The following is a 144,179-nucleotide window of genomic DNA, read 5'->3' on the forward strand; positions in this document are numbered from 1 at the left end:
TCTCACGCCCGACTGTGAACTCAAGGATAGTCTGTACCTTCAAACGCCCGACTGTGAGCTCAAGGACAGTCTGTACCTTCTCACTCCTGACTCTGAGCACAAGGTCAGTCTGTACCTTCTCACGCCCGACTGTGAGCCCAAGGACAGTCTGTATCTTTTCACGCCCGACAGTGAGCCCAAGGACAGTCTGTACCTTCTCACGCCCGACAGTGAGCCCAAGGGCAATCTGTACCTCCTCACGCCCGACAGTGAGCACAAGGACAGTCTGTACCTTCTCACACCCGACTGTGAGCCCAAGGGCAGTGTGTACCTTCTCACGCCCGATAGTGAGCCCAAGGGCAGTCTATCCCGTCTCACGCCCGAGTGTGACCCCAAGGACACTCTGTACCTTCTCACGCCCGACTGTGAGCTCAAGGATAGTCTGTACCTTCTGACGCCCGACTGTGAGCCGAAGGATACTCTGTACCTTCTCACGCCCGACGGTGAGCCCAAGGATAGTCTGTACCTTCTCACGCCCGACTGTGAACTCAAGGATAGTCTGTACCTTCTCACGCCCGACTGTGAGCTCAAGGACAGTCTGTACCTTCTCACTCCTGACTCTGAGCCTAAGGTCAGTCCGTACCTTCTCACGCCCGACTGTGAGCCCGAGGTCAGTCTGTACCTTCTCACGCCCTACTGTGAGCTCAAGGACAGTCTGTACCTTCTCACTCCTGACTCTGAGCCCAAGGTCAGTCTGTACCTTCTCATGCCCGACTGTGAGCCCAGGGTCAGTCTGTACCTTCTGACGCCCGACTGTGAGGTCAAGGACAGTCTGTACCTTCTCACGCCCGACTGTGAGCTCAAGGACAGTCTGTACCATCTCACACACAACTCTGAGCCCAAGGGCAGTCTTCCTCCTGACCATGAGCCAAAAGACAGTCTGTACTCTCTAACTCCCGAATGAGTGCCCAAGGACAGTCTATAATCTCTGTCTCCCATCACTGAGCCCAAAGCCAGTCTCATTCTCAACACTAAGCCCAAAGACAGTCTCGCTCACGACTGTGAGCTCAAGGACAGTCTCACTTCCGTCTGTTGTACTAAGCATAGTCTGTACTCACTAACTCCTGACTGTGCACCCAAGGACTGTCTGTACACCCTGATTGCTAACTGTGAGTCCACGGACAGTCTCACTCTTGACTGTGAGCCCAAGGACAGTCTGTCCCTTCTCACGCCCGACAGTGAGCCCAAGGACAGTCTGTATCTTTTCACGCCCGACAGTGATCCCAAGGACACTCTGTACCTTCTCAGGCCCGACAGTGAGCCCAAGGGCAGTCTGTACCTCCTCACGCCCGACAGTGAGCCCAAGGACAGTCTGTACCTTTTCACGCCTGACTGTGAGCCCAAGCACAGTCTGTACCTTCTCACACCTGACTGTGAGCCCAAGGACAGTCTGTACCTTCTCACTCCTGACACTGAGCCCAAGGACAGTCTGTCGCTTCTCACTCCTGACTCTGAGCCCAAGGTCAGTCTGTACCTTCCCACGCCCGACTGTGAGCCCAAGGACAATCTGTACCTTCTCACGCCCGACGGTGAGCCCAAGGATAGTCTGTACCTTCTCACTCCTGACTCTGAGCCCAAGGACAGTCTGTATCTTTTCACGCCCGACAGTGAGCCCAAGGACAGTCTGTACCTTCTCACGCCCGACAGTGAGCCCAAGGGCAGTCTGTACCTCCTCACGCCCGACAGTGAGCCCAAGGACAGTCTGTACCTTTTCACGCCCGACTGTGAGCCCAAGCACAGTCTGTACATTCTCACACCTGACTGTGAGCCCAAGGACAGTCTGTACCTTCTCACGCCCGATAGTGAGCCCAAGGGCAGTCTATACCGTCTCACTCCCGAGTGTGACCCCAAGGACACTCTGTACCTTCTCACGCCCGACTGTGAGCTCAAGGATAGTCTGTACCTTCTCACGCCCGACTGTGAGCTAAAGGACAGTCTGTACCTTCTCACTCCTGACTCAGAGTCCAATGTCAGTCAGTACCTTCTCACGCCCGACTGTGAGCCCAAGGACAGTCTGTACCTTCTCACGCCCGACTGTGAGCCCAAGGATAGTCTGTACCTTCTCACGCCCGACTGTGAGGCCAAGGACAGTCTGTACCTTCTCACGCCCGACTGTGAGCTCAAGGACAGTCTGTACCTTCTGACGCTCGACTGTGAGCCCAAGGACAGTCTGTAGCTTCTCACTCCTGACTCTGAGCCCAAGGTCAGTCTGTAGCTTCTCACTCCTGACTCTGAGCCCAAGGTCAGTCTGTACCTTCTCACGCCCGACTGTAAGCTTAAGGACAGTCTGTACCTTCTCACTCCTGACTCTGAACCCAAGGACAGTCTGTAGCTTCTCACTCCTGACTCTGAGCCCAAGGTCAGTCTGTACCTTCCCACGCCCGACTGTGAGCCAAATGACAGTCTGTACCTTCTCACGCCCGACTGTGAGCCCAAGGACAGTCTGTACCTTCTCAAGCCCGACTGTGAACTCAAGGATAGTCTGTACCTTCTCACGCCCGACTGTGAGCTCAAGGACAGTCTGTATCTTCTCACGCCCGACTGTGAGCCCAAGGATAGTCTGTACCTTCTCACGCCCGACTGTGAACTCAAGGATAGTCTGTACCTTCTCACGCCCGACTGTGAGCTCAAGGGCAGTCTGTATCTTCTCACTCCTGACTCTGAGCCCAAGGTCAGTCTGTACCTTCTCACGCCCGACTCTGAGCCCAAGGACAGTCTGTACCTTCTCACGCCCGACTGTGAGCTCAAGGACAGTCTGTATCTTCTCACTCCTGACTCTGAGCCCAAGGTCAGTCTGTACCATCTCACGCCCGACTGTGAGCCCAGGGTCAGTCTGTACCTTCTCACGTCCGACTGTGAGCTCAAGGACAGTCTGTACCTTCTCACTCGGGACACTGAGCCCAAGGTCAGACTGTACCTTCTCACGCCCGACTGTGAGCCCGAGGTCAGTCTGTACCTTCTCACGCCCGACTGTGAGCTCAACGACAGTCTGTACCTTCTTACTCCTGACTCTGAGCCCAAGGTCAGTCTGTACCTTCCCACGCCCGACTGTGAGCCCAAGAACAGTCTGTACTTTCTCACGCCCGACTGTGAGCCCATGGACAGTCTGTACCTTCTCACGCTCGACTGTGAGCCCAAGGATAGTCTGTACCTTCTTACGCCCGACTGTGAGCCCAAGGACAGTCTGTACCTTCTCACGCTCGACTGTGAGCCCAAGGACAATCTGTACCTTCTCACGCCCGACTGTGAGCCCAAGGATAGTCTGTACCTTCTCACGCCCGACTGTGAGCCCAAGGATAATCTGTACCTTCTCACGCCCGACTGTGAAATCAAGGATAGTCTGTACCTTCTCACGCCCGACTGTGAGCTCAAGGACAGTCTGTACCTTCTCACTCCTGACTCTGAGCCCAAGGTCAGTCTGTACCTTCTCACGCCCGACTGTGAGCTCAAGGACAGTCTGTACCTTCTCACTCCTGACTCTGAGCCCCAGTTCAGTCTGTACCTTCTCACGCCCGACTGTGAGCCAAGGGTAAGTCTGTACCTTCTCACGCCCGACTGTGAGCTCAAGGACAGTCTGTACCTTCTCACTCCGGACTCTGAGCCCAAGGTCAGTCCGTACCTTCTCACGCCCGACTGTGAGCCCGAGGTCAGTCTGCACTTTCTCATGCCCTACTGTGAGCTCAAGGACAGTCTGTACCTTCTCACTCCTGACTCTGAGCCCAAGGTCAGTCTGTACGTTCTCATGTCCGACTGTGAGCCCAGGATCAGTCTGTACCTTCTGACGCCCGACTGTGAGGTCAAGGACAGTCTGTCCCTTCTCACGCCCGACTGTGAGCTCAAGGACAGTCTGTACCATCTCACACACAACTCTGAGCCCAAGGGCAGTCTTCCTCCTCACCATGAGCCAAAAGACAGTCTGTACTCTCTAACTCCCGAATGTGTGCCCAAGGACAGTCTATAATCTCTGTCTCCCATCACTGAGCCCAAAGCCAGTCTCATTCTCAACACTGAGCCCAAAGACAGTCTCGCTCACGACTGTGAGCTCAAGGACAGTCTCACTTCCGTCTGTTGTACTAAGCGTAGTCTGTACTCACTGACTCCTGACTGTGCACCCAAGGACTGTCTGTACACCCTGACTGCTAACTGTGAGTCCACGGACAGTCTCACTCTTGACTGTGAGCCCAAGGACAGTCTGTCCCTTCTCACGCCCGACAGTGAGCCCAAGGACAGTCTGTATCTTTTCACGCCCGACAGTGAGCCCAAGGACAGTCTGTACCTTCTCACGCCCGACAGTGAGCCCAAGGGCAGTCTGTACCTCCTCACGCCCGACAGTGAGCCCAAGGACAGTCTGTACCTTTTCACGCCCGACTGTGAGCCCAAGCACAGTCTGTACATTCTCACACCTGACTGTGAGCCCAAGGACAGTCTGTACCTTCTCACGCCCGATAGTGAGCCCAAGGGCAGTCTATACCGTCTCACTCCCGAGTGTGACCCCAAGGACACTCTGTACCTTCTCACGCCCGACTGTGAGCTCAAGGATAGTCTGTACCTTCTCACGCCCGACTGTGAGCTAAAGGACAGTCTGTACCTTCTCACTCCTGACTCAGAGTCCAATGTCAGTCAGTACCTTCTCACGCCCGACTGTGAGCCCAAGGACAGTCTGTACCTTCTCACGCCCGACTGTGAGCCCAAGGATAGTCTGTACCTTCTCACGCCCGACTGTGAGGCCAAGGACAGTCTGTACCTTCTCACGCCCGACTGTGAGCTCAAGGACAGTCTGTACCTTCTGACGCTCGACTGTGAGCCCAAGGACAGTCTGTAGCTTCTCACTCCTGACTCTGAGCCCATGGTCAGTCTGTAGCTTCTCACTCCTGACTCTGAGCCCAAGGTCAGTCTGTACCTTCTCACGCCCGACTGTAAGCTTAAGGACAGTCTGTACCTTCTCACTCCTGACTCTGAACCCAAGGACAGTCTGTAGCTTCTCACTCCTGACTCTGAGCCCAAGGTCAGTCTGTACCTTCCCACGCCCGACTGTGAGCCAAATGACAGTCTGTACCTTCTCACGCCCGACTGTGAGCCCAAGGACAGTCTGTACCTTCTCAAGCCCGACTGTGAACTCAAGGATAGTCTGTACCTTCTCACGCCCGACTGTGAGCTCAAGGACAGTCTGTATCTTCTCACGCCCGACTGTGAGCCCAAGGATAGTCTGTACCTTCTCACGCCCGACTGTGAACTCAAGGATAGTCTGTACCTTCTCACGCCCGACTGTGAGCTCAAGGACAGTCTGTATCTTCTCACTCCTGACTCTGAGCCCAAGGTCAGTCTGTACCTTCTCACGCCCGACTCTGAGCCCAAGGACAGTCTGTACCTTCTCACGCCCGACTGTGAGCTCAAGGACAGTCTGTATCTTCTCACTCCTGACTCTGAGCCCAAGGTCAGTCTGTACCATCTCACGCCCGACTGTGAGCCCAGGGTCAGTCTGTACCTTCTCACGTCCGACTGTGAGCTCAAGGACAGTCTGTACCTTCTCACTCGGGACACTGAGCCCAAGGTCAGACTGTACCTTCTCACGCCCGACTGTGAGCCCGAGGTCAGTCTGTACCTTCTCACGCCCGACTGTGAGCTCAACGACAGTCTGTACCTTCTTACTCCTGACTCTGAGCCCAAGGTCAGTCTGTACCTTCCCACGCCCGACTGTGAGCCCAAGAACAGTCTGTACTTTCTCACGCCCGACTGTGAGCCCATGGACAGTCTGTACCTTCTCACGCTCGACTGTGAGCCCAAGGATAGTCTGTACCTTCTTACGCCCGACTGTGAGCCCAAGGATAGTCTGTACCTTCTCACGCTCGACTGTGAACTCAAGGATAGTCTGTACCTTCTCACACCCGACTGTGAGCTCAAGGACAGTCTGTACCTTCTCACTCCTGACTCTGAGCCCAAGGTCAGTCTGTACCTTCTCACGCCCGACTCCTAGCCCAAGGACAGTCTGTACCTTCTCACGCCCGAGTGTGAGCTCAAGGACAGTCTGTACCTTCTCACTCCTGACTCTGAGCCCAAGTTCAGTCTGTACCTTCTCACGCCCGACTGTGAGCCCAGGGTCAGTCTGTACCTTCTCACGCCCGACTGTGAGCTCAAGGACAGTCTGTACCTTCTCACTCCTGAGTCTGAGCCCAAGGTCAGTCTGTACCTTCTCACGCCCGACTGTGAGCCCGAGGTCAGTCTGTACCTTCTCACGCCCGACTGTGAGCTCAAGGACAGTCTGTACCTTCTCACTCCTGAGTCTGAGCCCAAGGAGATTCTGTACCTTCTCACGCCCGACTGTGAGCCCAGGGTCAGTCTGTACCTTCTCACGCCCGACTGTGAGCCCAGGGTCAGTCTTTACCTTCTCACGCCCGACTGTGAGCTCAAGTACAGTCTGTGCCTTCTCACGCCCGACTGTGAGCCCAGGGTCAGTCTGTACCTTCTGACGCCCGACTGTGAGCTCAAGGACAGTCTGTACCTTGTCACGCCCGACTGTGAGCTCAAGGACAGTCTGTACCATCTCACACAGAACCCTGAGCCCAAGGGCAGTCTTCCTCCTGCCCATGAGCCCAAAGACAGTCTGTACTCTCAAACTCCCGAATGTGTGCCACAGGACAGTCTATAATCTCTGACTCCCATCACTGAGCCCAAAGCCAGTCTCATTCTCAACACAGAGCCCAAAGACAGTCTCGCTCACGACTGTTAGCTCAAGGACAGTCTCACTTCCGTCTATTGTACTAAGCATAGTATGTCTTCACTGACTCCTGACTGTGCACCCAAGGACTGTCTGTACCCACTGACTGCAAACTGTGAGTCCACGGACAGTCTCACTCTTGACTGTGACCCCAAGGACAGTCTGTCCCTTCTCACGCCCGTCAGTGAGCCCAAGGACAGTCTGTACCTCCTCACGACCGACTGTGAGCCCAAGGACAGTCTGTACCTTCTCACGCCCGATAGTGAGCCCGAGGTCAGTCTGTACCTTCTCACGCCCGACTGTGAGCCCAAGGACAGTCTGTACTTTCTCACGCCCGACTGTGAGCCCATGGACAATCTGTACCTTCTCACGCTCGACTGTGAGCCCAAGGATAGTCTGTACCTTCTCACGCCCGACTGTGAGCCCAAGGATAGTCTGTACCTTCTCACGCTCGACTGTGAACTCAAGGATAGTCTGTACCTTCTCACACCCGACTGTGAGCTCAAGGACGGTCTGTACCTTCTCACTCCTGACTCTGAGCCCAAGGTCAGTCTGTACCTTCCCACGCCCGACTGTGAGCCCAAGGACAGTCTGTACTTTCTCACGCCCGACTGTGAGCCCATGGACAATCTGTACCTTCTCACGCTCGACTGTGAGCCCAAGGATAGTCTGTACCTTCTCACGCCCGACTGTGAGCCCAAGGATAGTCTGTACCTTCTCACGCTCGACTGTGAACTCAAGGATAGTCTGTACCTTCTCACACCCGACTGTGAGCTCAAGGACAGTCTGTACCTTCTCACTCCTGACTCTGAGCCCAAGGTCAGTCTGTACCTTCTCACGCCCGACTCCGAGCCCAAGGACAGTCTGTACCTACTCACGCCCGAGTGTGAGCTCAAGGACAGTCTGTACCTTCTCACTCCTGACTCTGAGCCCAAGGTCAGTCTGTACCTTCTCACGCCCGACTGTGAGCCCAGGGTCAGTCTGTACCTTCTCACGCCCGACTGTGAGCTCAAGGACAGTCTGTACCTTCTCACTCCTGAGTCTGAGCCCAAGGTCAGTCTGTACCTTCTCACGCCCGACTGTGAGCCCGAGGTCAGTCTGTACCTTCTCACGCCCGACTGTGAGCTCAAGGACAGTCTGTACCTTCTCACTCCTGAGTCTGAGCCCAAGGAGATTCTGTACCTTCTCACGCCCGACTGTGAGCCCAGGGTCAGTCTGTACCTTCTCACGCCCGACTGTGAGCCCAGGGTCAGTCTGTACCTTCTCACGCCCGACTGTGAGCTCAAGTACAGTCTGTGCCTTCTCACGCCCGACTGTGAGCCCAGGGTCAGTCTGTACCTTCTGACGCCCGACTGTGAGCTCAAGGACAGTCTGTACCTTCTCACGCCCGACTGTGAGCTCAAGGACAGTCTGTACCATCTCACACACAACTCTGAGCCCAAGGGCAGTCTTCCTCCTGCCCATGAGCCCAAAGACAGTCTGTACTCTCAAACTCCCGAATGTGTGCCACAGGACAGTCTATAATCTCTGACTCCCATCACTGAGCCCAAAGCCAGTCTCATTCTCAACACAGAGCCCAAAGACAGTCTCGCTCACGACTGTTAGCTCAAGGACAGTCTCACTTCCGTCTATTGTACTAAGCATAGTATGTACTCACTGACTCCTGACTGTGCACCCAAGGACTGTCTGTACCCACTGACTGCAAACTGTGAGTCCACGGACAGTCTCACTCTTGACTGTGAGCCCAAGGACAGTCTGTCCCTTCTCACGCCCGTCAGTGAGCCCAAGGACAGTCTGTAACTCCTCACGACCGACTGTGTGCCCAAGGACAGTCTGTACCTTCTCACGCCCGATAGTGAGCCCAAGGGCAGTCTATACCTTCTCACGCCCGACTGTGAGCTCAAGGACAGTCTGCACCTTCTCACTCCTGACTCTGAGCCCAAGGACAGTCTGTACCTTCTCACGCCCGACTGTGAGCCCAGGGTCAGTCTGTACCTTTTCACGCCCGACTGTGAGCTCAAGGACAGTCTGTACCTTCTCACTCCTGAGTCTGAGCCCAAGGTCAGTCTGTACCTTCTCACGCCCGACTGTGAGCCCGAGGTCAGTCTGTACCTTCTCACGCCCGACTGTGAGCTCAAGGACAGTCTGTACCTTCTCACTCCTGAGTCTGAGCCCAAGGAGATTCTGTACCTTCTCACGCCCGACTGTGAGCCCAGGGTCAGTCTGTACCTTCTCACGCCCGACTGTGAGCCCAGGGTCAGTCTGTACCTTCTCACGCCCGACTGTGAGCTCAAGTACAGTCTGTGCCTTCTCACGCCCGACTGTGAGCCCAGGGTCAGTCTGTACCTTCTGACGCCCGACTGTGAGCTCAAGGACAGTCTGTACCTTCTCACGCCCGACTGTGAGCTCAAGGACAGTCTGTACCATCTCACACACAACTCTGAGCCCAAGGGCAGTCTTCCTCCTGCCCATGAGCCCAAAGACAGTCTGTACTCTCAAACTCCCGAATGTGTGCCACAGGACAGTCTATAATCTCTGACTCCCATCACTGAGCCCAAAGCCAGTCTCATTCTCAACACAGAGCCCAAAGACAGTCTCGCTCACGACTGTTAGCTCAAGGACAGTCTCACTTCCGTCTATTGTACTAAGCATAGTATGTACTCACTGACTCCTGACTGTGCACCCAAGGACTGTCTGTACCCACTGACTGCAAACTGTGAGTCCACGGACAGTCTCACTCTTGACTGTGAGCCCAAGGACAGTCTGTCCCTTCTCACGCCCGTCAGTGAGCCCAAGGACAGTCTGTAACTCCTCACGACCGACTGTGAGCCCAAGGACAGTCTGTACCTTCTCACGCCCGATAGTGAGCCCAAGGGCAGTCTATACCTTCTCACGCCCGACTGTGAGCTCAAGGACAGTCTGCACCTTCTCACTCCTGACTCTGAGCCCAAGGACAGTCTGTACCTTCTCACGCCGGACTGTGAGACCAAGGACAGTCTGTACCTTCTCACGCTGGACTGTGAGCCCACCGACAGTCTGTACCTTCTCACGCCCGATTGTGAGCCCAAGGACAGTCTGTACCTTCTCACGCCCGACTGTGAGCTCAAGGACAGTCTGTACCTTCTCACTCCTGACTCTGAGCCCAAGGTCAGTCTGTACCTTCACACGCCCGACTGTGAGCCCAGGGTCAGTCTGTACTTGCTCACGCCCGACTGTGAGCTCAAGGACAGTCTGTCCCTTCTCACTCCTGAATCTGAGCCCAGGTTCAGTCCGTACCTTCTCACGCCCGACTGTGAGCCCGAGGTCAGTCTGTACCTTCTCACGCCCGACCGTGAGCCCAGGGTCAGTCTGTACCTTCTCACTCCTGACTCTGAGCCCAAGGTCATTCTGTACCTTCTCACGCCCGACTGTGAGCTCAAGGACAGTCTGTACCATCTCACACACAACTCTGAGCCCAAGGGCAGTCTTCCTCCTGATCATGAGCCCAAAGACAGTCTGCACTCTCGGACTCCCGAATGTGTGCCCAAGGATAGTCTATAATCTCTGACTCCCATCACTGAGCCCAAAGCCAGTCTAATTCTTAACACTGAGCCCAAAGACAGTCTCACTCACGACTGTGAGCCCAAGGACAGTCTCACTTCCGTCTCTTATACTAAGCATAGTCTGTACTCACTAACTCTTGACTGTGCACCCAAGGACAGTCTGTTCCCCCTGACTGCTAACTGTGAGTCCACGGACAGTCTCACTCTTGACTGTGGCCCAAGGACAGTCTGTCCCTTCTCACGCCCGACAGTGAGCCCAAGGACAGTCTGTATCTTTTCACGCCCGACAGTGAGCCCAAGGACAGTCTATACCTTCTCACGCCCGAGTGTGATCCCAAGGACAGTCTGTAACTTCTCACGCCCGACAGTGAGCCCAAGGACAGTCTGTACCTTCTCACGCCCGACTGTGAGCCCAAGCACAATCTGTACCTTCTCACACCCGACTGTGAGCCCAAGCACAGTGTTCCTCCTGACCATGGGCCCAAGGACAGTCTGTACTCTCTGTCTCCCGAATGCGTGCCCAAGGACAGTCTGCATTCTCTGGCTCCTGTCTGTGAGCCCAATGGCAGTGTCACTGCTGACTGTGAAACCAAAGACATTCCGGACTGTGAGCGCAAGGACAGTCTGTACCTTCTCACACCCGACTGTGAGCGCAAGGACAGTCTTCCTCCTGACCATGAGCCCACGGACAGTCTGTATTCGCTGACTCACGAATATGTGCCCAAGTACAGACTGTACTCTCTGATTCCCGAATTTGTGCCCAAGGACAGTCTGTACTCTCTGGCTCCTGTCTGTGAGCCCAATGGCAGTGTCACTCCTGACTGTGATTCTACGGTTGGTCTGTACTCTCTCACCTGTGACTGAGCCCAAGGACAGTCTGTACTCTCTGACTCCCGGATGTCTGCCCAAGGACAGTCTGTACTCTCTGGCTCCTGACTGTGAGCCCAAGGACAGTCTGTACTCTCTGACTACCGAATGTCTGCCCAAGGACAGTCTGTACCTTCTCACTCCTGACTCTGAGCCCAAGGTCAGTCTGTACCTTCTCACGCCCGACTCTGAGCCCAAGGACAGTCTGTACCTTCTCACGCCCGACTGTGAGCTCAAGGACAGTCTGTACCTTCTCACTCCTGACTCTGAGCCCAAGGTCAGTCTGTACCTTCTCACGCCCGACTGTGAGCCGGAGGTCAGTCTGTACCTTCTCACGCCCGACTGTGAGCTCAAGGACAGTCTGTACCTTCTCACTCCTGACTCTGAGCCCAAGGTCAGTCTGTACCTTCCCACGCCCGACTGTGAGCCCAAGGACAGTCTGTACCTTCTCACGACCGACTGTGAGCCCAAGGACAGTCTGTACCTTCTCACGCTCGACTGTGAGCCCAAGGACAATCTGTACCTTCTCACCCCCGATTGTGAGCACAAGGATAGTCTGTACCTTCTCACGCCCGACTGTGAGCCCAAGGATAGTCTGTACCTTCTCACGCCCGACTGTGAACTCAAGGATAGTCTGTACCTTCTCACGCCCGACTGTGAGCTCAAGGACAGTCTGTACCTTCTCACTCCTGACTCTGAGCCCAAGGTCAGTCTGTACCTTCTCACGCCCGACTGTGAGCCCAAGGACAGTCTGTATCTTTTCACGCCCGACAGTGAACCCAAGGACAGTCTGTACCTTCTCACGCCCGACAGTGAGCCCACGGGCAATCTGTACCTCCTCACGCCCGACAGTGAGCACAAGGACAGTCTGTACCTTCTCACACCCGACTGTGAGCCCAAGGGCAGTGTGTACCTTCTCACGCCCGATAGTGAGCCCAAGGGCAGTCTATCCCGTCTCACGCCCGAGTGTGACCCCAAGGACACTCTGTACCTTCTGACGCCCGACTGTGAGCCGAAGGATAGTCTGTACCTTCTCACGCCCGACGGTGAGCCCAAGGATAGTCTGTACCTTCTCACGCCCGACTGTGAACTCAAGGATAGTCTGTACCTTCTCACGCCCGACTGTGAGCTCAAGGACAGTCTGTACCTTCTCACTCCTGACTCTGAGCCTAAGGTCAGTCCGTACCTTCTCACGCCCGACTGTGAGCCCGAGGTCAGTCTGTACCTTCTCACGCCCTACTGTGAGCTCAAGGACAGTCTGTACCTTCTCACTCCTGACTCTGAGCCCAAGGTCAGTCTGTACCTTCTCATGCCCGACTGTGAGCCCAGGGTCAGTCTGTACCTTCTGACGCCCGACTGTGAGGTCAAGGACAGTCTGTACCTTCTCACGCCCGACTGTGAGCTCAAGGACAGTCTGTACCATCTCACACACAACTCTGAGCCCAAGGGCAGTCTTCCTCCTGACCATGAGCCAAAAGACAGTCTGTACTCTCTAACTCCCGAATGTGTGCCCAAGGACAGTCTATAATCTCTGTCTCCCATCACTGAGCCCAAAGCCAGTCTCATTCTCAACACTGAGCCCAAAGACAGTCTCGCTCACGACTGTGAGCTCAAGGACAGTCTCACTTCCGTCTGTTGTACTAAGCATAGTCTGTACTCACTAACTCCTGACTGTGCACCCAAGGACTGTCTGTACACCCTGATTGCTAACTGTGAGTCCACGGACAGTCTCACTCTTGACTGTGAGCCCAAGGACAGTCTGTCCCTTCTCACGCCCGACAGTGAGCCCAAGGACAGTCTGTATCTTTTCACGCCCGACAGTGATCCCAAGGACACTCTGTACCTTCTCAGGCCCGACAGTGAGCCCAAGGGCAGTCTGTACCTCCTCACGCCCGACAGTGAGCCCAAGGACAGTCTGTACCTTTTCACGCCTGACTGTGAGCCCAAGCACAGTCTGTACCTTCTCACACCCGACTGTGAGCCCAAGGACAGTCTGTACCTTCTCACTCCTGACACTGAGCCCAAGGACAGTCTGTAGCTTCTCACTCCTGACTCTGAGCCCAAGGTCAGTCTGTCCCTTCCCACGCCCGACTGTGAGCCCAAGGACAATCTGTACCTTCTCACGCCCGACGGTGAGCCCAAGGATAGTCTGTACCTTCTCACGCCCGACTGTGAGCCCAAGGATAGTCTGTACCTTCTCACGCCCGACTGTGAACTCAAGGATAGTCTGTACCTTCTCACGCCCGACTGTGAGCTCAAGGACAGTCTGTACCTTCTCACTCCTGACTCTGAGCCCATGGTCAGTCTGTACCTTCTCACGCCCGACTCTGAGCCCAAGGACAGTCTGTACCTGCTCACGCCCGACTGTGAGCTCAAGGACAGTCTGTACCTTCTCACTCCTGACTCTGAGCTCATGGTCAGTCTGTATCTTCTCACGCCCGATTGTGAGCCCAGGGTCAGTCTGTACCTTCTCACGACCGACTGTGAGCTCAAGGACAGTCTGTACCTTCTCACTCCGGACACTGAGCCCAAGGTCAGTCTGTACCTTCTCACGCCCGACTGTGAGCCCGAGGTCAGTCTGTACCTTCTCACGCCCGACTGTGAGCTCAAGGACAGTCTGTACCTTCTCACTCCTGACTCTGAGCCCAATGTCAGTCTGTACCTTCTCACGCCCGACTGTGAGCTCAAGGACAGTCTGTACCTTCTCACTCCTGACTCTGAGCCCAAGGTCAGTCTGTACATTCTCACGCCCGACTGTGAGCTCAAGGACAGTCTGTACCTTCTCACTCCTGACTCTGAGCCCATGTTCAGTCTGTACCTTCTCACGCCCGACTCTGAGCCAAGGGTAAGTCTGTACCTTCTCACGCCCGACTGTGAGCTCAAGGACAGTCTGTACCTTCTCACTCCGGACTCTGAGCCCAAGGTCAGTCCGTACCTTCTCACGCCCGACTGTGAGCCCGAGGTCAGTCTGTACCTTCTCACGCCCTACTGTGAGCTCATGGACAGTCTGTACCTTCTCACTCCTGACTCTGAGCCCAAGGTCAGTCTGTACCTTCTCATGCCCGACTGTGAGCCCAGGGTCAGTCTGTACTTTCTGATGTCCGACTGTGAGGTCAAGGACAGTCTGTACCTTCTCACGCCCGACTGTGAGCTCAAGGACAGTCTGTACCATCTGACACACAACTCTGAGCCCAAGGGCAGTCTTCCTCCTGACCATGAGCCAAAAGACAGTCTGTACTCTCTAACTCCCGAATGTGTGCCCAAGGACAGTCTATAATCTCTGTCTCCCACCACTGAGCCCAAAGCCAGTCTCATTCTCAACACTGAGCCCAAAGACAGTCTCGCTCACGACTGTGAGCTCAAGGACAGTCTCACTTCCGTCTGTTGTACTAAGCGTAGTCTGTACTCACTGACTCCTAACTGTGCACCCAAGGACTGTCTGTACACCCTGACTGCTAACTGTGAGTCCACGGACAGTCTCACTCTTGCTGTGAGCCCAAGGACAGTCTGTCCCTTCTCACGCCCGACAGTGAGCCCAAGGACAGTCTGTATCTTTTCACGCCCGACAGTGAGCCCAAGGACAGTCTGTACCTTCTCACGCCCGACAGTGAGCCCAAGGGCAATCTGTACCTCCTCACGCCCGACAGTGAGCACAAGGACAGTCTGTACCTTTTCACGCCCGACTGTGAGCCCAAGGACAGTCTGTACCTTCTCACACCCGACTGTGAGCCCAAGGGCAGTCTGTACCTTCTCACGCCCGATAGTGAGCCCAAGGGCAGTCTATCCCGTCTTACGCCCGAGTGTGACCCCAAGGACACTCTGTACCTTCTCACGCCCGACTGTGAGCTCAAGGATAGTCTGTACCTTCTGACACCCGACTGTGAGCCGAAGGATAGTCTGTACCTTCTCACGCCCGACTGTGAGCCCAAGGATAGTCTGTACCTTCTCACGCCCGACTGTGAACTCAAGGATAGTCTGTACCTTCTCACGCCCGACTGTGAGCTCAAGGACAGTCTGTACCTTCTCACTCCTGACTCTGAGCCCAAGGTCAGTCCGTACCTTCTCACGCCCGACTGTGAGCCCGAGGTCAGTCTGTACCTTCTCACGCCCTACTGTGAGCTCAAGGACAGTCTGTACCTTCTCACTCCTGACTCTGAGCCCAAGGACAGTCTGTACCTTCTCATGCCCGACTGTGAGCCCAGGGTCAGTCTGTACCTTCTGACGCCCGACTGTGAGGTCAAGGACAGACTGTACCTTCTCACGCCCGACTGTGAGCTCAAGGACAGTCTGTACCATCTCACACACAACTCTGAGCCCAAGGGCAGTCTTCCTCCTGACCATGAGCCAAAAGACAGTCTGTACTCTCTAACTCCCGAATGTGTGCCCAAGGACAGTCTATAATCTCTGTCTCCCATCACTGAGCCCAAAGCCAGTCTCATTCTCAACACTGAGCCCAAAGACAGTCTCGCTCACGACTGTGAGCTCAAGGACAGTCTCACTTCCGTCTGTTGTACTAAGCATAGTCTGTACTCACTAACTCCTGACTGTGCACCCAAGGACTGTCTGTACACCCTGATTGCTAACTGTGAGTCCACGGACAGTCTCACTCTTGACTGTGAGCCCAAGGACAGCCTGTCCCTTCTCACGCCCGACAGTCAGCCCAAGGACAGTCTGTATCTTTTCACGCCCGACAGTGATCCCAAGGACACTCTGTACCTTCACAGGCCCGACAGTGAGCCCAAGGGCAGTCTGTACCTCCTCACGCCCGACAGTGAGCCCAAGGACAGTCTGTACCTTTTCACGCCCGACTGTGAGCCCAAGCACAGTCTGTACCTTCTCACACCCGACTGTGAGCCCAAGGACAGTCTGTACCTTCTCACTCCTGACACTGAGCCCAAGGACAGTCTGTAGCTTCTCACTCCTGACTCTGAGCCCAAGGTCAGTCTGTACCTTCCCACGCCCGACTGTGAGCCCAAGGACAGTCTGTACCTTCTCACTCACGACTGTGAGCCCAAGGACAATCTGTACCTTCTCACGCCCGACGGTGAGCCCAAGGATAGTCTGTACCTTCTCACGCCCGACTGTGAGCCCAAGGATAGTCTGTACCTTCTCACGCCCGACTGTGAACTCAAGGATAGTCTGTACCTTCTCACGCCCGACTGTGAGCTCAAGGACAGTCTGTACCTTCTCACTCCTGACTCTGAGCCCAAGGTCAGTCTGTACCTTCTCACGCCCGACTCTGAGCCCAAGGACAGTCTGTACCTGCTCACGCCCGACTGTGAGCTCAAGGACAGTCTGTACCTTCTCACTCCTGACTCTGAGCCCATGGTCAGTCTGTATCTTCTCACGCCCGACTGTGAGCCCAGGGTCAGTCTGTACCTTCTCACGACCGACTGTGAGCTCAAGGACAGTCTGTACCTTCTCACTCCGGACACTGAGCCCAAGGTCAGTCTGTACCTTCTCACGCCCGACTGTGAGCCCGAGGTCAGTCTGTACCTTCTCACGCTCGACTGTGAGCCCAAGGACAATCTGTACCTTCTCACGCCCGACTGTGAGCCCAAGGATAGTCTATACCTTCTCACGCCCGACTGTGAGACCAAGGATAGTCTGTACCTTCTCACGCAAGACTGTGAACTCAAGGATAGTCTGTACCTTCTCACGCCCGACTGTGAGCTCAAGGACAGTCTGTACCTTCTCACTCCTGACTCTGAGCCCAAGGACAGTCTGTACCTTCTCACGCCCGACTCTGAGCCCAAGGACAGTCTGTACCTTCTCACGCCCGACTGTGAGCTCAAGGACAGTCTGTACCTTCTCACTCCTGACTCTGAGCCCAAGGTCAGTCTGTACCTTCCCACGCCCGACTGAGAGCCCAAGGACAGTCTGTACCTTCTCACGCCCGACTGTGAGCCCAAGGACAGTCTGTACCTTCTCACGCTCGACTGTGAGCCCAAGGACAATCTGTACCTTCTCACGCCCGACTGTGAGCCCAAGGATAGTCTGTACTTTCTCACGCCCTGCTGTGAGCCCAAGGATAGTCTGTACCTTCTCACGCCCGACTGTGAACTCAAGGATAGCCTGTACCTTCTCACGCCCGACTGTGAGCTCAAGGACAGTCTGTACCTACTCACTCCTGACTCTGAGCCCAAGGTCAGTCTGCACCTTCTCACGTCCGACTGTGAGCTCAAGGACAGTCTGTACCTTCTCACTCCTGACTCTGAGCCCATGTTCAGTCTGTACCTTCTCACGCCCGACTGTGAGCCAAGGGTAAGTCTGTACCTTCTCACGCCCGACTGTGAGCACAAGGACAGTCTGTACCTTCTCACTCCGGACTCTGAGCCCAAGGTCAGTCCGTACCTTCTCACGCCCGACTGTGAGCCCGAGGTCAGTCTGTACCTTCTCACGCCCTACTGTGAGCTCAAGGACAGTCTGTACCTTCTCACTCCTGACTCTGAGCCCAAGGTCAGTCTGTACCTTCTCATGCCCGACTGTGAGCCCTGGGTCAGTCTGTACTTTCTGACGTCCGACTGTGAGGTCAAGGACAGTCTGTACCTTCTCACGCCCGACTGTGAGCTCAAGGACAGTCTGTACCATCTGACACACAACTCTGAGCAAAAGGGCAGTCTTCCTCCTGACCATGAGCCAAAAGACAGTCTGTACTCTCTAACTCCCGAATGTGTGCCCAAGGACAGTCTATAATCTCTGTCTCCCATCACTGAGCCCAAAGCCAGTCTCATTCTCAACACTGAGCACAAAGACAGTCTCGCTCACGACTGTGAGCTCAAGGACAGTCTCACTTCCGTCTGTTGTACTAAGCGTAGTCTGTACTCACTGACTCCTGACTGTGCACCCAAGGACTGTCTGTACACCCTGACTGCTAACTGTGAGTCCACGAACAGTCTCACTCTTGACTGTGAGCCCAAGGACAGTCTGTCCCTTCTCACGCCCGACAGTCAGCCCAAGGACAGTCTGTATCTTTTCACGCCCGACAGTGAGCCCAAGGACAGTCTGTACCTTCTCACGCCCGACAGTGAGCCCAAGGGCAGTCTGTACCTCCTCACGCCCGACAGTGAGCCCAAGGACAGTCTGTACCTTTTCACGCCCGACTGTGAGCCCAAGCACAGTCTGTACCTTCTCACACCGGACTGTGAGCCCAAGGGCAGTCTGTACCTTCTCACGCCCGACTGTGAGCTCAAGGACAGTCTGTACCTTCTCACTCCTGACTCTGAGCCCAAGGACAGTCTGTACCTTCTCACGCCCGACTGTGAGCTCAAGGACAGTCTGTACCTTCTCACTCCTGACTCTGAGCCCAAGGACAGTCTGTAGCTTCTCACTCCTGACACTGAGCCCAAGGTCAGTCTGTACCTTCCCACGCCCGACTGTGAGCCCAAGGACAATCTGTACCTTCTCACTCCTGACTCTGATCCCAAGGTCAGTCTGTACCTTCTCACGCCCGACTCTGAGCCCAAGGACAGTCTGTACCTTGTCACTCCTGACTCTGAGCCCAAGGTCAGTCTGTACCTTCTCACGCCCGACTGTGAGCCCAGGGTCAGTCTGTACCTTCTCACGACCGACTGTGAGCTCAAGGACAGTCTGTACCTTCTCACTCCGGACACTGAGCCCAAGGTCAGTCTGTACCTTCTCACGCCCGACTGTGAGCTCAAGGACAGTCTGTACCTTCTCACTCCTGACTCTGAGCCCAAGGTCAGTCTGTACCTTCTCACGCCCGACTGTGAGCTCAAGGACAGTCTGTACCTTCTCACTCCTGACTCTGAGCCCAAGTTCAGTCTGTACCTTCTCACGCCCGACTGTGAGCCAAGGGTAAGTCTGTACCTTCTCACGCCCGACTGTGAGCTCAAGGACAGTCTGTACCTTCTCACTCCGGACTCTGAGCCCAAGGTCAGTCCGTACCTTCTCACGCCCGACTGTGAGCCCGAGGTCAGTCTGTACCTTCTCATGCCCTACTGTGAGCTCAAGGACAGACTGTACCTTCTCACTCCTGACTCTGAGCCCAAGGTCAGTCTGTACGTTCTCATGCCCGACTGTGAGCCCAGGGTCAGTCTGTACCTTCTGACGCCCGACTGTGAGGTCAAGGACAGTCTGTCCCTTCTCACGCCCGACTGTGAGCTCAAGGACAGTCTGTACCATCTCACACACAACTCTGAGCCCAAGGGCAGTCTTCCTCCTCACCATGAGCCAAAAGACAGTCTGTACTCTCTAACTCCCGAATGTGTGCCCAAGGACAGTCTATAATCTCTGTCTCCCATCACTGAGCCCAAAGCCAGTCTCATTCTCAACACTGAGCCCAAAGACAGTCTCGCTCACGACTGTGAGCTCAAGGACAGTCTCACTTCCGTCTGTTGTACTAAGCGTAGTCTGTACTCACTGACTCCTGACTGTGCACCCAAGGACTGTCTGTACACCCTGACTGCTAACTGTGAGTCCACGGACAGTCTCACTCTTGACTGTGGGCCCAAGGACAGTCTGTCCCTTCTCACGCCCGACAGTGAGCTCAAGGACAGTCTGTATCTTTTCACGCCCGACAGTGAGCCCAAGGACAGTCTGTACCTTCTCACGCCCGACAGTGAGCCCAAGGGCAGTCTGTACCTCCTCACGCCCGACAGTGAGCCCAAGGACAGTCTGTACCTTTTCACGCCCGACTGTGAGCCCAAGCACAGTCTGTACATTCTCACACCTGACTGTGAGCCCAAGGACAGTCTGTACCTTCTCACGCCCGATAGTGAGCCCAAGGGCAGTCTATACCGTCTCACTCCCGAGTGTGACCCCAAGGACACTCTGTACCTTCTCACGCCCGACTGTGAGCTCAAGGATAGTCTGTACCTTCTCACGCCCGACTGTGAGCTAAAGGACAGTCTGTACCTTCTCACTCCTGACTCAGAGTCCAATGTCAGTCAGTACCTTCTCACGCCCGACTGTGAGCCCAAGGACAGTCTGTACCTTCTCACGCCCGACTGTGAGCCCAAGGATAGTCTGTACCTTCTCACGCCCGACTGTGAGGCCAAGGACAGTCTTCCTTCTCACGCCCGACTGTGAGCTCAAGGACAGTCTGTACCTTCTGACGCTCGACTGTGAGCCCAAGGACAGTCTGTAGCTTCTCACTCCTGACACTGAGCCCAAGGTCAGTCTGTAGCTTCTCACTCCTGACTCTGAGCCCAAGGTCAGTCTGTACCTTCTCACGCCCGACTGTAAGCTCAAGGACAGTCTGTACCTTCTCACTCCTGACTCTGAACCCAAGGACAGTCTGTAGCTTCTCACTCCTGACTCTGAGCCCAAGGTCAGTCTGTACCTTCCCACGCCCGACTGTGAGCCAAATGACAGTCTGTACCTTCTCACGCCCGACTGTGAGCCCAAGGACAGTCTGTACCTTCTCACGCCCGACTGTGAACTCAAGGATAGTCTGTACCTTCTCACGCCCGACTGTGAGCTCAAGGACAGTCTGTATCTTCTCACTCCTGACTCTGAGCCCAAGGTCAGTCTGTACCTTCTCACGCCCGACTCTGAGCCCAAGGACAGTCTGTACCTTCTCACGCCCGACTGTGAGCTCAAGGACAGTCTGTATCTTCTCACTCCTGACTCTGAGCCCGAGGTCAGTCTGTACCATCTCACGCCCGACTGTGAGCCCAGGGTCAGTCTGTACCTTCTCACGTCCGACTGTGAGCTCAAGGACAGTCTGTACCTTCTCACTCGGGACACTGAGCCCAAGGTCAGTCTGTACCTTCTCACGCCCGACTGTGAGCCCGAGGTCAGTCTGTACCTTCTCACGCCCGACTGTGAGCTCAACGACAGTCTGTACCTTCTTACTCCTGACTCTGAGCCCAAGGTCAGTCTGTACCTTCCCACGCCCGACTGTGAGCCCAAGAACAGTCTGTACTTTCTCACGCCCGACTGTGAGCCCATGGACAGTCTGTACCTTCTCACGCTCGACTGTGAGCCCAAGGATAGTCTGTACCTTCTTACGCCCGACTGTGAGCCCAAGGATAGTCTGTACCTTCTCACGCTCGACTGTGAACTCAAGGATAGTCTGTACCTTCTCACACGCGACTGTGAGCTCAAGGACAGTCTGTACCTTCTCACTCCTGACTCTGAGCCCAAGGTCAGTCTGTACCTTCTCACGCCCGACTCCGAGCCCAAGGACAGTCTGTACCTTCTCACGCCCGAGTGTGAGCTCAAGGACAGTCTGTACCTTCTCACTCCTGACTCTGAGCCCAAGTTCAGTCTGTACCTTCTCACGCCCGACTGTGAGCCCAGGGTCAGTCTGTACCTTCTCAAGCCCGACTGTGAGCTCAAGGACAGTCTGTACCTTCTCACTCCTGAGTCTGAGCCCAAGGTCAGTCTGTACCTTCTCACGCCCGACTGTGAGCCCGAGGTCAGTCTGTACCTTCTCACGCCCGACTGTGAGCTCAAGGACAGTCTGTACCTTCTCACTCCTGAGTCTGAGCCCAAGGAGATTCTGTACCTTCTCACGCCCGACTGTGAGCCCAGGGTCAGTCTGTACCTTCTCACGCCCGACTGTGAGCCCAGGGTCAGTCTTTACCTTCTCACGCCCGACTGTGAGCTCAAGTACAGTCTGTGCCTTCTCACGCCCGACTGTGAGCCCAGGGTCAGTCTGTACCTTCTGACGCCCGACTGTGAGCTCAAGGACAGTCTGTACCTTGTCACGCCCGACTGTGAGCTCAAGGACAGTCTGTACCATCTCACACAGAACCCTGAGCCCAAGGGCAGTCTTCCTCCTGCCCATGAGCCCAAAGACAGTCTGTACTCTCAAACTCCCGAATGTGTGCCACAGGACAGTCTATAATCTCTGACTCCCATCACTGAGCCCAAAGCCAGTCTCATTCTCAACACAGAGCCCAAAGACAGTCTCGCTCACGACTGTTAGCTCAAGGACAGTCTCACTTCCGTCTATTGTACTAAGCATAGTATGTCTTCACTGACTCCTGACTGTGCACCCAAGGACTGTCTGTACCCACTGACTGCAAACTGTGAGTCCACGGACAGTCTCACTCTTGACTGTGAGCCCAAGGACAGTCTGTCCCTTCTCACGCCCGTCAGTGAGCCCAAGGACAGTCTGTACCTCCTCACGACCGACTGTGAGCCCAAGGACAGTCTGTACCTTCTCACGCCCGATAGTGAGCCCGAGGTCAGTCTGTACCTTCTCACGCCCGACTGTGAGCTCAACGACAGTCTGTACCTTCTCACTCCTGACTCTGAGCCCAAGGTCAGTCTGTACCTTCCCACGCCCGACTGTGAGCCCAAGGACAGTCTGTACTTTCTCACGCCCGACTGTGAGCCCATGGACAATCTGTACCTTCTCACGCTCGACTGTGAGCCCAAGGATAGTCTGTACCTTCTCACGCCCGACTGTGAGCCCAAGGATAGTCTGTACCTTCTCACGCTCGACTGTGAACTCAAGGATAGTCTGTACCTTCTCACACCCGACTGTGAGCTCAAGGACAGTCTGTACCTTCTCACTCCTGACTCTGAGCCCAAGGTCAGTCTGTACCTTCTCACGCCCGACTCCGAGCCCAAGGACAGTCTGTACCTTCTCACGCCCGAGTGTGAGCTCAAGGACAGTCTGTACCTTCTCACTCCTGACTCTGAGCCCAAGGTCAGTCTGTACCTTCTCACGCCCGACTGTGAGCCCAGGGTCAGTCTGTACCTTCTCACGCCCGACTGTGAGCTCAAGGACAGTCTGTACCTTCTCACTCCTGAGTCTGAGCCCAAGGTCAGTCTGTACCTTCTCACGCCCGACTGTGAGCCCGAGGTCAGTCTGTACCTTCTCACGCCCGAATGTGAGCTCAAGGACAGTCTGTACCTTCTCACTCCTGAGTCTGAGCCCAAGGAGATTCTGTACCTTCTCACGCCCGACTGTGAGCCCAGGGTCAGTCTGTACCTTCTCACGCCCGACTGTGAGCCCAGGGTCAGTCTGTACCTTCTCACGCCCGACTGTGAGCTCAAGTACAGTCTGTGCCTTCTCACGCCCGACTGTGAGCCCAGGGTCAGTCTGTACCTTCTGACGCCCTACTGTGAGCTCAAGGACAGTCTGTACCTTCTCACGCCCGACTGTGAGCTCAAGGACAGTCTGTACCATCTCACACACAACTCTGAGCCCAAGGGCAGTCTTCCTCCTGCCCATGAGCCCAAAGACAGTCTGTACTCTCAAACTCTCGAATGTGTGCCACAGGACAGTCTATAATCTCTGACTCCCATCACTGAGCCCAAAGCCAGTCTCATTCTCAACACAGAGCCCAAAGACAGTCTCGCTCACGACTGTTAGCTCAAGGACAGTCTCACTTCCGTCTATTGTACTAAGCATAGTATGTACTCACTGACTCCTGACTGTGCACCCAAGGACTGTCTGTACCCACTGACTGCAAACTGTGAGTCCACGGACAGTCTCACTCTTGACTGTGAGCCAAAGGACAGTCTGTCCCTTCTCACGCCCGTCAGTGAGCACAAGGACAGTCTGTAACTCCTCACGACCGACTGTGAGCCCAAGGACAGTCTGTACCTTCTCACGCCCGATAGTGAGCCCAAGGGCAGTCTATACCTTCTCACGCCCGACTGTGAGCTCAAGGACAGTCTGCACCTTCTCACTCCTGACTCTGAGCCCAAGGACAGTCTGTACCTTCTCACGCCCGACTGTGAGCCCAGTGTCAGTCTGTACCTTCTCACGCCCGACTGTGAGCTCAAGGACAGTCTGTACCTTCTCACTCCTGAGTCTGAGCCCAAGGTCAGTCTGTACCTTCTCACGCCCGACTGTGAGCCCGAGGTCAGTCTGTACCTTCTCACGCCCGACCGTGAGCCCAGGGTCAGTCTGTACCTTCTCACTCCTGACTCTGAGCCCAAGGTCATTCTGTACCTTCTCACGCCCGACTGTGAGCTCAAGGACAGTCTGTACCATCTCACACACAACTCTGAGCCCAAGGGCAGTCTTCCTCCTGATCATGAGCCCAAAGACAGTCTGCACTCTCGGACTCCCGAATGTGTGCCCAAGGATAGTCTATAATCTCTGACTCCCATCACTGAGCCCAAAGCCAGTCTCATTCTTAACACTGAGCCCAAAGACAGTCTCACTCACGACTGTGAGCCCAAGGACAGTCTCACTTCCGTCTCTTATACTAAGCATAGTCTGTACTCACTAACTCTTGACTGTGCACCCAAGGACAGTCTGTTCCCCCTGACTGCTAACTGTGAGTCCACGGACAGTCTCACTCTTGACTGTGGCCCAAGGACAGTCTGTCCCTTCTCACGCCCGACAGTGAGCCCAAGGACAATCTGTATCTTTTCACGCCCGACAGTGAGCCCAAGGACAGTCTATACCTTCTCACGCCCGATTGTGATCCCAAGGACAGTCTGTAACTTCTCACGCCCGACAGTGAGCCCAAGGACAGTCTGTACCTTCTCACGCCCGACTGTGAGCCCAAGCACAATCTGTACCTTCTCACACCCGACTGTGAGCCCAAGCACAGTGTTCCTCCTGACCATGGGCCCAAGGACAGTCTGTACTCTCTGTCTCCCGAATGCGTGCCCAAGGACAGTCTGCATTCTCTGGCTCCTGTCTGTGAGCCCAATGGCAGTGTCACTGCTGACTGTGAAACCAAAGACATTCCGGACTGTGAGCGCAAGGACAGTCTGTACCTTCTCACACCCGACTGTGAGCGCAAGGACAGTCTTCCTCCTGACCATGAGCCCACGGACAGTCTGTATTCGCTGACTCCCGAATATGTGCCCAAGTACAGACTGTACTCTCTGATTCCCGAATTTGTGCCCAAGGACATTCTGTACTCTCTGGCTCCTGTCTGTGAGCCCAATGGCAGTGTCACTCCTGACTGTGATTCTACGGTTGGTCTGTACTCTCTCACCTGTGACTGAGCCCAAGGACAGTCTGTACTCTCTGACTCCCGGATGTCTGCCCAAGGACAGTCTGTACTCTCTGGCTCCTGACTGTGAGCCCAAGGACAGTCTGTACTCTCTGACTACCGAATGTCTGCCCAAGGACAGTCTGTACCTTCTCACTCCTGACTCTGAGCCCAAGGTCAGTCTGTACCTTCTCACGCCCGACTCTGAGCCCAAGGACAGTCTGTACCTTCTCACGCCCGACTGTGAGCTCAAGGACAGTCTGTACCTTCTCACTCCTGACTCTGAGCCCAAGGTCAGTCTGTACCTTCTCACGCCCGACTGTGAGCCGGAGGTCAGTCTGTACCTTCTCACCCCCGACTGTGAGCTCAAGGACAGTCTGTACCTTCTCACTCCTGACTCTGAGCCCAAGGTCAGTCTGTACCTTCCCACGCCCGACTGTGAGCCCAAGGACAGTCTGTACCTTCTCACGACCGACTGTGAGCCCAAGGACAGTCTGTACCTTCTCACGCTCGACTGTGAGCCCAAGGACAATCTGTACCTTCTCACCCCCGATTGTGAGCACAAGGATAGTCTGTACCTTCTCACGCCCGACTGTGAGCCCAAGGATAGTCTGTACCTTCTCACGCCCGACTGTGAACTCAAGGATAGTCTGTACCTTTTCACGCCCGACTGTGAGCTCAAGGACAGTCTGTACCTTCTCACTCCTGACTCTGAGCCCAAGGTCAGTCTGTACCTTCTCACGCCCGACTGTGAGCCCAAGGACAGTCTGTATCTTTTCACGCCCGACAGTGAGCCCAAGGACAGTCTGTACCTTCTCACGCCCGACAGTGAGCCCACGGGCAATCTGTACCTCCTCACGCCCGACAGTGAGCACAAGGACAGTCTGTACCTTCTCACACCCGACTGTGAGCCCAAGGGCAGTGTGTACCTTCTCACGCCCGATAGTGAGCCCAAGGGCAGTCTATCCCGTCTCACGCCCGAGTGTGACCCCAAGGACACTCTGTACCTTCTCACGCCCGACTGTGAGCTCAAGGATAGTCTGTACCTTCTGACGCCCGAATGTGAGCCGAAGGATAGTCTGTACCTTCTCACGCCCGACGGTGAGCCCAAGGATAGTCTGTACCTTCTCACGCCCGACAGTGAGCTCAAGGACAGTCTGTACCTTCTCACTCCTGACTCTGAGCCTAAGGTCAGTCCGTACCTTCTCACGCCCGACTGTGAGCCCGAGGTCAGTCTGTACCTTCTCACGCCCTACTGTGAGCTCAAGGACAGTCTGTACCTTCTCACTCCTGACTCTGAGCCCAAGGTCAGTCTGTACCTTCTCATGCCCGACTGTGAGCCCAGGGTCAGTCTGTACCTTCTGACGCCCGACTGTGAGGTCAAGGACAGTCTGTACCTTCTCACGCCCGACTGTGAGCTCAAGGACAGTCTGTACCATCTCACACACAACTCTGAGCCCAAGGGCAGTCTTCCTCCTGACCATGAGCCAAAAGACAGTCTGTACTCTCTAACTCCCGAATGTGTGCCCAAGGACAGTCTATAATCTATGTCTCCCATCACTGAGCCCAAAGCCAGTCTCATTCTCAACACTGAGCCCAAAGACAGTCTCGCTCACGACTGTGAGCTCAAGGACAGTCTCACTTCCGTCTGTTGTACTAAGCATAGTCTGTACTCACTGACTCCTGACTGTGCACCCAAGGACTGTCTGTACACCCTGATTGCTAACTGTGAGTCCACGGACAGTCTCACTATTGACTGTGAGCCCAAGGACAGTCTGTCCCTTCTCACGCCCGACAGTGAGCCCAAGGACAGTCTGTATCTTTTCACGCCCGACAGTGATCCCAAGGACACTCTGTACCTTCTCAGGCCCGACAGTGAGCCCAAGGGCAGTCTGTACCTCCTCACGCCCGACAGTGAGCCCAAGGACAGTCTGTACCTTTTCACGCCTGACTGTGAGCCCAAGCACAGTCTGTACCTTCTCACACCCGACTGTGAGGCCAAGGACAGTCTGTACCTTCTCACTCCTGACACTGAGCCCAAGGACAGTCTGTAGCTTCTCACTCCTGACTCTGAGCCCAAGGTCAGTCTGTACCTTCCCACGCCCGACTGTGAGCCCAAGGACAATCTGTACCTTCTCACGCCCGACGGGGAGCCCAAGGATAGTCTGTACCTTCTCACGCCCGACTGTGAGCCCAAGGATAGTCTGTACCTTCTCACGCCCGACTGTGAACTCAAGGATAGTCTGTACCTTCTCACGCCCGACTGTGAGCTCAAGGACAGTCTGTACCTTCTCACTCCTGACTCTGAGCCCAAGGACAGTCTGTACCTTCTCACGCCCGACTCTGAGCCCAGGGTCAGTCTGTACCTTCTCACGACCGACTGTGAGCTCAAGGACAGTCTGTACCTTCTCACTCCGGACACTGAGCCCAAGGTCAGTCTGTACCTTCTCACGCCCGACTGTGAGCCCGAGGTCAGTCTGTACCTTCTCACGCCCGACTGTGAGCTCAAGGACAGTCTGTACCTTCTCACTCCTGACTCTGAGCCCAAGGTCAGTCTGTACCTTCCCACGCCCGACTGTGAGCCCAAGGACAGGCTGTACCTACTCACGCCCGACTGTGAGCCCAAGGTCAGTCTGTACCTTCTCACGCCCGACTGTGAACTCAAGGACAGTCTGTACCTTCTCACTCCTGACTCTGAGGCCAATGTCAGTCTGTACCTTCTCACGCCCGACTGTGAGCTCAAGGACAGTCTGTACCTACTCACTCCTGACTCTGAGCCCAAGGTCAGTCTGTACCTTCTCACGCCCGACTGTGAGCTCAAGGACAGTCTGTACCTTCTCACTCCTGACTCTGAGCCCAAGTTCAGTCTGTACCTTCTCACGCCCGACTGTGAGCCAAGGGTAAGTCTGTACCTTCTCACGCCCGACTGTGAGCTCAAGGACAGTCTGTACCTTCTCACTCCGGACTCTGAGCCCAAGGTCAGTCCGTACCTTCTCACGCCCGACTGTGAGCCCGAGGTCAGTCTGTACCTTCTCACGCCCTACTGTGAGCTCATGGACAGTCTGTACCTTCTCACTCCTGACTCTGAGCCCAAGGTCAGTCTGTACCTTCTCATGCCCGACTGTGAGCCCAGGGTCAGTCTGTACTTTCTGATGTCCGACTGTGAGGTCAAGGACAGTCTGTACCTTCTCACGCCCGACTGTGAGCTCAAGGACAGTCTGTACCATCTGACACACAACTCTGAGCCCAAGGGCAGTCTTCCTCCTGACCATGAGCCAAAAGACAGTCTGTACTCTCTAACTCCCGAATGTGTGCCCAAGGACAGTCTATAATCTCTGTCTCCCACCACTGAGCCCAAAGCCTGTCTCATTCTCAACACTGAGCCCAAAGACAGTCTCAATCACGACTGTGAGCTCAAGGACAGTCTCACTTCCGTCTGTTGTACTAAGCGTAGTCTGTACTCACTGACTCCTGACTGTGCACCCAAGGACTGTCTGTACACCCTGACTGCTAACTGTGAGTCCACGGACAGTCTCACTCTTGCTGTGAGCCCAAGGACAGTCTGTCCCTTCTCACGCCCGACAGTGAGCCCAAGGACAGTCTGTATCTTTTCACGGCCGACAGTGAGCCCAAGGACAGTCTGTACCTTCTCACGACCGACAGTGAGCCCAAGGGCAATCTGTACCTCCTCACGCCCGACAGTGAGCACAAGGACAGTCTGTACCTTTTCACGCCCGACTGTGAGCCCAAGCACAGTCTGTACCTTCTCACACCCGACTGTGAGCCCAAGGGCAGTCTGTACCTTCTCACGCCCGATAGTGAGCCCAAGGGCAGTCTATCCCGTCTTACGCCCGAGTGTGACCCCAAGGACACTCTGTACCTTCTCACGCCCGACTGTGAGCTCAAGGATAGTCTGTACCTTCTGACGCCCGACTGTGAGCCGAAGGATAGTCTGTACCTTCTCACGCCCGACTGTGAGCCCAAGGATAGTCTGTACCTTCTCACGCCCGACTGTGAACTCAAGGATAGTCTGTACCTTCTCACGCCCGACTGTGAGCTCAAGGACAGTCTGTACCTTCTCACTCCTGACTCTGAGCCCAAGGTCAGTCCGTACCTTCTCACGCCCGACTGTGAGCCCGAGGTCAGTCTGTACCTTCTCACGCCCTACTGTGAGCTCAAGGACAGTCTGTACCTTCTCACTCCTGACTCTGAGCCCAAGGACAGTCTGTACCTTCTCATGCCCGACTGTGAGCCCAGGGTCAGTCTGTACCTTCTGACGCCCGACTGTGAGGTGAAGGACAGTCTGTACCTTCTGACGCCCGACTGTGAGCTCAAGGACAGTCTGTACCATCTCACACACAACTCTGAGCCCAAGGGCAGTCTTCCTCCTGACCATGAGCCAAAAGACAGTCTGTACTCTCTAACTCCCGAATGTGTGCCCAAGGACAGTCTATAATCTCTGTCTCCCATCACTGAGCCCAAAGCCAGTCTCATTCTCAACACTGAGCCCAAAGACAGTCTCGCTCACGACTGTGAGATCAAGGACAGTCTCACTTCCGTCTGTTGTACTAAGCATAGTCTGTACTCACTAACTCCTGACTGTGCACCCAAGGACTGTCTGTACACCCTGATTGCTAACTGTGAGTCCACGGACAGTCTCACTCTTGACTGTGAGCCCAAGGACAGTCTGTCCCTTCTCACGCCCGACAGTCAGCCCAAGGACAGTCTGTATCTTTTCACGCCCGACAGTGATCCCAAGGACACTCTGTACCTTCTCAGGCCCGACAGTGAGCCCAAGGGCAGTCTGTACCTCCTCACGCCCGACAGTGAGCCCAAGGACAGTCTGTACCTTTTCACGCCCGACTGTGAGCCCAAGCACAGTCTGTACCTTCTCACACCCGACTGTGAGCCCAAGGACAGTCTGTACCTTCTCACTCCTGACACTGAGCCCAAGGACAGTCTGTAGCTTCTCACTCCTGACTCTGAGCCCAAGGCCAGTCTGTACCTTCCCACGCCCGACTGTGAGCCCAAGGACAGTCTGTACCTTCTCACGCACGACTGTGAGCCCAAGGACAATCTGTACCTTCTCACGCCCGACGGTGAGCCCAAGGATAGTCTGTACCTTCTCACGCCCGACTGTGAGCCCAAGGATAGTCTGTACCTTCTCACGCCCGACTGTGAACTCAAGGATAGTCTATACCTTCTCACGCCCGACTGTGAGCTCAAGGACAGTCTGTACCTTCTCACTCCTGACTCTGAGCCCAATGTCAGTCTGTACCTTCTCACGCCCGACTCTGAGCCCAAGGACAGTTTGTACCTGCTCACGCCCGACTGTGAGCTCAAGGACAGTCTGTACCTTCTCACTCCTGACTCTGAGCCCATGGTCAGTCTGTATCTTCTCACGCCCGACTGTGAGCCCAGGGTCAGTCTGTACCTTCTCACGACCGACTGTGAGCTTAAGGACAGTCTGTACCTTCTCACTCCGGACACTGAGCCCAAGGTCAGTCTGTACCTTCTCACGCCCGACTGTGAGCCCGAGGTCAGTCTGTACCTTCTCACGCCCGACTGTGATCTCAAGGACAGTCTGTACCTTCTCACTCCTGACTCTGAGCCCAAGTTCAGTCTGTACCTTCCCACGCCCGACTGTGAGCCCAAGGACAGTCTGTACCTACTCACGCCCGACTGTGAGCCCAAGGTAAGTCTGTACCTTCTCACGCTCGACTGTGAGCCCAAGGACAATCAGTACCTTCTCACGCCCGACTGTGAGCCCAAGGATAGTCTGTACCTTCTCACGCCCGACTGTGAGCCCAAGGATAGTCTGTACCTTCTCACGCCCGACTGTGAACTCAAGGATAGTCTGTACCTTCTCACGCCCGACTGTGAGCTCAAGGACAGTCAGTACCTTCTCACTCCTGACTCTGAGCCCAAGGTCAGTCTGTACCTTCTCAAGCCCGACTGTGAGCTCAAGGAAAGTCTGTACCTTCTCACTCCTGACTCTGAGCCCAAGTTTAGTCTGTACCTTCTCACGCCCGACTGTGAGCCAAGGGTAAGTCTGTACCTTCTCACGCCCGACTGTGAGCTCAAGGACCGTCTGTACCTTCTCACTCCGGACTCTGAGCCCAAGGTCAGTCCGTACCTTCTCACTCCCGACTGTGAGCCCGAGGTCAGTCTGTACCATCTCACGCCCGACTGTGAGCCCAAGGACAGTCTGTACCTTCTCACGCTCGACTGTGAGCCCAAGGAAAATCTGTACCTTCTCACGCCCGACTGTGAGCCCAAGGATAGTCTGTACCTTCTCACTCCTGACTCTGAGCCCAAGGTCAGTCTGTACCTTCTCATGCCCGACTGTGAGCCCAGGGTCAGTCTGTACCTTCTGACGCCCGAGTGTGAGGTCAAGGACAGTCTGTACCTTCTCACGCCCGACTGTGAGCTCAAGGACAGTCTGTACCATCTCACACACAACTCTGAGCCCAAGGGCAGTTTTCCTCCTCACCATGAGCCAAAAGACAGCCTGTACTCTCTAACTCCCGAATGTGTGCCCAAGGACAGTCTATAATCTCTGTCTCCCATCACTGAGCCCAAAGCCAGTCTCATTCTCAACACTGAGCCCAAAGACAGTCTCGCTCACGACTGTGAGCTCAAGGACAGTCTCACTTCCGTCTGTTGTACAAAGCGTAGTCTGTACTCACTGACTCCTGACTGTGCACCCAAGGACTGTCTGTACACCCTGACTGCTAACTGTGAGTCCACGGACAGTCTCACTCTTGACTGTGAGCCCAAGGACAGTCTGTCCCTTCTCACGCCCGACAGTGAACCCAAGGACAGTCTGTATCTTTTCACGCCCGACAGTGAGCCCAAGGACAGTCTTTACCTTCTCACGCCCGACAGTGAGCCCAAGGGCAGTCTGTACCTCCTCACGCCCGACAGTGAGCCCAAGGACAGTCTGTACCTTTTCACGCCCGACTGTGAGCCCAAGGACAGTCTGTACCTTCTCACGCCCGACTGTGAGCTCAAGGATAGTCTGTACCTTCTCACGCCCGACTGTGAGCAAAAGGAAAGTCTGTACCTTCTCACTCCTGACTCTGAGCCCAATGTCAGTCTGTACCTTCTCAAGCCCGACTGTGAGCCCAAGGACAGTCTGTACCTTCTCACGCCCGACTGTGAGCCCAAGGTCAGTCTGTACCTTCTCACGCCCGACTGTGAGCCCAAGGACAGTCTGTACCTTCTCACGCCCGACTGTGAGCCCAAGGACAGTCTGTACCTTCTCACGCTCGACTGTGAGCCCAAGGACAATCTGTACCTTCTCACGCCCGACTGTGAGGCCAAGGACAGTCTGTACCTCCTCACGCCCGACTGTGAGCTCAAGGACAGTCTGTACCTTCTCACGCCCGACTCTGAGCCCAAGGACAGTCTGTAGCTTCTCACTCCTGACTCTGAGCCCAAGGTCAGTCTGTACCTTCCCACGCCCGACTGTGAGCCCAAGGACAGTCTGTACCTTCTCACGCCCGATAGTGAGCCCAAGGACAGTCTGTACCTTCTCACGCCCGACTGTGAGCCCAAGGTCAGTCTGTACCTTCTCACGCCCGACTGTGAGCCCAAGGATAGTCTGTACCTTCTCACGCCCGACTGTGAACTCAAGGATAGTCTGTACCTTCTCACGCCCGACTGTGAGCTCAAGGACAGTCAGTGCCTTCTCACTCCTGACTCTGAGCCCGAGGTCAGTCTGTACCTTCTCACGCCCGACTGTGAGCCCAAGGATAGTCTGTACCTTCTCACGCCCGACTGTGAGCCCAAGGATAGTCTGTACCTTCTCACGCCCGACTGTGAGCCCAAGGATAGTCTGTACCTTCTCACGCCCGACTGTGAGCCCAAGGATAGTCTGTACCTTCTCACGCCCGACTGTGAACTCAAGGATAGTCTGTACCTTCGCACGCCCGACTGTGAGCTCAAGGACAGTCTGTACCTTCTCACTCCTGACTCTGAGCCCAAGGTCAGTCTGTACCTTCTCACGCCCGACTCTGAGCCAAAGGACAGTCTGTACCTTCTCACGCCCGACTGTGAGCTCAAGGACAGTCTGTACCTTCTCACTCCTGACTCTGAGCCCAAGGTCAGTCTGTACCTTCTCACGCCCGACTATGAGCCCAGGGTCAGTCTGTACCTTCTCACGACCGACTGTGAGCTCAAGGGCAGTCTGTACCTTCTCACTCCGGACACTGAGCCCAAGGTCAGTCTGTACCTTCTCACGCCCGACTGTGAGCCCGAGGTCAGTCTGTACCTTCTCACGCCCGACTGTGAGCTCAAGGACAGTCTGTACCTTCTCACTCCTGACTCTGAGCCCAAGGTCAGTCTGTACCTTCCCACGCCCGACTGTGAGCCCAAGGACAGTCTGTACCTACTCACGACCTACTGTGAGCCCAAGGACAGTCTGTACCTTCTCACGCTCGACTGTGAGCCCAAGGACAATCTGTACCTTCTCACGCCCGACTGTGAGCCCAAGGATAGTCTGTACCTTCTCACGCCCGACTGTGAAATCAAAGATAGTCTATACCTTCTCACGCCCGACTGTGAGCTCAAGGACAGTCTGTACCTTCTCACTCCTGACTCTGAGCCCAAGGTCGGTCTGTACCTTCTCACGCCCGACTGTGAGCTCAAGGACAGTCTGTACCTTCTCACTCCTGACTCTGAGCCCAAGTTCAGTCTGTACCTTCTCACGCCCGACTGTGAGCCAAGGGTAAGTCTGTACCTTCTCACTCCGGACTCTGAGCCCAAGGTCAGTCCGTACCTTCTCACGCCCGACTGTGAGCCCGAGGTCAGTCTGTACCTTCTCACGCCCTACTGTGAGCTCAAGGACAGTCTGTACCTTCTCACTCCTGACTCTAAGCCCAAGGTCAGTCTGTACCTTCTCATGCCCGACTGTGAGCCCAGGGTCAGTCTGTACCTTCTGACGCCCGACTGTGAGGTCAAGGACAGTCTGTACCTTCTCCCGCCCGACTGTGAGCTCAAGGACAGTCTGTACCATCTCACACACAACTCTGAGCCCAAGGGCAGTCTTCCTCCTCACCATGAGCCAAAAGACAGTCTGTACTCTCTAACTCCCGGATGTGTGCCCAAGGACAGTCTATAATCTCTGTCTCCCATCACTGAGCCCAAAGCCAGTCTCATTCTCAACACTGAGCCCAAAGACAGTCTCGCTCACGACTGGTTGCTCAAGGACAGTCTCACTTCCGTCTGATGTACTAAGCGGAGTCTGTACTCACTGACTCCTGACTGTGCACCCAAGGACTGTCTGTACACCCTGACTGCTAACTGTGAGTCCACGGACAGTCTCACTCTTGACAGTGAGCCCAAGGGCAGTCTGTCCCTTCTCACGCCCGACAGTGAGCCCAAGGACAGTCTGTATCTTTTCACGCCCGACAGTGAGCCCAAGGACAGTCTGTACCTTCTCACGCCCGACAGTGAGCCCAAGGGCAGTCTGTACCTCCTCACGCCCGACAGTGAGCCCAAGGACAGTCTGTACCTTTTCACGCCCGACTGTGAGCCCAAGCACAGTCTGTACCTTCTCACACCTGACTGTGAGCCCAAGGACAGTCTGTACCTTCTCACGCCCGATAGTGAGCCCAAGGGCAGTCTATACCGTCTCACGCCCGAGTGTGACCCCCAGGACACTCTGTACCTTCTCACGCCCGACTGTGAGCTCAAGGATAGTCTGTACCTTCTCATGCCCGACTGTGAGCTAAAGAACAGTCTGTACCTTCTCACTCCTGACTCAGAGCCCAATGTCAGTCTGTACCTTCTCACGCCCGACTGTGAGCCCAAGGACAGTCTGTACCTTCTCACGCCCGACTGTGAGCCCAAGGATAGTCTGTACCTTCTCACGCCCGACTGTGAGGCCAAGGACAGTCTGTACCTTCTCACGCCCGACTGTGAGCTCAAGGACAGTCTGTACCTTCTCACGCTCGACTGTGAGCCCAAGGACAGTCTGTCGCTTCTCACTCCTGACTCTGAGCCCAAGGTCAGTCTGTAGCTTCTCACTCCTGACTCTGAGCCCAAGGTCAGTCTGTACCTTCTCACGCCCGACTGTAAGCTCAAGGACAGTCTGTACCTTCTCACTCCTGACTCTGAACCCAAGGACAGTCTGTAGCTTCTCACTCCTGACTCTGAGCCCAATGTCAGTCTGTACTTTCCCACGCCCGACTGTGAGCCAAATGACAGTCTGTACCTTCTCACGACCGACTGTGAGCTCAAGGGCTGTCTGTACCTTCTCACTCCGGACACTGAGCCCAAGGTCAGTCTGTACCTTCTCACGCCTGACTGTGAGCCCAGGGTCAGTCTGTACCTTCCCACGCCCGACTGTGAGCTCAAGGACAGTCTGTACCCTCTCACTCCTGACTCTGAGCCCAAGGTCAGTCTGTACCTTCCCACGCCCGACTGTGAGCCCAAGGACAGTCTGTACCTACTCACGCCCGACTGTGAGCCCAAGGACAGTCTGTACCTTCTCACGCTCGACTGTGAGCCCAAGGACAATCTGTACCTTCTCACGCCCGACTGTGAGCCCAAGGATAGTCTGTACCTTCTCACGCCCGACTGTGAGCCCAAGGATAGTCTGTACCTTCTCACGCCCGACTGTGAAATCAAGGATAGTCTATACCTTCTCACGCCCGACTGTGAGCTCAAGGACAGTCTGTACCTTCTCACTCCTGACTCTGAGCCCAAGGTCAGTCTGTACCTTCTCACGCCCGACTATGAGCTCAAGGACAGTCTGTACCTTCTCACTCCTGACTCTGAGCTCAAGTTCAGTCTGTACCTTCTCACGCCCGACTGTGAGCCAAGGGTAAGTCTGTACCTTCTCACGCCCGACTGTGAGCTCAAGGACAGTCTGTACCTTCTCACTCCGGATTCTGAGCCCAAGGTCAGTCCGTACCTTCTCACGCCCGACTGTGAGCCCGAGGTCAGTCTGTACCTTCTCACGCCCTACTGTGAGCTCAAGGACAGTCTGTACCTTCTCACTCCTGACTCTAAGCCCAAGGTCAGTCTGTACCTTCTCATGCCCGACTGTGAGCCCAAGGTCAGTCTGTACCTTCTGACGCCCGACTGTGAGGTCAAGGACAGTCTGTACCTTCTCCCGCCCGACTGTGAGCTCAAGGATAGTCTGTACCATCTCACACACAACTCTGAGCCCAAGGGCAGTCTTCCTCCTCACCATGAGCCAAAAGACAGTCTGTACTCTCTAACTCCCGAATGTGTGCCCAAGGACAGTCTATAATCTCTGTCTCCCATCACTGAGCCCAAATCCAGTCTCATTCTCAACACTGAGCCCAAAGACAGTCTCGCTCACGACTGGTTGCTCAAGGACAGTCTCACTTCCGTCTGTTGTACTAAGCGTAGTCTGTACTCACTGACTCCTGACTGTGCACCCAAGGACTGTCTGTACACCCTGACTGCTAACTGTGAGTCCACGGACAGTCTCACTCTTGACTGTGAGCCCAAGGACAGTCTGTCCCTTCTCACGCCCGACAGTGAGCCCAAGGACAGTCTGTATCTTTTCACGCCCGACAGTGAGCCCAAGGACAGTCTGTACCTTCTCACTCCTGACACTGAGCCCAAGGACAGTCTGTAGCTTCTCACTCCTGACTCTGAGCCCAAGGTCAGTCTGTACCTTCCCACGCCCGACTGTGAGCCCAAGGACAGTCTGTACCTTCTCACGCACGACTGTGAGCCCAAGGACAATCTGTACCTTCTCACGCCCGACGGTGAGCCCAAGGATAGTCTGTACCTTCTCACGCCCGACTGTGAGCCCAAGGATAGTCTGTACCTTCTCACGCCCGACTGTGAACTCAAGGATAGTCTGTACCTTCTCACGCCCGACTGTGAGCTCAAGGACAGTCTGTACCTTCTCACTCCTGACTCTGAGCCCATGGTCAGTCTGTATCTTCTCACGCCCGACTGTGAGCCCAGGGTCAGTCTGTACCTTCTCACGACCGACTGTGAGCTCAAGGACAGTCTGTACCTTCTCACTCCGGACACTGAGCCCAAGGCCAGTCTGTACCTTCTCACGCCCGACTGTGAGCCCGAGGTCAGTCTGTACCTTCTCACGCCCGACTGTGAGCTCAAGGACAGTCTGTACCTTCTCACTCCTGACTCTGAGCCCAAGGTCAGTCTGTACCTTCCCACGCCCGACTGTGAGCCCAAGGACAGTCTGTACCTACTCACGCCCGACTGTGAGCCCAAGGTCAGTCTGTACCTTCTCACGCTCGACTGTGAGCCCAAGGACAATCTGTACCTTCTCACGCCCGACTGTGAGCCCAAGGATAGTCTGTACCTTCTCACGCCCGACTGTGAGCCCAAGGATAGTCTGTACCTTCTCACGCCCGACTGTGAACTCAAGGATAGTCTGTACCTTCTCACGCCCGACTGTGAGCTCAAGGACAGTCAGTACCTTCTCACTCCTGACTCTGAGCCCAAGGTCAGTCTGTACCTTCTCAAGCCCGACTGTGAGCTCAAGGAAAGTCTGTACCTTCTCACTCCTGACTCTGAGCCCAAGTTTAGTCTGTACCTTCTCACGCCCGACTGTGAGCCAAGGGTAAGTCTGTACCTTCTCACGCCCGACTGTGAGCTCAAGGACCGTCTGTACCTTCTCACTCCGGACTCTGTGCCCAAGGTCAGTCCGTACCTTCTCACTCCCGACTGTGAGCCCGAGGTCAGTCTGTACCATCTCACGCCCGACTGTGAGCCCAAGGACAGTCTGTACCTTCTCACGCTCGACTGTGAACCCAAGGAAAATCTGTACCTTCTCACGCCCGACTGTGAGCCCAAGGATAGTCTGTACCTTCTCACTCCTGACTCTGAGCCCAAGGTCAGTCTGTACCTTCTCATGCCCGACTGTGAGCCCAGGGTCAGTCTGTACCTTCTGACGCTCGAGTGTGAGGTCAAGGACAGTCTGTACCTTCTCACGCCCGACTGTGAGCTCAAGGACAGTCTGTACCATCTCACACACAACTCTGAGCCCAAGGGCAGTTTTCCTCCTCACCATGAGCCAAAAGACAGTCTGTACTCTCTAACTCCCGAATGTGTGCCCAAGGACAGTCTATAATCTCTGTCTCCCATCACTGAGCCCAAAGCCAGTCTCATTCTCAACACTGAGCCCAAAGACAGTCTCGCTCACGACTGTGAGCTCAAGGACAGTCTCACTTCCGTCTGTTGTACAAAGCGTAGTCTGTACTCACTGACTCCTGACTGTGCACCCAAGGACTGTCTGTACACCCTGACTGCTAACTGTGAGTCCACGGACAGTCTCACTCTTGACTGTGAGCCCAAGGACAGTCTGTCCCTTCTCACGCCCGACAGTGAACCCAAGGACAGTCTGTATCTTTTCACGCCCGACAGTGAGCCCAAGGACAGTCTTTACCTTCTCACGCCCGACAGTGAGCCCAAGGGCAGTCTGTACCTCCTCACGCCCGACAGTGAGCCCAAGGACAGTCTGTACCTTTTCACGCCCGACTGTGAGCCCAAGGACAGTCTGTACCTTCTCACGCCCGATAGTGAGCCCAAGGGCAGTCTATACCGTCTCACGCCCGAGTGTGACCCCAAGGACACTCTGTAGCTTCTCACGCCCGACTGTGAGCTCAAGGATAGTCTGTACCTTCTCACGCCCGACTGTGAGCAAAAGGAAAGTCTGTACCTTCTCACTCCTGACTCTGAGCCCAATGTCAGTCTGTACCTTCTCACGCCCGACTGTGAGCCCAAGGACAGTCTGTACCTTCTCACGCCCGACTGTGAGCCCAAGGTCAGTCTGTACCTTCTCACGCTCGACTGTGAGGCCAAGGACAGTCTGTACCTTCTCACGCCCGACTGTGAGCTCAAGGACAGTCTGTACCTTCTCACGCCCGACTGTGAGCTCAAGGACTGTCTGTACCTTCTCACGCCCGACTCTGAGCCCAAGGACAGTCTGTAGCTTCTCAGTCCTGACTCTGAGCCCAAGGTCAGTCTGTACCTTCCCACGCCCGACTGTGAGCCCAAGGACAGTCTGTACCTCCTCACGCCCGACTGTGAGCCCAAGGACAGTCTGTACCTTCTCACGCTCGACTGTGAGCCCAAGGACAATCTGTACCTTCTCACGCCCGACTGTGAGGCCAAGGACAGTCTGTACCTTCTCACGCCCGACTGTGAGCTCAAGGACAGTCTGTACCTTCTCACGCCCGACTCTGAGCCCAAGGACAGTCTGTAGCTTCTCACTCCTGACTCTGAGCCCAAGGTCAGTCTGTACCTTCCCACGCCCGACTGTGAGCCCAAGGACAGTCTGTACCTTCTCACGCCCGACTGTGAGCCCAAGGACAGTCTGTACCTTCTCACGCCCGACTGTGAGCCCAAGGTCAGTCTGTACCTTCTCACGCCCGACTGTGAGGCCAAGGACAGTCTGTACCTTCTCACGCCCGACTGTGAGCTCAAGGACAGTCTGTACCTTCTCACGCCCGACTGTGAGCTCAAGGACTGTCTGTACCTTCTCACGCCCGACTCTGAGCCCAAGGACAGTCTGTAGCTTCTCACTCCTGACTCTGAGCCCAAGGTCAGTCTGTACCTTCCCACGCCCGACTGTGAGCCCAAGGACAGTCTGTACCTTCTCACGCCCGACTGTGAGCCCAAGGACAGTCTGTACCTTCTCACGCTCGACTGTGAGCCCAAGGACAATCTGTACCTTCTCACGCCCGACTGTGAGCCCAAGGATAGTCTGTACCTTCTCACTCCTGACTCTGAGCCCAAGGTCAGTCTGTACCTTCTCACGCCCGACTATGAGCCCAGGGTCAGTCTGTACCTTCTCACGACCGACTGTGAGCTCAAGGGCAGTCTGTACCTTCTCACTCCGGACACTGAGCCCAAGGTCAGTCTGTACCTTCTCACGCCCGACTGTGAGCTCAAGGACAGTCTGTACCTTCTCACTCCTGACTCTGAGCCCAAGGTCAGACTGTACCTTCCCACGCCCGACTGTGAGCCCAAGGACAGTCTGTACCTACTCACGACCTACTGTGAGCCCAAGGACAGTCTGTACCTTCTCACGCTCGACTGTGAGCCCAAGGACAATCTGTACCTTCTCACGCCCGACTGTGAGCCCAAGGATAGTCTGTACCTTCTCACGCCCGACTGTGAGCCCAAGGATAGTCTGTACCTTCTCACGCCCGACTGTGAAATCAAAGATAGTCTATACCTTCTCACGCCCGACTGTGAGCTCAAGGACAGTCTGTACCTTCTCACTCCTGACTCTGAGCCCAAGGTCGGTCTGTACCTTCTCACGCCCGACTGTGAGCTCAAGGACAGTCTGTACCTTCTCACTCCTGACTCTGAGCCCAAGTTCAGTCTGTACCTTCTCACGCCCGACTGTGAGCCAAGGGTAAGTCTATACCTTCTCACGCCCGACTGTGAGCTCAAGGACAGTCTGTACCTTCTCACTCCGGACTCTGAGCCCAAGGTCAGTCCGTACCTTCTCACGCCCGACTGTGAGCCCGAGGTCAGTCTGTACCTTCTCACGCCCTACTGTGAGCTCAAGGACAGTCTGTACCTTCTCACTCCTGACTCTAAGCCCAAGGTCAGTCTGTACCTTCTCATGCCCGACTGTGAGCCCAGGGTCAGTCTGTACCTTCTGACGCCCGACTGTGAGGTCAAGGACAGTCTGTACCTTCTCCCGCCCGACTGTGAGCTCAAGGACAGTCTGTACCATCTCACACACAACTCTGAGCCCAAGGGCAGTCTTCCTCCTCACCACGAGCCAAAAGACAGTCTGTACTCTCTAACTCCCGAATGTGTGCCCAAGGACAATCTATAATCTCTGTCTCCCATCACTGAGCCCAAAGCCAGTCTCATTCTCAACACTGAGCCCAAAGACAGTCTCGCTCACGACTGGTTGCTCAAGGACAGTCTCACTTCCGTCTGATGTACTAAGCGGAGTCTGTACTCACTGACTCCTGACTGTGCACCCAAGGACTGTCTGTACACCCTGACTGCTAACTGTGAGTCCACGGACAGTCTCACTCTTGACAGTGAGCCCAAGGACAGTCTGTCCCTTCTCACGCCCGACAGTGAGCCCAAGGACAGTCTGTATCTTTTCACGCCCGACAGTGAGCCCAAGGACAGTCTGTACCTTCTCACGCCCGACAGTGAGCCCAAGGGCAGTCTGTACCTCCTCACGCCCGACAGTGAGCCCAAGGACAGTCTGTACCTTTTCACGCCCGACTGTGAGCCCAAGCACAGTCTGTACCTTCTCACACCTGACTGTGAGCCCAAGGACAGTCTGTACCTTCTCACGCCCGATAGTGAGCCCAAGGGCAGTCTATACCGTCTCACGCCCGAGTGTGACCCCCAGGACACTCTGTACCTTCTCACGCCCGACTGTGAGCTCAAGGATAGTCTGTACCTTCTCACGCCCGACTGTGAGCTAAAGAACAGTCTGTACCTTCTCACTCCTGACTCAGAGCCCAATGTCAGTCTGTACCTTCTCACGCCCGACTGTGAGCCCAAGGACAGTCTGTACCTTCTCACGCCCGACTGTGAGCCCAAGGATAGTCTGTACCTTCTCACGCCCGACTGTGAGGCCAAGGACAGTCTGTACCTTCTGACGCCCGACTGTGAGCTCAAGGACAGTCTGTACCTTCTCACGGTCGACTGTGAGCCCAAGGACAGTCTGTAGCTTCTCACTCCTGACTCTGAGCCCAAGGTCAGTCTGTAGCTTCTCACTCCTGACTCTGAGCCCAAGGTCAGTCTGTACCTTCTCACGCCCGACTGTAAGCTCAAGGACAGTCTGTACCTTCTCACTCCTGACTCTGAACCCAAGGACAGTCTGTAGCTTCTCACGCCCGACTATGAGCCCAAGGACAGTCTGTAGCTTCTCACTCCTGACTCTGAGCCCAAGGTCAGTCTGTAGCTTCTCACTCCTGACTCTGAGCCCAAGGTCAGTCTGTACCTTCTCACGCCCGACAGTGAGCCCAAGGACAGTCTTTACCTTCTCACGCCCGACAGTGAGCCCAAGGGCAGTCTGTACCTCCTCACGCCCGACAGTGAGCCCAAGGACAGTCTGTACCTTTTCACGCCCGACTGTGAGCCCAAGGACATTCTGTACCTTCTCACGCCAGATAGTGAGCCCAAGGGCAGTCTATACCGTCTCACGCCCGAGTGTGACCCCAAGGACACTCTGTAACTTCTCACGCCCGACTGTGAGCTCAAGGATAGTCTGTACCTTCTCACGCCCGACTGTGAGCAAAAGGAAAGTCTGTACCTTCTCACTCCTGACTCTGAGCCCAATGTCAGTCTGTACCTTCTCACGCCCGACTGTGAGCCCAAGGACAGTCTGTACCTTCTCACGCCCGACTGTGAGCCCAAGGTCAGTCTGTACCTTCTCACGCCCGACTGTGAGGCCAAGGACAGTCTGTACCTTCTCACGCCCGACTGTGAGCTCAAGGACAGTCTGTACCTTCTCACGCACGACTGTGAGCTCAAGGACTGTCTGTACCTTCTCACGCCCGACTCTGAGCCCAAGGACAGTCTGTAGCTTCTCACTCCTGACTCTGAGCCCAAGGTCAGTCTGTACCTTCCCACGCCCGACTGTGAGCCCAAGGACAGTCTGTACCTCCTCACGCCCGACTGTGAGCCCAAGGACAGTCTGTACCTTCTCACGCTCGACTGTGAGCCCAAGGACAATCTGTACCTTCTCACGCCCGACTGTGAGGCCAAGGACAGTCTGTACCTTCTCACGCCCGACTGTGAGCTCAAGGACAGTCTGTACCTTCTCACGCCCGACTCTGAGCCCAAGGACAGTCTGTAGCTTCTCACTCCTGACTCTGAGCCCAAGGTCAGTCTGTACCTTCCCACGCCCGACTGTGAGCCCAAGGACAGTCTGTACCTTCTCACGCCCGACTGTGAGCCCAAGGACAGTCTGTACCTTCTCACGCCCGACTGTGAGCCCAAGGTCAGTCTGTACCTTCTCACGCCCGACTGTGAGGCCAAGGACAGTCTGTACCTTCTCACGCCCGACTGTGAGCTCAAGGACAGTCTGTACCTTCTCACGCCCGACTGTGAGCTCAAGGACTGTCTGTACCTTCTCACGCCCGACTCTGAGCCCAAGGACAGTCTGTAGCTTCTCACTCCTGACTCTGAGCCCAAGGTCAGTCTGTACCTTCCCACGCCCGACTGTGAGCCCAAGGACAGTCTGTACCTTCTCACGCCCGACTGTGAGCCCAAGGACAGTCTGTACCTTCTCACGCTCGACTGTGAGCCCAAGGACAATCTGTACCTTCTCACGCCCGACTGTGAGCCCAAGGATAGTCTGTACCTTCTCACGCCCGACTGTGAGCCCAAGGATAGTCTGTACCTTCTCACGCCCGACTGTGAACTCAAGGATAGTCTGTACCTTCTCACGCCCGACTGTGAGCTCAAGGACAGTCAGTGCCTTCTCACTCCTGACTCTGAGCCCGAGGTCAGTCTGTACCTTCTCACGCCCGACTGTGAGCCCAAGGATAGTCTGTACCTTCTCACGCCCGACTGTGAGCCCAAGGATAGTCTGTACCTTCTCACGCCCGACTGTGAGCCCAAGGATAGTCTGTACCTTCTCACGCCCGACTGTGAGCCCAAGGATAGTCTGTACCTTCTCACGCCCGACTGTGAACTCAAGGATAGTCTGTACCTTCTCACGCCCGACTGTGAGCTCAAGGACAGTCTGTACCTTCTCACTCCTGACTCTGAGCCCAAGGTCAGTCTGTACCTTCTCACGATCGACTCTGAGCCAAAGGACAGTCTGTACCTTCTCACGCCCGACTGTGAGCTCAAGGACAGTCTGTACCTTCTCACTCCTGACTCTGAGCCCAAGGTCAGTCTGTACCTTCTCACGCCCGACTATGAGCCCAGGGTCAGTCTGTACCTTCTCACGCCCGACTGTGAGCTCAAGGACAGTCTGTACCTTCTCACTCCTGACTCTGAGCCCAAGGTCAGTCTGTACCTTCCCACGCCCGACTGTGAGCCCAAGGACAGTCTGTACCTACTCACGACCTACTGTGAGCCCAAGGACAGTCTGTACCTTCTCACGCTCGACTGTGAGCCCAAGGACAATCTGTACCTTCTCACGCCCGACTGTGAGCCCAAGGATAGTCTGTACCTTCTCACGCCCGACTGTGAGCCCAAGGATAGTCTGTACCTTCTCACGCCCGACTGTGAAATCAAAGATAGTCTATACCTTCTCACGCCCGACTGTGAGCTCAAGGACAGTCTGTACCTTCTCACTCCTGACTCTGAGCCCAAGGTCGGTCTGTACCTTCTCACGCCCGACTGTGAGCTCAAGGACAGTCTGTACCTTCTCACTCCTGACTCTAAGCCCAAGTTCAGTCTGTACCTTCTCACGCCCGACTGTGAGCCAAGGGTAAGTCTGTACCTTCTCACGCCCGACTGTGAGCTCAAGGACAGTCTGTACCTTCTCACTCCTGACTCTGAGCCCAAGGTCAGTCTGTACCTTCCCACGCCCGACTGTGAGCCCAAGGACAGTCTGTACCTACTCACGACCTACTGTGAGCCCAAGGACAGTCTGTACCTTCTCACGCTCGACTGTGAGCCCAAGGACAATCTGTACCTTCTCACGCCCGACTGTGAGCCCAAGGATAGTCTGTACCTTCTCACGCCCGACTGTGAGCCCAAGGATAGTCTGTACCTTCTCACGCCCGACTGTGAAATCAAAGATAGTCTATACCTTCTCACGCCCGACTGTGAGCTCAAGGACAGTCTGTACCTTCTCACTCCTGACTCTGAGCCCAAGGTCGGTCTGTACCTTCTCACGCCCGACTGTGAGCTCAAGGACAGTCTGTACCTTCTCACTCCTGACTCTAAGCCCAAGTTCAGTCTGTACCTTCTCACGCCCGACTGTGAGCCAAGGGTAAGTCTGTACCTTCTCACGCCCGACTGTGAGCTCAAGGACAGTCTGTACCTTCTCACTCCGGACTCTGAGCCCAAGGTCAGTCCGTACCTTCTCACGCCCGACTGTGAGCCCGAGGTCAGTCTGTACCTTCTCACGCCCTACTGTGAGCTCAAGGACAGTCTGTACCTTCTCACTCCTGACTCTAAGCCCAAGGTCAGTCTGTACCTTCTCATGCCCGACTGTGAGCCCAGGGTCAGTCTGTACCTTCTGACGCCCGACTGTGAGGTCAAGGACAGTCTGTACCTTCTCCCGCCCGACTGTGAGCTCAAGGACAGTCTGTACCATCTCACACACAACTCTGAGCCCAAGGGCAGTCTTCCTCCTCACCATGAGCCAAAAGACAGTCTGTACTCTCTAACTCCCGGATGTGTGCCCAAGGACAGTCTATAATCTCTGTCTCCCATCACTGAGCCCAAAGCCAGTCTCATTCTCAACACTGAGCCCAAAGACAGTCTCGCTCACGACTGGTTGCTCAAGGACAGTCTCACTTCCGTCTGATGTACTAAGCGGAGTCTGTACTCACTGACTCCTGACTGTGCACCCAAGGACTGTCTGTACACCCTGACTGCTAACTGTGAGTCCACGGACAGTCTCACTCTTGACAGTGAGCCCAAGGGCAGTCTGTCCCTTCTCACGCCCGACAGTGAGCCCAAGGACAGTCTGTATCTTTTCACGCCCGACAGTGAGCCCAAGGACAGTCTGTACCTTCTCACGCCCGACAGTGAGCCCAAGGGCAGTCTGTACCTCCTCACGCCCGACAGTGAGCCCAAGGACAGTCTGTACCTTTTCACGCCCGACTGTGAGCCCAAGCACAGTCTGTACCTTCTCACACCTGACTGTGAGCCCAAGGACAGTCTGTACCTTCTCACGCCCGATAGTGAGCCCAAGGGCAGTCTATACCGTCTCACGCCCGAGTGTGACCCCCAGGACACTCTGTACCTTCTCACGCCCGACTGTGAGCTCAAGGATAGTCTGTACCTTCTCATGCCCGACTGTGAGCTAAAGAACAGTCTGTACCTTCTCACTCCTGACTCAGAGCCCAATGTCAGTCTGTACCTTCTCACGCCCGACTGTGAGCCCAAGGACAGTCTGTACCTTCTCACGCCCGACTGTGAGCCCAAGGATAGTCTGTACCTTCTCACGCCCGACTGTGAGGCCAAGGACAGTCTGTACCTTCTCACGCCCGACTGTGAGCTCAAGGACAGTCTGTACCTTCTCACGCTCGACTGTGAGCCCAAGGACAGTCTGTCGCTTCTCACTCCTGACTCTGAGCCCAAGGTCAGTCTGTAGCTTCTCACTCCTGACTCTGAGCCCAAGGTCAGTCTGTACCTTCTCACGCCCGACTGTAAGCTCAAGGACAGTCTGTACATTCTCACTCCTGACTCTGAACCCAAGGACAGTCTGTAGCTTCTCACTCCTGACTCTGAGCCCAATGTCAGTCTGTACTTTCCCACGCCCGACTGTGAGCCAAATGACAGTCTGTACCTTCTCACGACCGACTGTGAGCTCAAGGGCTGTCTGTACCTTCTCACTCCGGACACTGAGCCCAAGGTCAGTCTGTACCTTCTCACGCCTGACTGTGAGCCCAGGGTCAGTCTGTACCTTCCCACGCCCGACTGTGAGCTCAAGGACAGTCTGTACCCTCTCACTCCTGACTCTGAGCCCAAGGTCAGTCTGTACCTTCCCACGCCCGACTGTGAGCCCAAGGACAGTCTGTACCTACTCACGCCCGACTGTGAGCCCAAGGACAGTCTGTACCTTCTCACGCTCGACTGTGAGCCCAAGGACAATCTGTACCTTCTCACGCCCGACTGTGAGCCCAAGGATAGTCTGTACCTTCTCACGCCCGACTGTGAGCCCAAGGATAGTCTGTACCTTCTCACGCCCGACTGTGAAATCAAGGATAGTCTATACCTTCTCACGCCCGACTGTGAGCTCAAGGACAGTCTGTACCTTCTCACTCCTGACTCTGAGCCCAAGGTCAGTCTGTACCTTCTCACGCCCGACTATGAGCTCAAGGACAGTCTGTACCTTCTCACTCCTGACTCTGAGCTCAAGTTCAGTCTGTACCTTCTCACGCCCGACTGTGAGCCAAGGGTAAGTCTGTACCTTCTCACGCCCGACTGTGAGCTCAAGGACAGTCTGTACCTTCTCACTCCGGATTCTGAGCCCAAGGTCAGTCCGTACCTTCTCACGCCCGACTGTGAGCCCGAGGTCAGTCTGTACCTTCTCACGCCCTACTGTGAGCTCAAGGACAGTCTGTACCTTCTCACTCCTGACTCTAAGCCCAAGGTCAGTCTGTACCTTCTCATGCCCGACTGTGAGCCCAAGGTCAGTCTGTACCTTCTGACGCCCGACTGTGAGGTCAAGGACAGTCTGTACCTTCTCCCGCCCGACTGTGAGCTCAAGGATAGTCTGTACCATCTCACACACAACTCTGAGCCCAAGGGCAGTCTTCCTCCTCACCATGAGCCAAAAGACAGTCTGTACTCTCTAACTCCCGAATGTGTGCCCAAGGACAGTCTATAATCTCTGTCTCCCATCACTGAGCCCAAATCCAGTCTCATTCTCAACACTGAGCCCAAAGACAGTCTCGCTCACGACTGGTTGCTCAAGGACAGTCTCACTTCCGTCTGTTGTACTAAGCGTAGTCTGTACTCACTGACTCCTGACTGTGCACCCAAGGACTGTCTGTACACCCTGACTGCTAACTGTGAGTCCACGGACAGTCTCACTCTTGACTGTGAGCCCAAGGACAGTCTGTCCCTTCTCACGCCCGACAGTGAGCCCAAGGACAGTCTGTATCTTTTCACGCCCGACAGTGAGCCCAAGGACAGTCTGTACCTTCTCACTCCTGACACTGAGCCCAAGGACAGTCTGTAGCTTCTCACTCCTGACTCTGAGCCCAAGGTCAGTCTGTACCTTCCCACGCCCGACTGTGAGCCCAAGGACAGTCTGTACCTTCTCACGCACGACTGTGAGCCCAAGGACAATCTGTACCTTCTCACGCCCGACGGTGAGCCCAAGGATAGTCTGTACCTTCTCACGCCCGACTGTGAGCCCAAGGATAGTCTGTACCTTCTCACGCCCGACTGTGAACTCAAGGATAGTCTGTACCTTCTCACGCCCGACTGTGAGCTCAAGGACAGTCTGTACCTTCTCACTCCTGACTCTGAGCCCATGGTCAGTCATTATCTTCTCACGCCCGACTGTGAGCCCAGGGTCAGTCTGTACCTTCTCACGACCGACTGTGAGCTCAAGGACAGTCTGTACCTTCTCACTCCGGACACTGAGCCCAAGGCCAGTCTGTACCTTCTCACGCCCGACTGTGAGCCCGAGGTCAGTCTGTACCTTCTCACGCCCGACTGTGAGCTCAAGGACAGTCTGTACCTTCTCACTCCTGACTCTGAGCCCAAGGTCAGTCTGTACCTTCCCACGCCCGACTGTGAGCCCAAGGACAGTCTGTACCTACTCACGCCCGACTGTGAGCCCAAGGTCAGTCTGTACCTTCTCACGCTCGACTGTGAGCCCAAGGACAATCTGTACCTTCTCACGCCCGACTGTGAGCCCAAGGATAGTCTGTACCTTCTCACGCCCGACTGTGAGCCCAAGGATAGTCTGTACCTTCTCACGCCCGACTGTGAACTCAAGGATAGTCTGTACCTTCTCACGCCCGACTGTGAGCTCAAGGACAGTCAGTACCTTCTCACTCCTGACTCTGAGCCCAAGGTCAGTCTGTACCTTCTCAAGCCCGACTGTGAGCTCAAGGAAAGTCTGTACCTTCTCACTCCTGACTCTGAGCCCAAGTTTAGTCTGTACCTTCTCACGCCCGACTGTGAGCCAAGGGTAAGTCTGTACCTTCTCACGCCCGACTGTGAGCTCAAGGACCGTCTGTACCTTCTCACTCCGGACTCTGAGCCCAAGGTCAGTCCGTACCTTCTCACTCCCGACTGTGAGCCCGAGGTCAGTCTGTACCATCTCACGCCCGACTGTGAGCCCAAGGACAGTCTGTACCTTCTCACGCTCGACTGTGAACCCAAGGAAAATCTGTACCTTCTCACGCCCGACTGTGAGCCCAAGGATAGTCTGTACCTTCTCACTCCTGACTCTGAGCCCAAGGTCAGTCTGTACCTTCTCATGCCCGACTGTGAGCCCAGGGTCAGTCTGTACCTTCTGACGCTCGAGTGTGAGGTCAAGGACAGTCTGTACCTTCTCACGCCCGACTGTGAGCTCAAGGACAGTCTGTACCATCTCACACACAACTCTGAGCCCAAGGGCAGTTTTCCTCCTCACCATGAGCCAAAAGACAGTCTGTACTCTCTAACTCCCGAATGTGTGCCCAAGGACAGTCTATAATCTCTGTCTCCCATCACTGAGCCCAAAGCCAGTCTCATTCTCAACACTGAGCCCAAAGACAGTCTCGCTCACGACTGTGAGCTCAAGGACAGTCTCACTTCCGTCTGTTGTACAAAGCGTAGTCTGTACTCACTGACTCCTGACTGTGCACCCAAGGACTGTCTGTACACCCTGACTGCTAACTGTGAGTCCACGGACAGTCTCACTCTTGACTGTGAGCCCAAGGACAGTCTGTCCCTTCTCACGCCCGACAGTGAACCCAAGGACAGTCTGTATCTTTTCACGCCCGACAGTGAGCCCAAGGACAGTCTTTACCTTCTCACGCCCGACAGTGAGCCCAAGGGCAGTCTGTACCTCCTCACGCCCGACAGTGAGCCCAAGGACAGTCTGTACCTTTTCACGCCCGACTGTGAGCCCAAGGACAGTCTGTACCTTCTCACGCCCGATAGTGAGCCCAAGGGCAGTCTATACCGTCTCACGCCCGAGTGTGACCCCAAGGACACTCTGTAGCTTCTCACGCCCGACTGTGAGCTCAAGGATAGTCTGTACCTTCTCACGCCCGACTGTGAGCAAAAGGAAAGTCTGTACCTTCTCACTCCTGACTCTGAGCCCAATGTCAGTCTGTACCTTCTCACGCCCGACTGTGAGCCCAAGGACAGTCTGTACCTTCTCACGCCCGACTGTGAGCCCAAGGTCAGTCTGTACCTTCTCACGCCCGACTGTGAGGCCAAGGACAGTCTGTACCTTCTCACGCCCGACTGTGAGCTCAAGGACAGTCTGTACCTTCTCACGCCCGACTGTGAGCTCAAGGACTGTCTGTACCTTCTCACGCCCGACTCTGAGCCCAAGGACAGTCTGTAGCTTCTCAGTCCTGACTCTGAGCCCAAGGTCAGTCTGTACCTTCCCACGCCCGACTGTGAGCCCAAGGACAGTCTGTACCTCCTCACGCCCGACTGTGAGCCCAAGGACAGTCTGTACCTTCTCACGCTCGACTGTGAGCCCAAGGACAATCTGTACCTTCTCACGCCCGACTGTGAGGCCAAGGACAGTCTGTACCTTCTCACGCCCGACTGTGAGCTCAAGGACAGTCTGTACCTTCTCACGCCCGACTCTGAGCCCAAGGACAGTCTGTAGCTTCTCACTCCTGACTCTGAGCCCAAGGTCAGTCTGTACCTTCCCACGCCCGACTGTGAGCCCAAGGACAGTCTGTACCTTCTCACGCCCGACTGTGAGCCCAAGGACAGTCTGTACCTTCTCACGCCCGACTGTGAGCCCAAGGTCAGTCTGTACCTTCTCACGCCCGACTGTGAGGCCAAGGACAGTCTGTACCTTCTCACGCCCGACTGTGAGCTCAAGGACAGTCTGTACCTTCTCACGCCCGACTGTGAGCTCAAGGACTGTCTGTACCTTCTCACGCCCGACTCTGAGCCCAAGGACAGTCTGTAGCTTCTCACTCCTGACTCTGAGCCCAAGGTCAGTCTGTACCTTCCCACGCCCGACTGTGAGCCCAAGGACAGTCTGTACCTTCTCACGCCCGACTGTGAGCCCAAGGACAGTCTGTACCTTCTCACGCTCGACTGTGAGCCCAAGGACAATCTGTACTTTCTCACGCCCGACTGTGAGCCCAAGGATAGTCTGTACCTTCTCACTCCTGACTCTGAGCCCAAGGTCAGTCTGTACCTTCTCACGCCCGACTATGAGCCCAGGGTCAGTCTGTACCTTCTCACGACCGACTGTGAGCTCAAGGGCAGTCTGTACCTTCTCACTCCGGACACTGAGCCCAAGGTCAGTCTGTACCTTCTCACGCCCGACTGTGAGCTCAAGGACAGTCTGTACCTTCTCACTCCTGACTCTGAGCCCAAGGTCAGTCTGTACCTTCCCACGCCCGACTGTGAGCCCAAGGACAGTCTGTACCTACTCACGACCTCCTGTGAGCCCAAGGACAGTCTGTACCTTCTCACGCTCGACTGTGAGCCCAAGGACAATCTGTACCTTCTCACGCCCGACTGTGAGCCCAAGGATAGTCTGTACCTTCTCACGCCCGACTGTGAGCCCAAGGATAGTCTGTACCTTCTCACGCCCGACTGTGAAATCAAAGATAGTCTATACCTTCTCACGCCCGACTGTGAGCTCAAGGACAGTCTGTACCTTCTCACTCCTGACTCTGAGCCCAAGGTCGGTCTGTACCTTCTCACGCCCGACTGTGAGCTCAAGGACAGTCTGTACCTTCTCACTCCTGACTCTGAGCCCAAGTTCAGTCTGTACCTTCTCACGCCCGACTGTGAGCCAAGGGTAAGTCTATACCTTCTCACGCCCGACTGTGAGCTCAAGGACAGTCTGTACCTTCTCACTCCGGACTCTGAGCCCAAGGTCAGTCCGTACCTTCTCACGCCCGACTGTGAGCCCGAGGTCAGTCTGTACCTTCTCACGCCCTACTGTGAGCTCAAGGACAGTCTGTACCTTCTCACTCCTGACTCTAAGCCCAAGGTCAGTCTGTACCTTCTCATGCCCGACTGTGAGCCCAGGGTCAGTCTGTACCTTCTGACGCCCGACTGTGAGGTCAAGGACAGTCTGTACCTTCTCCCGCCCGACTGTGAGCTCAAGGACAGTCTGTACCATCTCACACACAACTCTGAGCCCAAGGGCAGTCTTCCTCCTCACCACGAGCCAAAAGACAGTCTGTACTCTCTAACTCCCGAATGTGTGCCCAAGGACAATCTATAATCTCTGTCTCCCATCACTGAGCCCAAAGCCAGTCTCATTCTCAACACTGAGCCCAAAGACAGTCTCGCTCACGACTGGTTGCTCAAGGACAGTCTCACTTCCGTCTGATGTACTAAGCGGAGTCTGTACTCACTGACTCCTGACTGTGCACCCAAGGACTGTCTGTACACCCTGACTGCTAACTGTGAGTCCACGGACAGTCTCACTCTTGACAGTGAGCCCAAGGACAGTCTGTCCCTTCTCACGCCCGACAGTGAGCCCAAGGACAGTCTGTATCTTTTCACGCCCGACAGTGAGCCCAAGGACAGTCTGTACCTTCTCACGCCCGACAGTGAGCCCAAGGGCAGTCTGTACCTCCTCACGCCCGACAGTGAGCCCAAGGACAGTCTGTACCTTTTCACGCCCGACTGTGAGCCCAAGCACAGTCTGTACCTTCTCACACCTGACTGTGAGCCCAAGGACAGTCTGTACCTTCTCACGCCCGATAGTGAGCCCAAGGGCAGTCTATACCGTCTCACGCCCGAGTGTGACCCCCAGGACACTCTGTACCTTCTCACGCCCGACTGTGAGCTCAAGGATAGTCTGTACCTTCTCACGCCCGACTGTGAGCTAAAGAACAGTCTGTACCTTCTCACTCCTGACTCAGAGCCCAATGTCAGTCTGTACCTTCTCACGCCCGACTGTGAGCCCAAGGACAGTCTGTACCTTCTCACGCCCGACTGTGAGCCCAAGGATAGTCTGTACCTTCTCACGCCCGACTGTGAGGCCAAGGACAGTCTGTACCTTCTGACGCCCGACTGTGAGCTCAAGGACAGTCTGTACCTTCTCACGGTCGACTGTGAGCCCAAGGACAGTCTGTAGCTTCTCACTCCTGACTCTGAGCCCAAGGTCAGTCTGTAGCTTCTCACTCCTGACTCTGAGCCCAAGGTCAGTCTGTACCTTCTCACGCCCGACTGTAAGGTCAAGGACAGTCTGTACCTTCTCACTCCTGACTCTGAACCCAAGGACAGTCTGTAGCTTCTCACGCCCGACTATGAGCCCAAGGACAGTCTGTAGCTTCTCACTCCTGACTCTGAGCCCAAGGTCAGTCTGTAGCTTCTCACTCCTGACTCTGAGCCCAAGGTCAGTCTGTACCTTCTCACGCCCGACAGTGAGCCCAAGGACAGTCTTTACCTTCTCACGCCCGACAGTGAGCCCAAGGGCAGTCTGTACCTCCTCACGCCCGACAGTGAGCCCAAGGACAGTCTGTACCTTTTCACGCCCGACTGTGAGCCCAAGGACATTCTGTACCTTCTCACGCCCGATAGTGAGCCCAAGGGCAGTCTATACCGTCTCACGCCCGAGTGTGACCCCAAGGACACTCTGTAGCTTCTCACGCCCGACTGTGAGCTCAAGGATAGTCTGTACCTTCTCACGCCCGACTGTGAGCAAAAGGAAAGTCTGTACCTTCTCACTCCTGACTCTGAGCCCAAGGTCAGTCTGTACCTTCCCACGCCCGACTGTGAGCCCAAGGACAGTCTGTACCTCCTCACGCCCGACTGTGAGCCCAAGGACAGTCTGTACCTTCTCACGCTCGACTGTGAGCCCAAGGACAATCTGTACCTTCTCACGCCCGACTGTGAGGCCAAGGACAGTCTGTACCTTCTCACGCCCGACTGTGAGCTCAAGGACAGTCTGTACCTTCTCACGCCCGACTCTGAGCCCAAGGACAGTCTGTAGCTTCTCACTCCTGACTCTGAGCCCAAGGTCAGTCTGTACCTTCCCACGCCCGACTGTGAGCCCAAGGACAGTCTGTACCTTCTCACGCCCGACTGTGAGCCCAAGGACAGTCTGTACCTTCTCACGCCCGACTGTGAGCCCAAGGTCAGTCTGTACCTTCTCACGCCCGACTGTGAGGCCAAGGACAGTCTGTACCTTCTCACGCCCGACTGTGAGCTCAAGGACAGTCTGTACCTTCTCACGCCCGACTGTGAGCTCAAGGACTGTCTGTACCTTCTCACGCCCGACTCTGAGCCCAAGGACAGTCTGTAGCTTCTCACTCCTGACTCTGAGCCCAAGGTCAGTCTGTACCTTCCCACGCCCGACTGTGAGCCCAAGGACAGTCTGTACCTTCTCACGCCCGACTGTGAGCCCAAGGACAGTCTGTACCTTCTCACGCTCGACTGTGAGCCCAAGGACAATCTGTACCTTCTCACGCCCGACTGTGAGCCCAAGGATAGTCTGTACCTTCTCACGCCCGACTGTGAGCCCAAGGATAGTCTGTACCTTCTCACGCCCGACTGTGAACTCAAGGATAGTCTGTACCTTCTCACGCCCGACTGTGAGCTCAAGGACAGTCAGTGCCTTCTCACTCCTGACTCTGAGCCCGAGGTCAGTCTGTACCTTCTCACGCCCGACTGTGAGCCCAAGGATAGTCTGTACCTTCTCACGCCCGACTGTGAGCCCAAGGATAGTCTGTACCTTCTCACGCCCGACTGTGAGCCCAAGGATAGTCTGTACCTTCTCACGCCCGACTGTGAGCCCAAGGATAGTCTGTACCTTCTCACGCCCGACTGTGAACTCAAGGATAGTCTGTACCTTCTCACGCCCGACTGTGAGCTCAAGGACAGTCTGTACCTTCTCACTCCTGACTCTGAGCCCAAGGTCAGTCTGTACCTTCTCACGATCGACTGTGAGCCAAAGGACAGTCTGTACCTTCTCACGCCCGACTGTGAGCTCAAGGACAGTCTGTACCTTCTCACTCCTGACTCTGAGCCCAAGGTCAGTCTGTACCTTCTCACGCCCGACTATGAGCCCAGGGTCAGTCTGTACCTTCTCACGCCCGACTGTGAGCTCAAGGACAGTCTGTACCTTCTCACTCCTGACTCTGAGCCCAAGGTCAGTCTGTACCTTCACACGCCCGACTGTGAGCCCAACGACAGTCTGTACCTACTCACGACCTACTGTGAGCCCAAGGACAGTCTGTAACTTCTCACGCTCGACTGTGAGCCCAAGGACAATCTGTACCTTCTCACGCCCGACTGTGAGCCCAAGGATAGTCTGTACCTTCTCACGCCCGACTGTGAGCCCAAGGATAGTCTGTACCTTCTCACGCCCGACTGTGAAATCAAAGATAGTCTATACCTTCTCACGCCCGACTGTGAGCTCAAGGACAGTCTGTACCTTCTCACTCCTGACTCTGAGCCCAAGGTCGGTCTGTACCTTCTCACGCCCGACTGTGAGCTCAAGGACAGTCTGTACCTTCTCACTCCTGACTCTAAGCCCAAGTTCAGTCTGTACCTTCTCACGCCCGACTGTGAGCCAAGGGTAAGTCTGTACCTTCTCACGCCCGACTGTGAGCTCAAGGACAGTCTGTACCTTCTCACTCCTGACTCTGAGCCCAAGGTCAGTCTGTACCTTCCCACGCCCGACTGTGAGCCCAAGGACAGTCTGTACCTACTCACGACCTACTGTGAGCCCAAGGACAGTCTGTACCTTCTCACGCTCGACTGTGAGCCCAAGGACAATCTGTACCTTCTCACGCCCGACTGTGAGCCCAAGGATAGTCTGTACCTTCTCACGCCCGACTGTGAGCCCAAGGATAGTCTGTACCTTCTCACGCCCGACTGTGAAATCAAAGATAGTCTATACCTTCTCACGCCCGACTGTGAGCTCAAGGACAGTCTGTACCTTCTCACTCCTGACTCTGAGCCCAAGTTCGGTCTGTACCTTCTCACGCCCGACTGTGAGCTCAAGGACAGTCTGTACCTTCTCACTCCTGACTCTAAGCCCAAGTTCAGTCTGTACCTTCTCACGCCCGACTGTGAGCCAAGGGTAAGTCTGTACCTTCTCACGCCCGACTGTGAGCTCAAGGACAGTCTGTACCTTCTCACTCCGGACTCTGAGCCCAAGGTCAGTCCGTACCTTCTCACGCCCGACTGTGAGCCCGAGGTCAGTCTGTACCTTCTCACGCCCTACTGTGAGCTCAAGGACAGTCTGTACCTTCTCACTCCTGACTCTAAGCCCAAGGTCAGTCTGTACCTTCTCATGCCCGACTGTGAGCCCAGGGTCAGTCTGTACCCTCTGACGCCCGACTGTGAGGTCAAGGACAGTCTGTACCTTCTCCCGCCCGACTGTGAGCTCAAGGACAGTCTGTACCATCTCACACACAACTCTGAGCCCAAGCGCAGTCTTCCTCCTCACCACGAGCCAAAAGACAGTCTGTACTCTCTAACTCCCGAATGTGTGCCCAAGGACAATCTATAATCTCTGTCTCCCATCACTGAGCCCAAAGCCAGTCTCATTCTCAACACTGAGCCCAAAGACAGTCTCGCTCACGACTGGTTGCTCAAGGACAGTCTCACTTCCGTCTGATGTACTAAGCGGAGTCTGTACTCACTGACTCCTGACTGTGCACCCAAGGACTGTCTGTACACCCTGACTGCTAACTGTGAGTCCACGGACAGTCTCACTCTTGACAGTGAGCCCAAGGACAGTCTGTCCCTTCTCACGCCCGACAGTGAGCCCAAGGACAGTCTGTATCTTTTCACGCCCGACAGTGAGCCCAAGGACAGTCTGTACCTTCTCACGCCCGACAGTGAGCCCAAGGGCAGTCTGTACCTCCTCACGCCCGACAGTGAGCCCAAGGACAGTCTGTACCTTTTCACGCCCGACTGTGAGCCCAAGCACAGTCTGTACCTTCTCACACCTGACTGTGAGCCCAAGGACAGTCTGTACCTTCTCACGCCCGATAGTGAGCCCAAGGGCAGTCTATACCGTCTCACGCCCGAGTGTGACCCCCAGGACACTCTGTACCTTCTCACGCCCGACTGTGAGCTCAAGGATAGTCTGTACCTTCTCACGCCCGACTGTGAGCTAAAGAACAGTCTGTACCTTCTCACTCCTGACTCAGAGCCCAATGTCAGTCTGTACCTTCTCACGCCCGACTGTGAGCCCAAGGACAGTCTGTACCTTCTCACGCCCGACTGTGAGGCCAAGGACAGTCTGTACCTTCTCACGCCCGACTGTGAGCTCAAGGACAGTCTGTACCTTCTCACGGTCGACTGTGAGCCCAAGGACAGTCTGTAGCTTCTCACTCCTGACTCTGAGCCCAAGGTCAGTCTGTAGCTTCTCACTCCTGACTCTGAGCCCAAGGTCAGTCTGTACCTTCTCACGCCCGACTGTAAGCTCAAGGACAGTCTGTACCTTCTCACTCCTGACTCTGAACCCAAGGACAGTCTGTAGCTTCTCACTCCTGACTCTGAGCCCAATGTCAGTCTGTACTTTCCCACGCCCGACTGTGAGCCAAATGACAGTCTGTACCTTCTCACGACCGACTGTGAGCTCAAGGGCTGTCTGTACCTTCTCACTCCGGACACTGAGCCCAAGGTCAGTCAGTACCTTCTCACGCCTGACTGTGAGCCCAGGGTCAGTCTGTACCTTCCCACGCCCGACTGTGAGCTCAAGGACAGTCTGTACCTTCTCACTCCTGACTCTGAGCCCAAGGTCAGTCTGTACCTTCCCACGCCCGACTGTGAGCCCAAGGACAGTCTGTACCTACTCACGCCCGACTGTGAGCCCAAGGACAGTCTGTACCTTCTCACGCTCGACTGTGAGCCCAAGGACAATCTGTACCTTCTCACGCCCGACTGTGAGCCCAAGGATAGTCTGTACCTTCTCACGCCCGACTGTGAGCCCAAGGATAGTCTGTACCTTCTCACGCCCGACTGTGAAATCAAGGATAGTCTATACCTTCTCACGCCCGACTGTGAGCTCAAGGACAGTCTGTACCTTCTCACTCCTGACTCTGAGCCCAAGGTCAGTCTGTACCTTCTCACGCCCGACTGTGAGCTCAAGGACAGTCTGTACCTTCTCACTCCTGACTCTGAGCCCAAGTTCAGTCTGTACCTTCTCACGCCCGACTGTGAGCCAAGGGTAAGTCTGTACCTTCTCACGCCCGACTGTGAGCTCAAGGACAGTCTGTACCTTCTCACTCCGGATTCTGAGCCCAAGGTCAGTCCGTACCTTCTCACGCCCGACTGTGAGCCCGAGGTCAGTCTGTACCTTCTCACGCCCTACTGTGAGCTCAAGGACAGTCTGTACATTCTCACTCCTGACTCTAAGCCCAAGGTCAGTCTGTACCTTCTCATGCCCGACTGTGAGCCCAGGGTCAGTCTGTACCTTCTGACGCCCGACTGTGAGGTCAAGGACAGTCTGTACCTTCTCCCGCCCGACTGTGAGCTCAAGGACAGTCTGTACCATCTCACACACATCTCTGAGCCCAAGGGCAGTCTTCCTCCTCACCATGAGCCAAAAGACAGTCTGTACTCTCTAACTCCCGAATGTGTGCCCAAGGACAGTCTATAATCTCTGTCTCCCATCACTGAGCCCAAATCCAGTCTCATTCTCAACACTGAGCCCAAAGACAGTCTCGCTCACGACTGGTTGCTCAAGGACAGTCTCACTTCCGTCTGTTGTACTAAGCGGAGTCTGTACTCACTGACTCCTGACTGTGCACCCAAGGACTGTCTGTACACCCTGACTGCTAACTGTGAGTCCACGGACAGTCTCACTCTTGACTGTGAGCCCAAGGACAGTCTGTCCCTTCTCACGCCCGACAGTGAGCCCAAGGACAGTCTGTATCTTTTCACGCCCGACAGTGAGCCCAAGGACAGTCTGTACCTTCTCACGCCCGACAGTGAGCCCAAGGGCAGTCTGTACCTCCTCACGCCCGACAGTGAGCCCAAGGACAGTCTTTACCTTCTCACGCCCGACAGTGAGCCCAAGGGCAGTCTGTACCTCCTCACGCCCGACAGTGAGCCCAAGGACAGTCTGTACCTTTTCACGCCCGACTGTGAGCCCAAGGACAGTCTGTACCTTCTCACGCCCGATAGTGAGCCCAAGGCAGTCTATACCGTCTCACGCCCGAGTGTGACCCCAAGGACACTCTGTAGCTTCTCACGCCCGACTGTGAGCTCAAGGATAGTCTGTACCTTCTCACGCCCGACTGTGAGCAAAAGGAAAGTCTGTACCTTCTCACTCCTGACTCTGAGCCCAATGTCGGTCTGTGCCTTCTCACGCCCGACTGTGAGCCCAAGGACAGTCTGTACCTTCTCACGCCCGACTGTGAGCCCAAGGTCAGTCTGTACCTTCTCACGCCCGACTGTGAGGCCAAGGACAGTCTGTACCTTCTCACGCCCGACTGTGAGCTCAAGGACAGTCTGTACCTTCTCACGCCCGACTGTGAGCTCAAGGACTGTCTGTACCTTCTCACGCCCGACTCTGAGCCCAAGGACAGTCTGTAGCTTCTCACTCCTGACTCTGAGCCCAAGGTCAGTCTGTACCTTCCCACGCCCGACTGTGAGCCCAAGGACAGTCTGTACCTCCTCACGCCCGACTGTGAGCCCAAGGACAGTCTGTACCTTCTCACGCTCGACTGTGAGCCCAAGGACAATCTGTACCTTCTCACGCCCGACTGTGAGGCCAAGGACAGTCTGTACCTTCTCACGCCCGACTGTGAGCTCAAGGACAGTCTGTACCTTCTCACGCCCGACTCTGAGCCCAAGGACAGTCTGTAGCTTCTCACTCCTGACTCTGAGCCCAAGGTCAGTCTGTACCTTCCCACGCCCGACTGTGAGCCCAAGGACAGTCTGTACCTTCTCACGCCCGACTGTGAGCCCAAGGACAGTCTGTACCTTCTCACGCCCGACTGTGAGCCCAACGACAGTCTGTACCTTCTCACGCTCGACTGTGAGCCCAAGGACAATCTGTACCTTCTCACGCCCGACTGTGAGCCCAAGGATAGTCTGTACCTTCTCACGCCCGACTGTGAGCCCAAGGATAGTCTGTACCTTCTCACGCCCGACTGTGAACTCAAGGATAGTCTGTACCTTCTCACGCCCGACTGTGAGCTCAAGGACAGTCAGTGCCTTCTCACTCCTGACTCTGAGCCCGAGGTCAGTCTGTACCTTCTCACGCCCGACTGTGAGCCCAAGGATAGTCTGTACCTTCTCACGCCCGACTGTGAGCCCAAGGATAGTCTGTACCTTCTCACGCCCGACTGTGAGCCCAAGGATAGTCTGTACCTTCTCACGCCCGACTGTGAGCCCAAGGATAGTCTGTACCTTCTCACGCCCGACTGTGAACTCAAGGATAGTCTGTACCTTCTCACGCCCGACTGTGAGCTCAAGGACAGTCTGTACCTTCTCACTCCTGACTCTGAGCCCAAGGTCAGTCTGTACCTTCTCACGCTCGACTGTGAGCCCAAGGACAATCTGTACCTTCTCACGCCCGATTGTGAGCCCAAGGATAGTCTGTACCTTCTCACGCCCGACTGTGAGCCCAAGGATAGTCTGTACCTTCTCACGCCCGACTGTGAACTCAAGGATAGTCTGTACCTTCTCACGCCCGACTGTGAGCTCAAGGACAGTCTGTACCTTCTCACTCTTGACTCTGAGCCCAAGGTCAGTCTGTACCTTCTCACGCCCGACTGTGAGCTCAAGGACAGTCTGTACCTTCTCACTCCTGACTCGGAGCCCAAGGTCAGTCTGTACCTTCCCACGCCCGACTGTGAGCCCAAGGACAGTCTGTACCTACTCACGACCTACTGTGAGCCCAAGGACAGTCTGTACCTTCTCACGCTCGACTGTGAGCCCAAGGACAATCTGTACCTTCTCACGCCCGACTGTGAGCCCAAGGATAGTCTGTACCTTCTCACGCCCTACTGTGAGCTCAAGGACAGTCTGTACATTCTCACTCCTGACTCTGAGCCCAAGGTCAGTCTGTACCTTCTCATGCCCGACTGTGAGCCCAGGGTCAGTCTGTACCTTCTGACGCCCGACTGTGAGGTCAAGGACAGTCTGTACCTTCTCCCGCCCGACTGTGAGCTCAAGGACAGTCTGTACCATCTCACACACATCTCTGAGCCCAAGGGCAGTCTTCCTCCTCACCATGAGCCAAAAGACAGTCTGTACTCTCTAACTCCCGAATGTGTGCCCAAGGACAGTCTATAATCTCTGTCTCCCATCACTGAGCCCAAATCCAGTCTCATTCTCAACACTGAGCCCAAAGACAGTCTCGCTCACGACTGGTTGCTCAAGGACAGTCTCACTTCCGTCTGTTGTACTAAGCGGAGTCTGTACTCACTGACTCCTGACTGTGCACCCAAGGACTGTCTGTACACCCTGACTGCTAACTGTGAGTCCACGGACAGTCTCACTCTTGACTGTGAGCCCAAGGACAGTCTGTCCCTTCTCACGCCCGACAGTGAGCCCAAGGACAGTCTGTACCTTCTCACACACGACTGTGAGCGCAAGGACAGTCTTCCTCCTGACCATGAGCCCACGGACAGTCTGTATTCGCTGACTCCCGAATATGTGCCCAAGTACAGACTGTACTCTCTGATTCCTGAATTTGTGCCCAAGGACAGTCTGTACTCTCTGGCTCCTGTCTGTGAGCCCAATGGCAGTGTCACTCCTGACTGTGATTCTACGGTTGGTCTGTACTCTCTCACCTGTGACTGAGCCCAAGGACAGTCTGTACTCTCTGACTCCTGGATGTCTTCCCAAGGACAGTCTGTACTCTCTGGCTCCTGACTGTGAGCCCAAGGACAGTCTGTACTCTCTGACTACCGAATGTCTGCCCAAGGACAGTCTGTACCTTCTCACTCCTGACTCTGAGCCCAAGGTCAGTCTGTACCTTCTCACGCCCGACTCTGAGCCCAAGGACAGTCTGTACCTTCTCACGCCCGACTGTGAGCTCAAGGACAGTCTGTACCTTCTCACTCCTGACTCTGAGCCCAAGGTCAGTCTGTACCTTCTCACGCCCGACTGTGAGCCCAGGGTCAGTCTGTACCTTCTCACGCCCGACTGTGAGCTCAAGGACAGTCTGTACCTTCTCACTCCGAACACTGAGCCCAAGGTCAGTCTGTACCTTCTCACGCCCGACTGTGAGCCGGAGGTCAGTCTGTACCTTCTCACGCCCGACTGTGAGCTCAAGGACAGTCTGTACCTTCTCACTCCTGACTCTGAGCCCAAGGTCAGTCTGTACCTTCCCACGCCCGACTGTGAGCCCAAGGACAGTCTGTACCTTCTCACGACCGACTGTGAGCCCAAGGACAGTCTGTACCTTCTCACGCTCGACTGTGAGCCCAAGGACAATCTGTAACTTCTCACGCCCGATTGTGAGCCCAAGGATAGTCTCTACCTTCTCCCGCCCGACTGTGAACTCAAGGATAGTCTGTACCTTCTCACGCCCGACTGTGAGCTCAAGGACAGTCTGTACCTTCTCACTCCTGACTCTGAGCCCAAGGTCAGTCTGTACCTTCTCACGCCCGACTGTGAGCTCAAGGACAGTCTGTACCTTCTCACTCCTGACTCTGAGCCCAAGTTCAGTCTGTACCTTCTCACGCCCGACTGTGAGCCAAGGATAAGTCTGTACCTTCTCACGCCCGACTGTGAGCTCAAGGACAGTCTGTACCTTCTCACTCCGGACTCTGAGCCCAAGGTCAGTCCGTACCTTCTCACGCCCGACTGTGAGCCCGAGGTCAGTCTGTACCTTCTCACGCCCTACTGTGAGCTCAAGGACAGTCTGTACCTTCTCACTCCTGACTCTGAGCCCAAGGTCAGTCTGTACCTTCTCATGCCCGACTGTGAGCCCAGGGTCAGTCTGTACTTTCTGATGTCCGACTGTGAGGTCAAGGACAGTCTGTACCTTCTCACGCCCGACTGTGAGCTCAAGGACAGTCTGTACCATCTGACACACAACTCTGAGCCCAAGGGCAGTCTTCCTCCTGACCATGAGCCAAAAGACAGTCTGTACTCTCCAACTCCCGAATGTGTGCCCAAGGACAGTCTATAATCTCTGTCTCCCATCACTGAGCCCAAAGCCAGTCTCATTCTCAACACTGAGCCCAAAGACAGTCTCGCTCACGACTGTGAGCTCAAGGACAGTCTCACTTCCGTCTGTTGTACTAAGCGTAGTCTGTACTCACTGACTCCTGACTGTGCACCCAAGGACTGTCTGTACACCCTGACTGCTAACTGTGAGTCCACGGACAGTCTCACTCTTGCTGTGAGCCCAAGGACAGTCTGTCCCTTCTCACGCCCGACAGTGAGCCCAAGGACAGTCTGTATCTTTTCACGCCCGACAGTGAGCCCAAGGACAGTCTGTACCTTCTCACGCCCGACAGTGAGCCCAAGGGCAATCTGTACCTCCTCACGCCCGAAAGTGAGCACAAGGACAGTCTGTACCTTTTCACGCCCGACTGTGAGCCCAAGCACAGTCTGTACCTTCTCACACCCGACTGTGAGCCCAAGGGCAGTCTGGACCTTCTCACGCCCGATAGTGAGCCCAAGGGCAGTCAATCCCGTCCCCCCCCCCCAGTGTGACCCCAAGGACACTCTGTACCTTCTCACGCCCGACTGTGAGCTCAAGGATAGTCTGTACCTTCTGACGCCCGACTGTGAGCTAAAGGACAGTCTGTACCTTCTCACTCCTGACTCTGAGCCCAATGTCAGTTTGTACCTTCTCACGCCCGACTGTGAGCCCAAGGACAGTCTGTACCTTCTCACGCCCGACTGTGAGCCGAAGGATAGTCTGTACCTTCTCACGCCCGACTGTGAGCCCAAGGATAGTCTGTACCTTCTCACGCCCGACTGTGAACTCAAGGATAGTCTGTACCTTCTCACGCCCGACTGTGAGCTCAAGGACAGTCTGTACCTTCTCACTCCTGACTCTGAGCCCAAGGTCAGTCCGTACCTTCTCACGCCCGACTGTGAGCCCGAGGTCAGTCTGTACCTTCTCACGCCCTACTGTGAGCTCAAGGACAGTCGGTACCTTCTCACTCCTGACTCTGAGCCCAAGGTCAGTCTGTACCTTCTCATGCCCGACTGTGAGCCCAAGGACAGTCTGTACCTTCTCACGCCCGACTGTGAGCCGACGGATAGTCTGTACCTTCTCACGCCCGACTGTGAGCCCAAGGATAGTCTGTACCTTCTCACGCCCGACTGTGAACTCAAGGATAGTCTGTACCTTCTCACGCCCGACTGTGAGCTCAAGGACAGTCTGTACCTTCTCACTCCTGACTCTGAGCCCAAGGTCAGTCCGTACCTTCTCACGCCCGACTGTGAGCCCGAGGTCAGTCTGTACCTTCTCACGCCCTACTGTGAGCTCAAGGACAGTCGGTACCTTCTCACTCCTGACTCTGAGCCCAAGGTCAGTCTGTACCTTCTCACGCCCGACTGTGAGCTCAAGGACAGTCTGTACCATCTCACACACAACTCTGAGCCCAAGGGCAGTCTTCCTCCTGACCATGAGCCTAAAGACAGCCTGTACTCTCTAACTCCCGAATGTGTGCCCAAGGACAGTCTATAATCTCTGTCTCCCATCACTGAGCCCAAAGCCAGTCTCATTCTCAACACTGAGCCCAAAGACAGTCTCGCTCACGACTGTGAGCTCAAGGACAGTCTCACTTCCGTCTCTTGTACTAAGCATAGTCTGTACTCACTAACTCCTGACTGTGCACCCAAGGACTGTCTGTACACCCTGATTGCTAACTGTGAGTCCACGGACAGTCTCACTCTTGACTGTGAGGCCAAGGACAGTCTGTCCCTTCTCACGCCCGACAGTGAGCCCAAGGACAGTCTGTATCTTTTCACGCCCGACAGTGATCCCAAGGACACTCTGTACCTTCTCAGGCCCGACAGTGAGCCCAAGGGCAGTCTGTACCTCCTCACGCCCAACAGTGAGCCCAAGGACAGTCTGTACCTTTTCACGCCCGACTGTGAGCCCAAGCACAGTCTGTACCTTCTCACACCCGACTGTTAGCCCAAGGACAGTCTGTACCTTCTCACTCCTGACACTGAGCCCAAGGACAGTCTGTAGCTTCTCACTCCTGACTCTGAGCCCAAGGTCAGTCTGTACCTTCCCACGCCCGACTGTGAGCCAAAGGACAGTCTGTACCTTCTCACGCCCGACTGTGAGCCCAAGGACAATCTGTACCTTCTCACGCCCGACGGTGAGCCCAAGGATAGTCTGTACCTTCTCACGCCCGACTGTGAACTCAAGCATAGTCTGTACCTTCTCACGCCCGACTGTGAGCTCAAGGACAGTCTGTACCTTCTCACTCCTGACTCTGAGCCCAAGGTCAGTCTGTACCTTCTCACGCCCGACTCTGAGCCCAAGGACAGTCTGTACCTTCTCACGCCCGACTGTGAGCTCAAGGACAGTCTGTACCTTCTCACTCCTGACTCTGAGCCCAAGTTTAGTCTGTACCTTCTCACGCCCGATTGTGAGCCAAGGGTAAGTCTGTACCTTCTCACGCCCGACTGTGAGCTCAAGGGCCGTCTGTACCTTCTCACTCCGGACTCTGAGCCCAAGGTCAGTCCGTACCTTCTCACGCCTGACTGTGAGCCCGAGGTCAGTCTGTACCATCTCACGCCCGACTGTGAGCCCAAGGACAGTCTGTACCTTCTCACGCTCGACTGTGCGCCCAAGGACAATCTGTACCTTCTCACGCCCGACTGTGAGCCCAAGGTCAGTCTGTACCTTCTCATGCCCGACTGTGAGCCCAGGGTCAGTCTGTACCTTCTGACGCCCGACTGTGAGCTCAAGGACAGTCTGTACCTTCTCACGCCCGACTGTGAGCTCAAGGACAGTCTGTACCATCTCACACACAACTCTGAGCCCAAGGGCAGTCTTCCTCCTGCCCATGAGCCCAAAGACAGTCTGTACTCTCAAACTCCCGAATGTGTGCCACAGGACAGTCTATAATCTCTGACTCCCATCACTGAGCCCAAAGCCAGTCTCATTCTCAACACTGAGCCCAAAGACAGTCTCGCTCACGACTGTGAGCTCAAGGACAGTCTCACTTCCGTCTATTGCACTAAGCATAGTATGTACTCACTGACTCCTGACTGTGCACCCAAGGACTGTCTGTACCCACTGACTGCAAACTGTGAGTCCACGGACAGTCTCACTCTTGACTGTGAGCCCAAGGACAGTCTGTCCCTTCTCACGCCCGACAGTGAGCCCAAGGACAGTCTGTACTTCCTCACGACCGACTGTGAGCCCAAGGACAGTCTGTACCTTCTCACGCCCGTTAGTGAGCCCAAGGACAGTCTATACCTTCTCACGCCCGACTGTGAGCTCAAGGACAGTCTGCACCTTCTCACTCCTGACTCTGAGCCCAAGGACAGTCTGTACCTTCTCACGCCGGACTGTGAGACCAAGGACAGTCTGTACCTTCTCACGCTGGACTGTGAGCCCAACGACAGTCTGTACCTTCTCACGCCCGACTGTGAGACCAAGGACAGTCTGAACCTTCTCACGCCCGACTGTGAGCTCAAGGTCAGTCTGTACCTTCTCACTCCTGAATCTGAGCCCAGGTTCAGTCCGTACCTTCTCACGCCCGACTGTGAGCCCGAGGTCAGTCTGTACCTTCTCACGCCCGACTGTGAGCCCAGGGTCAGTCTGTACCTTCTCACTCCTGACTCTGAGCCCAAGGTCATTCTGTACCTTCTCACGCCCGACTGTGAGCTCAAGGACAGTCTGTACCATCTCGCACACAACTCTGAGCCCAAGGGCAGTCTTCCTCCTGATCATGAGCCCAAAGACAGTCTGCACTCTCTAACTCCCGAATGTGTGCCCAAGGATAGTCTATAATCTCTGACTCCCATCACTGAGCCCAAAGCCAGTCTCATTCTCAACACTGAGCCCAAAGACAGTCTCACTCACGACTGTGAGCCCAAGGACAGTCTCACTTCCGTCTCTTGTACTAAGCATAGTCTGTACTCACTAACTCCTGACTATGCACGCAAGGACTGCCTGTTCCCCCTGACTGCTAACTGTGAGTCCACGGACAGTCTCACCCTTGACTGTGAGCCCAAGGACAGTCTGTCCCTTCTCACGCCCGACAGTGAGCCCAAGGACAGTCTGTATCTTTTCACGCCCGACAGTGAGCCCAAGGACAGTCTATACCTTCTCACGCCCGATAGTGAGCCCAAGGACAGTCTATACCTTCTCACGCCCGAGTGTGATCCCAAGGACAGTCTGTACCTCCTCACGCCCGACAGTGAGCCCAAGGACAGTCTGTACCTTCTCACGCCCGACTGTGAGCCCAAGCACAATCTGTACCTTCTCACACCCGACTGTGAGCCCAAGCACAGTGTTCCTCCTGACCATGGGCCCAAGGACAGTCTGCAATCTCTGACTCCCGAATGCGTGCCCAAGGACAGTCTGCATTCTCTGGCTCCTGTCTGTGAGCCCAATGGCAGTGTCACTGCTGACTGTGAGACCAAATACATTCCGGACTGTGAGCGCAAGGACAGTCTGTACCCTCTCAAGCCCGATAGTGAGCCCAAGCACAGTCTGTACCTTCTCACACCCGACTGTGAGCGCAAGGACAGTCTTCCTCCTGACCATGAGCCCACGGACAGTCTGTATTCGCTGACTCCCGAATATGTGCCCAAGTACAGACTGTACTCTCTGATTCCCGATAGTGTGCCCAAGGACAGTCTGTACTCTCTGGCTCCTGTCTGTGAGCCCAATGGCAGTGTCACTCCTGACTGTGATTCCACGGTTGGTCTGTACTCTCTCACCTGTGACTTAGCCCAAGGACAGTCTGTACTCTCTGACTCCCGAATGTCTGCCCAAGGACAGTCTGTACTCTCTGGCTCCTGACTGTGAGCCCAAGGACAGTCTGTTTTCTCTGACTACCGAATGTCTGCCCAAGGACAGTCTGTACTTGGATAGGGAGTTGGATAGGGTGAGAGCCTTCTCCCGCGGATGGAAATGGCTGGCACGAGGGGACATAACATTAAACTGAGGGGTAATAGATATAGGACAGATGTCAGAGGTAGGTTCTTTACGCAAAGAGTAGTGAGGCCGTGGAATGCCCTACCTGCTGCAGTAGTGAACTCGCCAACATTGAGGGCATTTAAAAGTTTATTGGATAAACATATGGATGATAATGGCATAGTGTAGGTTAGATGTCTTTTGTTTCGGTGCAACATCGTGGGCCGAAGGGCCTGTACTGCGCTGTATTGTTCTATGTTCTATGTTCTATGTACTCTCTGGCTCGTGACTGTGAGCGCAAGGACAGTCATACACTCTGACTCCCGAATGTGAACCCAAAGAGAGTCTGTACTCTCTGGCTCGTGACTGTGAGCACAAGGACAGTCTGTAATCTCTGACTCCCATCACTGAGTCCAAAGACAGTCTCATTCTCAACACTGAGCCCAAGGACAGTCTCGCTCACGATGTGAGCCCAAGAACAGTCTCACTCCCGTCTATTGTACTAAGCATAGTCTGTACTCACTGACTCCTGACTGTGTAGCCAAGGAATGTCTGTACCCCTGACTGCAAACTGTGAATCCACGGACATTCTCACTCCTGACTGTGAGCCCAAAGACAGTCTCAATCCCGACTGTGAGCCAAAGGACAGTCTGTACCTTCTCACGCCCGACAGTGAGCCCAAGGACAGTCTCATTCCCGACTGAGAACCCAAGGACAGTCTCATTACTGACTGTGAGCCCAAGGACAGTCTCACTCCCGTGAGCATAGTCTGTACTCTCTTAAACCATGACGGTGCACCCAAGGACTGTCTGTACCCCCTGACTGCTCACTGTGAGTCCACGGCCACTCTCACTCCTAACTGAGAGCCCAAAGACAGTCTCATTTTCGACTGTGAGCCCAAGGAGAGTCTGTACCTGCTCACGCCCGACTGTGTGCCCAAGGAGAGTCTGTACCTTCTCACGCCCGACTGTGAGCCCAAGGACAGACAGTACCTTCTCACGCCCGACTGTGTGCCCAAGGACAGTCTGTACCTTCTGACGCCCGATTGTGAGCCCAAGGACAGTCTTTACCTTCTCATGCCCGACTGTGAGCCCAATGACAGTCTGTACCTTCTAACGCCCGACAGTGATCCCAAGGACAGTCTTATTCACGACTGTGAGCCCAAGGACAGTCTCATTCCTGACTGTGAGCCCAAGGACAATCTCGCTCACGACTGTGAGCCCAAGGACCGTCTCACTCCCGTCTGTTGTACTAAGCATAGTCTGTGCTCAACGACTTCTGCCTGTGCACCCAAGGACTGTCTGTACCCCCTGACTGCTAACTGTGAGTCCACAGCTAGTCTCACTCCTGACTGTGAGCCCAAAGACAGTCTCATTCCCGACTGTGATCCCAAGGTCAGTCTGTACCTTCTCACGCCCGACAGTGAGCCCAAGGACAGTCTCGTTCACGACTGTGAGCCAAAGGACAGTCTCATTCCTGGCTGTGAGCCTAAGGAAATTCTCACTCCCGTCTGATGTACGGAGCATAGTCTGTACTCACTGACTCCTGACTGTGCACCCAAGGACTGTCTGTACCCCCTGACTGCTAACTGTGATTCCACGGACAGTCTCACTCTTGACTGTGAGCCCAAGCACAGTGTTCCTCCTGACCATGAGCCCAAGGACAGTCTGATCTCCGACTGTGAGCCCAAGGACAGTCTCTTTCCTGGCTGTGAGCCTAAGGAAATTCTCACTCCCGTCTGATGTACGGAGCATAGTCTGTACTCACTGACTCCTGACTGTGCACCCAAGGACTGTCTGTACCCCCTGACTGCTAACTGTGAGTCCACGGACAGTCTCACTCTTGACTGTGAGCCCAAGCACAGTGTTCCTCCTGACCATGAGCCCAAGGACAGTCTGTACTCTCTGACTCCCGAATGCGTGCCCAAGGACAGTCTGCATTCTCTGGCTTCTGTCTGTGAGCCCAATGGCAGTGTCACTGCTCACTGTGAGACCAAAGACATTCCGGACTGTGAGCGCAAGGACAGTCTGTACCCTCTCAAGCCCGACAGTGAGCCCAAGCTCCGCCTATACCTTCCCACACCCGACTGTGAGCCCAAGCACAGTGTTCCTCCTGACCATGTGCCCAAGTACAGACTGTACTCTCTGACACCCGAATTTATGCCCAAGGACAGTCTGTACTCTCTGGCTCCTGTCTGTGAGCCCAATGGCAGTGTCACTCCTGACTGTGATCCCACGGTTGGTCTGTACTCTCTCACCTGTGACTGAGCCCAAGGACAGTCTGTACTCTCTGACTCCCGAATGTCTGCCCAAGGACAGTCTGTACTCTCTGGCTCCTGACTGCGAGCCCAAGGACAGTCTGTACTCTCTGACTACCGTATGTCTGCCCAAGGACAGTCTGTACTCTCTGGCTCGTGACTGTGAGCGCAAGGACAGTCATACACTCTGACTGCCGAATGTGAACCCAAAGAGAGTCTGTACTCTCTGGCTCGTGACTGTGAGCCCAAGGACAGTCTGTAATCTCTGACTCCCATCACTGAGTCCAAAGACAGTCTCATTCTCAACACTGAGCCCAAGGACAGTCTCGCTCACGACTGTGAGCCCAAGGACAGTCTTACTCCCGTCTGTTGTACTAAGCATAGTCTGTACTCACTGACTCCTGACTGCGTAGCCAAGGACTGTCTGTACCCCTGACTGCAAACTGTGAATCCACGGACATTCTCACTCCTGACTGTGAGCCCAAAGACAGTCTCAATCCCGACTGTGAGCCAAAGGACAGTCTGTACCTTCTCACGCCCGACAGTGAGCCCAAGGACAGTCTCATTCCCGACTGAGAACCCAAGGACAGTCTCATTACTGACTGTGAGCCCAAGGACAGTCTCACTCCCGTCTGATGCACTAAGCATAGTCTGTACTCTCTTAAGCCACGACGGTGCACCCAAGGACTGTCTGTACCCACTGACTGCTCACTGTGAGTCCACGGACACTCTCGCTCCTAACTGAGAGCCCAAAGACAGTCTCATTCCCGACTGTGAGCCCAATGAGAGTCTGTACCTGCTCAGGCCCGTCAGTGTGCCCAAGGAGAGTCTGTACCTACTCACGCCCGACTGTGAGCCCAAGGACAGACAGTACCTTCTCACGCCCGACTGTGAGCCCAAGGACAGACAGTACCATCTCACGCCCGACTGTGAGCCCAAGGGACAGTCTGTACATTCTGACGCCCGATTGTGAGCCCAAGGACAGTCTGTACCTTCTCATGCCCGACTGTGAGCCCAATGACAGTCTGTACCTTCTAACGCCTGACTGTGAGCCCAAGGACAATCTCGCTCACGACTGTGAGCCCAAGGACAGTCTCACTCCCGTCTGTTGTACTAAGCATAGTCTGTACTCAACGACTCCTGCCTGTGCACCCAAGGACTGTCTGTACCCCCCTGACTGCTAACTGTGAGTCCACAGCTAGTCTCACTCCTGACTGTGAACCCAAAGACAGTCTCATTCCCGACTGTGATCCCAAGGACAGTCTGTACCTTCTCACGCCCGACTGTGAGCTCAAGGACAGTCTGTACCTTCCCACTCCTGACTCTGAGCCCAAGGTCAGTCTGTACCTTCTCACGCCCGACAGTGAGCCCGATGACAGTCTCATTCACGACTGTGAGCCAAAGGACAGTCTCATTCCTGACTGTGATCCCAAGGACAGTCTGATCTCCGACTGTGAGCCCAAGGACAGTCTCTTTCCTGGCTGTGAGCCTAAGGAAATTCTGACTCCCGTCTGTTGTACTGAGCATAGTCTGTACTCACTGACTCCTGACTGTGCACCCAAGGACTGTCTGTACCCCCTGACTGCTAACTGTGAGTCCACGGACAGTCTCACTCTTGACTGCGAGCCCAAGGACAGTCTGTCCCTTCTCACGCCCGACAGTGAGCCCAAGGACAGTCTGTACCTTTTCACGCCCGACTGTGAGCCCAAGGACAGTCTGTACCATCTCACGCCCGACTGTGAGCCCAAGGACAGTCTGTACCTTCTCACGCCCGACTGTGAGCCCAAGGATAGTCTGTACCTTCTCACGCCCGACTGTGAACTCAAGGATAGTCTGTACCTTCTCACGCCCGACTGTGAGCCCAGGGACAGTCTGTACCTTCTCACTCCTGACACTGAGCCCAAGGACAGTCTGTAGCTTCTCACTCCTGACTCTGAGCCCAAGGTCAGTCTGTACCTTCCCACGCCCGACTGTGAGCCAAAGGACAGTCTGTACCTTCTCACGCCCGACTGTGAGCCCAAGGACAATCTGTACCTTCTCACGCCCGACGGTGAGCCCAAGGATAGTCTGTACCTTCTCACGCCCGACTGTGAACTCAGGATAGTCTGTACCTTCTCACGCCCGACTGTGAGCTCAAGGACAGTCTGTACCTTCTCACTCCTGACTCTGAGCCCAAGGTCAGTCTGTACCTTCTCACGCCCGACTCTGAGCCCAGGTCAGTCTGTACCTTCTCACGCCCGACTGTGAGCCAAGGGTAAGTCTGTACCTTCTCACGCCCGACTGTGAGCTCAAGGACCGTCTGTACCTTCTCACTCCGGACTCTGAGCCCAAGGTCAGTCCGTACCTTCTCACGCCTGACTGTGAGCCCGAGGTCAGTCTGTACCATCTCACGCCCGACTGTGAGCCCAAGGACAGTCTGTACCTTCTCACGCTCGACTGTGAGCCCAAGGACAATCTGTACCTTCTCACGCCCGACTGTGAGCCCAAGGATAGTCTGTACCTTCTCACTCCTGACTCTGAGCCCAAGGTCAGTCTGTACCTTCTCATGCCCGACTGTGAGCCCAGGGTCAGTCTGTACCTTCTGACGCCCGACTGTGAGGTCAAGGTCAGTCTGTACCTTCTCACGCCCGACTGTGAGCTCAAGGACAGTCTGTACCATCTCACACACAACTCTGAGCCCAAGGGCAGTCTTCCTCCTCACCATGAGCCAAAAGACAGTCTGTACTCTCTAACTCCCGAATGTGTGCCCAAGGACAGTCTATAATCTCTGTCTCCCATCACTGAGCCCAAAGCCAGTCTCATTCTCAACACTGAGCCCAAAGACAGTCTCGCTCACGACTGTGAGCTCAAGGACAGTCTCACTTCCGTCTGTTGTACAAAGCGTAGTCTGTACTCACTGACTCCTGACTGTGCACCCAAGGACTGTCTGTACACCCTGACTGCTAACTGTGAGTCCACGGACAGTCTCACTCTTGACTGTGAGCCCAAGGACAGTCTGTCCCTTCTCACGCCCGACAGTGAGCCCAAGGACAGTCTGTATCTTTTCACGCCCGACAGTGAGCCCAAGGACAGTCTTTACCTTCTCACGCCCGACAGTGAGCCCAAGGGCAGCCTGTCCCTCCTCAAGCCCGACAGTGAGCCCAAGGACAGTCTGTACCTTTTCACGCCCGACTGTGAGCCCAAGACAGTCTGTACCTTCTCACACCCGACTGTGAGCCCAAGGACAGTCTGTACCTTCTCACGCCGGATAGTGAGCCCAAGGGCAGTCTATACCGTCTCACGCCCGAGTGTGACCCCAAGGACACTCTGTAGCTTCTCACGCCCGACTGTGAGCTCAAGGATAGTCTGTACCTTCTCACGCCCGACTGTGAGCTAAAGGAAAGTCTGTACCTTCTCACTCCTGACTCTGAGCCCAATGTCAGTCTGTACCTTCTCACGCCCGACTGTGAGCCCAAGGACAGTCTGTACCTTCTCACGCCCGACTGTGAGCCCAAGGGACAGTCTGTACATTCTGACGCCCGATTGTGAGCCCAAGGACAGTCTGTACCTTCTCATGCCCGACTGTGAGCCCAATGACAGTCTGTACCTTCTAACGCCCGACTGTTAGCCCAAGGACAGTCTTATTCACGACTGTCAGCCCAAGGACAGTCTCATTCCTGACTGTGAGCCCAAGGACAATCTCGCTCACGACTGTGAGCCCAAGGACAGTCTCACTCCCGTCTGTTGTACTAAGCATAGTCTGTACTCAACGACTCCTGCCTGTGCACCCAAGGACTGTCTGTACCCCCCTGACTGCTAACTGTGAGTCCACAGCTAGTCTCACTCCTGACTGTGAACCCAAAGACAGTCTCATTCCCGACTGTGATCCCAAGGACAGTCTGTACCTTCTCACGCCCGACTGTGAGCTCAAGGACAGTCTGTACCTTCCCACTCCTGACTCTGAGCCCAAGGTCAGTCTGTACCTTCTCACGCCCGACAGTGAGCCCGATGACAGTCTCATTCACGACTGTGAGCCAAAGGACAGTCTCATTCCTGACTGTGATCCCAAGGACAGTCTGATCTCCGACTGTGAGCCCAAGGACAGTCTCTTTCCTGGCTGTGAGCCTAAGGAAATTCTGACTCCCGTCTGTTGTACTGAGCATAGTCTGTACTCACTGACTCCTGACTGTGCACCCAAGGACTGTCTGTACCCCCTGACTGCTAACTGTGAGTCCACGGACAGTCTCACTCTTGACTGCGAGCCCAAGGACAGTCTGTCCCTTCTCACGCCCGACAGTGAGCCCAAGGACAGTCTGTACCTTTTCACGCCCGACTGTGAGCCCAAGGACAGTCTGTACCATCTCACGCCCGACTGTGAGCCCAAGGACAGTCTGTACCTTCTCACGCCCGACTGTGAGCCCAAGGATAGTCTGTACCTTCTCACGCCCGACTGTGAACTCAAGGATAGTCTGTACCTTCTCACGCCCGACTGTGAGCCCAGGGTTAGTCTGTACCTTCTGACGCCCGACTGTGCGGTCAAGGACAGTCTGTACCTTCTCACGCCCGACTGTGAGCTCAAGGACAGTCTGTACCATCTCACACACAACTCTGAGCCCAAGGGCAGTCTTCCTCCTGACCATGAGCCAAAAGACAGTCTGTACTCTCTAACTCCCGAATGTGTGCCCAATGACAGTCTATAATCTCTGTCTCCCATCACTGAGCCAAAAGCCAGTCTCATTCTCAACACTGAGCCCAAAGACAGTCTCGCTCACGACTGTGAGCTCAAGGACAGTCTCACTTCCGTCTGTTGTACTCAGCATAGTCTGTACTCACTAACTCCTGATTGTGCACCCAAGGACTGTCTGTACACCCTGATTGCTAACTGTGAGTCCACGGACAGTCTCACTCTTGACTGTGAGCCCAAGGACAGTCTGTCCCTTCTCACGCCCGACAGTGAGCCCAAGGACAGTCTGTATCTTTTCACGCCCGACAGTGATCCCAAGGACACTCTGTACATTCTCAGGCCCGACAGTGAGCCCAAGGGCAGTCTGTACCTCCTCACGCCCGACAGTGAGCCCAAGGACAGTCTGTAGCTTTTCACGCCCGACTGTGAGCCCAAGCACAGTCTGTACCTTCTCACACCCGACTGTGAGCCCAAGGACAGTCTGTACCTTCTCACTCCTGACACTGAGCCCAAGGACAGTCTGTAGCTTCTCACTCCTGACTCTGAGCCCAAGGTCAGTCTGTACCTTCCCACGCCCGACTGTGAGCCAAAGGACAGTCTGTACCTTCTCACGCCCGACTGTGAGCCCAAGGACAATCTGTACCTTCTCACGCCCGACGGTGAGCCCAAGGATAGTCTGTACCTTCTCACGCCCGACTGTGAACTCAGGATAGTCTGTAGCTTCTCACGCCCGACTGTGAGCTCAAGGACAGTCTGTACCTTCTCACTCCTGACTCTGAGCCCAAGGACAGTCTGTATCTTTTCACGCCCGACAGTGAGCCCAAGGACAGTCTTTACCTTCTCACGCCCGACAGTGAGCCCAAGGGCAGCCTGTACCTCCTCAAGCCCGACAGTGAGCCCAAGGACAGTCTGTACCTTTTCACGCCCGACTGTGAGCCCAAGACAGTCTGTACCTTCTCACACCCGACTGTGAGCCCAAGGACAGTCTGTACCTTCTCACGCCGGATAGTGAGCCCAAGGGCAGTCAATACCGTCTCACGCCCGAGTGTGACCCCAAGGACACTCTGTAGCTTCTCACGCCCGACTGTGAGCTCAAGGATAGTCTGTACCTTCTCACGCCCGACTGTGAGCTAAAGGAAAGTCTGTACCTTCTCACTCCTGACTCTGAGCCCAATGTCAGTCTGTACCTTCTCACGCCCGACTGTGAGCCCAAGGACAGTCTGTACCTTCTCACGCCCGACTGTGAGCCCAAGGATAGTCTGTACCTTCTCACGCCCGACTGTGAGGCCAAGGACAGTCTGTACCTTCTCACGCCCGACTGTGAGCTCAAGGACTGTCTGTACCTTCTCACTCCTGACTCTGAGCCCAAGAACAGTCTGTAGCTTCTCACTCCTGACTGTGAGCCCAAGGTCAGGGTGTACCTTCCCACGCCCGACTGTGAGCCCAAGCACAGTCTGTACCTTCTCACGCCCGACTGTGAGCCCAAGGACAGTCTGTACCTTCTCACGCTCGACTGTGAGCCCAAGGACAATCTGTACCTTCTCACGCCCGACTGTGAGCCCAAGGACAGTCTGTACCTTCTCACGCCCGACTGTGAGCCCAAGGATAGTCTGTACCTTCTCACGCCCGACTGTGAACTCAAGGATAGTCTGTACCTTCTCACGCCCGACTGTGAGCTCAAGGACAGTCAGTGCCTTCTCACTCCTGACTCTGAGCCCGAGGTCAGTCTGTACCTTCTCACGCCCGACTGTGAGCCCAAGGATAGTCTGTACCTTCTCACGCCCGACTGTGAGCCCAAGGATAGTCTGTACCTTCTCACGCCCGACTGTGAGCCCAAGGACAGTCTGTACATTCTCACGCGCGACTGTGAGCCCAGGGTCAGTCTGTACCTTCTCACGCCCGACTGTGAGCTCAAGGTCAGTCTGTACCTTCTCACTCGGGACACTGAGCCCAAGGTCAGTCTGTACCTTCTCACGCCCGACTGTGAGCCAAGGGTAAGTCTGTACCTTCTCACGCCCGACTGTGAGCTCAAGGACCGTCTGTACCTTCTCACTCCGGACTCTGAGCCCAAGGTCAGTCCGTACCTTCTCACGCCTGACTGTGAGCCCGAGGTCAGTCTGTACCATCTCACGCCCAACTGTGAGCCCAAGGACAGTCTGTACCTTCTCACGCTCGACTGTGAGCCCAAGGACAATCTGTACCTTCTCACGCCCGACTGTGAGCCCAAGGTCAGTCTGTACCTTCTCATGCCCGACTGTGAGCCCAGGGTCAGTCTGTACCTTCTGACGCCCGACTGTGAGGTCAAGGTCAGTCTGTACCTTCTCACGCCCGACTGTGAGCTCAAGGACAGTCTGTACCATCTCACACACAACTCTGAGCCCAAGGGCAGTCTTCCTCCTCACCATGAGCCAAAAGACAGTCTGTACTCTCTAACTCCCGAATGTGTGCCCAAGGACAGTCTATAATCTCTGTCTCCCATCACTGAGCCCAAAGCCAGTCTCATTCTCAACACTGAGCCCAAAGACAGTCTCGCTCACGACTGTGAGCTCAAGGACAGTCTCACTTCCGTCTGTTGTACAAAGCGTAGTCTGTACTCACTGACTCCTGACTGTGCACCCAAGGACTGTCTGTACACCCTGACTGCTAACTGTGAGTCCACGGACAGTCTCACTCTTGACTGTGAGCCCAAGGACAGTCTGTCCCTTCTCACGCCCGACAGTGAGCCCAAGGACAGTCTGTATCTTTTCACGCCCGACAGTGAGCCCAAGGACAGTCTTTACCTTCTCACGCCCGACAGTGAGCCCAAGGGCAGCCTGTACCTCCTCAAGCCCGACAGTGAGCCCAAGGACAGTCTGTACCTTTTCACGCCCGACTGTGAGCCCAAGACAGTCTGTACCTTCTCACACCCGACTGTGAGCCCAAGGACAGTCTGTACCTTCTCACGCCGGATAGTGAGCCCAAGGGCAGTCTATACCGTCTCACGCCCGAGTGTGACCCCAAGGACACTCTGTAGCTTCTCACGCCCGACTGTGAGCTCAAGGATAGTCTGTACCTTCTCACGCCCGACTGTGAGCTAAAGGAAAGTCTGTACCTTCTCACTCCTGACTCTGAGCCCAATGTCAGTCTGTACCTTCTCACGCCCGACTGTGAGCCCAAGGACAGTCTGTACCTTCTCACGCCCGACTGTGAGCCCAAGGGACAGTCTGTACATTCTGACGCCCGATTGTGAGCCCAAGGACAGTCTGTACCTTCTCATGCCCGACTGTGAGCCCAATGACAGTCTGTACCTTCTAACGCCCGACTGTTAGCCCAAGGACAGTCTTATTCACGACTGTCAGCCCAAGGACAGTCTCATTCCTGACTGTGAGCCCAAGGACAATCTCGCTCACGACTGTGAGCCCAAGGACAGTCTCACTCCCGTCTGTTGTACTAAGCATAGTCTGTACTCAACGACTCCTGCCTGTGCACCCAAGGACTGTCTGTACCCCCCTGACTGCTAACTGTGAGTCCACAGCTAGTCTCACTCCTGACTGTGAACCCAAAGACAGTCTCATTCCCGACTGTGATCCCAAGGACAGTCTGTACCTTCTCACGCCCGACTGTGAGCTCAAGGACAGTCTGTACCTTCCCACTCCTGACTCTGAGCCCAAGGTCAGTCTGTACCTTCTCACGCCCGACAGTGAGCCCGATGACAGTCTCATTCACGACTGTGAGCCAAAGGACAGTCTCATTCCTGACTGTGATCCCAAGGACAGTCTGATCTCCGACTGTGAGCCCAAGGACAGTCTCTTTCCTGGCTGTGAGCCTAAGGAAATTCTGACTCCCGTCTGTTGTACTGAGCATAGTCTGTACTCACTGACTCCTGACTGTGCACCCAAGGACTGTCTGTACCCCCTGACTGCTAACTGTGAGTCCACGGACAGTCTCACTCTTGACTGCGAGCCCAAGGACAGTCTGTCCCTTCTCACGCCCGACAGTGAGCCCAAGGACAGTCTGTACCTTTTCACGCCCGACTGTGAGCCCAAGGACAGTCTGTACCATCTCACGCCCGACTGTGAGCCCAAGGACAGTCTGTACCTTCTCACGCCCGACTGTGAGCCCAAGGATAGTCTGTACCTTCTCACGCCCGACTGTGAACTCAAGGATAGTCTGTACCTTCTCACGCCCGACTGTGAGCCCAGGGTTAGTCTGTACCTTCTGACGCCCGACTGTGCGGTCAAGGACAGTCTGTACCTTCTCACGCCCGACTGTGAGCTCAAGGACAGTCTGTACCATCTCACACACAACTCTGAGCCCAAGGGCAGTCTTCCTCCTGACCATGAGCCAAAAGACAGTCTGTACTCTCTAACTCCCGAATGTGTGCCCAAGGACAGTCTATAATCTCTGTCTCCCATCACTGAGCCCAAAGCCAGTCTCATTCTCAACACTGAGCCCAAAGACAGTCTCGCTCACGACTGTGAGCTCAAGGACAGTCTCACTTCCGTCTGTTGTACAAAGCGTAGTCTGTACTCACTGACTCCTGACTGTGCACCCAAGGACTGTCTGTACACCCTGACTGCTAACTGTGAGTCCACGGACAGTCTCACTCTTGACTGTGAGCCCAAGGACAGTCTGTCCCTTCTCACGCCCGACAGTGAGCCCAAGGACAGTCTGTATCTTTTCACGCCCGACAGTGAGCCCAAGGACAGTCTTTACCTTCTCACGCCCGACAGTGAGCCCAAGGGCAGCCTGTACCTCCTCAAGCCCGACAGTGAGCCCAAGGACAGTCTGTACCTTTTCACGCCCGACTGTGAGCCCAAGACAGTCTGTACCTTCTCACACCCGACTGTGAGCCCAAGGACAGTCTGTACCTTCTCACGCCGGATAGTGAGCCCAAGGGCAGTCTATACCGTCTCACGCCCGAGGGTGACCCCAAGGACACTCTGTAGCTTCTCACGCCCGACTGTGAGCTCAAGGATAGTCTGTACCTTCTCACGCCCGACTGTGAGCTAAAGGAAAGTCTGTACCTTCTCACTCCTGACTCTGAGCCCAATGTCAGTCTGTACCTTCTCACGCCCGACTGTGAGCCCAAGGACAGTCTGTACCTTCTCACGCCCGACTGTGAGCCCAAGGGACAGTCTGTACATTCTGACGCCCGATTGTGAGCCCAAGGACAGTCTGTACCTTCTCATGCCCGACTGTGAGCCCAATGACAGTCTGTACCTTCTAACGCCCGACTGTTAGCCCAAGGACAGTCTTATTCACGACTGTCAGCCCAAGGACAGTCTCATTCCTGACTGTGAGCCCAAGGACAATCTCGCTCACGACTGTGAGCCCAAGGACAGTCTCACTCCCGTCTGTTGTACTAAGCATAGTCTGTACTCAACGACTCCTGCCTGTGCACCCAAGGACTGTCTGTACCCCCCTGACTGCTAACTGTGAGTCCACAGCTAGTCTCACTCCTGACTGTGAACCCAAAGACAGTCTCATTCCCGACTGTGATCCCAAGGACAGTCTGTACCTTCTCACGCCCGACTGTGAGCTCAAGGACAGTCTGTACCTTCCCACTCCTGACTCTGAGCCCAAGGTCAGTCTGTACCTTCTCACGCCCGACAGTGAGCCCGATGACAGTCTCATTCACGACTGTGAGCCAAAGGACAGTCTCATTCCTGACTGTGATCCCAAGGACAGTCTGATCTCCGACTGTGAGCCCAAGGACAGTCTCTTTCCTGGCTGTGAGCCTAAGGAAATTCTGACTCCCGTCTGTTGTACTGAGCATAGTCTGTACTCACTGACTCCTGACTGTGCACCCAAGGACTGTCTGTACCCCCTGACTGCTAACTGTGAGTCCACGGACAGTCTCACTCTTGACTGCGAGCCCAAGGACAGTCTGTCCCTTCTCACGCCCGACAGTGAGCCCAAGGACAGTCTGTACCTTTTCACGCCCGACTGTGAGCCCAAGGACAGTCTGTACCATCTCACGCCCGACTGTGAGCCCAAGGACAGTCTGTACCTTCTCACGCCCGACTGTGAGCCCAAGGATAGTCTGTACCTTCTCACGCCCGACTGTGAACTCAAGGATAGTCTGTACCTTCTCACGCCCGACTGTGAGCCCAGGGTTAGTCTGTACCTTCTGACGCCCGACTGTGCGGTCAAGGACAGTCTGTACCTTCTCACGCCCGACTGTGAGCTCAAGGACAGTCTGTACCATCTCACACACAACTCTGAGCCCAAGGGCAGTCTTCCTCCTGACCATGAGCCAAAAGACAGTCTGTACTCTCTAACTCCCGAATGTGTGCCCAATGACAGTCTATAATCTCTGTCTCCCATCACTGAGCCAAAAGCCAGTCTCATTCTCAACACTGAGCCCAAAGACAGTCTCGCTCACGACTGTGAGCTCAAGGACAGTCTCACTTCCGTCTGTTGTACTCAGCATAGTCTGTACTCACTAACTCCTGATTGTGCACCCAAGGACTGTCTGTACACCCTGATTGCTAACTGTGAGTCCACGGACAGTCTCACTCTTGACTGTGAGCCCAAGGACAGTCTGTCCCTTCTCACGCCCGACAGTGAGCCCAAGGACAGTCTGTATCTTTTCACGCCCGACAGTGATCCCAAGGACACTCTGTACATTCTCAGGCCCGACAGTGAGCCCAAGGGCAGTCTGTACCTCCTCACGCCCGACAGTGAGCCCAAGGACAGTCTGTAGCTTTTCACGCCCGACTGTGAGCCCAAGCACAGTCTGTACCTTCTCACACCCGACTGTGAGCCCAAGGACAGTCTGTACCTTCTCACTCCTGACACTGAGCCCAAGGACAGTCTGTAGCTTCTCACTCCTGACTCTGAGCCCAAGGTCAGTCTGTACCTTCCCACGCCCGACTGTGAGCCAAAGGACAGTCTGTACCTTCTCACGCCCGACTGTGAGCCCAAGGACAATCTGTACCTTCTCACGCCCGACGGTGAGCCCAAGGATAGTCTGTACCTTCTCACGCCCGACTGTGAACTCAGGATAGTCTGTAGCTTCTCACGCCCGACTGTGAGCTCAAGGACAGTCTGTACCTTCTCACTCCTGACTCTGAGCCCAAGGACAGTCTGTATCTTTTCACGCCCGACAGTGAGCCCAAGGACAGTCTTTACCTTCTCACGCCCGACAGTGAGCCCAAGGGCAGCCTGTACCTCCTCAAGCCCGACAGTGAGCCCAAGGACAGTCTGTACCTTTTCACGCCCGACTGTGAGCCCAAGACAGTCTGTACCTTCTCACACCCGACTGTGAGCCCAAGGACAGTCTGTACCTTCTCACGCCGGATAGTGAGCCCAAGGGCAGTCAATACCGTCTCACGCCCGAGTGTGACCCCAAGGACACTCTGTAGCTTCTCACGCCCGACTGTGAGCTCAAGGATAGTCTGTACCTTCTCACGCCCGACTGTGAGCTAAAGGAAAGTCTGTACCTTCTCACTCCTGACTCTGAGCCCAATGTCAGTCTGTACCTTCTCACGCCCGACTGTGAGCCCAAGGACAGTCTGTACCTTCTCACGCCCGACTGTGAGCCCAAGGATAGTCTGTACCTTCTCACGCCCGACTGTGAGGCCAAGGACAGTCTGTACCTTCTCACGCCCGACTGTGAGCTCAAGGACTGTCTGTACCTTCTCACTCCTGACTCTGAGCCCAAGAACAGTCTGTAGCTTCTCACTCCTGACTGTGAGCCCAAGGTCAGGGTGTACCTTCCCACGCCCGACTGTGAGCCCAAGCACAGTCTGTACCTTCTCACGCCCGACTGTGAGCCCAAGGACAGTCTGTACCTTCTCACGCTCGACTGTGAGCCCAAGGACAATCTGTACCTTCTCACGCCCGACTGTGAGCCCAAGGACAGTCTGTACCTTCTCACGCCCGACTGTGAGCCCAAGGATAGTCTGTACCTTCTCACGCCCGACTGTGAACTCAAGGATAGTCTGTACCTTCTCACGCCCGACTGTGAGCTCAAGGACAGTCAGTGCCTTCTCACTCCTGACTCTGAGCCCGAGGTCAGTCTGTACCTTCTCACGCCCGACTGTGAGCCCAAGGATAGTCTGTACCTTCTCACGCCCGACTGTGAGCCCAAGGATAGTCTGTACCTTCTCACGCCCGACTGTGAGCCCAAGGACAGTCTGTACATTCTCACGCGCGACTGTGAGCCCAGGGTCAGTCTGTACCTTCTCACGCCCGACTGTGAGCTCAAGGTCAGTCTGTACCTTCTCACTCGGGACACTGAGCCCAAGGTCAGTCTGTACCTTCTCACGCCCGACTGTGAGCCAAGGGTAAGTCTGTACCTTCTCACGCCCGACTGTGAGCTCAAGGACCGTCTGTACCTTCTCACTCCGGACTCTGAGCCCAAGGTCAGTCCGTACCTTCTCACGCCTGACTGTGAGCCCGAGGTCAGTCTGTACCATCTCACGCCCAACTGTGAGCCCAAGGACAGTCTGTACCTTCTCACGCTCGACTGTGAGCCCAAGGACAATCTGTACCTTCTCACGCCCGACTGTGAGCCCAAGGTCAGTCTGTACCTTCTCATGCCCGACTGTGAGCCCAGGGTCAGTCTGTACCTTCTGACGCCCGACTGTGAGGTCAAGGTCAGTCTGTACCTTCTCACGCCCGACTGTGAGCTCAAGGACAGTCTGTACCATCTCACACACAACTCTGAGCCCAAGGGCAGTCTTCCTCCTCACCATGAGCCAAAAGACAGTCTGTACTCTCTAACTCCCGAATGTGTGCCCAAGGACAGTCTATAATCTCTGTCTCCCATCACTGAGCCCAAAGCCAGTCTCATTCTCAACACTGAGCCCAAAGACAGTCTCGCTCACGACTGTGAGCTCAAGGACAGTCTCACTTCCGTCTGTTGTACAAAGCGTAGTCTGTACTCACTGACTCCTGACTGTGCACCCAAGGACTGTCTGTACACCCTGACTGCTAACTGTGAGTCCACGGACAGTCTCACTCTTGACTGTGAGCCCAAGGACAGTCTGTCCCTTCTCACGCCCGACAGTGAGCCCAAGGACAGTCTGTATCTTTTCACGCCCGACAGTGAGCCCAAGGACAGTCTTTACCTTCTCACGCCCGACAGTGAGCCCAAGGGCAGCCTGTACCTCCTCAAGCCCGACAGTGAGCCCAAGGACAGTCTGTACCTTTTCACGCCCGACTGTGAGCCCAAGACAGTCTGTACCTTCTCACACCCGACTGTGAGCCCAAGGACAGTCTGTACCTTCTCACGCCGGATAGTGAGCCCAAGGGCAGTCTATACCGTCTCACGCCCGAGTGTGACCCCAAGGACACTCTGTAGCTTCTCACGCCCGACTGTGAGCTCAAGGATAGTCTGTACCTTCTCACGCCCGACTGTGAGCTAAAGGAAAGTCTGTACCTTCTCACTCCTGACTCTGAGCCCAATGTCAGTCTGTACCTTCTCACGCCCGACTGTGAGCCCAAGGACAGTCTGTACCTTCTCACGCCCGACTGTGAGCCCAAGGGACAGTCTGTACATTCTGACGCCCGATTGTGAGCCCAAGGACAGTCTGTACCTTCTCATGCCCGACTGTGAGCCCAATGACAGTCTGTACCTTCTAACGCCCGACTGTTAGCCCAAGGACAGTCTTATTCACGACTGTCAGCCCAAGGACAGTCTCATTCCTGACTGTGAGCCCAAGGACAATCTCGCTCACGACTGTGAGCCCAAGGACAGTCTCACTCCCGTCTGTTGTACTAAGCATAGTCTGTACTCAACGACTCCTGCCTGTGCACCCAAGGACTGTCTGTACCCCCCTGACTGCTAACTGTGAGTCCACAGCTAGTCTCACTCCTGACTGTGAACCCAAAGACAGTCTCATTCCCGACTGTGATCCCAAGGACAGTCTGTACCTTCTCACGCCCGACTGTGAGCTCAAGGACAGTCTGTACCTTCCCACTCCTGACTCTGAGCCCAAGGTCAGTCTGTACCTTCTCACGCCCGACAGTGAGCCCGATGACAGTCTCATTCACGACTGTGAGCCAAAGGACAGTCTCATTCCTGACTGTGATCCCAAGGACAGTCTGATCTCCGACTGTGAGCCCAAGGACAGTCTCTTTCCTGGCTGTGAGCCTAAGGAAATTCTGACTCCCGTCTGTTGTACTGAGCATAGTCTGTACTCACTGACTCCTGACTGTGCACCCAAGGACTGTCTGTACCCCCTGACTGCTAACTGTGAGTCCACGGACAGTCTCACTCTTGACTGCGAGCCCAAGGACAGTCTGTCCCTTCTCACGCCCGACAGTGAGCCCAAGGACAGTCTGTACCTTTTCACGCCCGACTGTGAGCCCAAGGACAGTCTGTACCATCTCACGCCCGACTGTGAGCCCAAGGACAGTCTGTACCTTCTCACGCCCGACTGTGAGCCCAAGGATAGTCTGTACCTTCTCACGCCCGACTGTGAACTCAAGGATAGTCTGTACCTTCTCACGCCCGACTGTGAGCCCAGGGTTAGTCTGTACCTTCTGACGCCCGACTGTGCGGTCAAGGACAGTCTGTACCTTCTCACGCCCGACTGTGAGCTCAAGGACAGTCTGTACCATCTCACACACAACTCTGAGCCCAAGGGCAGTCTTCCTCCTGACCATGAGCCAAAAGACAGTCTGTACTCTCTAACTCCCGAATGTGTGCCCAATGACAGTCTATAATCTCTGTCTCCCATCACTGAGCCAAAAGCCAGTCTCATTCTCAACACTGAGCCCAAAGACAGTCTCGCTCACGACTGTGAGCTCAAGGACAGTCTCACTTCCGTCTGTTGTACTCAGCATAGTCTGTACTCACTAACTCCTGATTGTGCACCCAAGGACTGTCTGTACACCCTGATTGCTAACTGTGAGTCCACGGACAGTCTCACTCTTGACTGTGAGCCCAAGGACAGTCTGTCCCTTCTCACGCCCGACAGTGAGCCCAAGGACAGTCTGTATCTTTTCACGCCCGACAGTGATCCCAAGGACACTCTGTACATTCTCAGGCCCGACAGTGAGCCCAAGGGCAGTCTGTACCTCCTCACGCCCGACAGTGAGCCCAAGGACAGTCTGTAGCTTTTCACGCCCGACTGTGAGCCCAAGCACAGTCTGTACCTTCTCACACCCGACTGTGAGCCCAAGGACAGTCTGTACCTTCTCACTCCTGACACTGAGCCCAAGGACAGTCTGTAGCTTCTCACTCCTGACTCTGAGCCCAAGGTCAGTCTGTACCTTCCCACGCCCGACTGTGAGCCAAAGGACAGTCTGTACCTTCTCACGCCCGACTGTGAGCCCAAGGACAATCTGTACCTTCTCACGCCCGACGGTGAGCCCAAGGATAGTCTGTACCTTCTCACGCCCGACTGTGAACTCAGGATAGTCTGTACCTTCTCACGCCCGACTGTGAGCTCAAGGACAGTCTGTACCTTCTCACTCCTGACTCTGAGCCCAAGGTCAGTCTGTACCTTCTCACGCCCGACTCTGAGCCCAGGTCAGTCTGTACCTTCTCACGCCCGACTGTGAGCCAAGGGTAAGTCTGTACCTTCTCACGCCCGACTGTGAGCTCAAGGACCGTCTGTACCTTCTCACTCCGGACTCTGAGCCCAAGGTCAGTCCGTACCTTCTCACGCCTGACTGTGAGCCCGAGGTCAGTCTGTACCATCTCACGCCCGACTGTGAGCCCAAGGACAGTCTGTACCTTCTCACGCTCGACTGTGAGCCCAAGGACAATCTGTACCTTCTCACGCCCGACTGTGAGCCCAAGGATAGTCTGTACCTTCTCACTCCTGACTCTGAGCCCAAGGTCAGTCTGTACCTTCTCATGCCCGACTGTGAGCCTAGGGTCAGTCTGTACCTTCGGACGCCCGACTGTGAGGTCAAGGTCAGTCTGTACCTTCTCACGCCCGACTGTGAGCTCAAGGACAGTCTGTACCATCTCACACACAACTCTGAGCCCAAGGGCAGTCTTCCTCCTCACCATGAGCCAAAAGACAGTCTGTACTCTCTAACTCCCGAATGTGTGCCCAAGGACAGTCTATAATCTCTGTCTCCCATCACTGAGCCCAAAGCCAGTCTCATTCTCAACACTGAGCCCAAAGACAGTCTCGCTCACGACTGTGAGCTCAAGGACAGTCTCACTTCCGTCTGTTGTACAAAGCGTAGTCTGTACTCACTGACTCCTGACTGTGCACCCAAGGACTGTCTGTACACCCTGACTGCTAACTGTGAGTCCACGGACAGTCTCACTCTTGACTGTGAGCCCAAGGACAGTCTGTCCCTTCTCACGCCCGACAGTGAGCCCAAGGACAGTCTGTATCTTTTCACGCCCGACAGTGAGCCCAAGGACAGTCTTTACCTTCTCACGCCCGACAGTGAGCCCAAGGGCAGCCTGTACCTCCTCAAGCCCGACAGTGAGCCCAAGGACAGTCTGTACCTTTTCACGCCCGACTGTGAGCCCAAGACAGTCTGTACCTTCTCACACCCGACTGTGAGCCCAAGGACAGTCTGTACCTTCTCACGCCGGATAGTGAGCCCAAGGGCAGTCTATACCGTCTCACGCCCGAGTGTGACCCCAAGGACACTCTGTAGCTTCTCACGCCCGACTGTGTGCTCAAGGATAGTCTGTACCTTCTCACGCCCGACTGTGAGCTAAAGGAAAGTCTGTACCTTCTCACTCCTGACTCTGAGCCCAATGTCAGTCTGTACCTTCTCACGCCCGACTGTGAGCCCAAGGACAGTCTGTACCTTCTCACGCCCGACTGTGAGCCCAAGGATAGTCTGTACCTTCTCACGCCCGACTGTGAGGCCAAGGACAGTCTGTACCTTCTCACGCCCGACTGTGAGCTCAAGGACTGTCTGTACCTTCTCACTCCTGACTCTGAGCCCAAGGACAGTCTGTAGCTTCTCACTCCTGACTGTGAGCCCAAGGTCAGTGTGTACCTTCCCACGCCCGACTGTGAGCCCAAGGACAGTCTGTACCTTCTCACGCCCGACTGTGAGCCCAAGGACAGTCTGTACCTTCTCACGCTCGACTGTGAGCCCAAGGACAATCTGTACCTTCTCACGCCCGACTGTGAGCGCAAGGACAGTCTGTACCTTCTCACGCCCGACTGTGAGCCCAAGGATAGTCTGTACCTTCTCACGCCCGACTGTGAACTCAAGGATAGTCTGTACCTTCTCACGCCCGACTGTGAGCTCAAGGACAGTCAGTGCCTTCTCACTCCTGACTCTGAGCCCGAGGTCAGTCTGTACCTTCTCACGCCCGACTGTGAGCCCAAGGATAGTCTGTACCTTCTCACGCCCGACTGTGAGCCCAAGGATAGTCTGTACCTTCTCACGCCCGACTGTGAGCCCAAGGACAGTCTGTACATTCTCACGCGCGACTGTGAGCCCAGGGTCAGTCTGTACCTTCTCACTCGGGACACTGAGCCCAAGGTCAGTCTGTACCTTCTCACGCCCGACTGTGAGCCCGAGGTCAGTCTGTACCTTCTCACGCCCGACTGTGAGCTCACGGACAGTCTGTACATTCTCACGCCCGACTGTGAGCTCAAGGACAGTCTGTACCTTCTCACTCCTGACTCTGAGCCCAAGGTCAGTCTGTACCTTCCCATGCCCGACTGTGAGCCCAAGGACAGTCTGTACTTTCTCACGCCCGACTGTGAGCCCAAGGACAGTCTGTACCTTCTCACGCTCGACTGTGAGCCCAAGGACAACCTGTACCTTCTCACGCCCGACTGTGAGCCCAAGGATAGTCTGTACTTTCTCACGCCCGACTGTGAGCCCAAGGATAGTCTGTACCTTCTCACGCTCGACTGTGAACTCAAGGATAGTCTGTACCTTCTCACGCCCGACTGTGAGCTCAAGGACAGTCTGTACCTTCTCACTCCTGACTCTGAGCCCAAGGTCAGTCTGTACCTTCTCACGCCTGACTCTGAGCCCAAGGACAGTCTGTACCTTCTCACGCCCGACTGTGAGCTCAAGGACAGTCTGTACCTTCTCACTCCTCACTCTGAGCCCAAGGTCAGTCTGTACGTTCTCACGCCCGACTGTGAGCCCAGGGTCAGTCTGTACCTTCTCACTCCTGACTCTGAGCCCAAGGTGATTCTGTACCTTCTCACGCCCGACTGTGAGCCCAGGGTCAGTCTGTACCTTCTCACGCCCGACTGTGAGCCCAGGGTCAGTCTGTACCTTCTCACGCCCGACTGTGAGCTCAAGGACAGTCTGTACCTTCTCACGCCCGACTGTGAGCCCAGGGTCAGTCTGTACCTTCTGACGCCCGACTGTGAGCTCAAGGACAGTCTGTACCTTCTCACGCCCGACTGTGAACTCAAGGACAGTCTGTACCATCTCACACACAACTCTGAGCCCAAGGGCAGTCTTCCTCCTGCCCATGAGCCCAAAGACAGTCTGTACTCTCAAACTCCCGAATGTGTGCCACAGGACAGTCTATAATCTCTGACTCCCATCACTGAGCCCAAAGCCAGTCTCATTCTCAACACTGAGCCCAAAGACAGTCTCGCTCACGACTGTGAGCTCAAGGACAGTCTCACTTCCGTCTATTGTACTAAGCATAGTATGTACTCACTGACTCCTGACTGTGCACCCAAGGACTGTCTGTACCCACTGACTGCAAACTGTGAGTCCACGGACAGTCTCACTCTTGACTGTGAGCCCAAGGACAGTCTGTCCCTTCTCACGCCCGACAGTAAGCCCAAGGACAGTCTGTACTTCCTCACGACCGACTGAGAGCCCAAGGACAGTCTGTACCTTCTCACGCCCGTTAGTGAGCCCAAGGACAGTCTATACCTTCTCACGCCCGACTGTGAGCTCAAGGACAGTCTGCACCTTCTCACTCCTGACTCTGAGCCCAAGGACAGTCTGTACCTTCTCACGCCGGACTGTGAGACCAAGGACAGTCTGTACCTTCTCACGCTGGACTGTGAGCCCAACGACAGTCTGTACCTTCTCACGCCCGACTGTGAGCCCAAGGACAGTCTGAACCTTCTCACGCCCGACTGCGAGCTCAAGGTCGGTCTGTACCTTCTCACTCCTGAATCTGAGCCCAGGTTCAGTCCGTACCTTCTCACGCCCGACTGTGAGCCCGAGGTCAGTCTGTACCTTCTCACGCCCGACTGTGAGCCCAGGGTCAGTCTGTACCTTCTCACTCCTGACTCTGAGCCCAAGGTCATTCTGTACCTTCTCACGCCCGACTGTGAGCTCAAGGACAGTCTGTACCATCTCGCACACAACTCTGAGCCCAAGGGCAGTCTTCCTCCTGATCATGAGCCCAAAGACAGTCTGCACTCTCTAACTCCCGAATGTGTGCCCAAGGATAGTCTATAATCTCTGACTCCCATCACTGAGCCCAAAGCCAGTCTCATTCTCAACACTGAGCCCAAAGACAGTCTCACTCACGACTGTGAGCCCAAGGACAGTCTCACTTCCGTCTCTTGTACTAAGCATAGTCTGTACTCACTAACTCCTGACTATGCACGCAAGGACTGTCTGTTCCCCCTGACTGCTAACTGTGAGTCCACGGACAGTCTCACTCTTGACTGTGAGCCCAAGGACAGTCTGTCCCTTCTCACGCCCGACAGTGAGCCCAAGGACAGTCTGTATCTTTTCACGCCCGACAGTGAGCCCAAGGACAGTCTATACCTTCTCACGCCCGAGTGTGATCCCAAGGACAGTCTGTACCTCCTCACGCCCGACAGTGAGCCCAAGGACAGTCTGTACCTTCTCACGCCCGACTGTGAGCCCAAGCACAATCTGTACCTTCTCACACCCGACTGTGAGCCCAAGCACAGTGTTCCTCCTGACCATGGGCCCAAGGACAGTCTGCAATCTCTGACTCCCGAATGCGTGCCCAAGGACAGTCTGCATTCTCTGGCTCCTGTCTGTGAGCCCAATGGCAGTGTCACTGCTGACTGTGAGACCAAATACATTCCGGACTGTGAGCGCAAGGACAGTCTGTACCCTCTCAAGCCCGATAGTGAGCCCAAGCACAGTCTGTACCTTCTCACACCCGACTGTGAGCGCAAGGACAGTCTTCCTCCTGACCATGAGCCCACGGACAGTCTGTATTCGCTGACTCCCGAATATGTGCCCAAGTACAGACTGTACTCTCTGATTCCCGATAGTGTGCCCAAGGACAGTCTGTACTCTCTGGCTCCTGTCTGTGAGCCCAATGGCAGTGTCACTCCTGACTGTGATTCCACGGTTGGTCTGTACTCTCTCACCTGTGACTTAGCCCAAGGACAGTCTGTACTCTCTGACTCCCGAATGTCTGCCCAAGGACAGTCTGTACTCTCTGGCTCCTGACTGTGAGCCCAAGGACAGTCTGTACTCTCTGACTACCGAATGTCTGCCCAAGGACAGTCTGTACTTGGATAGGGAGTTGGATAGGGTGAGAGCCTTCTCCCGCGGATGGAAATGGCTGGCACGAGGGGACATAACATTAAACTGAGGGGTAATTGATATAGGACAGATGTCAGAGGTAGGTTCTTTACGCAAAGAGTAGTGAGGCCGTGGAATGCCCTACCTGCTGCAGTAGTGAACTCGCCAACATTGAGGGCATTTAAAAGTTTATTGGATAAACATATGGATGATAATGGCATAGTGTAGGTTAGATGTCTTTTGTTTCGGTGCAACATCGTGGGCCGAAGGGCCTGTACTGCGCTGTATTGTTCTATGTTCTATGTTCTATGTACTCTCTGGCTCGTGACTGTGAGCGCAAGGACAGTCATACACTCTGACTCCCGAATGTGAACCCAAAGAGAGTCTGTACTCTCTGGCTCGTGACTGTGAGCACAAGGACAGTCTGTAATCTCTGACTCCCATCACTGAGTCCAAAGACAGTCTCATTCTCAACACTGAGCCCAAGGACAGTCTCGCTCACGATGTGAGCCCAAGAACAGTCTCACTCCCGTCTGTTGTACTAAGCATAGTCTGTACTCACTGACTCCTGACTGTGTAGCCAAGGAATGTCTGTACCCCTGACTGCAAACTGTGAATCCACGGACATTCTCACTCCTGACTGTGAGCCCAAAGACAGTCTCAATCCCGACTGTGAGCCAAAGGACAGTCTGTACCTTCTCACGCCCGACAGTGAGCCCAAGGACAGTCCCATTCCCGACTGAGAACCCAAGGACAGTCTCATTACTGACTGTGAGCCCAAGGACAGTCTCACTCCCGTGATCATAGTCTGTACTCTCTTAAACCATGACGGTGCACCCAAGGACTGTCTGTACCCCCTGACTGCTCACTGTGAGTCCACGGCCACTCTCACTCCTAACTGAGAGCCCAAAGACAGTCTCATTTTCGACTGTGAGCCCAAGGAGAGTCTGTACCTGCTCACGCCCGACTGTGTGCCCAAGGAGAGTCTGTACCTTCTCACGCCCGACTGTGAGCCCAAGGACAGACAGTACCTTCTCACGCCCGACTGTGTGCCCAAGGACAGTCTGTACCTTCTGACGCCCGATTGTGAGCCCAAGGACAGTCTTTACCTTCTCATGCCCGACTGTGAGCCCAATGACAGTCTGTACCTTCTAACGCCCGACAGTGATCCCAAGGACAGTCTTATTCACGACTGTGAGCCCAAGGACAGCCTCATTCCTGACTGTGAGCCCAAGGACAATCTCGCTCACGACTGTGAGCCCAAGGACCGTCTCACTCCCGTCTGTTGTACTAAGCATAGTCTGTGCTCAACGACTTCTGCCTGTGCACCCAAGGACTGTCTGTACCCCCTGACTGCTAACTGTGAGTCCACAGCTAGTCTCACTCCTGACTGTGAGCCCAAAGACAGTCTCATTCCCGACTGTGATCCCAAGGTCAGTCTGTACCTTCTCACGCCCGACAGTGAGCCCAAGGACAGTCTCGTTCACGACTGTGAGCCAAAGGACAGTCTCATTCCTGACTGTGAGCCCAAGGACAGTCTGATCTCGGACTGTGAGCCCAAGGACAGTCTCTTTCCTGGCTGTGAGCCTAAGGAAATTCTCACTCCCGTCTGATGTACGGAGCATAGTCTGTACTCACTGACTCCTGACTGTGCACCCAAGGACTGTCTGTACCCCCTGACTGCTAACTGTGAGTCCACGGACAGTCTCACTCTTGACTGTGAGCCCAAGCACAGTGTTCCTCCTGACCATGAGCCCAAGGACAGTCTGTACTCTCTGACTCCCGAATGCGTGCCCAAGGACAGTCTGCATTCTCTGGCTTCTGTCTGTGAGCCCAATGGCAGTGTCACTGCTCACTGTGAGACCAAAGACATTCCGGACTGTGAGCGCAAGGACAGTCTGTACCCTCTCAAGCCCGACAGTGAGCCCAAGCTCCGCCTATACCTTCCCACACCCGACTGTGAGCCCAAGCACAGTGTTCCTCCTGACCATGTGCCCAAGTACAGACTGTACTCTCTGACACCCGAATTTATGCCCAAGGACAGTCTGTACTCTCTGGCTCCTGTCTGTGAGCCCAATGGCAGTGTCACTCCTGACTGTGATCCCACGGTTGGTCTGTACTCTCTCACCTGTGACTGAGCCCAAGGACAGTCTGTACTCTCTGACTCCCGAATGTCTGCCCAAGGACAGTCTGTACTCTCTGGCTCCTGACTGTGAGCCCAAGGACAGTCTGTACTCTCTGACTACCGTATGTCTGCCCAAGGACAGTCTGTACTCTCTGGCTCGTGACTGTGAGCGCAAGGACAGTCATACACTCTGACTGCCGAATGTGAACCCAAAGAGAGTCTGTACTCTCTGGCTCGTGACTGTGAGCCCAAGGACAGTCTGTAATCTCTGACTCCCATCACTGAGTCCAAAGACAGTCTCATTCTCAACACTGAGCCCAAGGACAGTCTCGCTCACGACTGTGAGCCCAAGGACAGTCTTACTCCCGTCTGTTGTACTAAGCATAGTCTGTACTCACTGACTCCTGACTGCGTAGCCAAGGACTGTCTGTACCCCTGACTGCAAACTGTGAATCCACGGACATTCTCACTCCTGACTGTGAGCCCAAAGACAGTCTCAATCCCGACTGTGAGCCAAAGGACAGTCTGTACCTTCTCACGCCCGACAGTGAGCCCAAGGACAGTCTCATTCCCGACTGAGAACCCAAGGACAGTCTCATTACTGACTGTGAGCCCAAGGACAGTCTCACTCCCGTCTGATGCACTAAGCATAGTCTGTACTCTCTTAAGCCACGACGGTGCACCCAAGGACTGTCTGTACCCCCTGACTGCTCACTGTGAGTCCACGGACACTCTCGCTCCTAACTGAGAGCCCAAAGACAGTCTCATTCCCGACTGTGAGCCCAATGAGAGTCTGTACCTGCTCAGGCCCGTCAGTGTGCCCAAGGAGAGTCTGTACCTACTCACGCCCGACTGTGAGCCCAAGGACAGACAGTACCTTCTCACGCCCGACTGTGAGCCCAAGGACAGACAGTACCATCTCACGCCCGACTGTGAGCCCAAGGGACAGTCTGTACATTCTGACGCCCGATTGTGAGCCCAAGGACAGTCTGTACCTTCTCATGCCCGACTGTGAGCCCAATGACAGTCTGTACCTTCTAACGCCCGACTGTTAGCCCAAGGACAGTCTTATTCACGACTGTGAGCCCAAGGACAGTCTCATTCCTGACTGTGAGCCCAAGGACAATCTCGCTCACGACTGTGAGCCCAAGGACAGTCTCACTCCCGTCTGTTGTACTAAGCATAGTCTGTACTCAACGACTCCTGCCTGTGCACCCAAGGACTGTCTGTACCCCCCTGACTGCTAACTGTGAGTCCACAGCTAGTCTCACTCCTGACTGTGAACCCAAAGACAGTCTCATTCCCGACTGTGATCCCAAGGACAGTCTGTACCTTCTCACGCCCGACTGTGAGCTCAAGGACAGTCTGTACCTTCCCACTCCTGACTCTGAGCCCAAGGTCAGTCTGTACCTTCTCACGCCCGACAGTGAGCCCGATGACAGTCTCATTCACGACTGTGAGCCAAAGGACAGTCTCATTCCTGACTGTGATCCCAAGGACAGTCTGATCTCCGACTGTGAGCCCAAGGACAGTCTCTTTCCTGGCTGTGAGCCTAAGGAAATTCTGACTCCCGTCTGTTGTACTGAGCATAGTCTGTACTCACTGACTCCTGACTGTGCACCCAAGGACTGTCTGTACCCCCTGACTGTTAACTGTGAGTCCACGGACAGTCTCACTCTTGACTGCGAGCCCAAGGACAGTCTGTCCCTTCTCACGCCCGACAGTGAGCCCAAGGACAGTCTGTACCTTTTCACGCCCGACTGTGAGCCCAAGGACAGTCTGTACCATCTCACGCCCGACTGTGAGCCCAAGGACAGTCTGTACCTTCTCACGCCCGACTGTGAGCCCAAGGATAGTCTGTACCTTCTCACGCCCGACTGTGAACTCAAGGATAGTCTGTACCTTCTCACGCCCGACTGTGAGCTCAAGGACAGTCAGTGCCTTCTCACTCCTGACTCTGAGCCCGAGGTCAGTCTGTACCTTCTCACACCCGACTGTGAGCCCAAGGATAGTCTGTACCTTCTCACGCCCGACTGTGAGCCCAAGGATAGTCTGTACCTTCTCACGCCCGACTGTGAGCCCAAGGACAGTCTGTACATTCTCACGCGCGACTGTGAGCTCAAGGACAGTCTATACCTTCTCACTCCTGACTCTGAGCCCAAGGTCAGTCTGTACCTTCTCACGCCCGACTGTGAGCCCAGGGTCAGTCTGTACCTTCTCACGCCCGACTGTGAGCTCAAGGACAGTCTGTACCTTCTCACTCGGGACACTGAGCCCAAGGTCAGTCTGTACCTTCTCACGCCCGACTGTGAGCCCGAGGTCAGTCTGTACCTTCTCACGCCCGACTGTGAGCTCAAGGACAGTCTGTACATTCTCACGCCCGACTGTGAGCTCAAGGACAGTCTGTACCTTCTCACTCCTGACTCTGAGCCCAAGGTCAGTCTGTACCTTCCCATGCCCGACTGTGAGCCCAAGGACAGTCTGTACTTTCTCACGCCCGACTGTGAGCCCAAGGACAGTCTGTACCTTCTCACGCTCGACTGTGAGCCCAAGGACAATCTGTACCTTCTCACGCCCGACTGTGAGCCCAAGGATAGTCTGTACTTTCTCACGCCCGACTGTGAGCCCAAGGATAGTCTGTACCTTCTCACGCTCGACTGTGAACTCAAGGATAGTCTGTACATTCTCACGCCCGACTGTGAGCTCAAGGACAGTCTGTACCTTCTCACTCCTGACTCTGAGCCCAAGGTCAGTCTGTACCTTCTCACGCCTGACTCTGAGCCCAAGGACAGTCTGTACCTTCTCACGCCCGACTGTGAGCTCAAGGACAGTCTGTACCTTCTCACTCCTCACTCTGAGCCCAAGGTCAGTCTGTACCTTCTCACGCCCGACTGTGAGCCCAGGGTCAGTCTGTACCTTCTCACTCCTGACTCTGAGCCCAAGGTGATTCTGTACCTTCTCACGCCCGACTGTGAGCCCAGGGTCAGTCTGTACCTTCTCACGCCCGACTGTGAGCCCAGGGTCAGTCTGTACCTTCTCACGCCCGACAGTGAGCTCAAGGACAGTCTGTACCTTCTCACGCCCGACTGTGAGCCCAGGGTCAGTCTGTACCTTCTGACGCCCGACTGTGAGCTCAAGGACAGTCTGTACCTTCTCACGCCCGACTGTGAGCTCAAGGACAGTCTGTACCATCTCACACACAACTCTGAGCCCAAGGGCAGTCTTCCTCCTGCCCATGAGCCCAAAGACAGTCTGTACTCTCAAACTCCCGAATGTGTGCCACAGGACAGTCTATAATCTCTGACTCCCATCACTGAGCCCAAAGCCAGTCTCATTCTCAACACTGAGCCCAAAGACAGTCTCGCTCACGACTGTGAGCTCAAGGACAGTCTCACTTCCGTCTATTGTACTAAGCATAGTATGTACTCACTGACTCCTGACTGTGCACCCAAGGACTGTCTGTACCCACTGACTGCAAACTGTGAGTCCACGGACAGTCTCACTCTTGACTGTGAGCCCAAGGACAGTCTGTCCCTTCTCACGCCCGACAGTGAGCCCAAGGACAGTCTGTACTTCCTCACGACCGACTGTGAGCCCAAGGACAGTCTGTACCTTCTCACGCCCGTTAGTGAGCCCAAGGACAGTCTATACCTTCTCACGCCCGACTGTGAGCTCAAGGACAGTCTGCACCTTCTCACTCCTGACTCTGAGCCCAAGGACAGTCTGTACCTTCTCACGCCGGACTGTGAGACCAAGGACAGTCTGTACCTTCTCACGCTGGACTGTGAGCCCAACGACAGTCTGTACCTTCTCACGCCCGACTGTGAGCCCAAGGACAGTCTGAACCTTCTCACGCCCGACTGTGAGCTCAAGGACAGTCTGTACCTTCTCACTCCTGAATCTGAGCCCAGGTTCAGTCCGTACCTTCTCACGCCCGACTGTGAGCCCGAGGTCAGTCTGTACCTTCTCACGCCCGACCGTGAGCCCAGGGTCAGTCTGTACCTTCTCACTCCTGACTCTGAGCCCAAGGTCATTCTGTACCTCCTCACGCCCGACTGTGAGCTCAAGGACAGTCTGTACCATCTCGCACACAACTCTGAGCCCAAGGGCAGTCTTCCTCCTGATCATGAGCCCAAAGACAGTCTGCACTCTCTAACTCCCGAATGTGTGCCCAAGGATAGTCTATAATCTCTGACTCCCATCACTGAGCCCAAAGCCAGTCTCATTCTCAACACTGAGCCCAAAGACAGTCTCACTCACGACTGTGAGCCCAAGGACAGTCTCACTTCCGTCTCTTGTACTAAGCATAGTCTGTACTCACTAACGCCTGACTGTGCACGCAAGGACTGTCTGTTCCCCCTGACTGCTAACTGTGAGTCCACGGACAGTCTCACTCTTGACTGTGAGCCCAAGGACAGTCTGTCCCTTCTCACGCCCGACAGTGAGCCCAAGGACAGTCTGTATCTTTTCACGCCCGACAGTGAGCCCAAGGACAGTCTATACCTTCTCACGCCCGAGTGTGATCCCAAGGACAGTCTGTACCTCCTCACGCCCGACAGTGAGCCCAAGGACAGTCTGTACCTTCTCACGCCCGACTGTGAGCCCAAGCACAATCTGTACCTTCTCACACCCGACTGTGAGCCCAAGCACAGTGTTCCTCCTGACCATGGGCCCAAGGACAGTCTGCAATCTCTGACTCCCGAATGCGTGCCCAAGGACAGTCTGCATTCTCTGGCTCCTGTCTGTGAGCCCAATGGCAGTGTCACTGCTGACTGTGAGACCAAATACATTCCGGACTGTGAGCGCAAGGACAGTCTGTACCCTCTCAAGCCCGATAGTGAGCCCAAGCACAGTCTGTACCTTCTCACACCCGACTGTGAGCGCAAGGACAGTCTTCCTCCTGACCATGAGCCCACGGACAGTCTGTATTCGCTGACTCCCGAATATGTGCCCAAGTACAGACTGTACTCTCTGATTCCCGATAGTGTGCCCAAGGACAGTCTGTACTCTCTGGCTCCTGTCTGTGAGCCCAATGGCAGTGTCACTCCTGACTGTGATTCCACGGTTGGTCTGTACTCTCTCACCTGTGACTTAGCCCAAGGACAGTCTGTACTCTCTGACCCCCGAATGTCTGCCCAAGGACAGTCTGTACTCTCTGGCTCCTGACTGTGAGCCCAAGGACAGTCTGTACTCTCTGACTACCGAATGTCTGCCCAAGGACAGTCTGTACTTGGATAGGGAGTTGGATAGGGTGAGAGCCTTCTCCCGCGGATGGAAATGGCTGGCACGAGGGGACATAACATTAAACTGAGGGGTAATAGATATAGGACAGATGTCAGAGGTAGGTTCTTTACGCAAAGAGTAGTGAGGCCGTGGAATGCCCTACCTGCTGCAGTAGTGAACTCGCCAACATTGAGGGCATTTAAAAGTTTATTGGATAAACATATGGATGATAATGGCATAGTGTAGGTTAGATGTCTTTTGTTTCGGTGCAACATCGTGGGCCGAAGGGCCTGTACTGCGCTGTATTGTTCTATGTTCTATGTTCTATGTACTCTCTGGCTCGTGACTGTGAGCGCAAGGACAGTCATACACTCTGACTCCCGAATGTGAACCCAAAGAGAGTCTGTACTCTCTGGCTCGTGACTGTGAGCACAAGGACAGTCTGTAATCTCTGACTCCCATCACTGAGTCCAAAGACAGTCTCATTCTCAACACTGAGCCCAAGGACAGTCTCGCTCACGATGTGAGCCCAAGAACAGTCTCACTCCCGTCTGTTGTACTAAGCATAGTCTGTACTCACTGACTCCTGACTGTGTAGCCAAGGAATGTCTGTAACCCTGACTGCAAACTGTGAATCCACGGACATTCTCACTCCTGACTGTGAGCCCAAAGACAGTCTCAATCCCGACTGTGAGCCAAAGGACAGTCTGTACCTTCTCACGCCCGACAGTGAGCCCAAGGACAGTCTCATTCCCGACTGAGAACCCAAGGACAGTCTCATTACAGACTGTGAGCCCAAGGACAGTCTCACTCCCGTCTGATGCACTAAGCATAGTCTGTACTCTCTTAAACCATGACGGTGCACCCAAGGACTGTCTGTACCCCCTGACTGCTCACTGTGAGTCCACGGCCACTCTCACTCCTAACTGAGAGCCCAAAGACAGTCTCATTTTCGACTGTGAGCCCAAGGAGAGTCTGTACCTGCTCACGTCCGACTGTGTGCCCAAGGAGAGTCTGTACCTTCTCACGCCCGACTGTGAGCCCAAGGACAGACAGTACCTTCTCACGCCCGACTGTGTGCCCAAGGACAGTCTGTACCTTCTGACGCCCGATTGTGAGCCCAAGGACAGTCTTTACCTTCTCATGCCCGACTGTGAGCCCAATGACAGTCTGTACCTTCTAACGCCCGACAGTGATCCCAAGGACAGTCTTATTCACGACTGTGAGCCCAAGGACAGTCTCATTCCTGACTGTGAGCCCAAGGACAATCTCGCTCACGACTGTGAGCCCAAGGACCGTCTCACTCCCGTCTGTTGTACTAAGCATAGTCTGTGCTCAACGACTTCTGCCTGTGCACCCAAGGACTGTCTGTACCCCCTGACTGCTAACTGTGAGTCCACAGCTAGTCTCACTCCTGACTGTGAGCCCAAAGACAGTCTCATTCCCGACTGTGATCCCAAGGTCAGTCTGTACCTTCTCACGCCCGACAGTGAGCCCAAGGACAGTCTCGTTCACGACTGTGAGCCAAAGGACAGTCTCATTCCTGACTGTGAGCCCAAGGACAGTCTGATCTCCGACTGTGAGCCCAAGGACAGTCTCTTTCCTGGCTGTGAGCCTAAGGAAATTCTCACTCCCGTCTGATGTACGGAGCATAGTCTGTATTCACTGACTCCTGTCTGTGCACCCAAGGACTGTCTGGACCCCCTGACTGCTAACTGTGAGTCCACGGACAGTCTCACTCTTGACTGTGAGCCCAAGCACAGTGTTCCTCCTGACCATGAGCCCAAGGACAGTCTGTACTCTCTGACTCCCGAATGCGTGCCCAAGGACAGTCTGCATTCTCTGGCTTCTGTCTGTGAGCCCAATGGCAGTGTCACTGCTCACTGTGAGACCAAAGACATTCCGGACTGTGAGCGCAAGGACAGTCTGTACCCTCTCAAGCCCGACAGTGAGCCCAAGCTCCGCCTATACCTTCCCACACCCGACTGTGAGCCCAAGCACAGTGTTCCTCCTGACCATGTGCCCAAGTACAGACTGTACTCTCTGACACCCGAATTTATGCCCAAGGACAGTCTGTACTCTCTGGCTCCTGTCTGTGAGCCCAATGGCAGTGTCACTCCTGACTGTGATCCCACGGTTGGTCTGTACTCTCTCACCTGTGACTGAGCCCAAGGACAGTCTGTACTCTCTGACTCCCGAATGTCTGCCCAAGGACAGTCTGTACTCTCTGGCTCCTGACTGTGAGCCCAAGGACAGTCTGTACTCTCTGACTACCGTATGTCTGCCCAAGGACAGTCTGTACTCTCTGGCTCGTGACTGTGAGCGCAAGGACAGTCATACACTCTGACTGCCGAATGTGAACCCAAAGAGAGTCTGTACTCTCTGGCTCGTGACTGTGAGCCCAAGGACAGTCTGTAATCTCTGACTCCCATCACTGAGTCCAAAGACAGTCTCATTCTCAACACTGAGCCCAAGGACAGTCTCGCTCACGACTGTGAGCCCAAGGACAGTCTTACTCCCGTCTGTTGTACTAAGCATAGTCTGTACTCACTGACTCCTGACTGCGTAGCCAAGGACTGTCTGTACCCCTGACTGCAAACTGTGAATCCACGGACATTCTCACTCCTGACTGTGAGCCCAAAGACAGTCTCAATCCCGACTGTGAGCCAAAGGACAGTCTGTACCTTCTCACGCCCGACAGTGAGCCCAAGGACAGTCTCATTCCCGACTGAGAACCCAAGGACAGTCTCATTACTGACTGTGAGCCCAAGGACAGTCTCACTCCCGTCTGATGCACTAAGCATAGTCTGTACTCTCTTAAGCCACGACGGTGCACCCAAGGACTGTCTGTACCCCCTGACTGCTCACTGTGAGTCCACGGACACTCTCGCTCCTAACTGAGAGCCCAAAGACAGTCTCATTCCCGACTGTGAGCCCAATGAGAGTCTGTACCTGCTCAGGCCCGTCAGTGTGCCCAAGGAGAGTCTGTACCTACTCACGCCCGACTGTGAGCCCAAGGACAGACAGTACCTTCTCACGCCCGACTGTGAGCCCAAGGACAGACAGTACCATCTCACGCCCGACTGTGAGCCCAAGGGACAGTCTGTACATTCTGACGCCCGATTGTGAGCCCAAGGACAGTCTGTACCTTCTCATGCCCGACTGTGAGCCCAATGACAGTCTGTACCTTCTAACGCCCGACTGTTAGCCCAAGGACAGTCTTATTCACGACTGTCAGCCCAAGGACAGTCTCATTCCTGACTGTGAGCCCAAGGACAATCTCGCTCACGACTGTGAGCCCAAGGACAGTCTCACTCCCGTCTGTTGTACTAAGCATAGTCTGTACTCAACGACTCCTGCCTGTGCACCCAAGGACTGTCTGTACCCCCCTGACTGCTAACTGTGAGTCCACAGCTAGTCTCACTCCTGACTGTGAACTCAAAGACAGTCTCATTCCCGACTGTGATCCCAAGGACAGTCTGTACCTTCTCACGCCCGACTGTGAGCTCAAGGACAGTCTGTACCTTCCCACTCCTGACTCTGAGCCCAAGGTCAGTCTGTACCTTCTCACGCCCGACAGTGAGCCCGATGACAGTCTCATTCACGACTGTGAGCCAAAGGACAGTCTCATTCCTGACTGTGATCCCAAGGACAGTCTGATCTCCGACTGTGAGCCCAAGGACAGTCTCTTTCCTGGCTGTGAGCCTAAGGAAATTCTGACTCCCGTCTGTTGTACTGAGCATAGTCTGTACTCACTGACTCCTGACTGTGCACCCAAGGACTGTCTGTACCCCCTGACTGCTAACTGTGAGTCCACGGACAGTCTCACTCTTGACTGCGAGCCCAAGGACAGTCTGTCCCTTCTCACGCCCGACAGTGAGCCCAAGGACAGTCTGTACCTTTTCACGCCCGACTGTGAGCCCAAGGACAGTCTGTACCATCTCACGCCCGACTGTGAGCCCAAGGACAGTCTGTACCTTCTCACGCCCGACTGTGAGCCCAAGGATAGTCTGTACCTTCTCACGCCCGACTGTGAACTCAAGGATAGTCTGTACCTTCTCACGCCCGACAGTGAGCCCAGGGTTAGTCTGTACCTTCTGACGCCCGACTGTGCGGTCAAGGACAGTCTGTACCTTCTCACGCCCGACTGTGAGCTCAAGGACAGTCTGTACCATCTCACACACAACTCTGAGCCCAAGGGCAGTCTTCCTCCTGACCATGAGCCAAAAGACAGTCTGTACTCTCTAACTCCCGAATGTGTGCCCAATGACAGTCTATAATCTCTGTCTCCCATCACTGAGCCAAAAGCCAGTCTCATTCTCAACACTGAGCCCAAAGACAGTCTCGCTCACGACTGTGAGCTCAAGGACAGTCTCACTTCCGTCTGTTGTACTCAGCATAGTCTGTACTCACTAACTCCTGATTGTATACCCAAGGACTGTCGATACACCCTGATTGCTAACTGTGAGTCCACGGACAGTCTCACTCTTGACTGTGAGCCCAAGGACAGTCTGTCCCTTCTCACGCCCGACAGTGAGCCCAAGGACAGTCTGTATCTTTTCACGCCCGACAGTGATCCCAAGGACACTCTGTACATTCTCAGGCCCGACAGTGAGCCCAAGGGCAGTCTGTACCTCCTCACGCCCGACAGTGAGCCCAAGGACAGTCTGTAGCTTTTCACGCCCGACTGTGAGCCCAAGCACAGTCTGTACCTTCTCACACCCGACTGTGAGCCCAAGGACAGTCTGTACCTTCTCACTCCTGACACTGAGCCCAAGGACAGTCTGTAGCTTCTCACTCCTGACTCTGAGCCCAAGGTCAGTCTGTACCTTCCCACGCCCGACTGTGAGCCAAAGGACAGTCTGTACCTTCTCACGCCCGACTGTGAGCCCAAGGACAATCTGTACCTTCTCACGCCCGACGGTGAGCCCAAGGATAGTCTGTACCTTCTCACGCCCGACTGTGAACTCAGGATAGTCTGTACCTTCTCACGCCCGACTGTGAGCTCAAGGACAGTCTGTACCTTCTCACTCCTGACTCTGAGCCCAAGGTCAGTCTGTACCTTCTCACGCCCGACTCTGAGCCCAGGTCAGTCTGTACCTTCTCACGCCCGACTGTGAGCCAAGGGTAAGTCTGTACCTTCTCAGGCCCGACTGTGAGCTCAAGGACCGTCTGTACCTTCTCACTCCGGACTCTGAGCCCAAGGTCAGTCCGTACCTTCTCACGCCTGACTGTGAGCCCGAGGTCAGTCTGTACCATCTCACGCCCGACTGTGAGCCCAAGGACAGTCTGTACCTTCTCACGCTCGACTGTGAGCCCAAGGACAATCTGTACCTTCTCACGCCCGACTGTGAGCCCAAGGATAGTCTGTACCTTCTCACTCCTGACTCTGAGCCCAAGGTCAGTCTGTACCTTCTCATGCCCGACTGTGAGCCCAGGGTCAGTCTGTACCTTCTGACGCCCGACTGTGAGGTCAAGGTCAGTCTGTACCTTCTCACGCCCGACTGTGAGCTCAAGGACAGTCTGTACTTCCTCACGACCGACTGTGAGCCCAAGGACAGTCTGTACCTTCTCACGCCCGTTAGTGAGCCCAAGGACAGTCTATACCTTCTCACGCCCGACTGTGAGCTCAAGGACAGTCTGCACCTTCTCACTCCTGACTCTGAGCCCAAGGACAGTCTGTACCTTCTCACGCCGGACTGTGAGACCAAGGACAGTCTGTACCTTCTCACGCTGGACTGTGAGCCCAACGACAGTCTGTACCTTCTCACGCCCGACTGTGAGCCCAAGGACAGTCTGAACCTTCTCACGCCCGACTGTGAGCTCAAGGACAGTCTGTACCTTCTCACTCCTGAATCTGAGCCCAGGTTCAGTCCGTACCTTCTCACGCCCGACTGTGAGCCCGAGGTCAGTCTGTACCTTCTCACGCCCGACCGTGAGCCCAGGGTCAGTCTGTACCTTCTCACTCCTGACTCTGAGCCCAAGGTCATTCTGTACCTCCTCACGCCCGACTGTGAGCTCAAGGACAGTCTGTACCATCTCGCACACAACTCTGAGCCCAAGGGCAGTCTTCCTCCTGATCATGAGCCCAAAGACAGTCTGCACTCTCTAACTCCCGAATGTGTGCCCAAGGATAGTCTATAATCTCTGACTCCCATCACTGAGCCCAAAGCCAGTCTCATTCTCAACACTGAGCCCAAAGACAGTCTCACTCACGACTGTGAGCCCAAGGACAGTCTCACTTCCGTCTCTTGTACTAAGCATAGTCTGTACTCACTAACGCCTGACTGTGCACGCAAGGACTGTCTGTTCCCCCTGACTGCTAACTGTGAGTCCACGGACAGTCTCACTCTTGACTGTGAGCCCAAGGACAGTCTGTCCCTTCTCACGCCCGACAGTGAGCCCAAGGACAGTCTGTATCTTTTCACGCCCGACAGTGAGCCCAAGGACAGTCTATACCTTCTCACGCCCGAGTGTGATCCCAAGGACAGTCTGTACCTCCTCACGCCCGACAGTGAGCCCAAGGACAGTCTGTACCTTCTCACGCCCGACTGTGAGCCCAAGCACAATCTGTACCTTCTCACACCCGACTGTGAGCCCAAGCACAGTGTTCCTCCTGACCATGGGCCCAAGGACAGTCTGCAATCTCTGGCTCCCGAATGCGTGCCCAAGGACAGTCTGCATTCTCTGGCTCCTGTCTGTGAGCCCAATGGCAGTGTCACTGCTGACTGTGAGACCAAATACATTCCGGACTGTGAGCGCAAGGACAGTCTGTACCCTCTCAAGCCCGATAGTGAGCCCAAGCACAGTCTGTACCTTCTCACACCCGACTGTGAGCGCAAGGACAGTCTTCCTCCTGACCATGAGCCCACGGACAGTCTGTATTCGCTGACTCCCGAATATGTGCCCAAGTACAGACTGTACTCTCTGATTCCCGATAGTGTGCCCAAGGACAGTCTGTACTCTCTGGCTCCTGTCTGTGAGCCCAATGGCAGTGTCACTCCTGACTGTGATTCCACGGTTGGTCTGTACTCTCTCACCTGTGACTTAGCCCAAGGACAGTCTGTACTCTCTGACCCCCGAATGTCTGCCCAAGGACAGTCTGTACTCTCTGGCTCCTGACTGTGAGCCCAAGGACAGTCTGTACTCTCTGACTACCGAATGTCTGCCCAAGGACAGTCTGTACTTGGATAGGGAGTTGGATAGGGTGAGAGCCTTCTCCCGCGGATGGAAATGGCTGGCACGAGGGGACATAACATTAAACTGAGGGGTAATAGATATAGGACAGATGTCAGAGGTAGGTTCTTTACGCAAAGAGTAGTGAGGCCGTGGAATGCCCTACCTGCTGCAGTAGTGAACTCGCCAACATTGAGGGCATTTAAAAGTTTATTGGATAAACATATGGATGATAATGGCATAGTGTAGGTTAGATGTCTTTTGTTTCGGTGCAACATCGTGGGCCGAAGGGCCTGTACTGCGCTGTATTGTTCTATGTTCTATGTTCTATGTACTCTCTGGCTCGTGACTGTGAGCGCAAGGACAGTCATACACTCTGACTCCCGAATGTGAACCCAAAGAGAGTCTGTACTCTCTGGCTCGTGACTGTGAGCACAAGGACAGTCTGTAATCTCTGACTCCCATCACTGAGTCCAAAGACAGTCTCATTCTCAACACTGAGCCCAAGGACAGTCTCGCTCACGATGTGAGCCCAAGAACAGTCTCACTCCCGTCTGTTGTACTAAGCATAGTCTGTACTCACTGACTCCTGACTGTGTAGCCAAGGAATGTCTGTAACCCTGACTGCAAACTGTGAATCCACGGACATTCTCACTCCTGACTGTGAGCCCAAAGACAGTCTCAATCCCGACTGTGAGCCAAAGGACAGTCTGTACCTTCTCACGCCCGACAGTGAGCCCAAGGACAGTCTCATTCCCGACTGAGAACCCAAGGACAGTCTCATTACTGACTGTGAGCCCAAGGACAGTCTCACTCCCGTCTGATGCACTAAGCATAGTCTGTACTCTCTTAAACCATGACGGTGCACCCAAGGACTGTCTGTACCCCCTGACTGCTCACTGTGAGTCCACGGCCACTCTCACTCCTAACTGAGAGCCCAAAGACAGTCTCATTTTCGACTGTGAGCCCAAGGAGAGTCTGTACCTGCTCACGTCCGACTGTGTGCCCAAGGAGAGTCTGTACCTTCTCACGCCCGACTGTGAGCCCAAGGACAGACAGTACCTTCTCACGCCCGACTGTGTGCCCAAGGACAGTCTGTACCTTCTGACGCCCGATTGTGAGCCCAAGGACAGTCTTTACCTTCTCATGCCCGACTGTGAGCCCAATGACAGTCTGTACCTTCTAACGCCCGACAGTGATCCCAAGGACAGTCTTATTCACGACTGTGAGCCCAAGGACAGTCTCATTCCTGACTGTGAGCCCAAGGACAATCTCGCTCACGACTGTGAGCCCAAGGACCGTCTCACTCCCGTCTGTTGTACTAAGCATAGTCTGTGCTCAACGACTTCTGCCTGTGCACCCAAGGACTGTCTGTACCCCCTGACTGCTAACTGTGAGTCCACAGCTAGTCTCACTCCTGACTGTGAGCCCAAAGACAGTCTCATTCCCGACTGTGATCCCAAGGTCAGTCTGTACCTTCTCACGCCCGACAGTGAGCCCAAGGACAGTCTCGTTCACGACTGTGAGCCAAAGGACAGTCTCATTCCTGACTGTGAGCCCAAGGACAGTCTGATCTCCGACTGTGAGCCCAAGGACAGTCTCTTTCCTGGCTGTGAGCCTAAGGAAATTCTCACTCCCGTCTGATGTACGGAGCATAGTCTGTATTCACTGACTCCTGTCTGTGCACCCAAGGACTGTCTGGACCCCCTGACTGCTAACTGTGAGTCCACGGACAGTCTCACTCTTGACTGTGAGCCCAAGCACAGTGTTCCTCCTGACCATGAGCCCAAGGACAGTCTGTACTCTCTGACTCCCGAATGCGTGCCCAAGGACAGTCTGCATTCTCTGGCTTCTGTCTGTGAGCCCAATGGCAGTGTCACTGCTCACTGTGAGACCAAAGACATTCCGGACTGTGAGCGCAAGGACAGTCTGTACCCTCTCAAGCCCGACAGTGAGCCCAAGCTCCGCCTATACCTTCCCACACCCGACTGTGAGCCCAAGCACAGTGTTCCTCCTGACCATGTGCCCAAGTACAGACTGTACTCTCTGACACCCGAATTTATGCCCAAGGACAGTCTGTACTCTCTGGCTCCTGTCTGTGAGCCCAATGGCAGTGTCACTCCTGACTGTGATCCCACGGTTGGTCTGTACTCTCTCACCTGTGACTGAGCCCAAGGACAGTCTGTACTCTCTGACTCCCGAATGTCTGCCCAAGGACAGTCTGTACTCTCTGGCTCCTGACTGTGAGCCCAAGGACAGTCTGTACTCTCTGACTACCGTATGTCTGCCCAAGGACAGTCTGTACTCTCTGGCTCGTGACTGTGAGCGCAAGGACAGTCATACACTCTGACTGCCGAATGTGAACCCAAAGAGAGTCTGTACTCTCTGGCTCGTGACTGTGAGCCCAAGGACAGTCTGTAATCTCTGACTCCCATCACTGAGTCCAAAGACAGTCTCATTCTCAACACTGAGCCCAAGGACAGTCTCGCTCACGACTGTGAGCCCAAGGACAGTCTTACTCCCGTCTGTTGTACTAAGCATAGTCTGTACTCACTGACTCCTGACTGCGTAGCCAAGGACTGTCTGTACCCCTGACTGCAAACTGTGAATCCACGGACATTCTCACTCCTGACTGTGAGCCCAAAGACAGTCTCAATCCCGACTGTGAGCCAAAGGACAGTCTGTACCTTCTCACGCCCGACAGTGAGCCCAAGGACAGTCTCATTCCCGACTGAGAACCCAAGGACAGTCTCATTACTGACTGTGAGCCCAAGGACAGTCTCACTCCCGTCTGATGCACTAAGCATAGTCTGTACTCTCTTAAGCCACGACGGTGCACCCAAGGACTGTCTGTACCCCCTGACTGCTCACTGTGAGTCCACGGACACTCTCGCTCCTAACTGAGAGCCCAAAGACAGTCTCATTCCCGACTGTGAGCCCAATGAGAGTCTGTACCTGCTCAGGCCCGTCAGTGTGCCCAAGGAGAGTCTGTACCTACTCACGCCCGACTGTGAGCCCAAGGACAGACAGTACCTTCTCACGCCCGACTGTGAGCCCAAGGACAGACAGTACCATCTCACGCCCGACTGTGAGCCCAAGGGACAGTCTGTACATTCTGACGCCCGATTGTGAGCCCAAGGACAGTCTGTACCTTCTCATGCCCGACTGTGAGCCCAATGACAGTCTGTACCTTCTAACGCCCGACTGTTAGCCCAAGGACAGTCTTATTCACGACTGTCAGCCCAAGGACAGTCTCATTCCTGACTGTGAGCCCAAGGACAATCTCGCTCACGAATGTGAGCCCAAGGACAGTCTCACTCCCGTCTGTTGTACTAAGCATAGTCTGTACTCAACGACTCCTGCCTGTGCACCCAAGGACTGTCTGTACCCCCCTGACTGCTAACTGTGAGTCCACAGCTAGTCTCACTCCTGACTGTGAACTCAAAGACAGTCTCATTCCCGACTGTGATCCCAAGGACAGTCTGTACCTTCTCACGCCCGACTGTGAGCTCAAGGACAGTCTGTACCTTCCCACTCCTGACTCTGAGCCCAAGGTCAGTCTGTACCTTCTCACGCCCGACAGTGAGCCCGATGACAGTCTCATTCACGACTGTGAGCCAAAGGACAGTCTCATTCCTGACTGTGATCCCAAGGACAGTCTGATCTCCGACTGTGAGCCCAAGGACAGTCTCTTTCCTGGCTGTGAGCCTAAGGAAATTCTGACTCCCGTCTGTTGTACTGAGCATAGTCTGTACTCACTGACTCCTGACTGTGCACCCAAGGACTGTCTGTACCCCCTGACTGCTAACTGTGAGTCCACGGACAGTCTCACTCTTGACTGCGAGCCCAAGGACAGTCTGTCCCTTCTCACGCCCGACAGTGAGCCCAAGGACAGTCTGTACCTTTTCACGCCCGACTGTGAGCCCAAGGACAGTCTGTACCATCTCACGCCCGACTGTGAGCCCAAGGACAGTCTGTACCTTCTCACGCCCGACTGTGAGCCCAAGGATAGTCTGTACCTTCTCACGCCCGACTGTGAACTCAAGGATAGTCTGTACCTTCTCACGCCCGACAGTGAGCCCAGGGTTAGTCTGTACCTTCTGACGCCCGACTGTGCGGTCAAGGACAGTCTGTACCTTCTCACGCCCGACTGTGAGCTCAAGGACAGTCTGTACCATCTCACACACAACTCTGAGCCCAAGGGCAGTCTTCCTCCTGACCATGAGCCAAAAGACAGTCTGTACTCTCTAACTCCCGAATGTGTGCCCAATGACAGTCTATAATCTCTGTCTCCCATCACTGAGCCAAAAGCCAGTCTCATTCTCAACACTGAGCCCAAAGACAGTCTCGCTCACGACTGTGAGCTCAAGGACAGTCTCACTTCCGTCTGTTGTACTCAGCATAGTCTGTACTCACTAACTCCTGATTGTATACCCAAGGACTGTCTGTACACCCTGATTGCTAACTGTGAGTCCACGGACAGTCTCACTCTTGACTGTGAGCCCAAGGACAGTCTGTCCCTTCTCACGCCCGACAGTGAGCCCAAGGACAGTCTGTATCTTTTCACGCCCGACAGTGATCCCAAGGACACTCTGTACATTCTCAGGCCCGACAGTGAGCCCAAGGGCAGTCTGTACCTCCTCACGCCCGACAGTGAGCCCAAGGACAGTCTGTAGCTTTTCACGCCCGACTGTGAGCCCAAGCACAGTCTGTACCTTCTCACACCCGACTGTGAGCCCAAGGACAGTCTGTACCTTCTCACTCCTGACACTGAGCCCAAGGACAGTCTGTAGCTTCTCACTCCTGACTCTGAGCCCAAGGTCAGTCTGTACCTTCCCACGCCCGACTGTGAGCCAAAGGACAGTCTGTACCTTCTCACGCCCGACTGTGAGCCCAAGGACAATCTGTACCTTCTCACGCCCGACGGTGAGCCCAAGGATAGTCTGTACCTTCTCACGCCCGACTGTGAACTCAGGATAGTCTGTACCTTCTCACGCCCGACTGTGAGCTCAAGGACAGTCTGTACCTTCTCACTCCTGACTCTGAGCCCAAGGTCAGTCTGTACCTTCTCACGCCCGACTCTGAGCCCAGGTCAGTCTGTACCTTCTCACGCCCGACTGTGAGCCAAGGGTAAGTCTGTACCTTCTCAGGCCCGACTGTGAGCTCAAGGACCGTCTGTACCTTCTCACTCCGGACTCTGAGCCCAAGGTCAGTCCGTACCTTCTCACGCCTGACTGTGAGCCCGAGGTCAGTCTGTACCATCTCACGCCCGACTGTGAGCCCAAGGACAGTCTGTACCTTCTCACGCTCGACTGTGAGCCCAAGGACAATCTGTACCTTCTCACGCCCGACTGTGAGCCCAAGGATAGTCTGTACCTTCTCACTCCTGACTCTGAGCCCAAGGTCAGTCTGTACCTTCTCATGCCCGACTGTGAGCCCAGGGTCAGTCTGTACCTTCTGACGCCCGACTGTGAGGTCAAGGTCAGTCTGTACCTTCTCACGCCCGACTGTGAGCTCAAGGACAGTCTGTACCATCTCACACACAACTCTGAGCCCAAGGGCAGTCTTCCTCCTCACCATGAGCCAAAAGACAGTCTGTACTCTCTAACTCCCGAATGTGTGCCCAAGGACAGTCTATAATCTCTGTCTCCCATCACTGAGCCCAAAGCCAGTCTCATTCTCAACACTGAGCCGAAAGACAGTCTCGCTCACGACTGTGAGCTCAAGGACAGTCTCACTTCCGTCTGTTGTACAAAGCGTAGTCTGTACTCACTGACTCCTGACTGTGCACCCAAGGACTGTCTGTACACCCTGACTGCTAACTGTGAGTCCACGGACAGTCTCACTCTTGACTGTGAGCCCAAGGACAGTCTGTCCCTTCTCACGCCCGACAGTGAGCCCAAGGACAGTCTGTATCTTTTCACGCCCGACAGTGAGCCCAAGGACAGTCTTTACCTTCTCACGCCCGACAGTGAGCCCAAGGGCAGCCTGTACCTCCTCAAGCCCGACAGTGAGCCCAAGGACAGTCTGTACCTTTTCACGCCCGACTGTGAGCCCAAGACAGTCTGTACCTTCTCACACCCGACTGTGAGCCCAAGGACAGTCTGTACCTTCTCACGCCGGATAGTGAGCCCAAGGGCAGTCTATACCGTCTCACGCCCGAGTGTGACCCCAAGGACACTCTGTAGCTTCTCACGCCCGACTGTGAGCTCAAGGATAGTCTGTACCTTCTCACGCCCGACTGTGAGCTAAAGGAAAGTCTGTACCTTCTCACTCCTGACTCTGAGCCCAATGTCAGTCTGTACCTTCTCACGCCCGACTGTGAGCCCAAGGACAGTCTGTACCTTCTCACGCCCGACTGTGAGCCCAAGGGACAGTCTGTACATTCTGACGCCCGATTGTGAGCCCAAGGACAGTCTGTACCTTCTCATGCCCGACTGTGAGCCCAATGACAGTCTGTACCTTCTAACGCCCGACTGTTAGCCCAAGGACAGTCTTATTCACGACTGTCAGCCCAAGGACAGTCTCATTCCTGACTGTGAGCCCAAGGACAATCTCGCTCACGACTGTGAGCCCAAGGACAGTCTCACTCCCGTCTGTTGTACTAAGCATAGTCTGTACTCAACGACTCCTGCCTGTGCACCCAAGGACTGTCTGTACCCCCCTGACTGCTAACTGTGAGTCCACAGCTAGTCTCACTCCTGACTGTGAACCCAAAGACAGTCTCATTCCCGACTGTGATCCCAAGGACAGTCTGTACCTTCTCACGCCCGACTGTGAGCTCAAGGACAGTCTGTACCTTCCCACTCCTGACTCTGAGCCCAAGGTCAGTCTGTACCTTCTCACGCCCGACAGTGAGCCCGATGACAGTCTCATTCACGACTGTGAGCCAAAGGACAGTCTCATTCCTGACTGTGATCCCAAGGACAGTCTGATCTCCGACTGTGAGCCCAAGGACAGTCTCTTTCCTGGCTGTGAGCCTAAGGAAATTCTGACTCCCGTCTGTTGTACTGAGCATAGTCTGTACTCACTGACTCCTGACTGTGCACCCAAGGACTGTCTGTACCCCCTGACTGCTAACTGTGAGTCCACGGACAGTCTCACTCTTGACTGCGAGCCCAAGGACAGTCTGTCCCTTCTCACGCCCGACAGTGAGCCCAAGGACAGTCTGTACCTTTTCACGCCCGACTGTGAGCCCAAGGACAGTCTGTACCATCTCACGCCCGACTGTGAGCCCAAGGACAGTCTGTACCTTCTCACGCCCGACTGTGAGCCCAAGGATAGTCTGTACCTTCTCACGCCCGACTGTGAACTCAAGGATAGTCTGTACCTTCTCACGCCCGACTGTGAGCCCAGGGTTAGTCTGTACCTTCTGACGCCCGACTGTGCGGTCAAGGACAGTCTGTACCTTCTCACGCCCGACTGTGAGCTCAAGGACAGTCTGTACCATCTCACACACAACTCTGAGCCCAAGGGCAGTCTTCCTCCTGACCATGAGCCAAAAGACAGTCTGTACTCTCTAACTCCCGAATGTGTGCCCAATGACAGTCTATAATCTCTGTCTCCCATCACTGAGCCAAAAGCCAGTCTCATTCTCAACACTGAGCCCAAAGACAGTCTCGCTCACGACTGTGAGCTCAAGGACAGTCTCACTTCCGTCTGTTGTACTCAGCATAGTCTCTACTCACTAACTCCTGATTGTGCACCCAAGGACTGTCTGTACACCCTGATTGCTAACTGTGAGTCCACGGACAGTCTCACTCTTGACTGTGAGCCCAAGGACAGTCTGTCCCTTCTCACGCCCGACAGTGAGCCCAAGGACAGTCTGTATCTTTTCACGCCCGACAGTGATCCCAAGGACACTCTGTACATTCTCAGGCCCGACAGTGAGCCCAAGGGCAGTCTGTACCTCCTCACGCCCGACAGTGAGCCCAAGGACAGTCTGTAGCTTTTCACGCCCGACTGTGAGCCCAAGCACAGTCTGTACCTTCTCACACCCGACTGTGAGCCCAAGCACAGTCTGTACCTTCTCACACCCGACTGTGAGCCCAAGGACAGTCTGTACCTTCTCACTCCTGACACTGAGCCCAAGGACAGTCTGTAGCTTCTCACTCCTGACTCTGAGCCCAAGGTCAGTCTTTACCTTCCCACGCCCGACTGTGAGCCAAAGGACAGTCTGTACCTTCTCACGCCCGACTGTGAGCCCAAGGACAATCTGTACCTTCTCACGCCCGACGGTGAGCCCAAGGATAGTCTGTACCTTCTCACGCCCGACTGTGAACTCAGGATAGTCTGTACCTTCTCACGCCCGACTGTGAGCTTAAGGACAGTCTGTACCTTCTCACTCCTGACTCTGAGCCCAAGGTCAGTCTGTACCTTCTCACGCCCGACTCTGAGCCCAGGTCAGTCTGTACCTTCTCACGCCCGACTGTGAGCCAAGGGTAAGTCTGTACCTTCTCACCCCCGACTGTGAGCTCAAGGACCGTCTGTACCTTCTCACTCCGGACTCTGAGCCCAAGGTCAGTCCGTACCTTCTCACGCCTGACTGTGAGCCCGAGGTCAGTCTGTACCATCTCACGCCCGACTGTGAGCCCAAGGACAGTCTGTACCTTCTCACGCTCGACTGTGAGCCCAAGGACAATCTGTACCTTCTCACGCCCGACTGTGAGCCCAAGGATAGTCTGTACCTTCTCACTCCTGACTCTGAGCCCAAGGTCAGTCTGTACCTTCTCATGCCCGACTGTGAGCCCAGGGTCAGTCTGTACCTTCTGACGCCCGACTGTGAGGTCAAGGTCAGTCTGTACCTTCTCACGCCCGACTGTGAGCTCAAGGACAGTCTGTACCATCTCACACACAACTCTGAGCCCAAGGGCAGTCTTCCTCCTCACCATGAGCGAAAAGACAGTCTGTACTCTCTAACTCCCGAATGTGTGCCCAAGGACAGTCTATAATCTCTGTCTCCCATCACTGAGCCCAAAGCCAGTCTCATTCTCAACACTGAGCCCAAAGACAGTCTCGCTCACGACTGTGAGCTCAAGGACAGTCTCACTTCCGTCTGTTGTACAAAGCGTAGTCTGTACTCACTGACTCCTGACTGTGCACCCAAGGACTGTCTGTACACCCTGACTGCTAACTGTGAGTCCACGGACAGTCTCACTCTTGACTGTGAGCCCAAGGACAGTCTGTCCCTTCTCACGCCCGACAGTGAGCCCAAGGACAGTCTGTATCTTTTCACGCCCGACAGTGAGCCCAAGGACAGTCTTTACCTTCTCACGCCCGACAGTGAGCCCAAGGGCAGCCTGTACCTCCTCAAGCCCGACAGTGAGCCCAAGGACAGTCTGTACCTGTTCACGCCCGACTGTGAGCCCAAGACAGTCTGTACCTTCTCACACCCGACTGTGAGCCCAAGGACAGTCTGTACCTTCTCACGCCGGATAGTGAGCCCAAGGGCAGTCTATACCGTCTCACGCCCGAGTGTGACCCCAAGGACACTCTGTAGCTTCTCACGCCCGACTGTGAGCTCAAGGATAGTCTGTACCTTCTCACGCCCGACTGTGAGCTAAAGGAAAGTCTGTACCTTCTCACTCCTGACTCTGAGCCCAATGTCAGTCTGTACCTTCTCACGCCCGACTGTGAGCCCAAGGACAGTCTGTACCTTCTCACGCCCGACTGTGAGCCCAAGGGACAGTCTGTACATTCTGACGCCCGATTGTGAGCCCAAGGACAGTCTGTACCTTCTCATGCCCGACTGTGAGCCCATTGACAGTCTGTACCTTCTAACGCCCGACTGTTAGCCCAAGGACAGTCTTATTCACGACTGTCAGCCCAAGGACAGTCTCATTCCTGACTGTGAGCCCAAGGACAATCTCGCTCACGACTGTGAGCCCAAGGACAGTCTCACTCCCGTCTGTTGTACTAAGCATAGTCTGTACTCAACGACTCCTGCCTGTGCACCCAAGGACTGTCTGTACCCCCCTGACTGCTAACTGTGAGTCCACAGCTAGTCTCACTCCTGACTGTGAACCCAAAGACAGTCTCATTCCCGACTGTGATCCCAAGGACAGTCTGTACCTTCTCACGCCCGACTGTGAGCTCAAGGACAGTCTGTACCTTCCCACTCCTGACTCTGAGCCCAAGGTCAGTCTGTACCTTCTCACGCCCGACAGTGAGCCCGATGACAGTCTCATTCACGACTGTGAGCCAAAGGACAGTCTCATTCCTGACTGTGATCCCAAGGACAGTCTGATCTCCGACTGTGAGCCCAAGGACAGTCTCTTTCCTGGCTGTGAGCCTAAGGAAATTCTGACTCCCGTCTGTTGTACTGAGCATAGTCTGTACTCACTGACTCCTGACTGTGCACCCAAGGACTGTCTGTACCCCCTGACTGCTAAATGTGAGTCCACGGACAGTCTCACTCTTGACTGCGAGCCCAAGGACAGTCTGTCCCTTCTCACGCCCGACAGTGAGCCCAAGGACAGTCTGTACCTTTTCACGCCCGACTGTGAGCCCAAGGACAGTCTGTACCATCTCACGCCCGACTGTGAGCCCAAGGACAGTCTGTACCTTCTCACGCCCGACTGTGAGCCCAAGGATAGTCTGTACCTTCTCACGCCCGACTGTGAACTCAAGAATAGTCTGTACCTTCTCACGCCCGACTGTGAGCCCAGGGTTAGTCTGTACCTTCTGACGCCCGACTGTGCGGTCAAGGACAGTCTGTACCTTCTCACGCCCGACTGTGAGCTCAAGGACAGTCTGTACCATCTCTCACACAACTCTGAGCCCAAGGGCAGTCTTCCTCCTGACCATGAGCCAAAAGACAGTCTGTACTCTCTAACTCCCGAATGTGTGCCCAATGACAGTCTATAATCTCTGTCTCCCATCACTGAGCCAAAAGCCAGTCTCATTCTCAACACTGAGCCCAAAGACAGTCTCGCTCACGACTGTGAGCTCAAGGACAGTCTCACTTCCGTCTGTTGTACTCAGCATAGTCTGTACTCACTAACTCCTGATTGTGCACCCAAGGACTGTCTGTACACCCTGATTGCTAACTGTGAGTCCACGGACAGTCTCACTCTTGACTGTGAGCCCAAGGACAGTCTGTCCCTTCTCACGCCCGACAGTGAGCCCAAGGACAGTCTGTATCTTTTCACGCCCGACAGTGATCCCAAGGACACTCTGTACATTCTCAGGCCCGACAGTGAGCCCAAGGGCAGTCTGTACCTCCTCACGCCCGACAGTGAGCCCAAGGACAGTCTGTAGCTTTTCACGCCCGACTGTGAGCCCAAGCACAGTCTGTACCTTCTCACACCCGACTGTGAGCCCAAGGACAGTCTGTACCTTCTCACTCCTGACACTGAGCCCAAGGACAGTCTGTAGCTTCTCACTCCTGACTCTGAGCCCAAGGTCAGTCTTTACCTTCCCACGCCCGACTGTGAGCCAAAGGACAGTCTGTACCTTCTCACGCCCGACTGTGAGCCCAAGGACAATCTGTACCTTCTCACGCCCGACGGTGAGCCCAAGGATAGTCTGTACCTTCTCACGCCCGACTGTGAACTCAGGATAGTCTGTACCTTCTCACGCCCGACTGTGAGCTCAAGGACAGTCTGTACCTTCTCACTCCTGACTCTGAGCCCAAGGTCAGTCTGTACCTTCTCACGCCCGACTCTGAGCGCAGGTCAGTCTGTACCTTCTCACGCCCGACTGTGAGCCAAGGGTAAGTCTGTACCTTCTCACGCCCGACTGTGAGCTCAAGGACCGTCTGTACCTTCTCACTCCGGACTCTGAGCCCAAGGTCAGTCCGTACCTTCTCACGCCTGACTGTGAGCCCGAGGTCAGTCTGTACCATCTCACGCCCGACTGTGAGCCCAAGGACAGTCTGTACCTTCTCACGCTCGACTGTGAGCCCAAGGACAATCTGTACCTTCTCACGCCCGACTGTGAGCCCAAGGATAGTCTGTACCTTCTCACTCCTGACTCTGAGCCCAAGGTCAGTCTGTACCTTCTCATGCCCGACTGTGAGCCCAGGGTCAGTCTGTACCTTCTGACGCCCGACTGTGAGGTCAAGGTCAGTCTGTACCTTCTCACGCCCGACTGTGAGCTCAAGGACAGTCTGTACCATCTCACACACAACTCTGAGCCCAAGGGCAGTCTTCCTCCTCACCATGAGCCAAAAGACAGCCTGTACTCTCTAACTCCCGAATGTGTGCCCAAGGACAGTCTATAATCTCTGTCTCCCATCACTGAGCCCAAAGCCAGTCTCATTCTCAACACTGAGCCCAAAGACAGTCTCGCTCACGACTGTGAGCTCAAGGACAGTCTCACTTCCGTCTGTTGTACAAAGCGTAGTCTGTACTCACTGACTCCTGACTGTGCACCCAAGGACTGTCTGTACACCCTGACTGCTAACTGTGAGTCCACGGACAGTCTCACTCTTGACTGTGAGCCCAAGGACAGTCTGTCCCTTCTCACGCCCGACAGTGAGCCCAAGGACAGTCTGTATCTTTTCAAGCCCGACAGTGAGCCCAAGTACAGTCTTTACCTTCTCACGCCCGACAGTGAGCCCAAGGGCAGCCTGTACCTCCTCAAGCCCGACAGTGAGCCCAAGGACAGTCTGTACCTTTTCACGCCCGACTGTGAGCCCAAGACAGTCTGTACCTTCTCACACCCGACTGTGAGCCCAAGGACAGTCTGTACCTTCTCACGCCGGATAGTGAGCCCAAGGGCAGTCTATACCGTCTCACGCCCGAGTGTGACCCCAAGGACACTCTGTAGCTTCTCACGCCCGACTGTGAGCTCAAGGATAGTCTGTACCTTCTCACGCCCGACTGTGAGCTAAAGGAAAGTCTGTACCTTCTCACTCCTGACTCTGAGCCCAATGTCAGTCTGTACCTTCTCACGCCCGACTGTGAGCCCAAGGACAGTCTGTACCTTCTCACGCCCGACTGTGAGCCCAAGGGACAGTCTGTACATTCTGACGCCCGATTGTGAGCCCAAGGACAGTCTGTACCTTCTCATGCCCGACTGTGAGCCCATTGACAGTCTGTACCTTCTAACGCCCGACTGTTAGCCCAAGGACAGTCTTATTCACGACTGTCAGCCCAAGGACAGTCTCATTCCTGACTGTGAGCCCAAGGACAATCTCGCTCACGACTGTGAGCCCAAGGACAGTCTCACTCCCGTCTGTTGTACTAAGCATAGTCTGTACTCAACGACTCCTGCCTGTGCACCCAAGGACTGTCTGTACCCCCCTGACTGCTAACTGTGAGTCCACAGCTAGTCTCACTCCTGACTGTGAACCCAAAGACAGTCTCATTCCCGACTGTGATCCCAAGGACAGTCTGTACCTTCTCACGCCCGACTGTGAGCTCAAGGACAGTCTGTACCTTCCCACTCCTGACTCTGAGCCCAAGGTCAGTCTGTACCTTCTCACGCCCGACAGTGAGCCCGATGACAGTCTCATTCACGACTGTGAGCCAAAGGACAGTCTCATTCCTGACTGTGATCCCAAGGACAGTCTGATCTCCGACTGTGAGCCCAAGGACAGTCTCTTTCCTGGCTGTGAGCCTAAGGAAATTCTGACTCCCGTCTGTTGTACTGAGCATAGTCTGTACTCACTGACTCCTGACTGTGCACCCAAGGACTGTCTGTACCCCCTGACTGCTAAATGTGAGTCCACGGACAGTCTCACTCTTGACTGCGAGCCCAAGGACAGTCTGTCCCTTCTCACGCCCGACAGTGAGCCCAAGGACAGTCTGTACCTTTTCACGCCCGACTGTGAGCCCAAGGACAGTCTGTACCATCTCACGCCCGACTGTGAGCCCAAGGACAGTCTGTACCTTCTCACGCCCGACTGTGAGCCCAAGGATAGTCTGTACCTTCTCACGCCCGACTGTGAACTCAAGAATAGTCTGTACCTTCTCACGCCCGACTGTGAGCCCAGGGTTAGTCTGTACCTTCTGACGCCCGACTGTGCGGTCAAGGACAGTCTGTACCTTCTCACGCCCGACTGTGAGCTCAAGGACAGTCTGTACCATCTCTCACACAACTCTGAGCCCAAGGGCAGTCTTCCTCCTGACCATGAGCCAAAAGACAGTCTGTACTCTCTAACTCCCGAATGTGTGCCCAATGACAGTCTATAATCTCTGTCTCCCATCACTGAGCCAAAAGCCAGTCTCATTCTCAACACTGAGCCCAAAGACAGTCTCGCTCACGACTGTGAGCTCAAGGACAGTCTCACTTCCGTCTGTTGTACTCAGCATAGTCTGTACTCACTAACTCCTGATTGTGCACCCAAGGACTGTCTGTACACCCTGATTGCTAACTGTGAGTCCACGGACAGTCTCACTCTTGACTGTGAGCCCAAGGACAGTCTGTCCCTTCTCACGCCCGACAGTGAGCCCAAGGACAGTCTGTATCTTTTCACGCCCGACAGTGATCCCAAGGACACTCTGTACATTCTCAGGCCCGACAGTGAGCCCAAGGGCAGTCTGTACCTCCTCACGCCCGACAGTGAGCCCAAGGACAGTCTGTAGCTTTTCACGCCCGACTGTGAGCCCAAGCACAGTCTGTACCTTCTCACACCCGACTGTGAGCCCAAGGACAGTCTGTACCTTCTCACTCCTGACACTGAGCCCAAGGACAGTCTGTAGCTTCTCACTCCTGACTCTGAGCCCAAGGTCAGTCTTTACCTTCCCACGCCCGACTGTGAGCCAAAGGACAGTCTGTACCTTCTCACGCCCGACTGTGAGCCCAAGGACAATCTGTACCTTCTCACGCCCGACGGTGAGCCCAAGGATAGTCTGTACCTTCTCACGCCCGACTGTGAACTCAGGATAGTCTGTACCTTCTCACGCCCGACTGTGAGCTCAAGGACAGTCTGTACCTTCTCACTCCTGACTCTGAGCCCAAGGTCAGTCTGTACCTTCTCACGCCCGACTCTGAGCGCAGGTCAGTCTGTACCTTCTCACGCCCGACTGTGAGCCAAGGGTAAGTCTGTACCTTCTCACGCCCGACTGTGAGCTCAAGGACCGTCTGTACCTTCTCACTCCGGACTCTGAGCCCAAGGTCAGTCCGTACCTTCTCACGCCTGACTGTGAGCCCGAGGTCAGTCTGTACCATCTCACGCCCGACTGTGAGCCCAAGGACAGTCTGTACCTTCTCACGCTCGACTGTGAGCCCAAGGACAATCTGTACCTTCTCACGCCCGACTGTGAGCCCAAGGATAGTCTGTACCTTCTCACTCCTGACTCTGAGCCCAAGGTCAGTCTGTACCTTCTCATGCCCGACTGTGAGCCCAGGGTCAGTCTGTACCTTCTGACGCCCGACTGTGAGGTCAAGGTCAGTCTGTACCTTCTCACGCCCGACTGTGAGCTCAAGGACAGTCTGTACCATCTCACACACAACTCTGAGCCCAAGGGCAGTCTTCCTCCTCACCATGAGCCAAAAGACAGTCTGTACTCTCTAACTCCCGAATGTGTGCCCAAGGACAGTCTATAATCTCTGTCTCCCATCACTGAGCCCAAAGCCAGTCTCATTCTCAACACTGAGCCCAAAGACAGTCTCGCTCACGACTGTGAGCTCAAGGACAGTCTCACTTCCGTCTGTTGTACAAAGCGTAGTCTGTACTCACTGACTCCTGACTGTGCACCCAAGGACTGTCTGTACACCCTGACTGCTAACTGTGAGTCCACGGACAGTCTCACTCTTGACTGTGAGCCCAAGGACAGTCTGTCCCTTCTCACGCCCGACAGTGAGCCCAAGGACAGTCTGTATCTTTTCACGCCCGACAGTGAGCCCAAGGACAGTCTTTACCTTCTCACGCCCGACAGTGAGCCCAAGGGCAGCCTGTACCTCCTCAAGCCCGACAGTGAGCCCAAGGACAGTCTGTACCTTTTCACGCCCGACTGTGAGCCCAAGACAGTCTGTACCTTCTCACACCCGACTGTGAGCCCAAGGACAGTCTGTACCTTCTCACGCCGGATAGTGAGCCCAAGGGCAGTCTATACCGTCTCACGCCCGAGTGTGACCCCAAGGACACTCTGTAGCTTCTCACGCCCGACTGTGAGCTCAAGGATAGTCTGTACCTTCTCACGCCCGACTGTGAGCTAAAGGAAAGTCTGTACCTTCTCACTCCTGACTCTGAGCCCAATGTCAGTCTGTACCTTCTCACGGCCGACTGTGAGCCCAAGGACAGTCTGTACCTTCTCACGCCCGACTGTGAGCCCAAGGATAGTCTGTACCTTCTCACGCCCGACTGTGAGGCCAAGGACAGTCTGTACCTTCTCACGCCCGACTGTGAGCTCAAGGACTGTCTGTACCTTCTCACTCCTGACTCTGAGCCCAAGGACAGTCTGTAGCTTCTCACTCCTGACTGTGAGCCCAAGGTCAGTGTGTACCTTCCCACGCCAGACTGTGAGCCCAAGGACAGTCTGTACCTTCTCACGCCCGACTGTGAGCCCAAGGACAGTCTGTACCTTCTCACGCTCGACTGTGAGCCCAAGGACAATCTGTACCTTCTCACGCCCGACTGTGAGCCCAAGGACAGTCTGTACCTTCTCACGCCCGACTGTGAGCCCAAGGATAGTCTGTACCTTCTCACGCCCGACTGTGAACTCAAGGATAGTCTGTACCTTCTCACGCCCGACTGTGAGCTCAAGGACAGTCAGTGCCTTCTCACTCCTGACTCTGAGCCCGAGGTCAGTCTGTACCTTCTCACGCCCGACTGTGAGCCCAAGGATAGTCTGTACCTTCTCACGCCCGACTGTGAGCCCAAGGATAGTCTGTACCTTCTCACGCCCGACTGTGAGCCCAAGGACAGTCTGTACATTCTCACGCGCGACTGTGAGCCCAGGGTCAGTCTGTACCTTCTCACGCCCGACTGTGAGCTCAAGGACAGTCTGTACCTTCTCACTCGGGACACTGAGCCCAAGGTCAGTCTGTACCTTCTCACGCCCGACTGTGAGCCCGAGGTCAGTCTGTACCTTCTCACGCCCGACTGTGAGCTCAAGGACAGTCTGTACATTCTCACGCCCGACTGTGAGCTCAAGGACAGTCTGTACCTTCTCACTCCTGACTCTGAGCCCAAGGTCAGTCTGTACCTTCCCATGCCCGACTGTGAGCCCAAGGACAGTCTGTACTTTCTCACGCCCGACTGTGAGCCCAAGGACAGTCAGTACCTTCTCACGCTCGACTGTGAGCCCAAGGACAATCTGTACCTTCTCACGCCCGACTGTGAGCCCAAGGATAGTCTGTACTTTCTCACGCCCGACTGTGAGCCCAAGGATAGTCTGTACCTTCTCACGCTCGACTGTGAACTCAAGGATAGTCTGTACCTTCTCACGCCCGACTGTGAGCTCAAGGACAGTCTGTACCTTCTCACTCCTGACTCTGAGCCCAAGGTCAGTCTGTACCTTCTCACGCCTGACTCTGAGCCCAAGGACAGTCTGTACCTCCTCACGCCCGACTGTGAGCTCAAGGACAGTCTGTACCTTCTCACTCCTCACTCTGAGCCCAAGGTCAGTCTGTACCTTCTCACGCCCGACTGTGAGCCCAGGGTCAGTCTGTACCTTCTCACTCCTGACTCTGAGCCCAAGGTGATTCTGTACCTTCTCACGCCCGACTGTGAGCCCAGGGTCAGTCTGTACCTTCTCACGCCCGACTGTGAGCCCAGGGTCAGTCTGTACCTTCTCACGCCCGACTGTGAGCTCAAGGACAGTCTGTACCTTCTCACGCCCGACTGTGAGCCCAGGGTCAGTCTGTACCTTCTGACGCCCGACTGTGAGCTCAAGGACAGTCTGTACCTTCTCACGCCCGACTGTGAACTCAAGGACAGTCTGTACCATCTCACACACAACTCTGAGCCCAAGGGCAGTCTTCCTCCTGCCCATGAGCCCAAAGACAGTCTGTACTCTCAAACTCCCGAATGTGTGCCACAGGACAGTCTATAATCTCTGACTCCCATCACTGAGCCCAAAGCCAGTCTCATTCTCAACACTGAGCCCAAAGACAGTCTCGCTCACGACTGTGAGCTCAAGGACAGTCTCACTTCCGTCTATTGTACTAAGCATAGTATGTACTCACTGACTCCTGACTGTGCACCCAAGGACTGTCTGTACCCACTGACTGCAAACTGTGAGTCCACGGACAGTCTCACTCTTGACTGTGAGCCCAAGGACAGTCTGTCCCTTCTCACGCCCGACAGTAAGCCCAAGGACAGTCTGTACTTCCTCACGACCGACTGAGAGCCCAAGGACAGTCTGTACCTTCTCACGCCCGTTAGTGAGCCCAAGGACAGTCTATACCTTCTCACGCCCGACTGTGAGCTCAAGGACAGTCTGCACCTTCTCACTCCTGACTCTGAGCCCAAGGACAGTCTGTACCTTCTCACGCCGGACTGTGAGACCAAGGACAGTCTGTACCTTCTCACGCTGGACTGTGAGCCCAACGACAGTCTGTACCTTCTCACGCCCGACTGTGAGCCCAAGGACAGTCTGAACCTTCTCACGCCCGACTGCGAGCTCAAGGTCAGTCTGTACCTTCTCACTCCTGAATCTGAGCCCAGGTTCAGTCCGTACCTTCTCACGCCCGACTGTGAGCCCGAGGTCAGTCTGTACCTTCTCACGCCCGACTGTGAGCCCAGGGTCAGTCTGTACCTTCTCACTCCTGACTCTGAGCCCAAGGTCATTCTGTACCTTCTCACGCCCGACTGTGAGCTCAAGGACAGTCTGTACCATCTCGCACACAACTCTGAGCCCAAGGGCAGTCTTCCTCCTGATCATGAGCCCAAAGACAGTCTGCACTCTCTAACTCCCGAATGTGTGCCCAAGGATAGTCTATAATCTCTGACTCCCATCACTGAGCCCAAAGCCAGTCTCATTCTCAACACTGAGCCCAAAGACAGTCTCACTCACGACTGTGAGCCCAAGGACAGTCTCACTTCCGTCTCTTGTACTAAGCATAGTCTGTACTCACTAACTCCTGACTATGCACGCAAGGACTGTCTGTTCCCCCTGACTGCTAACTGTGAGTCCACGGACAGTCTCACCCTTGACTGTGAGCCCAAGGACAGTCTGTCCCTTCTCACGCCCGACAGTGAGCCCAAGGACAGTCTGTATCTTTTCACGCCCGACAGTGAGCCCAAGGACAGTCTATACCTTCTCACGCCCGAGTGTGATCCCAAGGACAGTCTGTACCTCCTCACGCCCGACAGTGAGCCCAAGGACAGTCTGTACCTTCTCACGCCCGACTGTGAGCCCAAGCACAATCTGTACCTTCTCACACCCGACTGTGAGCCCAAGCACAGTGTTCCTCCTGACCATGGGCCCAAGGACAGTCTGCAATCTCTGACTCCCGAATGCGTGCCCAAGGACAGTCTGCATTCTCTAGCTCCTGTCTGTGAGCCCAATGGCAGTGTCACTGCTGACTGTGAGACCAAATACATTCCGGACTGTGAGCGCAAGGACAGTCTGTACCCTCTCAAGCCCGATAGTGAGCCCAAGCACAGTCTGTACCTTCTCACACCCGACTGTGAGCGCAAGGACAGTCTTCCTCCTGACCATGAGCCCACGGACAGTCTGTATTCGCTGACTCCCGAATATGTGCCCAAGTACAGACTGTACTCTCTGATTCCCGATAGTGTGCCCAAGGACAGTCTGTACTCTCTGGCTCCTGTCTGTGAGCCCAATGGCAGTGTCACTCCTGACTGTGATTCCACGGTTGGTCTGTACTCTCTCACCTGTGACTTAGCCCAAGGACAGTCTGTACTCTCTGACTCCCGAATGTCTGCCCAAGGACAGTCTGTACTCTCTGGCTCCTGACTGTGAGCCCAAGGACAGTCTGTACTCTCTGACTACCGAATGTCTGCCCAAGGACAGTCTGTACTTGGATAGGGAGTTGGATAGGGTGAGAGCCTTCTCCCGCGGATGGAAATGGCTGGCACGAGGGGACATAACATTAAACTGAGGGGTAATAGATATAGGACAGATGTCAGAGGTAGGTTCTTTACGCAAAGAGTAGTGAGGCCGTGGAATGCCCTACCTGCTGCAGTAGTGAACTCGCCAACATTGAGGGCATTTAAAAGTTTATTGGATAAACATATGGATGATAATGGCATAGTGTAGGTTAGATGTCTTTTGTTTCGGTGCAACATCGTGGGCCGAAGGGCCTGTACTGCGCTGTATTGTTCTATGTTCTATGTTCTATGTACTCTCTGGCTCGTGACTGTGAGCGCAAGGACAGTCATACACTCTGACTCCCGAATGTGAACCCAAAGAGAGTCTGTACTCTCTGGCTCGTGACTGTGAGCACAAGGACAGTCTGTAATCTCTGACTCCCATCACTGAGTCCAAAGACAGTCTCATTCTCAACACTGAGCCCAAGGACAGTCTCGCTCACGATGTGAGCCCAAGAACAGTCTCACTCCCGTCTGTTGTACTAAGCATAGTCTGTACTCACTGACTCCTGACTGTGTAGCCAAGGAATGTCTGTACCCCTGACTGCAAACTGTGAATCCACGGACATTCTCACTCCTGACTGTGAGCCCAAAGACAGTCTCAATCCCGACTGTGAGCCAAAGGACAGTCTGTACCTTCTCACGCCCGACAGTGAGCCCAAGGACAGTCCCATTCCCGACTGAGAACCCAAGGACAGTCTCATTACTGACTGTGAGCCCAAGGACAGTCTCACTCCCGTGATCATAGTCTGTACTCTCTTAAATCATGACGGTGCACCCAAGGACTGTCTGTACCCCCTGACTGCTCACTGTGAGTCCACGGCCACTCTCACTCCTAACTGAGAGCCCAAAGACAGTCTCATTTTCGACTGTGAGCCCAAGGAGAGTCTGTACCTGCTCACGCCCGACTGTGTGCCCAAGGAGAGTCTGTACCTTCTCACGCCCGACTGTGAGCCCAAGGACAGACAGTACCTTCTCACGCCCGACTGTGTGCCCAAGGACAGTCTGTACCTTCTGACGCCCGATTGTGAGCCCAAGGACAGTCTTTACCTTCTCATGCCCGACTGTGAGCCCAATGACAGTCTGTACCTTCTAACGCCCGACAGTGATCCCAAGGACAGTCTTATTCACGACTGTGAGCCCAAGGACAGTCTCATTCCTGACTGTGAGCCCAAGGACAATCTCGCTCACGACTGTGAGCCCAAGGACCGTCTCACTCCCGTCTGTTGTACTAAGCATAGTCTGTGCTCAACGACTTCTGCCTGTGCACCCAAGGACTGTCTGTACCCCCTGACTGCTAACTGTGAGTCCACAGCTAGTCTCACTCCTGACTGTGAGCCCAAAGACAGTCTCATTCCCGACTGTGATCCCAAGGTCAGTCTGTACCTTCTCACGCCCGACAGTGAGCCCAAGGACAGTCTCGTTCACGACTGTGAGCCAAAGGACAGTCTCATTCCTGACTGTGAGCCCAAGGACAGTCTGATCTCCGACTGTGAGCCCAAGGACAGTCTCTTTCCTGGCTGTGAGCCTAAGGAAATTCTCACTCCCGTCTGATGTACGGAGCATAGTCTGTACTCACTGACTCCTGACTGTGCACCCAAGGACTGTCTGTACCCCCTGACTGCTAACTGTGAGTCCACGGACAGTCTCACTCTTGACTGTGAGCCCAAGCACAGTGTTCCTCCTGACCATGAGCCCAAGGACAGTCTGTACTCTCTGACTCCCGAATGCGTGCCCAAGGACAGTCTGCATTCTCTGGCTTCTGTCTGTGAGCCCAATGGCAGTGTCACTGCTCACTGTGAGACCAAAGACATTCCGGACTGTGAGCGCAAGGACAGTCTGTACCCTCTCAAGCCCGACAGTGAGCCCAAGCTCCGCCTATACCTTCCCACACCCGACTGTGAGCCCAAGCACAGTGTTCCTCCTGACCATGTGCCCAAGTACAGACTGTACTCTCTGACACCCGAATTTATGCCCAAGGACAGTCTGTACTCTCTGGCTCCTGTCTGTGAGCCCAATGGCAGTGTCACTCCTGACTGTGATCCCACGGTTGGTCTGTACTCTCTCACCTGTGACTGAGCCCAAGGACAGTCTGTACTCTCTGACTCCCGAATGTCTGCCCAAGGACAGTCTGTACTCTCTGGCTCCTGACTGTGAGCGCAAGGACAGTCATACACTCTGACTGCCGAATGTGAACCCAAAGAGAGTCTGTACTCTCTGGCTCGTGACTGTGAGCCCAAGGACAGTCTGTAATCTCTGACTCCCATCACTGAGTCCAAAGACAGTCTCATTCTCAACACTGAGCCCAAGGACAGTCTCGCTCACGACTGTGAGCCCAAGGACAGTCTTACTCCCGTCTGTTGTACTAAGCATAGTCTGTACTCACTGACTCCTGACTGCGTAGCCAAGGACTGTCTGTACCCCTGACTGCAAACTGTGAATCCACGGACATTCTCACTCCTGACTGTGAGCCCAAAGACAGTCTCAATCCCGACTGTGAGCCAAAGGACAGTCTGTACCTTCTCACGCCCGACAGTGAGCCCAAGGACAGTCTCATTCCCGACTGAGAACCCAAGGACAGTCTCATTACTGACTGTGAGCCCAAGGACAGTCTCACTCCCGTCTGATGCACTAAGCATAGTCTGTACTCTCTTAAGCCACGACGGTGCACCCAAGGACTGTCTGTACCCCCTGACTGCTCACTGTGAGTCCACGGACACTCTCGCTCCTAACTGAGAGCCCAAAGACAGTCTCATTCCCGACTGTGAGCCCAATGAGAGTCTGTACCTGCTCAGGCCCGTCAGTGTGCCCAAGGAGAGTCTGTACCTACTCACGCCCGACTGTGAGCCCAAGGACAGACAGTACCTTCTCACGCCCGACTGTGAGCCCAAGGACAGACAGTACCATCTCACGCCCGACTGTGAGCCCAAGGGACAGTCTGTACATTCTGACGCCCGATTGTGAGCCCAAGGACAGTCTGTACCTTCTCATGCCCGACTGTGAGCCCAATGACAGTCTGTACCTTCTAACGCCCGACTGTTAGCCCAAGGACAGTCTTATTCACGACTGTGAGCCCAAGGACAGTCTCATTCCTGACTGTGAGCCCAAGGACAATCTCGCTCACGACTGTGAGCCCAAGGACAGTCTCACTCCCGTCTGTTGTACTAAGCATAGTCTGTACTCAACGACTCCTGCCTGTGCACCCAAGGACTGTCTGTACCCCCCTGACTGCTAACTGTGAGTCCACAGCTAGTCTCACTCCTGACTGTGAACCCAAAGACAGTCTCATTCCCGACTGTGATCCCAAGGACAGTCTGTACCTTCTCACGCCCGACTGTGAGCTCAAGGACAGTCTGTACCTTCCCACTCCTGACTCTGAGCCCAAGGTCAGTCTGTACCTTCTCTCGCCCGACAGTGAGCCCGATGACAGTCTCATTCACGACTGTGAGCCAAAGGACAGTCTCATTCCTGACTGTGATCCCAAGGACAGTCTGATCTCCGACTGTGAGCCCAAGGACAGTCTCTTTCCTGGCTGTGAGCCTAAGGAAATTCTGACTCCCGTCTGTTGTACTGAGCATAGTCTGTACTCACTGACTCCTGACTGTGCACCCAAGGACTGTCTGTACCCCCTGACTGTTAACTGTGAGTCCACGGACAGTCTCACTCTTGACTGCGAGCCCAAGGACAGTCTGTCCCTTCTCACGCCCGACAGTGAGCCCAAGGACAGTCTGTACCTTTTCACGCCCGACTGTGAGCCCAAGGACAGTCTGTACCATCTCACGCCCGACTGTGAGCCCAAGGACAGTCTGTACCTTCTCACGCCCGACTGTGAGCCCAAGGATAGTCTGTACCTTCTCACGCCCGACTGTGAACTCAAGGATAGTCTGTACCTTCTCACGCCCGACTGTGAGCTCAAGGACAGTCAGTGCCTTCTCACTCCTGACTCTGAGCCCGAGGTCAGTCTGTACCTTCTCACACCCGACTGTGAGCCCAAGGATAGTCTGTACCTTCTCACGCCCGACTGTGAGCCCAAGGATAGTCTGTACCTTCTCACGCCCGACTGTGAGCCCAAGGACAGTCTGTACATTCTCACGCGCGACTGTGAGCTCAAGGACAGTCTATACCTTCTCACTCCTGACTCTGAGCCCAAGGTCAGTCTGTACCTTCTCACGCCCGACTGTGAGCCCAGGGTCAGTCTGTACATTCTCACGCCCGACTGTGAGCTCAAGGACAGTCTGTACCTTCTCACTCGGGACACTGAGCCCAAGGTCAGTCTGTACCTTCTCACGCCCGACTGTGAGCCCGAGGTCAGTCTGTACCTTCTCACGCCCGACTGTGAGCTCAAGGACAGTCTGTACATTCTCACGCCCGACTGTGAGCTCAAGGACAGTCTGTACCTTCTCACTCCTGACTCTGAGCCCAAGGTCAGTCTGTACCTTCCCATGCCCGACTGTGAGCCCAAGGACAGTCTGTACTTTCTCACGCCCGACTGTGAGCCCAAGGACAGTCTGTACCTTCTCACGCTCGACTGTGAGCCCAAGGACAATCTGTACCTTCTCACGCCCGACTGTGAGCCCAAGGATAGTCTGTACTTTCTCACGCCCGACTGTGAGCCCAAGGATAGTCTGTACCTTCTCACGCTCGACTGTGAACTCAAGGATAGTCTGTACCTTCTCACGCCCGACTGTGAGCTCAAGGACAGTCTGTACCTTCTCACTCCTGACTCTGAGCCCAAGGTCAGTCTGTACCTTCTCACGCCTGACTCTGAGCCCAAGGACAGTCTGTACCTTCTCACGCCCGACTGTGAGCTCAAGGACAGTCTGTACCTTCTCACTCCTCACTCTGAGCCCAAGGTCAGTCTGTACCTTCTCACGCCCGACTGTGAGCCCAGGGTCAGTCTGTACCTTCTCACTCCTGACTCTGAGCCCAAGGTGATTCTGTACCTTCTCACGCCCGATTGTGAGCCCAGGGTCAGTCTGTACCTTCTCACGCCCGACTGTGAGCCCAGGGTCAGTCTGTACCTTCTCACGCCCGACAGTGAGCTCAAGGACAGTCTGTACCTTCTCACGCCCGACTGTGAGCCCAGGGTCAGTCTGTACCTTCTGACGCCCGACTGTGAGCTCAAGGACAGTCTGTACCTTCTCACGCCCGACTGTGAGCTCAAGGACAGTCTGTACCATCTCACACACAACTCTGAGCCCAAGGGCAGTCTTCCTCCTGCCCATGAGCCCAAAGACAGTCTGTACTCTTAAACTCCCGAATGTGTGCCACAGGACAGTCTATAATCTCTGACTCCCATCACTGAGCCCAAAGCCAGTCTCATTCTCAACACTGAGCCCAAAGACAGTCTCGCTCACGACTGTGAGCTCAAGGACAGTCTCACTTCCGTCTATTGTACTAAGCATAGTATGTACTCACTGACTCCTGACTGTGCACCCAAGGACTGTCTGTACCCACTGACTGCAAACTGTGAGTCCACGGACAGTCTCACTCTTGACTGTGAGCCCAAGGACAGTCTGTCCCTTCTCACGCCCGACAGTGAGCCCAAGGACAGTCTGTACTTCCTCACGACCGACTGTGAGCCCAAGGACAGTCTGTACCTTCTCACGCCCGTTAGTGAGCCCAAGGACAGTCTATACCTTCTCACGCCCGACTGTGAGCTCAAGGACAGTCTGCACCTTCTCACTCCTGACTCTGAGCCCAAGGACAGTCTGTACCTTCTCACGCCGGACTGTGAGACCAAGGACAGTCTGTACCTTCTCACGCTGGACTGTGAGCCCAACGACAGTCTGTACCTTCTCACGCCCGACTGTGAGCCCAAGGACAGTCTGAACCTTCTCACGCCCGACTGTGAGCTCAAGGACAGTCTGTACCTTCTCACTCCTGAATCTGAGCCCAGGTTCAGTCCGTACCTTCTCACGCCCGACTGTGAGCCCGAGGTCAGTCTGTACCTTCTCACGCCCGACCGTGAGCCCAGGGTCAGTCTGTACCTTCTCACTCCTGACTCTGAGCCCAAGGTCATTCTGTACCTCCTCACGCCCGACTGTGAGCTCAAGGACAGTCTGTACCATCTCGCACACAACTCTGAGCCCAAGGGCAGTCTTCCTCCTGATCATGAGCCCAAAGACAGTCTGCACTCTCTAACTCCCGAATGTGTGCCCAAGGATAGTCTATAATCTCTGACTCCCATCACTGAGCCCAAAGCCAGTCTCATTCTCAACACTGAGCCCAAAGACAGTCTCACTCACGACTGTGAGCCCAAGGACAGTCTCACTTCCGTCTCTTGTACTAAGCATAGTCTGTACTCACTAACGCCTGACTGTGCACGCAAGGACTGTCTGTTCCCCCTGACTGCTAACTGTGAGTCCACGGACAGTCTCACTCTTGACTGTGAGCCCAAGGACAGTCTGTCCCTTCTCACGCCCGACAGTGAGCCCAAGGACAGTCTGTATCTTTTCACGCCCGACAGTGAGCCCAAGGACAGTCTATACCTTCTCACGCCCGAGTGTGATCCCAAGGACAGTCTGTACCTCCTCACGCCCGACAGTGAGCCCAAGGACAGTCTGTACCTTCTCACGCCCGACTGTGAGCCCAAGCACAATCTGTACCTTCTCACACCCGACTGTGAGCCCAAGCACAGTGTTCCTCCTGACCATGGGCCCAAGGACAGTCTGCAATCTCTGACTCCCGAATGCGTGCCCAAGGACAGTCTGCATTCTCTGGCTCCTGTCTGTGAGCCCAATGGCAGTGTCACTGCTGACTGTGAGACCAAATACATTCCGGACTGTGAGCGCAAGGACAGTCTGTACCCTCTCAAGCCCGATAGTGAGCCCAAGCACAGTCTGTACCTTCTCACACCCGACTGTGAGCGCTAGGACAGTCTTCCTCCTGACCATGAGCCCACGGACAGTCTGTATTCGCTGACTCCCGAATATGTGCCCAAGTACAGACTGTACTCTCTGATTCCCGATAGTGTGCCCAAGGACAGTCTGTACTCTCTGGCTCCTGTCTGTGAGCCCAATGGCAGTGTCACTCCTGACTGTGATTCCACGGTTGGTCTGTACTCTCTCACCTGTGACTTAGCCCAAGGACAGTCTGTACTCTCTGACTCCCGAATGTCTGCCCAAGGACAGTCTGTACTCTCTGGCTCCTGACTGTGAGCCCAAGGACAGTCTGTACTCTCTGACTACCGAATGTCTGCCCAAGGACAGTCTGTACTTGGATAGGGAGTTGGATAGGGTGAGAGCCTTCTCCCGCGGATGGAAATGGCTGGCACGAGGGGACATAACATTAAACTGAGGGGTAATAGATATAGGACAGATGTCAGAGGTAGGTTCTTTACGCAAAGAGTAGTGAGGCCGTGGAATGCCCTACCTGCTGCAGTAGTGAACTCGCCAACATTGAGGGCATTTAAAAGTTTATTGGATAAACATATGGATGATAATGGCATAGTGTAGGTTAGATGTCTTTTGTTTCGGTGCAACATCGTGGGCCGAAGGGCCTGTACTGCGCTGTATTGTTCTATGTTCTATGTTCTATGTACTCTCTGGCTCGTGACTGTGAGCGCAAGGACAGTCATACACTCTGACTCCCGAATGTGAACCCAAAGAGAGTCTGTACTCTCTGGCTCGTGACTGTGAGCACAAGGACAGTCTGTAATCTCTGACTCCCATCACTGAGTCCAAAGACAGTCTCATTCTCAACACTGAGCCCAAGGACAGTCTCGCTCACGATGTGAGCCCAAGAACAGTCTCACTCCCGTCTGTTGTACTAAGCATAGTCTGTACTCACTGACTCCTGACTGTGTAGCCAAGGAATGTCTGTAACCCTGACTGCAAACTGTGAATCCACGGACATTCTCACTCCTGACTGTGAGCCCAAAGACAGTCTCAATCCCGACTGTGAGCCAAAGGACAGTCTGTACCTTCTCACGCCCGACAGTGAGCCCAAGGACAGTCTCATTCCCGACTGAGAACCCAAGGACAGTCTCATTACTGACTGTGAGCCCAAGGACAGTCTCACTCCCGTCTGATGCACTAAGCATAGTCTGTACTCTCTTAAACCATGACGGTGCACCCAAGGACTGTCTGTACCCCCTGACTGCTCACTGTGAGTCCACGGCCACTCTCACTCCTAACTGAGAGCCCAAAGACAGTCTCATTTTCGACTGTGAGCCCAAGGAGAGTCTGTACCTGCTCACGTCCGACTGTGTGCCCAAGGAGAGTCTGTACCTTCTCACGCCCGACTGTGAGCCCAAGGACAGACAGTACCTTCTCACGCCCGACTGTGTGCCCAAGGACAGTCTGTACCTTCTGACGCCCGATTGTGAGCCCAAGGACAGTCTTTACCTTCTCATGCCCGACTGTGAGCCCAATGACAGTCTGTACCTTCTAACGCCCGACAGTGATCCCAAGGACAGTCTTATTCACGACTGTGAGCCCAAGGACAGTCTCATTCCTGACTGTGAGCCCAAGGACAATCTCGCTCACGACTGTGAGCCCAAGGACCGTCTCACTCCCGTCTGTTGTACTCAGCATAGTCTGTGCTCAACGACTTCTGCCTGTGCACCCAAGGACTGTCTGTACCCCCTGACTGCTAACTGTGAGTCCACAGCTAGTCTCACTCCTGACTGTGAGCCCAAAGACAGTCTCATTCCCGACTGTGATCCCAAGGTCAGTCTGTACCTTCTCACGCCCGACAGTGAGCCCAAGGACAGTCTCGTTCACGACTGTGAGCCAAAGGACAGTCTCATTCCTGACTGTGAGCCCAAGGACAGTCTGATCTCCGACTGTGAGCCCAAGGACAGTCTCTTTCCTGGCTGTGAGCCTAAGGAAATTCTCACTCCCGTCTGATGTACGGAGCATAGTCTGTACTCACTGACTCCTGACTGTGCACCCAAGGACTGTCTGTACCCCCTGACTGCTAACTGTGAGTCCACGGACAGTCTCACTCTTGACTGTGAGCCCAAGCACAGTGTTCCTCCTGACCATGAGCCCAAGGACAGTTTGTACTCTCTGACTCCCGAATGCGTGCCCAAGGACAGTCTGCATTCTCTGGCTTCTGTCTGTGAGCCCAATGGCAGTGTCACTGCTCACTGTGAGACCAAAGACATTCCGGACTGTGAGCGCAAGGACAGTCTGTACCCTCTCAAGCCCGACAGTGAGCCCAAGCTCCGCCTATACCTTCCCACACCCGACTGTGAGCCCAAGCACAGTGTTCCTCCTGACCATGTGCCCAAGTACAGACTGTACTCTCTGACACCCGAATTTATGCCCAAGGACAGTCTGTACTCTCTGGCTCCTGTCTGTGAGCCCAATGGCAGTGTCACTCCTGACTGTGATCCCACGGTTGGTCTGTACTCTCTCACCTGTGACTGAGCCCAAGGACAGTCTGTACTCTCTGACTCCCGAATGTCTGCCCAAGGACAGTCTGTACTCTCTGGCTCCTGACTGTGAGCCCAAGGACAGTCTGTACTCTCTGACTACCGTATGTCTGCCCAAGGACAGTCTGTACTCTCTGGCTCGTGACTGTGAGCGCAAGGACAGTCATACACTCTGACTGCCGAATGTGAACCCAAAGAGAGTCTGTACTCTCTGGCTCGTGACTGTGAGCCCAAGGACAGTCTGTAATCTCTGACTCCCATCACTGAGTCCAAAGACAGTCTCATTCTCAACACTGAGCCCAAGGACAGTCTCGCTCACGACTGTGAGCCCAAGGACAGTCTTACTCCCGTCTGTTGTACTAAGCATAGTCTGTACTCACTGACTCCTGACTGCGTAGCCAAGGACTGTCTGTACCCCTGACTGCAAACTGTGAATCCACGGACATTCTCACTCCTGACTGTGAGCCCAAAGACAGTCTCAATCCCGACTGTGAGCCAAAGGACAGTCTGTACCTTCTCACGCCCGACAGTGAGCCCAAGGACAGTCTCATTCCCGACTGAGAACCCAAGGACAGTCTCATTACTGACTGTGAGCCCAAGGACAGTCTCACTCCCGTCTGATGCACTAAGCATAGTCTGTACTCTCTTAAGCCACGACGGTGCACCCAAGGACTGTCTGTACCCCCTGACTGCTCACTGTGAGTCCACGGACACTCTCGCTCCTAACTGAGAGCCCAAAGACAGTCTCATTCCCGACTGTGAGCCCAATGAGAGTCTGTACCTGCTCAGGCCCGTCAGTGTGCCCAAGGAGAGTCTGTACCTACTCACGCCCGACTGTGAGCCCAAGGACAGACAGTACCTTCTCACGCCCGACTGTGAGCCCAAGGACAGACAGTACCATCTCACGCCCGACTGTGAGCCCAAGGGACAGTCTGTACATTCTGACGCCCGATTGTGAGCCCAAGGACAGTCTGTACCTTCTCATGCCCGACTGTGAGCCCAATGACAGTCTGTACCTTCTAACGCCCGACTGTTAGCCCAAGGACAGTCTTATTCACGACTGTCAGCCCAAGGACAGTCTCATTCCTGACTGTGAGCCCAAGGACAATCTCGCTCACGACTGTGAGCCCAAGGACAGTCTCACTCCCGTCTGTTGTACTAAGCATAGTCTGTACTCAACGACTCCTGCCTGTGCACCCAAGGACTGTCTGTACCCCCCTGACTGCTAACTGTGAGTCCACAGCTAGTCTCACTCCTGACTGTGAACCCAAAGACAGTCTCATTCCCGACTGTGATCCCAAGGACAGTCTGTACCTTCTCACGCCCGACTGTGAGCTCAAGGACAGTCTGTACCTTCCCACTCCTGACTCTGAGCCCAAGGTCAGTCTGTACCTTCTCACGCCCGACAGTGAGCCTGATGACAGTCTCATTCACGACTGTGAGCCAAAGGGCAGTCTCATTCCTGACTGTGATCCCAAGGACAGTCTGATCTCCGACTGTGAGCCCAAGGACAGTCTCTTTCCAGGCTGTGAGCCTAAGGTAATTCTGACTCCCGTCTGTTGTACTGAGCATAGTCTGTACTCACTGACTCCTGACTGTGCACCCAAGGACTGTCTGTACCCCCTGACTGCTAACTGTGAGTCCACGGACAGTCTCACTCTTGACTGCGAGCCCAAGGACAGTCTGTCCCTTCTCACGCCCGACAGTGAGCCCAAGGACAGTCTGTACCTTTTCACGCCCGACTGTGAGCCCAAGGACAGTCTGTACCATCTCACGCCCGATAGTGAGCCCAAGGGCAGTCTATACCTTCTCACGCCCGAGTGTGATCCCAAGGACAGTCTGTACCTTCTCACGCCCGACAGTGAGTCCAAGGACAGTCTGTACCTTCTCACGCCCGACTGTGAGCCCAAGCACAATCTGTACCTTCTCACACCCGACTGTGAGCCCAAGCACAGTGTTCCTCCTGACCATGAGCCCAAGGACAGTCTGTACTCTCTGACACCCGAATGCGTGCCCAAGGACAGTCTGCATTCTCTGGCTCCTGTCTATGAGCCCAATGGCAGTGTCACTGCTGACTGTGAGACCAAAGGCATTCCGGACTGTGAGCGCAAGGACAGTCTGTTCCCTCTCAAGTCCGACAGTGAGCCCAAGCATAGTCTGTACCTTCTCACACCCGACTGTGAGCGCAAGGACAGTCTTCCTCCTGACCATGAGCCCACGGACAGACTGTATTCGCTGACTCCCGAATATGTGCCCAAGTACAGACTGTACTCTCTGACTCCCGAATTTGTGCCCAAGGACAGTCTGTACTCTCTGGCTCCTGTCTGTGAGCCCAATGGCAGTGTCACTCCTGACTGTGATCCAACGGTTGGTCTGTACTCTCTCACCTGTGACTGAGCCCAAGGACAGTCTGTACTCTCTGACTCCCGAATGTCTGCCCAAGGACAGTCTGTACTCTCTGGCTCCTGACTGTGAGTCCAAGGACAGTCTGTACTCTCTGACTACCGAATGTCTGCCCAAGGACAGTCTGTACTCTCTGGCTCGTGTCTGTGAGCGCAAGGACAGTCGTACACTCTGACTCCCGAATGTGAACCCAAAGAGAGTCTGTACTCTCTGGCTCGTGACTGTGAGCCAAGGACAGTCTGTAATCTCTGACTCCCATCACTGAGTCCAAAGACAGTCTCATTCTCAACACTGAGCCCAAGGACAGTCTTACTCCCGTCTGTTGTACTAAGCATAGTCTGTACTCACTGACTCCTGACTGAGTAGCCAAGGACTGTCTGTACCCCTGACTGCAAACTGTGAATCCACGGACATTCTCACTTCTGACTGTGAGCCCAAAGACAGTCTCAATCCCGACTGTGAGCCAAACGACAGTCTGTACCTTCTCACGCCCAACAGTGAGCCCAAGGACAGTCTCATTCCCGACTGTGAGCCCAAGTAGAGCCTCATTCCCGACTGCGAGCCCAAGGACAGTCTCAGTACAGACTGTGAGCCCAAGTAGAGCCTCATTAACGACTGTGAGCTCAAATACAGTCTCGTTCAGTACTGTGAGCCGATGGACAGTTTCATTCCTGACTGTGAGCCCAAGGTCAGTCTCGCTCACGACTGGGAGCCCAAGGACAGTCTCACTCCCGCTGAGACAATAAGGACAGTGTCGCTCGCGACTGTGGGCCGAAGGACAGTTTCATTCCCGACTGTGAGCCCAAGGACAGTCCCATTCTCGACTGTGAGCCCAGGGACAGTCTAATTCCCGACTGTGGGTCCAAGGACAGTCTCGTCACGACTATGACCCCAAGGACAGTCTCACTCCCGCTGTGCCCGAAACGACAGTCTCATTCCCGACTGTGAGGTCAAAGTCTGTTTCGGTCCCGACTGTGAGCCCAAGGACAGTCTCGCTCATGGTTGTGAGCCCCAGGAGAGTCTCATTCCCGACAGTGAGCCCAAGAAGAGCCACATTCCCGACTGTGAGCCCAACGACAGTCTCGCTGATGGTTGTGAGCCCCAGGAGAGTCTCATTCCCGACTGTGAGCCCAAGTAGAGCGTCATTCCCGACTGTGAGCCCAAGTCCAGTCTCAGTACCGACTGTGAGCCCAAGTAGAGCCTCATTAACGACTGTGAGCTCAAATACAGTCTAGTTCATTACTGTGAGCCGATGGACAGTTTCATTCCTGACTGTGAGCCCAAGGTCAGTCTCATTCTCGACTGTGAGCCTAAGTGGAGCCTCATTCCCGACTGTGAGCCAAGGACAGTCTGATACCCGACTGTGAGGCCAAGGACAGTCTCTCTCCCGAAGGTGAGCCCAAGGACAGTCCCATTCCCGACTATGAGCCCAAGGGCAGTCCGATTCCCGACTGTGAGCCCAAGGACAGTCCCATTCCCGACTGTGAGCTTAAGGACAGTCTCGCTCGTGACTGTGAGCCCAATTACAGTCTCATTCCCGACAGTGAGCCCAAGAAGAGCCACATTCCCGACTGTGAGCCCAAGGACAGTCTCGCTCATGGTTGTGAGCCCCAGGAGAGTCTCATTCCCGACTGTGAGCCCAAGTAGAGCGTCATTCCCGACTGTGAGCCCAAGTCCAGTCTCAGTACCGACTGTGAGCCCAAGTAGAGCCTCATTAACGACTGTGAGCTCAAATACAGTCTAGTTCATTACTGTGAGCCGATGGACAGTTTAATTCCTGACTGTGAGCCCAAGGTCAGTCTCATTCTCGACTGTGAGCCTAAGTGGAGCCTCATTCCCGACTGTGAGCCAAGGACAGTCTTATACCCGACTGTGATCCCAAGGACAGTCTCTCTCCCGAAGTTGAGCCCAAGGACAGTCCCATTCCCGACTGTGAGCCCAAGGGCAGTCCGATCCCGACTATGAGCCCAAGGACAGTCCCATTCCCGACTGTGAGCTTAAGGACAGTCTCGCTCGTGACTGTGAGCCCAATTACAGTCTCATTCCCGACAGTGAGCCCAAGAAGAGCCACATTCCCGACTGTGAGCCCAAGGACAGTCTCGCTAATGGTTGTGATCCCCAGGAGAGTCTCATTCCCGACTGTGAGCCCAAGTAGAGCGTCATTCCCGACTGTGAGCCCAAGTCCAGTCTCAGTACCGACTGTGAGCCCAAGTAGAGCCTCATTAACGACTGTGAGCTCAAATACAGTCTAGTTCATGACTGTGAGCCGATGGACAGTTTCATTCCTGACTGTGAGCCCAAGGTCAGTCTCATTCTCGACTGTGAGCCCAAGTGGAGCCTCATTCCCGACTGTGAGCCAAGAACAGTCTGATTTCCGATTGTGAGCCCAAATAGAGCCTCATTCCCGACTGTGAGCCGAAGAAAACTCTTAGACCCGACTGTGAGACCAAGTAGAGCCTCATCCCCGACTGTGCCCTCAATTACATTCTCATTCCCGACTGTGAGCCCCAGAAAAGTTTCGTTCCTGACTGTGAGCCGAAGGACAGTCTCATTCCCGGCTGTGAGCCCAAAGACAGTCCCATACAAAACTGTGACCCAAGGACAGTCCCATTCCCGACTGTGAGCCCAAGGACAGTCTCATTCCCGACTGTGAGTCCAAGGACAGTCTCGTCACGACTATGAGCCCAAGGACAGTCTCACTCCCGCTGTGCCCTAAACGACAGTCTCATTCCCGACTGTGAGCCTAAAGTCTGTTTCGTTCCCGACTGTGAGCCCAAGGACAGTCTCGCTCATGGTTGTGAGCCCCAGGAGAGTCTCATTCCCGACTGTGAGTCCAAGTAGAGCGTCATTCCCGACTGTGAACCCAAGGACAGTCTCAGTACCGACTTTGAGCCCAAGTAGAGCCTCATTAACGACTGTGAGCTCAAATACAGTCTAGTTCATTACTGTGAGCCGATGGACAGTTTCATTCCTGACTGTGAGCCCAAGGTCAGTCTCATTCTCGACTGTGAGCCCAAGTGGAGCCTCATTCCCGACTGTGAGCCAAGGACAGTCTGATACCCGACTGTGAGCCCAAGGACAGCCTCTCTCCCGAAGGTGAGCCCAAGGACAGTCCAATTCCCGACTGTGAGATCAAGGGCAGTCCGATTCCCGACTGTGAGCCCAAGGACAGTCTCATTCCCGACTGTGAGCTTAAGGACAGTCTCGCTCTTGACTGTGAGCCCAATTACAGTCTCATTCCCGACTGTGAGCCCGAGGACAGTCTCTCTCCCGACGATGAGTCCAAGGAAAGTCTAATTTCCGACTGTGAGTCCAAGGACAGTCTCATTCCCGACTCTGAGCCCAAGGTCTGTTTCGTTCCCGACTGTGAGCCCAAGGACAGTCTCGCTCACGACTGTGAGCCCAAGTAGAGCCTCATTCCCGACTGTGACCCCAAGGATCGTCTCATTCCCGACTGTGACACCACGTAGAGCCTCATTCCCGCCTGTGAGCCAAGGACAGTATCATTCCCGATTGAGAGCGCAAGAACAAGTTTAAGGGCAGCACGGTAGCATCGTGGATAGCACAATTGCTTCACAGCTCCAGGGTACAGGTTCGATTCCCCGCTGGGTCACTGTCTGTGCGGAGTCTGCACATCCTCCCCGTGTGTGCGTGGGTTTCCTCCGGGTGCTCCGGTTTCCGCCCACAGTCCAAAGATGTGCAGGTTAGGTGGATTGGCCATGATAAATTGCACTTAGTGTGCAAAATTGCCCTTAGTGTTGGGTGGGGTTACTGGGGTATGGGGATAGGGTGGAGGTGTAGACCTTGGGTAGGGTGCTCTTTCCAAGAGCCGGTGCAGACTCGATGGGCCGAATGGCCTCCTTCTGCACTGTAAATTCTATGACATTACCTCTATAACAGTCTCAATTCCGATTGTGAGCCCAAATAGAGCCTCATTCCCGATTGTGAGCCGAAGGAAACTCTTCGTCCCGACTGTTAGACCAAGTAGAGCCTCATTCCCGACTGTGCGCTCAATTAGTCTCATTCCCGACTGTGAGCCCCAGAACAGTTTCGTTCCTGACTGTGAGCCGAAGGACAGTCTCATTTCCGACTGTGAGCCCAAAGACAGTCCCATTCCCGACTGTGAGCCCAAGGACAGTCCCATTCCCGACGGTGAGCCCAAGGGCAGTCCGATTCCCGACTGTGAGCCCAAGGACAGTCCCATTCCCGACTGTGAGCTTAAGGACAGTCTCGCTCGTGACTGTGAGCCCAATTACAGTCTCATTCCCGACTGTGAGCCCAAGGACAGTCTCTCTCCCGAAGATGAGTCCAAGGAAAGTCTAATTTCCGACTGTGAGTCCAAGGACAGTCTCATTCCCGACTCTGAGCCCAAGGTCTGTTTCGTTCCCGACTGTGAGCCCAAGGACAGTCTCGCTCACGACTGTGAGCCCAAGTAGAGCCTCATTCCCGACTGTGACCCCAAGGATCGTCTCTTTCCCGACTGTGACACCACGTAGAGCCTCATTCCCGCCTGTGAGCCAAGGACAGTATCATTCCCGATTGAAGGCGCAAGAACAAGTTTAAGGGCAGCACGGTAGCATCATGGATAGCACAATTGCTTCACAGCTCCAGGTACAGGTTCGATTCCCCGCTGGGTCACTGTCTGTGCGGAGTCTGCACATCCTCCCCGTGTGTGCGTGGGTTTCCTCCGGGTGCTCCGGTTTCCTCCCACAGTCCAAAGATGTGCAGGTTAGGTGGATTGGCCATGATAAATTGCCCTTAGTGTGCAAAATTGCCCTTAGTGTTGGGTGGGGTTACTGGGGTATGGGGATAGGGTGGAGGTGTAGACTTTGGGTAGGGTGCTCTTTCCAAGAGCCGGTGCAGACTCGATGGGCCGAATGGCCTCCTTCTGCACTGTAAATTCTATGACATTACCTCTATAACAGTCTCAATTCCGATTGTGAGCCCAAATAGAGCCTCATTCCCGATTGTGAGCCGAAGGAAACTCTTCGTCCCGACTGTTAGACCAAGTCGAGCCTCATTCCCGACTGTGCGCTCAATTAGTCTCATTCCCGACTGTGAGCCCCAGAACAGTTTCGTTCCTGACTGTGAGCCGAAGGACAGTCTCATTTCCGACTGTGAGCCCAAAGACAGTCCCATTCCCGACTGTGAGCCCAAGGACAGTCCCATTCCCGACTGTGAGCCCAAGGACAGTCTCATTCCCGACTGTGAGCCCAAAGTCTGTTTCGTTCCCGACTGTGAGCCCAAGGACAGTCTCGCTCATGATTGTGAGCCCCAGGAGAGTCTCCTGCCCGACTGTGAGCCCAGGTAGAGCCTCAATCCCTACTGCGAGCCCAAGGACAGTCTCAGTACCGACTGTGAGCCCAAGTAGAGCCTCATTAACGACTGTGAGCTCAAATACAGCCTCGTTCATTACTGTGAGCCGATGGACAGTTTCATTCCTGACTGTGAGCCCAAGGTCAGTCGCGCTCACGACTGGGAGCCCAAGGACAGTCTCACTCCCGCTGAGACAATAAGGACAGTGTCGCTCGCGACTGTGAGCCGAAGGACAGTCCCATTCTCGACTGCGGGGCCAAGGACAGTCTAATTCCCGACTGTGGGTCCAAGGACAGTCTCGTCACGACTATGACCCCAAGGACAGTCTCAGTCCCGCTGTGCCCGAAACGACAGTCTCATTCCCGACTGTGAGCTCAAAGTCTGTTTCGTTCCCGACTGTGAGCCCAAGGACAGTCTCGCTCATGGTTGTGAGCCCCAGGACAGTCTCATTCCCGACAGTGAGCCCAAGTAGAGCCACATTCCCGACTGTGATCCCAAGGACAGTCTCGCTCATGGTTGCGAGCCCCAGGAGTGTCTCGTGCCCGACTGTGAGCCCAAGCAGAGCCTCATTCCCGACTGCGAGCCCAAGGACAGTCTCAGTACCGACTGTGAGCCCAAGAAAGCCTCATTAACGACTGTGAACTCAAATACAGTCTCGTTCATTACTGTGAGCCGATGGACAGTTTCATTCCTGACTGTGAGCCCAAGGTCAGTCGCGCTCACGACTGGGAGCCCAAGGACAGTCTCACTCCCGCTGAGACAATAAGGACAGTGTCGCTCGCGACTGTGAGCCGAAGGACAGTCCCATTCTCGACTGTGAGCCCAAGGACAGTCTAATTCCCGACTGTGGGTCCAAGGACAGTCTCGTCACGACTATGACCCCAAGGACAGTCTCACTCCCGCTGTACCCGAAACGACAGTCTCATTCCCGACTCTGAGTCCATCGGTCTGTTTCGTTCCCGACTGTGAGCCCTAGGTCAGTCTCGCTCACGACTGGCAGCCCAAGGACAGTCTCACTCCCGCTGAGACACTAAGGACAGTCTCGCTCGCGACGGTGAGCCCAACCACAGTTTCATTCCCGACTGTGATCCCAAGGAGAGTCTCGCTCACGAATGTGAGACCAAGGACAGTCTCATTCACGACTGTGAGCCCCAGGACAGTCTCTCTCCCAAAGGTGAGTCCAAGGAAATTCTAATTTCCGACTATGCGTCCAAGGACAGTCTCATTCACGACTCTAAGCCCAAGGTCTGTTTCTTTCCCGACTGTGAGCCCAAGGACAGTCCCATTTCCGACTGTGAGCCCAAGGACAGTCCCATTCCCGACTGTGAGCCCAAGGACAGTCTCATTCCCGACTGTGAGTCCAAGGACAGTCTCGTCACGACTACGAGCCCAAGGGCAGTCTCACTCCCGCGGTGCCCCAAACGACAGTCTCATTCCCGACTGTGAGCCAAAAGTCTGTTTCGTTCCCGACTGTGAGCC

The sequence above is a fragment of the Scyliorhinus torazame genome, chromosome 1, assembly GCF_047496885.1.
Source record: "Scyliorhinus torazame isolate Kashiwa2021f chromosome 1, sScyTor2.1, whole genome shotgun sequence".
Classification (NCBI taxonomy): Eukaryota; Metazoa; Chordata; class Chondrichthyes; order Carcharhiniformes; family Scyliorhinidae; genus Scyliorhinus; species Scyliorhinus torazame.